This window comes from Corythoichthys intestinalis, chromosome 4, assembly GCF_030265065.1.
Source record: "Corythoichthys intestinalis isolate RoL2023-P3 chromosome 4, ASM3026506v1, whole genome shotgun sequence".
NCBI classification, from domain to species: Eukaryota; Metazoa; Chordata; class Actinopteri; order Syngnathiformes; family Syngnathidae; genus Corythoichthys; species Corythoichthys intestinalis.
In genome coordinates, this window is record NC_080398.1 from 38,323,801 (window position 1) to 38,467,979 (window position 144,179).

Here is a 144,179-nt window from a genome sequence, read left to right on the forward strand (position 1 = left end):
AGGTCGGCCCCCCCATATTTTTACCACTCTAAATCTGGCCCCCATTGCAAAAAGTTTGGACACCCCTGATTTAGAGGGTTTTGGGCTGACAACCACAATTAAGATCATTGCGAGGCTACAGGGTGACCCAAAAAAAACGGGCCCCAACTCTAATTAGGCCCCGTTTCTTAGTGTTTTGTCCGAATGAAATGAAACTTTGGTCATAACTAGTTTATTATATTCAAAACATCACATCAAAACACTAAGGTCTTTGGCCTTTTTTCCTCCGTTCTACAGCATATGTTCTAGATGGCCTCCATTTAGCTCCATGCATTTCTTGAGGCGCTACTTCATTGGGTCTGGAGGACCCCCAGAAGACATTTATCTTGGAGTTCGCCTTTCCATCAAGATGGAAGTGGGCTTCATCTAATGAAGTAGCCACCAAGCCCCTGCACTCTCCTAAGTGCATGGTGTGGGCTGCAATCTCGTCCAGAGGCATCATTGGACCAATCTTCATCGAAGAATCTGGCGCAGCAGTGACAGTCACCAAGGAGCGGTATGTGGAGGTCCTCAAAACCTTCAAGAATGAGCTCCAGACCATCTACCCGTCGCTCATGAGCAAGTTCTGGTTCCAGCAAGACGGAGCAAGTTCTCACACCTCAAACCTGTCCCGAGATTGGCTGAAAGAGAACTTCGGAGGCCGAGTGATCAGTCTCAAGACTGATTTTGAGTGGGCACCCCATAGCCCGGACCTAAGCCCCCCAGATTTTTTTCTTTGGGGCTATCTTAAGGACAGAGCCTACCCAGGGAAACCCAGAACCATCACGGAACTCCAGAAAGCCATCAGGGAGGAGATGAGACCCATTACCAATTCTGTAAGAACGTCATGGACAACTTCGTGCTGCGCCTCAAGAAATGCATGGAGCTAAATGGAGGCCATCTAGAACATATGCTGTAGAACGGAGAAAAAAAGGCCAAAGACCCTAGTGTTTTGATGTGATGTTTTGAATATAATAAACTAGTTATGACCAAAGTTTCATTTCATTCGGACAAAACACTAAGAAACGGAGCCTAATTAGAGTTGGGGCCCGTTTTTTTTTTTTGGGTCACCCTGTAATCACCGACAACATACAGTTTCAAATTCAAGATGTTTATTTCTTCCGCCGTCATTATTTTTTGAATAATATTTAGCTGGTACCAAGTGAAAGAAGCTGGCCTCAACTACGGATCATCAGTTAAACAGGGGGGTCCAAACTTTTTGCAAAGGGGGCCAGATTTGGTGTGGTAAAAATGTGGGGGGCTACCTTGGCTGATTTACGAAGAACAATATATTTAAACAATTTTTAGCAAGCCCTTCTGTGTGTCACATTTGCTTTATTATTATTTTTTTAAATTCATAATTTCAACAATCTCGCCTTTGTGGCGTTCTCTGTCGACACTCGGGCTCTTGCGAAATACTGCTGCTGTGAAATTAAACTAGCTTCAAGTTGGTATCATTTCTCGCTGCGTAACTTCCTTATAATGTTGTCGTACATGTCAGCGTGTCTTGTTTGGTAATATCGCGTCACATCGAACTCTTTGAAAACAGTGACTGTGTCTTTGCAAATGACGCAGACACAGTTGTTGCTTATTGTATTGAAGAAATAGTCCAATATCCACCTGTCCTTGAAGCGTCGGCCATCACAGTCAACTTTTTTTTTAATTGATTGTCGCCATTTTAGAAAATTGACGGGGTAATGTTGCTTAGAGTGCTGCTCTTAAAGTTTTTCAAAGTTTCGTGAGAATAGGCTGAGTTTCTGTGGACAAGATAGTTGTAGATATCAGGGTAGCAGATGTCAGGCAGAGAGGTCGAAAAATATCGATTTAGGCATTAAATATGGATCTGGCGAATAGATAGACTGAAGCTTTTCCACATAACGCCTTTTATGCAACGCATCCAATGAGTTTACAGCGTCTGAAAGCACCGGGGCTTCCATGAATTGCACTATAAATTGCACGACAAATTGAAACCATAGAGAATACGGATAAACAATGACGGACAATATGGTGGCCGGATACAGCGACACGTCATTGTGTGACGTTGGTGAGTGGGGTCTATAGACCCCACTCACATGACGTCACAACCATGCCTCCGCTCCATATTGTCCGTCAGCTTGTCGTGTTTACGCATTACCGCTACGTAAATTCCTCCTATTATGGCCTGTTTTTCTGCTCGTTAACAACGGTTGGTTGCAGTAACAGAGAAGATAGACGGAGAGACTTGAAGTTCTACCATATTCTGAGAGACTCGGAGAGGAGAGCGAGATGGACTGCTGCAATTCGACGAGAAAACTGGACAACAAACGATCACCACAGATTATGTAGTAGTCATTTTATATCTGGTAAGATGCATTTAATATATATTTAGAGGGTTTTGGGCTGACAACCACCATTAAGATCATTGCGAGGCTAATCGCCGACAACATACAGTTTCAAATTCAAGATGCTTATTTCTTCCACCATCATTATTTTTTGAATAATATTTAGCGGGCAACAAGTGTAAGAAGCTGGCCTCATCTACGGATCTAACTGGTGTGTCCAAAACTTTTTGCAAAGGGGGCCAGATTTGGTGTGGTAAAAATGTGGGGGGCTACCTGGGCTGATTTACGTAGAACAATATATTTAAAGAAATTTTAGCAAGCCCTTCTGTGTGTCACATTTGCTTTATTTATTTATTTTTTTGTTTAATTCATATTCATAATTTCAACAATCTCGCCTTTGTGGCGTTCTCTTTCGACCCACGGGCTCTTGCGAAATACTATTGCTGTGACATTAAATTAGCTTCAAGTTGCTTTAATTTCTTGTTGCATATCTTCCGTCTTGTCGTACATGTAAGCGTGTCTTGTTTGGTAATGTTGCCTCACATCGAACTCTTTGAAAACAGCGACTGCCTCTTTGCAAATGAGGCAGACACAGTTGCGTATTTTATTGAAGAAATAGTCCAATATCCTCCTATCCTTGACGCGTCGCAGTCAACTTTTTTTTTTTTATTGATTGTTGCCATTTTAGAAAATTGGAAGGATCACACGGGGTAATGTTGCTTAGAGTGCTGCTCTTTAAGTTTTTCAAACTTTCGTGAGAATAGGCTGATTTTGTGTGGACAAGATAGTTGTAGATATCAGGGCAGCAGATGTCAGACAGAGACGGCAAAGATAGCGGGTCGAAAAATATCGATTTAGGCATCAAATATGGATCTGGCGAATGGATAGACTGAAGCTTATCCACATAACGCCTTATGAATAAACAATGACGGACAATATGGTGGCCGGATACAGCGACACGTCATTGTGTGACGTTGGTGAGTGGGGTCTATAGACTAATGCGAGTAGAGATTATTGTATGTCGCCCTCAAGTGGAGGCCGCCATAAATGGAGTGTTGAAACGCCTAAATTAACCCTTTAACACCTAAGCCTATTTTGGCCGAATTTGCATGCATTTGATGTTGCCTTTATATTTCAAAGAAAAAATTGTTCACAATGGCCAAGTTGGGTCCCTTTTTTAAGGACACCTTGAACTTCATATCCAAACTGTTGTTTTCTTCACTGACCAATTATAATCCACATTTTGGACCCAAAAAGACAAAAAAAAACGCAAAATATTTTTTCAAAATTTGTAATGTTGATGTCCCATTGACAACCAAACATGCTCGACCAAACGTTTTGAAGCTTGATAATATTTATTCTACTTGTTAGGATAAACATTCAATAGAAAAAAATAAGATTGAATAGTTTTATGTCTGACAATTCAACACAAACAGCCAGTATGGTCATAGGCGTTTTTGGCCTTTACACATACTATGGTCAAAACGGGTTATATGCAGTGCAAAATAGTGAGAAAAAATATATATATATATCATCTAACACAAAAAGGGTTTGGAGGATATCTCTTTGTGAAGTTAGGTGTTATACCCATCACCTTATCTAAAGTATTTACGTACATGCAACCAAGCTTCTCGAACACTCATCTTTATAAAAATTTCCTTGAAGAAAAATGTATATAAAATTGAAAAAAAGTATTTAAAAAAATATTGACAAGTAGTTCAGTTCATTTCAAATTTTTCTGGCATACGACCCAATAAAGTTTTTATTTTTTAATTTTTTTGCGAACTCAATCAAGCTTCTGCATGAACAGGTCACGGAGCTGCGTCACACACAACGTCACACAGCCTACTCCGTCCCGTTTGTGCGCTGCTGTCAGCCTGTCACTTCTACGCGTAGAAACGCCGACTCATCCCAGGAAAACAATGGCAAATACGGCTCATCTTCTTCCTTGGGTTAATGAAATAATGCATTAGCTTGCGCTAAATTTAGTTTTAGATTCATTCTGAACGTTTCAAAGTCGCTCGCTCAAACTGGCCGTTGTTTGCTTCAGCATGCCTCCTTTTCCTTAGTTGGCGCCTCGCTCGGAAATGCATTTAATTTTTTTTTTCAACAAATGTCCACATTCGGTTCGTCCTTCTTGACATCACAACGACTGTTGGGATATGTAGTCCTTTGCGCTTCTTTGGGTTTTGAAAAAGGACAAGAACTGATGGAAGTATGGAGATAGATACATGGTCCATGCAGCGTTTTAATGCATATTTATGAGTGCAATAAAACTATAAAACTCAAATGACAATATCTCCCGTTTTTCTTGGTCGATTGACTTCAAATAAAAACTGGTGTGGACTTCAACTTCCGTACTTTCAAATGAGACCAACCAGCGGCACGTGGGTGACGTAATTACAGCGTGACGAAGCTTCAAAGACGACATGGGTAAACGCGTCGCTGCCGACACGTTCGGTGTTAAAGGGTTAACAGCGTTGTGACATTCGATGCAGACTTGATTTCATGTGTCTTTCCAAGTAATGCAACCAGGATAAGTCATGAAAGTGTGTGGACTCAAGTGAAGTACCAGCCTGGACTTGAATTAATCTGAACTAAAAAATAAAAAAATCAGATTAAATTGTTATTTTATTTCATTCTGTTCACTGTTGAAACATTTTCCATGCCATTAAAGAAAACTTTTTTTCATATTATGTTTGATCACTCAAATCTCCTCTGCCAAATATGCATCACCATTGATTTTTTTCACAACGTTTCAAAATGCATGCATGGTACGAAAAATAAAATAATTACCTCGAATCCTCGAACAAATCCATCCTGAGACAATACTTCCTGTTTGCATTCGTTACAGCTTTCATACTTTTTCAACCTAAATCCCGCGTTGGATCGCTGCATGTGTCGCTGCGACTGATTGCGAATAACTGAAGCGGACCGTAGGGCTGTAGATGTCTCCAAACTCAGACGCTTGGGATTTGTTATGGAGCAGATGCATTTGCATCAATGGCGTAGGTTTGCATAGGGACGGTAGGGACATAACCAGGGGTGCACATCATTTTTTTGCCCAGGTTCTCAGAGGAGGACCTGGAGATGTGACTTGGTCCTCATTGAGCTTGAGAGCCGACCCGCCTGATACGATGAATTTATGACAAGCTTTACTTAGAGCCAATTAACTTTAATTAATTATATTAACAATTAATGCTTGATTAACATCAACTGTCACAACAAATTGCCATTACTTTGAAGTGAAATGTAAAGAAATAAGAAGCACCAATTCAAAATAAAGGGCATTATGCGGCTCCCACATTAACTCCAAGCCTTTTTAAAAGTGGGATATCCTCCTCATAAGACCTCATTGAACGTGCATGTTTAGCTTTGTAAAATGCGAGCAAAAACACGTTTGTCAGTGCATGTCGCTGTTCATTACCTTTATTCCGCCACTTGTCCATAGGGCGAGTGGGGTCCTGTTTGACATCGATAGTTTGCTTAATTGCCACATGCTCTGTTTTTTTCGTGCTTTTCAAAGTTTGGATGGCTGAAATTCTTTGACCCTACATAAAATCGGCGACATTGGGATTCTCACGGCACATTTTGTACCGCATTTCCGTGCGAGCATCATTTGCTTCTAGCCACGGTACCTCCTGTAGCCACTTTTCAGCAAAAGTCCTTTTTTTTCGGTAGCTCCGGTGACGTCTCTGTGGTCTGTCTGTCTTTTGACGGGGGTGGGGGAACACGGAAGTAATTTAGTGATGGCCAAATGAAGCCTCATGAAGCAATGAAGCTTTGCAGCCAATTGGTTTGCACATGTAGCAAAGCTTCATGGTGCTTCATTTACCCTATGGCGCCATCAAGTGGTCTAGAAGCCCAAGAGGTCAACATTGTTAAGAATTCAATGGCTATTTGCTGAAGACAAAGATATGAATGTGCTTGTGTTAGTAATTTAGTATGTGAACAAAATACAACAAGTGCTAAGGGTAATTTGTTATTCATTTTTATTTAGAAATAATAGCTTTCCCACAGTGGCTGGCTTTAAACAGTTTCTTTTTTTTTGGAAAATATTTCACCAGCTTTAGAAAATATTCTTTCACAAGGCACAGATGAAGCTGGGGTGCAGAGAAATGTGAGTGCCAGTTGATATAAATTTGGGTAGGTATTCTTTTGTGCCTCCCAGTACACTAATGGATTGTTCATTCTGTTGATGTTTGGTTCAGATAGGTACACACACACACTCACATTTATCTTAAAGTAGTTTTTCTCCCTTACCTTATTGAAAGCAATCAAATCAAAATGTTCCCATACAGGGGAGGATCGCTCTTTTCGCGCAGGTTCCATCGCAAGCAAAGGACAAGGCTCGAAAAAAGATTGCACTGTTGCGCACAGATGTAACAAGTACAGGAGCCCGAAATCCACAAAATGTGAGATAACAGGCGATCGCCATTGCGTTTTGCAACCAATTTATACCGTAGTCTGTCCTGTTTTTGCAATGTGCACCAAACGTTGGATCACTTCCGAAGCACTCCGCCGGCAAGGCTTCCCATGTCATCATTTCCGGGTTTTGCCGAAATGAAGCGCGCCTCGCTACAAGCTTCGTGGAAACCCCCCTCCCATTACTCGACACAAGCTTCGGAACCTCGGCTCATTTCATCCCATCACTAAAGTAATTACTCAGTGTGGCCTGCCTCTTCAAAATTTTGAGAAGTTATTTTCTCGTGTCCGCCGCAAATACAGTGGTCAGCCATCGGTACGCAAAAGCGTATGGAAGCCGTTGAGGGCCAGCGCATTTGTCTACGTCCAGTACGCATGCGCGCATGCGGACCACTTATGTGCACCCCTGGACATAACACTACCAACTTTTCATGTTGCTCAAATTATCAACCTTATTTGCATTATATAAGACTTCAGTTATATAGGTCATTTAGAGTGTCTTCCTATATGTTGCAAGGGTAGAATTGATCCTGCCATTATTGTCAATTACAGTAATTTCATTATATGTTCAGATTTACATTGACCCCTTTTCAATCGCTGAATGTGCCAGTCCATTTTTTTCCTCAAACACACGTTTGATTGGGTGATGACTTGAAACTTGAAACCCCCCCATACACACACGCGCATTCACAGCCCAGCAGAAATACAATATGCCACCTCCTACGGCCACTTCAAAGCTGAGAAATATTAGAAGTAATTTTCCGCCAGCAGCAGCCACTGTTAGTAATGTAAAAAGACGTCAATGTTGTGGAGGTGGGGAACACGCTACTAACTTTACTACTGCTACAGTGCTTCAAGTAGATTTTACTCAGATTTATTGAAATAAGAAAAACAGCTAGCTGAAAATAAGCTTAATACTTATTTCAAGCAAAAAGTTTGTATATTTAATCTTAAAAGAACAACTCGTTTGTCAGAAATGAACAAGAATATTGTTCAAAACATTTTTGAAGAAAATGTTTTATTAGGTAAAAAAAATGAACAACTTTCAGATGTATGGGCTTAATACGAACAAATAGTAATATTTACTTAAAGTAAGTGAAAGAATCTGACACATTAATCTGTTAACTAGCCTTTAACACTCAAAGATGTAGAAAATTATTTGACTAGATTTACCAAAAATTATCAGATTAAGACGTTATAAATTTGCAGTGTAAACGTTAGTATAGGTCTATACAGGTTTATTTTGCATAAAAATTTTACCGTATCAATTAATTAGGTTCATAATGGTGAGAAATGGAGCCCTGAGCCCCATTCACCAAATATGTTTGGTCTTATTAATGTCCCATCCCCAGCAAAAAGTGTACATGCAGATTATGCTGTTATATTATCCTTACCAATATTAAGACCAAACCTACGCCCTTGATTTGCATTCATGGTGAAAAATTTAAATGAACAATAAATGGTTGAAAAATAATGAATATGATGTCCACGACTGCATATATCTGTATTTTGGAGTTGGACAATATTGGGATTTTGGTTTTAAAAAATCATTGATGCTGTTTTTAAATGATGCGCCTACAAGACAATTTTTCCTTCAAGGCGCTTATAATTCACAAATAATTAATCAACTTTTTATTTATTTATTTATTTTTGTCCAGCAAGATCCACTGAACTATTCTAAGGAGTCCACTACCAGAGCCATGATGGACAGGCCATTTGGGGGCCCTAACCAAAATAATGCAAAGGGGCCCATATTTTTGGCCCATCATTTCGTCACAGTGTACTGTCAAACCCATACATGAAATCCACCCCATACGTCCATATTTTGTATATTAATCAGATTTTGTTGCACTGCATACTTCAAACTTCTCACCCCAAATGATTGTCAGTACTTACAGTAGATAGCGCCAAACCTTTTTCTAAAAGAGGAAAGAGAGAAGTTAAAGTGCCTGTGACACGAAAAAGCATGGTTATTTCCTAATACACGCGGTATTTTATGCTCCTGAATGATATGGACCGCTTGGATGTGTGTGGAAGCGATCGCTATATTTATTTAGTTTTTTGAATCCCACCCCAGGAAAATGAGTGACTTCCGGCTTCGGTCTTGCATTGAGGAGGAGGGCGCTGTGACGTGTACGGTAGAAGACGTCCTCTTTACGCTACAGTGTACTGTTGTGTATGAGGACGAAGGATTCAGCTGATTTTGCGGATTAATAGGTTTATTTTTCGCATCATGCCAGACAAACTGCTGCAGAAAAATCATTCTGTATGAGGGAGAGGCGTATGCGCCTTTTTGGAGTTTCAAAAGGTTCCCATTCACCGTGGATATTTACTGTGGGACCATTGGACTTACGAGGAAGTGAGTAAACATCTTGTTTTGTATTATGTCAAATATGAATACAGCGATTACAAAGTAAACACTACAAACTTCCTTTAAATGAAGGACTACTTACGTTTGATCATTGATAGGCATGTAAAAAGCTCTCCTAATGCATTAGCAGCAGCACGTTAGCTGCACAACAACTCCAGCCACCCTCCTCCGGGGAACGAACTGTAAATTGCTCTCCGCCGTGCGGTTTGCCGATCCGCTAAGACATTCGACAACCGGGTCGTCATGTCAAATAATCCAGGATAGCTATGTGTGATTTTCCGCTTTGAAGACTTTGAAACATCACTCGGTTCGGGTTAGCATGTCGGCTAGCTGTCACGCTTTCTGGTTTGTTTACATTTTCCGAAGCCGGGGAAGGGAAATGACATATGTCCGATTTAGGTGTCATAAAATATCGTTCGGGAGGTGCGACAGTAAAGGTGAAGTCGACAGTTTTGACCATTATGGAGTAATTTTGCCATGTCGTCCTGAATAAATGCATTTTTATTATTTCATATTCCATTCAGCACAAGACTGTTATTTGTCATGACCATGCCATTTATTTAGCAATTGGGGAAAATACTTGGATAAAAAAAGTATCCTGTAAAAATATTGAAGTAAAGAGACAGAAACAATGACATTTTGCCGCTCTCTTCGTCGCGTTTTCCTCATTGTGAATAGTTCCCCCTCAACGAGCTGACTGGTCCTTCTCAAGCCATTTATATAGCTATTGGGGAAAAATACTTGGGTAAAAAGAATATCCTGTAAAAGTATTGGAGTAGAGAGACTGAAACAATGACATTTTGCGGCTTTCTTCGTCGCGTTTTCCTCGTTCTGAATAATTTCCCCTCAATGGGCTGAATAGTAAAATCGATGAGCCCAGTCTCCCGCTGACGTCATCCACCTGTTGGGGACGCTAAAGCCCTATAATGGTAGGCGTGGCTAACCGGCAGATTAAAAGACTAATTTCTCGTCATCTGTGCTTTGCTAAATTGTTGTATATAGTCGAATCGTCTCAAAATATGATTCTAATTCACAATTGCCAGATTGGGGGGCCCCCTAGTGGTCAGGGGCCCTAAGCAGCTGCATAGTCTGCGTATCGGCTGCGGCCCTGATGATGGACAACTCGTCGCAACCAGTCTAAATGCAAACTACATTTATTTTCCAATTTAAAAAATCCTAACGTCTCATTAAAAAAATGTTTTTATTTCTATTACAAAAAATAACGCAGCACTTTGACATTGACAAAAACTTGAACAAGATCGTTACTACTGCTGGAATCAAACCGAAATTATTAAGCAACTGTTAAATTACAATCAGACAAGCAGGCATTAAACAGTGCCTCTGTGAGTCAGCATGACGGGCTATCTATTGCGACAATCTACACCACTTCTCTTCCGTATGCAAGCGACCGTAAGCACTTTAGAACGTCTTTGGGGAAAGAGGACCATGTGCTCGGGGATAACCGCGATGGCAGTGGCTCGACGCTGCCTGTCAACCGCACTCTGTAGACACCGGAGGCACACGGAGAGCTCGAGAGTCTCTGAAGCCGGGAGGGAGCGCCTGTGCTCGGCTGCCAGAGCCCACAACGTACCGCTAGCAAAAGTGAGGGCTTACTCGTCCGGGACACGGTTGAACGGCGAGCTCCTCTTTAGACAGGTAATATTAATTTTGATTAAGTCATATAAATGACGGTGATAGCGTAACTTTTTTTCTATTTGTTTCACCTGCGCTGTTGACATGTTAGCATTAGCAGCGTTGGCTAAGGAGTAAGCGAAAGGTCATAATGTAAACAAAACTTCTCTTCTTACGTAAGTCTGTTTCACTGACAAAATGACAGAAATGACACTTTGCAGTACGGAAGTAGCTGTAAATTGTAACCAATGGTCTTTTATATAATGGATAACCTTGGAGCATTGTTTTTAAGTCATTTACTGCCATTGACGGCAGTAGTCGTCATTTTGCCGTGATTTCGGGACTATAAGCCGCTACTTTTCCCCCTCATTTTGAATCCTGCGGTTTAAAGTCCAGTGTGGTTCATTTATTGATTTATTCGGGTTAATAGGTAACACTTTATTTGACAGCGGCGTCATAAGACTGCCATAAGACCGTAGGAGGAGTTTGACTTTTGGTGCAGGGGGGCACAACATGTTGATGAACCCGACGTGCCGCAGTGTCAGCAATATAATTAACTTACAATATTATTTATAATAATAAGTTGACAATGAGGGTTTTTTTGTTTCCCATCATTCTTGAGGGGAATTCTAAATCAGGCTACTTAGGACAGCTATATTTTTCGCCAAGATCGTTATCCATTGAATATGGTATGCCTGCCGGTGTTGTGCCAATATAGTTACCCCAGTCAAAAATTGTATCCCCTGGACGGAGCCATATGGAGCTAGATTTGGGTCTTTATTATTCAATCAAAAAATGTTGTTTCAAAAAAAAAGTTGCTTCAATCAAAATAAGAATGTGTTTGAATGCAAAAATACATTTGAAACACACAAAAAAAATGCACGTGAAAGCTATTTTTCTTTGATTTTTTTTTTTTTGATTGAAGCAACTTTTTTGACTAAAGTAATGTTGATTTGTGTTTGGGCCACATTTTGGCGAGGATATTGTTGTCTTTATTATTTAATCAAAAAATAAGTTCTTTCAAAAAAATATATATTTTCAAAAAGAAAAATCACTTCAATCAGAAAAAGAAAAATTTCAATCATGGAAAAAGTTTGAATGCGAGAAAAATATTTGAGATTGAAATTTGCATTTGAACACTTAATTTTTCATCAAAAAACTTTTCTTTGATTGAAGCAATCCTTTTTGAGTTTGGGCCATATTATGGGTAGGACATTTGTGTCTGAATCATGTAATCCCCAAAAATGTTTCTTCAATTAAAAAAAAAAAAAAAAAAATCAATCAAAGAAAAAAAAAAAATTAAATAAAATTGTCCTCCCCTATTTTTTTTATTTTTGAAAATTATATGCAAAGCAAATGACCGTCTATGTTGCTAGTCACATGATCTGTTTGAAAAATAATTTTCATCCATTATAAAAATATATTTTTTTGTTTATTTCATTCATTTTTGTTGCAGTTTTATTGCTTTATTACTTATATATGAAAGTCAATTACATTCAATGACACTTTTTGGCCACCAGGCCCCCCCACCTTGAAATCCGCTTATGCATAAGACCGTCATAATTATGACATGACACTATCATGGGGATTAATGAATGCTTATGACGGTTGTCATTTAGTGTCATCCGGCAAATTATGTCACTAACTCTATATTTATTTCCTGCTCCGATCTTTTACATGCATTCAAAAGTGAGACAATTTTCTGGATGACACAAAATCACATGTCATAAGCATTTATTAATGCTCGTGTCAGTGTCATATCATAGTTATGATGGTCTTATGACAGTATTATGACAGCACTGTCAAATAAAGTGTTACCAAATACCATAACCAGCAATTAACGAAACAACTAGAACAGTAACTGAGGAAAATAATTAGCACAGAACATGAATTTTGATTGTAATTTACATCTGTAGCTCTGCAATGCATGCTAGAGGCATGTTGGACGACAACCGTGTTGACAACAGGTGGCAGCAGAGGTTGACTGTCTCTCCCAAGGGAGCAGTGATGGCCAAATGAAGCTTCTTGAAGAAATGAAGCTTTACAGGCAATTGTGTCAAAGCTTCATTTGGTCTTATGACAGTCTTATGATGCCGCTGTCGAATAATGTGTTACCAGTTAATATCTTTTGGTGAAAATATTCCATGATAAAGTGAGGACAGCTGCAGCTGGTAGGTGACGGCTTATAGTCGGGTGCACCTTATAGTCCGAAAATTACGGTAACTGCTGGGAAAGTTTTCTAAGATTGAATGATCACGTTTCAATGTCATTTAGTTAACGACATTAGGGGGCTGAGGGATAGGGCCTTAAAATCAAACACAAAACTTTGATTTTCTGATTTTAAGATATTTCATTAATTCTGTAAACACTGGTGGGTAAATTAGCCCAAAAAATTACTCAAGTAAGAGTAGCTGTACTTCGAAAAAAATATCACAAAAATAAAAGTAGTCATCCAAAAATTCACTCAAGTACAAGTAAAAAAGTATTCGGAAAAAGAATGATCAAGTAATGATTAACATTGTGAGTAATTGCTTATAATGTCTGATTTTTAAAATTATTAAAAAAAAAACATGGTATATATGTATTTTCTCAGCACAAATTCATCTATATCAACTGTCATTATTATACTGTATATACTGTATATATATATATAACCCTTTAAATGACCATATTAGGCCAAACTTATGCCACAAAAATAATCGAATTAAGACCAGAACAACAATATGAAACATCACCTGTCCAAAGAGCCTGAGTGCCCTCAAGTGGAGAAAAACATTGTTAACTCAGATTGGTATAATGGAGTCATGTGGTTATTGTTTCAATGTCTCATTGGTGAAACTGAGACGGCCACTGTCGGCATCTCTGGCAATAATAAAGTCAATATGTAGAATAAAGACGAAAAATGAAACGACGCTAGTGTATTCCAAAGTAGTGGAGTAAGAGTACTGTTTCTTCACAAATCAGCTAAAGTCAAAAGGATTGTGTAGTAAAACTACTGTAAGAAGTACATTTTTCTCAAAAAGTTACTCAAGTAAATGTAACTGAGTAAATGTAACGCGTTACTATCCACCTCTGTAACTAAAAAAATCTAATCGACAGTTCCAACGTTGAGTTGTAACTAGCTGTGAAGTAGGACTACTTTTGTAATTTATTATAATATCAATCTTTGTTTTTTTAAGCTGTTTGAATCAGAGAGTAGCACCTACACGTACCTGTTAGCGGATGCCGTCACCAAGGACGCCGTCCTTATTGACCCTGTACTGGAGACCATCGATCGGGACCTCAAGTTAATCGGCGAACTGGGGCTCCAGCTGAGAGTCGCAGGTCGGTTGCTCAAAATACTTTTAACTGAAGTCATACTGTGAATGAACGTTGTCATTTTTCCAAGTGAACACTCACTGCCACGCGGATCACATCACCAGCACGGGGCTCATGAAAACGAGGCTAGCTGGCCTGAAAAGCGCGATCTCTAAATTAAGCGGCGCAACGGCAGACATCCTCTTGTCCGAGGGAGACAGGATCACCTTTGGAAAACATGTAATCTGTTAACCTTCGTACAACCATAGACTTCATAATGTATTGACGGGATGTGGGGCCGATAAATAGGGGATCTGCATTGTTAGCGAAGCCGTCAAAGCTGACTGAGTGGAATCGCAAACAAAGAGCTTTTTTCGTTGAAAATTTTGGTGAATAAATGCTTAAATACTGGAACTGTCTCAATTCTTGGTTAAAAGCAAAAAAAAAAGTGCAGTTCGCATTTATATTACGTAAATATGTCGAAGTACAATGCTAGTCTGTTAGTGAATGTAAGTGGCCGCCTGATGTAAACGGAGTTTTTACGGTGAAAATTCATGTGAATAAATTTTTAAATCCCCGAATTCTTTATAGATATGGATGTAAAACACTCTCGATTCTTGGTCAAAAGCATAAAAGAAACGTGCTGTTAGCGTTTATTTTACGTAAATATGTTGAAGTACAATGCTAGTCTGTTAGTGAATATACAGTGGGGAGAACAAGTATTTGATACACTGATAATGGGAAAACCCATTGGCAGTGTATCAAATACTTGTTCTCCCCACTGTAGCTAGCGGCCGCTGGATGTAAACAGAGCTTTTCCGGTGAAAATTCTTGTGAATAAATGCTTAAAACCCCGAATTCTTCATAGATATGGACGGAAAACCGTCTCAATTCTTGGTTTAAAGCAAAAAAACAGTGCAGTTAGCATTTATGTTACGTAAATATGTCGAAGAACAACGCTAGTCTGTTAGTAAATGTAGCTAGCGGCCGCTTGATGTAAGCAGAGCTTTTCCGGTGAAAATTCTTGTGAATAAATGCTTAAATCCCCTAATTCTTTATAGATATGGATGTAAAACAGTCTCGATTCTTTGTCAAAAGCAAAAAAGAAAGGTGCAGTTAGCGTTTATTTTACGTAAATATGTTGAAGTACAATGCTAGTCTGTTAGTGAATATGGCTAGCGGCCGCTTGATGTGAACAGAGGTTTTCCGGTGAAAAGTTTTGTGAATAAATGCTTAAATCCCCAAATTCTTCATAGATATCGACGTAAAACGGTTTCAATTCTTGGTTAAAACGGGAAAAAAACAACAACAAAAAAACGTGCAGTTAGCGTTTATTTTACATAAATATGTCGAAGTACAATGCGAGTCTGTTAGTGAAAATAGCTGGGGGCCGCCTGATGTAAACATAGCTTTTTCGGTGAAAACTGAAAATTTTTGTGAATAAATTCTTAAATCCACGAATTCTTTATAGATATGGATGGAAAACAGTCTCAATACTTGGTTTAAAGCAAAAAAAAAAAAACTCTGCAGTTAGCATTTATTTTACGTAAATATGTCGAAGAACAATGCTAGTCTGTTAGTAAATGTAGCTAGCGGGCGCCTGATGTAAACAGAGCTTTTCTGGTGAAAACTGAAAATTTTTGTGAATAAATTCTTAAATCCACAAATTCTTTATAGATATGGATGGAAAACAGTCTCAATTCTTTTCTTGGTTAAAAGCGGAGAAAAAAAAAAAAGTGCAGTTAGCGTTTATTTTACGTAAATATGTCAAAGTACAATGCGAGTCTGTTAGGGAAAATAGCTGGCGGCCACCTGATGTAAACATAGCTTTTCCGGTGAAAACTGAAAATTTTTGTGAATAAATTCTTAAATCCACGAATTCTTTATAGATATGGATGGAAAACAGTCTCAATACTTGGTTTAAAGCAAAAAAAAAAAAAACAGTGCAGTTAGCATTTATTTTACGTAAATATGATGAAGAACAATGCTACTCTGTTAGTAAATGTAGCTAGCGGGTGCCTGATGTAAACACAGCTTTTCCGGTGAAAATTCTTGTGAATAAATGCTTAAATCCCCGAATTCTTTAATAGATATGGACGTAAAACAGTCTCGATTCTTGGTTAAAAGCAAAAAGATTTCTTTCACAACGTTTCAAAATGCATGCATGGTACAAAAAATATAATAATTACCTTGAATCCTCGAACAAATCACTCGTGAGACAATCTTTTCTGTTTGTATGCAGTACAGCTTTTTGTACTTTTTCAACAGAAATCCGGCATTAGATCGCTGAGTGCGTGTGTTTGTGAATAGCGCTACCTAATGTGGGCGGCCCTCAACTTGAATGCAAGGCGCAGTGCATGACTGATCTGAGCCGTCAATACATTATGAAGTCTATGGTACAACTTTCATCAACACTTAACGCTTTCAGTTTTTCAGTTGTGATTGGACAAGAGACACCAATTGATTATCCCTTTCTGCAGCATTTGACAGTGAGAGAAACCCCAGGACACACGGACGGCTGTGTGACACTGGTGATGAAGGATCAGTCTATGGCGTTCACAGGAGATGCGTTGCTCATACGAGGCTGCGGCAGGACTGACTTCCAGCAAGGTTTGTAGTTATTCTCATTTAAAAAAGGTTTGAAAGCGTATGGGGCCAGCATCGGCCCCCAGGCTGACAAAATTACAGTTAATACATGTGTCAGTACATCTGCAAACCCACAGCTCCAGGACTTAGCGTCAATAGACTTCTTAAGAATTTTGATTCTTCTTCTTTACTAGTTTATTTTTCTGTACTTTTAAGACTGTAAAGAAGAATATGAACCTAGTAACAGATAAGCTGAAACCCGAAACGCAGTTTATAGTTTGTCTGTCTTAGAAGTCATCTTGTCTGTTATTTAGGAGTTTCTTTCTCGTACAATGCTGAAGAAACTTTTGTCTTTGTAATACTCGCGTAAGGACACAAGAGGACAGTATTGCACTCTGTGCTTTATTTTCTGAACTATGACCATATCAGGTTGCTCCAAATTGCTTTACAATTCCATTCATAAGAAGATCTTCACCCTGCCTGATAACTGCCTTATCTACCCGGCACATGACTATCAAGGTAAGCTGACCAACGCCTTCCATGCAATGTTTGCCTGCAATTTCAGTATCATGTAATAACATCTGCTGATCCTCGACGTTCCAGGTCAGACAGTGTCGACTGTCGGCGAGGAACGCACATTAAACCCTCGCTTGACTAAGAGCCTGGAGGATTTTGTAACCATCATGAACAACCTAAATCTGCCTAAGCCTTCCAAAATAGGTATACAATCCCAAAAGCATCATATCCGCCCACCATCAGAACACATAAAATGTATTTTTATGTGTGTATTTTACACTGCTTTACATCTTAAACATTTTTTTTCTTGCAGATATTTCATTGCCTGCTAATCTGGTCTGCGGAGTTCATCAAATTTGAACACCCAGTAATGTCAATGATTTTTTTGTATAAAGAGTCATATGCTACCAGTTATTATATTGTAAATTTGGCCAAATGAAAAACATGTGCTATGTATTTACACATTTCCTGCACTTCAGATGAACAATCTTTACTCGATGATAGTTCCAAACTGAATTTCTTGCTTTTTACATTCACTTCAAACTGCACCATTTACAATGTGAATTACTAAGGGCCATTCCTGTTGTATAGGTTGAAAACATTGACTAAGCTGTGAGTGAAGTCTCTCAACAACTCCCTTGCCCTGCCTGTAAGACAGGTTTTAAGACTGTAAGACAGCCCCTGACATACGACAATGACACAGAAACATCCATTATATACTGTGGTATAAAAAAGTATCTGAACCTTTTGGAATTTCTCACATTTCTGCATGAAATCACCATCAAATGTGATCCGATCTTTGTCAAAATCACACAAATGAAAAAACTGCCTGCTTTAACTAAAACTACCCAAACATTTATAGGTTTTCACATTTTAATGAGGATAGTATGCAAACAATGACATAAGGTGGAAAAATAAGTAAGTGAACCATCACATTTACTATTTTGTGGCCCCCCCTTTGGCAGGAATAACTTCAAACAGATGCTTCCTGTAGCTGCAGATCAGTCAGGCACATTGATCAGGACTAATCTTGGCCCATTCTTCTCTACAAAAATGCTGTAGTTCAGTCAGATTCCTGGGATGTCTGGCATTAATCACTGTCTTTAGGTCATGCCACAGCATCTCAATGGGGTTCAAGTCTGGACTTTGACTTGGCCACTCCAGAACGTGTATTTTGTTCTTCTGAAACCATTCTGAAGTTGATTTACTTCTGTGTTTTTGATCATTGTCTTGTTGCAGCATCCATCCTCTTTTTAGCTTCAACTGTCTGATAGACGTCCTCAGGTTTTCCTGCAAAACATCCTGGTAAACTTTTGAAATCATTCTTCCATTAATGATTGCAAGTTGTCCAGGCCCTGAGGTAGCAAAACAGCCCCAAAACATGCTCCCTCCACCATGCTTCACTGTGGGGATGAAGTGTTGATGTTGGTGAGCTGTTGCATTTTTCCTCCACACATTACACATGTGTGTTAATCCCAAACAATTCAACTTTGGTTTCATCAGTCCACAAAATATTTTGCCAAAACTTCTGCGGGCTTTTTCCAAACATTAAACGAACAACAATGTTTTTTTAGACATGAAGAGCGTTTGGCACTGTTGCTTCTCCCAAGGAGTTTTCTTTGTTGAACAGACACTCCTTGGGAGAAGCAACAGTGCCAAACGCTCTTCATTTGCAGACAACTCTGACTGTCGATTGATGAACAACCACGACTTTTACAGATGATTTTGTATCCTGTCCCAGCTTTATACAAATCAACAATCCTTGATCGCATGTGTTTAGACAGCTCTTTTGACTGAGCCATGATGCACATCAGACAATGCTTCTCATTAAGACACTTCTTACCAGGTGTGTGTTTTATAGTGGGCAGGGCAGCTTTAAACCACTCATCAGTGATTGGCAGTGTTGGGAGTAAAGCCGTTATAAATAACGCAGTTACGTAACGGCGTTATTTTTTCAGTAATTGGGTAATCTAACTAATTACTTTTTCCGCCGTTATAACGCCGTTACCGTTACTGACTGTCAAAAGCGGTGTGTTACTTACTCTGAATAAATTGAAGAAACTACCAGCCGTGTCGAGTCGACTCTGCTCTGCTGATTTGTCATCCAAGACTTGGGGTGCGTTCAGGTTCCAGAATAGTGCACATACTTCTGACTCCAAGCTGTTTGTCCCTGCTCATTCAATTAGACAATGCTTTCCAAAGTTTGGTAACGTTTCTGTGTTTGCTCCACCTCATGCTAGCCTCGTTCCCATCTCCCATTGTCAGCCAGCAATAATTCTGCTTCCATCTTGAGGACGGCAGACGCTTTGAAGGTGACGTGAATTGTCGGGAACGAGCCTACCTGAATGCAGCCCCTTGAGAGATGCGATGGAAGTGATTGTGATTGGCTGAGGGTTAGAGTCATGTGTCGTAGTAAGCCAATCAGAGCCGGTGATTTCACAAGCAAACCGGAACAGCGCGTGCGGCAAACACACACACGCAAAACAGATGCACAGGGTCGGGATGGCAGAGCATTCAGTAGAAAAATTGTCCTTTAAGAGGTGGAGCTATAGACACTATTTCAAGTTTGTCGAAATTAAAGGAAAAAAACCTGCATGTAATGTGTAATTTATGTCCCGGGGCAAAGCTTTTGTCGACATCTGTGGTAAGCAATTCAAATCTGCTGAAGCACCTAACAAGTTAACTACCTGTCTGTTCTTCTCTATTCCACTGACTCGAATACTGCTCCGAAAATGTCAAATTCTTTGACATACAACAAGTACTTTTTAAAGTAACGGAAATAGTTACTTTCCCTGGTAACTAGTTACTTTTACTGTAGAGTAATTCAGTGACTAACTCAGTTACTTTTTGGAAGTAGTGAGGAATGTAACTAATTACTTTTTTAAAATAACGTGCCCAACACTGGTGATTGGGCACACACCTGACTTAAATTGTTTGGTAAAAATTGGTTTCAATTGCTCTTTAAGTCTCCTTAAGCAGAGGGTTCACTTACTTATTTTTCCCCCTTCTGTCATTGTTTGCATGCTATCCTCATTAAAATATGAAAACCTATAAATGTTAGGGTGGTTTTAGTTAAAGCAGACACTGTTTTTACATCTGTGTGATTTTGACAAAGATCAGATAACATTTGAATAGGATTTTATGCAGAAATGTGAGAAATTCCGAAAGGTTCCTTCTTACCACTGTAGGTCAACATTCATCGTAATTACTGGTATTTCTAATTCTTCTCATGTAAGAAATGGGGTGCTAGCATTTTATGTTAGCACTGTACTAATACAGTAAAAACTCAGGTGTTTTCAAGGTAGTTTCCATTTGAGCCTTTGTTGTTATTGCCACACTTCGGCACCTCTTTGTTATGACATCATACAAACACATCATTCATTCCTAAACATCTGTTCCTTTCAACAGTCGGACAGTTTACTGTACGGTTCAACCCCTTCCTGCCTTTTTTATTCTAACCCACAACCTGAAGATATGAAGATCTACAACATGCCAGTCTTGTTTATTAACCTGGCCAGTTGGCGCCAGCTGTCCTCTCACCCATCTGCTGAACCTTCTTTCTTTTTTCACACCCACTTAGACTGCCAGCCACTCTCTCACGCCAACCTCCTGTCACTGGAAACAATCTATTATGGCTATCAGCTCATTCAGACACAGCTGTAAAAGAGGCCAGCCTGGGTGCTGGTAAAGTCGTCGCAGTCAAGAGAGTAGATTTTTGCCCTGGCGGCCTCCTGTAGGCTACTTACAGGGTTTCATTATTGTTAAATAATACTAGCTTGTGGCGTACAGTGAATGTCTTAATGCCTGGTGGTATTTTAATCTTTACTTGAGTCTGTAATCACTCTGCAACTGACTGACCTACAGTTTTTGACACTACGTAATCTACATTCTTAGTCTTTTTATTGTGGTCCTTGTTTCATTGCTTTTAAATACATTAAGTCAGATGTCGTGTAGCTTTATTGCTATTACTGATTGTCACTACGCTTAGCAGTAAGTTTGTGAATATGTTTAAAATTATATTGTCTGAAATAAAGTTTTTTTATATTGTTGTCTAGTGTTTTGTTTAGTTTGTGGGGATGGTTTAGACATTTTTGATTCACAGGGAGAAAAATGCTTCAATAAACTGACTGCTAATTGGCAATGAGTTGGTTCAAATTGCTGAGAAAGCATACAAAATGTTTTTATTTTTTCCTGAAACAGCTTTCAGAATCGATCACTTTGCTAGTTTGCGTTCAGGGAAAAAATATATTGCAATATTATTATTATTATTATTTTTTTTTTTTTTGCAATGCCTGCAACCTAGTGGAATTTGGTGTTTATTGAGCAAGCCAGCTGAGATTTAGTCCCCTCCAAAAATACAATATCCAAAACAGTGGTGTAAAAAATTAAAAAGTCTTGATACATTTAGCTAACTGTGGAACATTGAAAACTGAAAAATGTCACGTATTGTGTGTTTGAATATACACTGCAAAAACACACCTCCTTAAAACTACACTGAAAAAAAACTGGTTGATTTACTTGATAAAATCATTGTAACAATTTGCACTTATTTTTTCAGTATATTTTACTGGTTGTGAATAGAAACCCAATATTGCAAGCAGTAAAATTTGCACTTACATCTGTTAAGTAAATTTTACTGTTTGTGAACTGAACTTAATATTGCAAGCAGCAAAATTTACTCATTTAAGTAAACCAACCAGTTATTTTTTTTCATTAAATTCTACTGCTTGTGAACGGAACTTAATATTGCAAGCGGTAAAATTTACTTAATAAAAGTGCAAATTGTTACAATGATTTTATTAAGTAAATCGACCAGTTATTTTTTTTCAGTACATTTTACTGCTTGTGAACTGAACTTAATATTGCAAGCAGTAAAATTTACTTAAAAAGGGGGAATTGTTACAATGATTTTATCAAGTAAATCCACTAATTATTTTTTTCAGTGTAGTTAAATTCCCTTGTTTTCTGTGCAAATCTACTAGAAAAAGGTGAAATTATCTGCCAGTGCTTCAAGTAAATTTTACTCAAATTTCTTTAAATATGAAAAATAGCTAGCTGCAAATAAGTTTAACATGCTTATTTTAAGCAATAAATTAGTATCTTTAATCTTTTTTTTTGTATAAAACTTGTTTGTCAGAATTGTTCTAAATTTAGGAATAGATATTGTTCAAAACACTATTTGAAAGCAACTTTCTCTTGATATAGTTTAAAAATGACCAACTTTTAGATGTATGGGTTTAATAACAAATAGTAATATTTACTTAAAGTAGGTAGAATAATCTGACGCATTAATCTGTTTACAATAACAATCGAAACAAGATGGAGAAAATTGTTTAACTAGGTATAAGAAAATCTGATTAAGACGTTATAAATCTGCAGTGTACTTAGTCCACATCTAAAAAGTTTTTAAGCTAAGTGTTATTTGAATTAGCTAGGCTCTTCATAATTACTAACAATAATCATTCATAAAATAAATAATGTTTCTTCACATCATAGTGGCAAAGCAGACTGTCCCAAATGACACAGCGGTGTCAACTCCGAGATTAGAAAATCACTTTTCACAAGGGGATATTTGAATGTGGCCGGTAAAATTTATGTCCGCCATGTTTACGAGGAGCTGTTCCGCCTCTTTCGGTTATTCCCCTTCGCGGTGCCCGCCTCCATCGCCTCCTCCCCCGGTTTACCGCTCCCTCCACCCCCGGCCTCCGCCTCCGCTGTAGTTCATCCCCGGGGCCAGAAGCTCACCTGTTGACGGTGAAGCGAGCCAGCAAGCGAACCGTAACCAGCGTTCCTACTCATCTTCTCCCTGGAAAGTTAGAATTTAAACCACTGCAGAGAAAAAAGTACAATTTGTCGGTTTTTCGGAAGAGAAACCCACGTGAAGTTTAGAAAGTGAAAGAGGTTTTAACGCAGCCTCAGCGTCTTTCGGAGGTTGGAGCAACTTTTTCTGCTAAATGAAAGTTTCCAAAACGGAGTGAAACTACAATAAAGGTAGGTAAATTTAAAAAATTAAATCTATACGTGAAACAATGTTGAATTGTTGACGTGCTAAAAGTGAGGAGTTTCGTGTTGTTATTACAAGACTTAATGCTGGACAATGAAATTCAAATAACTATTGTAATGTTAATCTATTCTGTTCTGCAGTGAATGTGAATGCTATTTGATCCAAAAATTACGCAATTGCCTGTACAGTCAGTGCTATGATACCTCCTTAATTCCATTGCTATACACAGACTGGGTGCATTTTAAAGTTGAGGTTAAATTAAGTCTAGGTTTCTGTCTGGGTTACTATGCCTGCAGTTATTGTGTTTGACTGGACAAATCTGTGTCTGATCCTTTCATCCTTTGATAGTCCATGGCTGGTCATTAATGTTGTTCTTTATTGCTTCCTAGTGGATAGTCCATGGCTGGTCATTAATGTTGTTCTTTATTGCATCCTAGTGGTCCTCAAAAGTCACTGATGGAAACAGGGAGGTACAGCAGAACCTCCAATGTTGAATATCAACAGTTGAGTGATGCTGCTGTTGTTCTAATTTAGAGAAATAAACAAGGAACTAGGCATGTGCCTGTATGATTGCTATTACAGCTCTAAAATGTGTTACTTTGAGATCTGAGTTTTAAAACCTTTTTTCCCCCATTGAACAAACCCTAACTTTTTTATTTTTCAAATATTCTGAGCCTAAACCTACAACCACAGCCTAACATTATTACCATTAGACATACAGTGGGGAGGACAAGTATTTGATACACTGTCAATGGGTTTTCCCATTGGCAGTGTATCAAATACAGTGTTCTCCCCACTGTATACACACACACTCTTTCTCAACACAGTTGCCAGAGAGAAAAAAAGCATGTTTTACCATCGCTAGACACACTAAACACACTGGAGTTAACTCTTGTAGCTGGTGGGATACGTTCATGACAATGTTTACTAACCTTTAATTTTGTACAATTGCGAAATCAGACTGGAAGTACTGTCTCCTCGGCAGTCACTCTCCGCAAACATGTTTTACATGTCGGTTGGCATTCCTCCTCTAAGCCGCGGCTGTCTGTAACTTTTCTGTAGCCGAAGTATTCCCATACTAGCGATTTTGTTTTTCTTCGATGGGGGGAAAAAGTTCAGGAGTTTCACCTATTCCAGCTATCGTGTAGCACAGCTGACTCACTGACACTGAGCAACAACCGGTGGGGGAGGGTTGAGCCCAGCTGCAAGCGAAGGATTTTTTTCCCATGCATTTTTAAGACAAAATAGCTAATACAGGAAATTTTTGCGGTTTTGAAACCTCGACCTTTTTCATACCACGGTATACCTTGAAATCGGTAATTGGCACATGTCTACAAGGAACCAATGAAGAGACCCTCTATTTGAGTTAACTCGTTCATTGTCGTTGATGGGTATACAGCAGGGGTGCTCAAGTCCAGTCCTCGAGAGCCCCTATCCAGCTTGTTTTCCATTTCTCCCTCCTCCAACACACCTGACTCAAATAATCAGGATCATTATCAGGCTCCTGTAGAACTTGCTGATGAGCTGATCATTCGATTCAGGTGTGTTCAAGGAGGGAGACATGGAAAACAAGCTGGATAGTGGCTCTCGAGGACCTGACTTGGGCACCCCTGGTATAAAGTATAAGTCATCGGAAAAGCTAACAAATCATCAGTACGTTCCAAAGAGATTTTAACCATTAAAGCAACACTAGGTAACTTTTCAACCTTTATAAAATATTTTCATTACATTTGTGATAATATGTCGACTGACAACTTGTTGCATGACACATATCTTGTGGGGGTCTGTATCACTTTCACCTAAACTAATTAACTTTAAGGAACCCTGCCACACACAAAAAAAAACTGCAAATGTGCTGACTGCTTTACGCCATACGTAACTTTCCCCTTACCCCATTCATTGTAAAGGCGGAAGTCGATGTGAAAGCTTTTGGGCGAATGCTGCAAAGATGGCAGGGCAACAAAAGAGACAAAAAGTTTTGTCTGAGGAGGGAAAAAAAAGAGGCTACCAGGATATATAGAACAAACATTGGCCCGGCAGGCATGACGCCCAACCTCTCCAACCGAACTCGTTAGCGCTGACGTTTTTTTAGCCTCACGGTTGCTAACGGTCATATGCTATTGTTTAGCCACAACTGTATTCATAACCGTCCTTCGCACAGTCGCTGGAAACAGAAATGTCGTGTGATTCAACTGCAGGCGACCTGGAGATTGAGTTTTGATTGATCGATGATTTTACGACACTGTTTAGGTGCGCGTTGGTCCTCATGTGGAACACAGTCTTCCTAAAGGCAAAACACTATGGCTTTTGTCCACCAGCGTCGCTAAAATCGACCAAACTGACAAGTTACAAAGTGTTGCTTTAACTAGGAGTGTAAATCTTCAATTTCAGAATGATACGAGAAGATATTCCTTGGACAATGATACGATATTTCGCAATCTTACAAAGTCTCTGCAACCCTTGTGAGGATAAGTGCTCCATAATTATTGGCACCCCTGGTTAAGATGTGTTTTTTAGCTTCTAATAATGTTTTTTTTTTTTCAAATAATATGGGACCTTAATGGAAAAAAGAGAAAAATCCAACCTTCAATACAAGTGCATTTATTCAGTGGGGAAAAAAATCCCACATAAAGAAATGATTATTTGACATCAAATAATGTGCGTCACTATTATTAGCACCCCTGGTGTTAATTCTTTGTACAACCCCCTTTTGCCAACAAAACAAGGTCTGGGGACTGAGATGGCCATGGGAGGAGCTTGATTTTGTGTCTGGTGAACCATTTCTCTGTAGATCTGGCCATATGTTTAGGGTCATTGTCTTGCTGAAAGACCCAGTGACGACCCATCTTCAGCTTTCGGGCAGAGGGCAACAGATTTTGATTTAAAATATCCTGGTATTTCAAAGCATTCATGATGCCATGCACCCTAACCAGGTTCCCAGGGCCTTTGGAAGCGAAACAGCCCTACAGCATCACTGACCCACCCCCTTACTTCACAGTTGGTATGAGGTGCTTTTCAGCATGCGCATCTTTCGTGGCACGCCAGACCCACTTAGAGTGTTTGTTTCCAAAAAGCTCAATCTTGGTCTCATCTGACCAAAGCACATGGTCCCATGCTTGGGACCGTGCCTGGGACCGTGTACTTTATGTGTGCTATATGCCGCAGCTGTCCTCACTGTATTATGTAATATTTACACCAAAAGATATTAACCGGTAACAATTTATTTGACAGCAGCATCGTACGACTGTCATTAGACCAAATGAACCACACTGAAGCTTTGAACCAATTAGCTTCATTGCTTCAAGAAGCTTCATTTGGCCATCACTGCTTCCTTTGTGGGGACAGTCAAGTCAACCTCTGCTGCCACCTGCTGTCAACGCTGTTGTTGCCCAACATGCCTCCTGGCATGCATTACAGCGCTACAGATATAAATAACAATGGACATTCATGTTCTGTGCTAATTCTTTATTCAGTTACTGTTCCAGTTGTTTTATTAATTGCTAGTTATGGTATTTGGTAACACTTTTTTTGACTGTGGCGCCACAAGACTGTCATTAGACCATCATAATTATGATGTGACACTGTCATGAGCATAAATGAATTCTTATAAAAGATGTCATTTAGTGTTATCCGTCAAATGATCTCACTTTTGAATGGATGTAAAAGATCCGAGCTGGACATAAATGGAGTTAGTGACATAATTTGCGGGATGAAACTTCATAACATTTGTCTTAAGCATTCAGTAATGCCCATGATTGTGTCATGTCATAATTATGACAGACTTATGACAGTCTTATGACAGTCTTATGACGCTGCTGTCAAATAAAGGGTTACCTATTAAACCACATAAATCAACATATAAGCCGCACTGCACGAGAAGTCGCAGGATTCAAAATGAAGGAAAAAAGTAGCGGCTTATAGTCCAAAAATTACGGTACTTACATTTCGCCTAAAGCAATACAAATGCAAGCAGTTTTGACATTTTTGACACTGAAACAATTCAACATTTACAAAAAGGCTGTTCTAAACATGTCGATGTTGATTGATATTTTGCGTTTCGATTTAATTGCTTAACCTATCGATGTATCGCTCGAAATAAATGTATCGTTACACTTCTCCTCTTAATACAGTATCTAAGTAAGATAATTAAAAGCATCTTGACTAATCCTTTAAATGCCATTTTGTTGAGCACATCTACTGCCGCTCACTTAAGACATTGGAGATTTTAGCATAAGTTAGCATTTAGCACCCGCACTCTGGTCTGCTTGAAGCCACAAGCTGTAATTGTGGCCTGCGCATATTATATTTAACTTGTCACCCGGGTCCGCTCGTTGTCGATAGCCGAGAAGCTATTTCCAGACTCCAGCAGAGTTGGCGTTCTGTTATTTGGATTGCGAGAGCCGCATTGTGGTCCGTTTGATGGCAGCAAGAATAAAGCATTAAGAAAAAATAAAAATAGAAGAGAAGTGGAAACGTAAACATAGTGATTAAAATCGTTGACAGAGTTGGTAAATATTAAAGTAAATATATATTAATCGTTCTACGATATTCTACGATACAAGTAATAAACAAAAAAACGGGCTATTTTCATCCTTCTGCTGTGAATTGTAATGAGTTTATCACTAGTAGACGTCCAATCCATTTGAACTGGAAGGGTGGCAGCGAATGCCACTTCAAAATGGATTGGACATCTATGGCCGTCAGTGGCAGCCAATGCCTGCCAATGAGTTCATTCTGGGGCATTTCACGGCATTTCCTGTTGATAATTGGTCATATGCGGGGGCGCGCTCCATTATTTGAGAAGTACTCCACTAGCCAAAGCCAGCGTACAACACCTTGAGAATCAGTGACTCAAAAAGATGAATGAGAAAAATTTAAGATGAATTAGTTCGATAAAAAAAAAAAAAACCATAAAAAACACATTTCAATTACCGTAATTTTCTGACTATAAGCCGCTACTTTTTTAAAATTCATTTTGAATCCTGCGGCTTATAGTCCAGTGCGGCTATTTGTTGATTTATTTGCGTTAATAGGTAACACTTTATTTGACAGCGGCATCAAAAGACCATCATTGCTATGACATGACACTATCATATTACTGAATTCAATCCAATTCAATTTTATTTGTATAGCCCTGGATCACAACAACGTTGTCTCAAAGGGCTTTGCAGAGGCAATATGAGACACAATCAGAAACAGCAAATGAAGCAACAAAGATGAATAAATAAATTCAAGTCCTGGGTTTCCCCCATCCTTAGACCCTCCATATTGGCAAGGAAAAACTCCAGAGTCTTCGGGAGAAAAATGAGAAACCTTGGGGAGTACCACAGTCAAGAGAGATCCACTCCCAGGACGGATAGACAGGAAGCCCCAGGACCGCTAATGGGAATTAGCAGGTGAAGTTACAGTCCGTAAAGATGCAGTGGAGTAGAGGAACAACAAGCGGTCCATCTAGCCAGATGAGACGGGGGTAGCAAAGAGGACGTCCATCCAGGTAGCAAAGAGGACGTCCATCCAGCGTAGGGTCCGGAAAGTCAGGAGGCTGCAGCTGAAAAATAGCCCCTCCCCAGAGGGGAGGGGGGAAAGGGGACACCGGGTGACTAGTAATGAAGAGACTAGACAACTAGATATTAACATTGGAAAATAGAAATAAAGTAAGATAAGTGGTAGGTGTAGTGAGAAAAAACGAGATAGAACTCAGTGGCTGTACTTCCCCCAGCTTTATAGCTTCTAGTGCAGCTTAAACTAAACTTTGAGTCTACTCCGACTTCAACTAGCCTGACCATAAGCTTTGTTGAATAGGAACGTTTTTAATCTAATCTTAAATGTGCAGACTGTCTCGGCTTCTTTAATATTAGCTGGAAGCTGATTCCATAAAACGGGCTTGGTGGCTAAAGGCTCTAGCTCCGACAGTACTTTTAGAAACCCTGGGAACTACCAGTAGACCTGCATTCTGAGAGCGGAGTGTTCTGTTTGGGCGGTATGGAACCAGAGCATCGGTGAGATAAGATGGCCCCAACCCATTAATGATCTTAAATGTAAGAAGGAGGATTTTAAATTTAATTCTAAACTTGACTGGAAGCCAGTGAAGGGCCTGGAGCACAGGGGTGATGTGCTCTCTTCTATTGGTTCCTCTTAAAAGTCTTGCTGCTGCATTTTGGACAAGCTGAAGACCTTTTAGAGAACTTTTAGGACAAGCTGCAAGTAGGGAGTTACAGTTATCCAATCTCGATGTAACGAACGCGTGAATTAATTTTTCTGCATCGCTTTTAGATAAAATATTTCTAATTTTGGCTATGTTGCACAGGTGAAATAAGGCCGTTCTGCAGGTTTGTTTAATGTGAGCTTTAAATGATACGTCAGGGTCGAATAAAACTCCTAGGTTTTTAACTGTTGTGCTGGAGGCTACACTCACATTGTCCAGAGTGACTATCTGGGCAGCTAAAGAGTCTCTCACACTTTTCGGGCCTATTATAAGGACTTCTGTCTTTTCAGGATTAAGTAGAAGATACTTAGTGCTCATACAGGTATTTATATCTCAGACGCAGGTGCTTAGTTTGTCCACTTGCCTGATCTGCTCAGGTTTAATTGATAAATACAGTTGTGTGTCGTCAGTGTAACAATGAAAGTTAATGATATGTTTTCTGATGATATTACCTAGAGGAAGCATACACAGCGTAAATAAGATGGGCCCGAGGACCGATCCTTGCGGCACACCATAACTAACTCTAGAGTACGGTGATGATTGCTGGTTTACATTGACAAACTGGTACCTATTAGATAAATATGATTTAAACCAGCAGAGGGCTGCTCCTCTAATGCCTATGTCACATTCCAATCTCTGCAATAAGATATTATGGTCGATTGTGTCAAAGGCTGCACTCAGGTCCAACAGAACCAGGATCGAGACTAATCCAACGTCGGCGGCTAGTAACAAGTCATTAGTTACTTTGACTAATGCAGTTTCAGTGCTATGATGAGCTTGAAAGCCAGACTGGAAATGTTCAAATAAACTATTGTCCTGTAGGTGCTGACAGAGCTGTTTAATTACCACTCTTTCAAGGACTTTGGAGAGAAATGGTAAATTAGAGATAGGTCTATAATTGGCCATAATATCAGTATCAAGAGTAGGTTTTTTCAAAAGCGGTTTAATAACTGCATATTTAAAGGACTGCGGCAGGTGGCCAGTAACTAATGAGTTATGAATGCTTATGACAGATGTCATTAAGTGTCATCCGGCAAATTATGTCACCAACTCCACTTATGTTCAGCTCGGATCTTTTACATCCATTCAAAAGTGAGATAACTTGCTGGACAACACTAAATGACATCTGTTATAAGCATTCATTATTGCTCATGACAGTGTCATGTCATAATTATGATTGTCTAATGACAGTCTTATGGCGCCACTGTCAAGTAACGTGTTACCAAATACCATAACTAGCAAATAATGAAACAACTGGAACAGTAACTGAAGAAATATTTAGCACAGAACATGAATTTTGATTGTTATTTACATCGGTAGTGCTGCAATACATGCTAGGAGGCATGTTGGACAACAACAGTGTTGACAGCAAGTGGCAGCAGAGGTTGACTGTCTCCCCCAAGGGAGCAGTGATGGCCAAATAAAGCTTTTTGAAGCAATAAAGCTTCCCAGCCAATTAGTTCAAAGCTTCATGGTGTTTCATTTGGTCTTATGACAGTTGTATGATGCCGTTGTCAAATAAAGTGTTTCCGGTTAATATCTTTTGGTGTGAATATCCCATAATACAGTGAGGACGGCTGCGTCTTAATAGTCAAGTGCGGCTTATCTATCAACAAATGTCATTTTCGTGTCAAATTTGGTGGGTGTCGGCTTATAGTCAGGTGCGCCTCATAGTGCGAAAATTACGGTAACTAATTTTGAGGGAACAATATAGACCAAATGACGAAACTCTGAATCAAAATGGAACTGGGCCAAACATTTTTGCACATTGCCACCATAAAAATTTTTTGCTCTTAACTCAAGACTGTGCATAAGTCAAGCAACCACTGTACAGTACTTGAATACCTTTCAGGCCCTTTTGTTTGTCTGTACTGAAACAGCAAACAAAAGCTGAGCAGGATGTAAATGGAGCAGCCTGTGAATGCGGTAACACTCTTGGTTTTGTAAAAGAGGCTTTAAAAACAACCAGCTTGAGCCTTTTAAGTAACCTTAGACTGGCATCGGCGCAGGAGTGGTTGAGTAAGGCACTTGTAAACAAAAGACCGGGTTCGATTCCTCCCGATAGCAAGTGTCTAACAACCTGAGAATGCTCCATGTGAATTTTCCACTGCAGTTTAAAAGCGCATATGTGTGTAATCAGTCCTATGTTATTGTTTTAGTATGGGTTTAAGTGACCAGAGAGCGAGGTCACCGCAAAAGCCAGGCTTCTGTGGATTGTTCCACATTGTGCTTCGCTCACTCTCGTCTTTTTTTTTAACACGGCGGCCCTCCTGCTTTGAATGCGTAGTGACAAGCTTTAATCAGCATTCACGCCCACACGCACGCCACAGTCGCTGCTCTTTTGTCCCGTTTGCTGCCAGTGGGACACCGGCTTTGTTTACTTTCTGCTTTCCGCTACACCGTGCCTGAAAAACCAAAAATAGCAGTAAGTGTAATTATCACAGTTTAACGTGTAAGTAAAGAGCGTCTTGCCAAGCACATTTGATCGCAAGAAAAATACTTCATATAATGAAGCACAGAAGTATTTGTTTTTCAGGAGTGTAGATTTTAAAGGAGTACACTGCTTTGATTTTAGATTTGTTCTGTTTTACTGGATGAAAAGTAAAGTTTATCACTTTCAATTAAGAATACAGTAATCCCTCGTTTTTCACGGTTAATGGGGACCAAAAAGCCCCCACAAAAAGTGAAAAACCATGAAGTAGGATTTGACCTAGGGCTGGGCGATATGGCCTCGAGTACGTATCACGATAAATTGAGCAGATTTACCTCGATAACGATAAATGACGATAAATTCGCCCAAGTGGACTGTCATATAATTTGAAAAGTTGAATCAATGCGTGGAATACAAATTAACCGTTTCTCGTTAAATTTATTTACCAGCTTTCAATTTAACAATTGCACATGCAGTCTAAACATTAAGTATTAAAAATAATCTTGTAAACAATAAGAATTCTAGTGTGAACATTTATAACAGCTTGTCTGACTTGAAAAATGTACAACATTATAAAAATCAATATGACGACTGTGCAAACATGTCATTCAAACACAAATGACTTGCAGCTTTAACAGTGCACTTCAGACAACTTATTGGTAATGGCTGCTGTGACATAATTATTCAACACAAGTGTTTACGTCAAGGTTTTTTTTTTTTTTCCAGAACATTTTTTTATACATGCACCCCCCACACAGACATAACCAGATTAAAGCTGTATTGCTCTGACAGAAAACTAGCTGTGGCCATTAAACTGTCATATTATATTTAGGCTTCACTGTTGGATTATACTTTATGCTTAGTGCTTTACCATCATGAAAGCTTTCAGAGAAATCCCACAGAGATACCAAATAACGCGACATAATGATTGCTACATGAAGTCCGTGCCCAGTCCACTCATTAATTTCAGCCTTTTCGACAAAGTTAGAGCCGCTATCCGACTCCATCACGTTCATTTGTACCGTTAGCTGCTAGCGTTAGCCTGTGGCTTGACTACCAGAAGAAAGCACTGAAAGCATCCTCTCCTGAAATCGTGAGAACCAGGGAGGACAGCGGGTGAAAGCCCGTCTGGAACCCGCCAAAAGTTTACTTAATGTTGGGTGAAAGTTTGGCGAAGCTAACTTAAGCCCGACTCCATCCCGTTTACTTGTAGCAATAGCCGCTAGCGTTAGCCTACCGGGCTTCTGTTTGTTTGGCTTCCTGAAAACCACTTGACTCCATACGTAAGCACACTATCTGCTTTCTTAAAGGGGAATGAACATACAGTGCTGCTCAAAAGTTTGTGAACCCCCTCAACATTTTGGAATTTTCTATTATTTCAACCTGATTTCCTAATCAATCAATTCAGTAGTTTTTTTTTTGTTTTTTTAACAGTTGTGTTGTCGAGACTAAATTAAAAAGAGTTTTCATCAACTGATGTAGGTGCAAAATTGAACTGTTTGGTCACAACCAAAACCGCCATGTCTGGCGAAAAGTCAACACTGCATACCACCAAAAGAACCTTCTCCCAACAGTGAAGCATGGAGGTGGGAATGTCAAGATCTGGGCTTGCTTTTCATCCTCAGGACCTGGACAACTCCACATAGTCCAGGGAATCATGAATTCTGAGGAATATTGTCAAATCCTAGAACATAACCTGACGCCATCTGTTTTGAAGTTAAAGCTTGGCAGAAGGTGGATCATGCAACATGATAATGATCCAAAGCATTCCAGCAATACAACCAAGGAATGGCTGAAAAAGAAGAAGATTCGTGTTCTGGACTGGCCCAGTCAAAGTCCTGACCTAAATCCCATTGAAATGCTGTGGCGGGACCTGAAGCGAGCAGTTCATGCCAGACGCCCATCAAACCTCTCTCAACTGACTGCGTTCTGCAAGGAAGAATGGGCAAAAATCCCCCAAAGTAGATGTGAGAGGCTGATTAGTCACTACAGAAACCGTTTGGTTGAGGTAATCTCTGCAAAAGGAGGCGCAATATCCTATTAACTGAAGGGGTTCACATACTTTTGCACACATGATATCTGAGTTTTTCTTAAATCAACCACTTTTGTTAAATAAAGAATGACAATATAACTATTTCTTTTGTTTCAGTCCATTATTTGGAATGTCAGTATTGTGGATTTGGGTATAACTTAACATTTAATAAGGTTATTTTAGTGTTTTTTACAAAAAATCTGACCATCGCTGTGGGGTTCACATACTTTCGAGCAGCACTGTAGCCGAACAACACAGAGTCAAAGCGGGATGAAAAGACATTTTCTTGTTTTATTAAATTACCAAATTTACCGACATGGTCAAAATTACGTCGGTCATCGTGAAGAATTTCGGTTACGGTAAATTTTTGGTTTTACCGTCCTGCTCTAATTTGACCCCTCCCCCCAAAAAATCTCAAATGACGTAAACTGTATTTACATTCGTCTACCATAAATTTTGGAATATAAGCCGCTACTTTTTTCCCTCATTTTAAATCCTATGGCATATAGTCTACTGCGGCTTATTTTTTTATTTATTTAGGTTAATGGTTAACACTTTCTTTGACAGCAGTGTCATAAGACTGCCATAAGACCACCATAATTGTGACATGACATTATCATGGACATTAATGACATTTTGAATTATGTCACTAACTCCATTCATGTCAATCTCGGATCTTTACATCTATTCAATATACAGTGTATCCCAAAAGTGAGTACAGCCCTGGCATTTCTGCAGATATTTAAGTATATCTTTTCATGGGACAGCATTGACAAAATGACACTTTGAAATAATGAAAAGTAGTCTGTGTGCAGCTTATATAATAGAGTTCATTTATTTTACCATCAAAATAATTCAAAATATAGCCATTAATATCCAAACCCTGGCAACAAAAGTGAGTACACCCCTTTGAAAAAACGCACATCCCTAAATATGAGTACTGCTTGTCATTTTCCCTCTAAAATGTCATGTGACTCGTTACAGGAGTGCTGTCAGTATTGCTGCAGAGATTGAAGAGGTGGGGGGTCAGCCTGTTAGTGCTCAGACCATACGCTGCACACTAGGTACATCAAATAGGTGTGCATGGCTGTCACCCCAGGAGGAAGCCTCTTCTGAAGACGGTACACAAGAAAGCCCGCAAACAGTTTTCTGAAAACATGTCAACAAAACACATGGATTACTGGAACCATGTCCTATGGTCTGATGAGACGGGCGGGCTTTCTTCAGTCTTCAGAAGAGGCTTCCTCCTGGGGTGACAGTCATGCACACCAATTTGAATGTAGAGTGCGGCATATAGTCTGAGCACTAACAGGCTGAACCACCCCACCTCTTCAATCTCTGCAGCAATGCTGACAGCACTCCTGTTTAGTGATGTATGTTTTTTCAAAGGGGTGTACTCACTTTTGTTGCCAGGGATTTAGATATTAATGGCTATATTTTGAGGGGAAAACATATTAACTCTATTATATAAGCTGCACATAGACTACTTTTCATTGTGTCAGAGTGTCATTTTGTCAGTGTGGTCCCATGAAAAGATATACTTAAATATCTGCAGGAATGCAAGGGGTGTACTCACTTTTGTGATACACTGTAATATATGAGATAGAATTTGCCGGATGACACAAAATGACATCTGTCATAAGCATTCATTAATGCTAATGGCAGTGTCATGTCATAATTATGAAGGTCTAATGAAAGGCTTATGGTGCCAATGTCAAATAAAGTGTTACCAAAGACCATAACTACCAATTAATGAAACAACTGGAACAGTAACTAAAGAAATAATTGGAACAGATCATGAATTTTGATTGTTATTTACATCTGTAGTGCTGCAATGCATGTTAGGAGGCATGTTGGATGACAGCTGTGTCGGGCTGCAGCTATCGAATATTTTAGTAATCGAGTAATCGACTGAAAATTCTATCGATAGTATCGTAGTATAGTCTAGTATAGTATAGTAGTATCGATAGTAATCGGATAAAACATATATTATTAGGTGAAGAGCAATTATAAATATACATGAGAAAACAAGACATTTCATCTAATATTGAACCATTTTCAGTCAATCAATGTCTTTATTTTCGATGTACATTGTTGAAAACAGCCAACAATTGCATCTCAGATGTAACTAGAATAAAAAAAAAACTAATTCACTGCTTTCATTCAAAAAACGTTTAGATCTTATTAAAAAAAAAAAAAAAAAATGTCTTACCTAAAAATGCCATTACGCTTGACAACACACATCACTTAAAAGTTAGGTGTTTTTCCCATGTTTTTCAATTGAATTTCTATTTGTGTCAAGCTATTTTAAAGTTCTAGTTAAGTTTTAAGTTAATTTAAACTGTACGTACTGATAGGAATTTAAGTTTTTGCAGTGTTCAAAATAAATGTATGATACCTGCTGTATTGGAGCACATTAGGAACCAGTGCTACTTGGTGTTTTATCCAGCAATGAGTACTGAGCTAAAATTGACAGTTAGCATTATTAAGTTTTTATGTTACACCCTCATCACTCTACAGCGCTATGTTTTCACAGATTAAATAAAGCCTGTATGTAAGACACGTTAGCCACGCATCGACAGTGGTCATAATTAATAGAAACCTAGCCCTCCGCCGGGCTAACGTTACGTGAGCGAGTGACAGTAACTTTAAACTTATTTATTAGCGCTTAAATATATCTTACTGCTTTAAGATGGCGGCTGTTTACTATCGCCGCTGACTCTGTCATTTCGCATCTAGTTCAACATACATGTGCATCAAGCATCAAGCATCTCATCTAGCATCAACATACATCTCCATGAGACGCATCAGACGCTACCTGTTACCACCGTAGCATCACGCCGTCTAGTTTTTAGCAACATCGGCGTTGTTTTTAGCGGGTGTCGGCTGCAGTAAGTTTTTTTTTTTTTTTTTTAATTGCTTCTCTACACACATCAGCGCGTTAAAAGTAGTCCGGGCAAAACGTGATGCTCAGAGCTGTCAAAATGAAACGATTACTCGAGGTGAATAAAATTACTCGGATCAGTTTTTAAACTCGAGTTACTCGAGTTGCTCGAGTGTTCGTATCAGTTCTACAGCTGTGTTGACAGCAGGTGGCAGCAGAGGTTGACTGTTTCCCCTAAGGGAGCAGTGATTCCCAAATGAAGCTTCTTGAAGCAATGAAGCTTCGTGGCCAATTGGTTCACGGTGGTTCATTTGGTCTTATGACAGTCTTCTGATGCCGCTGTCAATTATATAGTGTTACTAGTTAATATATTTTGGTGTAAATATCACATAATGCATTGAGGACAGCTGTGGCCTTTAGTTTAGTGCTGATTATCGACAAAAGCTGTTTTCGTGTCAAATTTGGTGGGTGGCGCCTTATACTCTGAAAATTACGGTACACATTGTGTACTTACAAAATGAATTAGTTCTGGAAGGTCTGAGGAAGCAGTTGAAAAATACAACAAAATCTATCTTTCTGTCTATTTAAAATAAATTCTTGAACTAATCAAATCTGGATTTTGAATTGACAGTGTCTCCAAGGACTAAAACGACAAATAAACAAACATGACTGGCCGTTGGTGTGTCCTGGCGGATTGTCACTCATCTTGCGATAATGTGTGGCAGTCACATTCCTGTGCAGCTATCTGCTGCTCACACTCTTCTACATGCACAAGCTTCATTGACCTGTATGTTTGTAGCTCCATGTCACTGCTGATTGCTGATCTGCGGTTGATAATCAGTGTACAGACTCCCACACAGTCTTCTACTATCAGTGTGAGGTTCAAGTCCTGGTTGTATATCATGCACATACACATAGCTAAATTTGAACTGTGCATCCGTTCATTCCTTCCTTATCATGTTCTTCACAGGCACTGCCCTCCCCTGGAATCAAGTGTAATTATTTTAACAGGAAACCAGTAGATTTTTCGCTCTTTTGGTCTGACTCATCTTTCTGTTTTTCAGTCTTGCTGTGTTTTCGCAGAGTTAGCGCATTTCACATAAAGTACGGACTTTACTCCCAAAATTCCTTGACTGATGAGTCGGTATCTGACTGAACTTTAGTAGGTCAGCTGATGTTTGTTTGAGTGACTGGGCAAGGACTGTACAGATGAATCAGTGCTGAACTTTGTTTCACTGCCATTGACAGAGGTAGACGTCAATTCATTTGAACTAGGAGGGCTGGGAGCAAATGAACAAATGTATAGTAGTAGTAGTAGTAGTAGTCTATTGCTGTCAATGGCAACCTACACTGCTGGCCAAAAGTATTGGCACCCCTGCAATTCTGTCAGCGAATGCCCAATTTCTCCTAGAAAATGATTGTAATTACAAATGTTTTGGTAGTAATATCTTCATTTATTTTTGCTTGCAACGAAAAAACACAAAAGAGAATGGGGGGAAAAAAATCCGTCATTATCATTTTACACAAAACTCCAAAAATGAGCCGGACAAAAGTATTGGCACACTCAGCCTAATACTTGTTAGCACAACCTTTAGACAAAATAATTGCGAACAACCGCTTCCGGTATCCATCAATGAGTTTCTTACAATGCTCAGCTGGAATATTAGACCATTCTTCATTGGCCAACTGCTCCTCCAAACTTCCATTTTCAGATCTCTCCAAAGGTGTTCTATGGGATTCAGGTCTGGATTCATTGATGGCCACTATAGAAGTCGCCAGTGCTTTCTCTCAAGCCATTTTCTGGTGCTTTTTGAAGAGTGTTTTGGGTCATTGTCCTGCTGGAAGACCCGTGACCTCTGAGGGAGACCCAGCTTTCTCATACCGGGCCCTACAGTATGCTGCAAAATTTGTTGGTAGTCTTCAGACTTCATAATGGCATGCACACGGTCAAGCAGTCCAGTGCCAGACGTAGCAAAGCAACCCCAAAACATCAGGGAACCTCCGCCATGTTTGACTGTGGGGACTGTTTTCTTTTCTTTGAAGGCCTCGTTTTTTTTCCTGTAAACTCTATGTTGATGCCTTTTCTCAAAAAGCTCTACTTTTGTCTAATCTGACCAGAGAAACGTCTTCCAAAATGTTTTTGGCTTTCTCAGGTAAGTTTTGGCAAATTCCAGCCTGGCTTTTTTTATGTCTTTGGGTCAGAAATGGGGTCTTCCTGGGTATCTTACCATAGAGGCCCTTTTCATTCAAACGCCGACGGATAGTACGGGTTGAGACTGTTGTACCCTTGGACTGCAGGACAGCTTGAACTTCTTTGGATGTTAGTCAAGGTTCTTTATCCACCATTCATTCGCACAATTTTTCTTTGAAAAAGCTCATCAATTTTTCTTTTCTGTCCCCATCTAGGGAGGTTAGCCACAGTGGCATGGGCTTTGCACTTGTTGATGACACTACACACGGTAGACACAGGAACATTCAGGTCTTTGAAGATGTACTTGTAGCCTTGAGATTGCCCAAGCTTCCTCGCAATTTTGCTTCTTAAGTCCTCAGACAGTTCTTTGGTCTTCTTTCTTTTCTCAATGCTCGATGTGGTACACACAACGACACTGGACAAGGGTTGAGTTAACTTTAATCCATTTTAACTGGCCCCAAGTGTGATTTAGTTATTGCCACCACTTGTTATGTGCCACAGGTAAGTAACAGGTGCTGTTAATTACACAGATTAGAGAAGCATCACATGTGTTTTTCAAAGGGTGCCAATACTTTTGTCCGGCCCATTTTTGGAGTTATGTGTATCTAAAATAATTATGAATTTATTTTTTCCATTGTCTTTTGTGTTTTTTCATTGCAAGCAAAATAAATGAAGATAATACTACCAAAGCATTTGCAATTGCAATCATTTTCTGGGAGAAATTGAGCATTATCTGAACAAATTGCAGGGGTGCCAATACTTTTGGCCAGCTCTGTATGTCAAAATTGCACTAAATAACATAAATTTAAGTCGCTATTTCGGGCAAAAGCTTATAGGATATGATTAGTATTGCTATTGAACCTGAAAATATAGGTGATTTTCTCTGCATTTGGTGATTTTTGTGCATCTAGCGTAAAATCTGCGAATTTTATAGCCATTTTAAGTTTTGTTATAAAAAAGTAATTGATCGGGATTTTATTAGGGAACAACTTTGAATTTTTTGATGCCGCTGCGCATGGAGACTCATATATGCATAGGGGAGATGTTTTGGTTTTAGGTCACTAGCAGCTCTGGTTTTGAAAATATTTGAATTTTAAGTTTTCAAAAATAAAAATCCCCCTATGGATCGTCAGTCCGGCGACTTGTTTTCCATCAACTGATAGTGAAGTCTAGGTCAGTGCATAAAAATCCAACACAAAACTAATAATTATAACTGGAGAAATTACACCTGGTCTTTCCTATGTGGCTATACAGATCGTAGCCCCGCCCAAGGCTGTCAATAGAATGGACAAACATGCCTATCAATGGCATTAAAGAAATTAAATCCAATTAGAAATGAATGGGAAATTTGGAAGTCCATGGCCGCCAATGGCGGCACCCTTAATAAGCGTCAATGGAATTGGGGAAGTTTGGGGGACATGTCCTATTGATATCTGGTCATTATCTGTTGATTTTCGGGGAAAAAAAAAATTCCCATTGAAAATGAATAGGAAAAATTTGGACGTCCATGGACGTCAATGGCATCACCCTCCATAAGCGTCAATGCAATCGTGGACATCTGGGGGACACGTCCTATTGATATCTAGTCATTTTCTGTTGATTTGGGAAAAAAAAAAAATTCCCATTGAAAATGAATGGGAAAAAATTTGGATGTCCATGGACGTCAATGGTATCAACTTACATAAGCGTCAATGGAATCCAAGTACAATGGCATCAATAGAATGAACAAACATGAAGAAATGCCATTGGAAATGAATGGGAAGTTTGGACGTCCATGGATGTCAATGGTATCACCCTCCATAAGCGGCAACACTGCCTGCGCACACTCTTGACAATGAAAATACCACTTACATCTACTGTAGTGGATTTGCAATTTCACCTCATTCTAGTAAAGCAAAAGAAAAAAAAGAAAAACAACATGCCCTTAGGGTAACACCCCACTATTTGAGAAGGACTGCTTTAAAGTATGTCAACATGGTGGTAACTTAAGCGTTAGTAATGATTCTCGTGATTCTTTGGCTGGTTAATTTTGGAATTGCACAGCTGGGATTTCTGCCCAAACCGGTTTGGTTTTTGTGGGTGAAGACGGCGAAGAGCTAGAATAAAAATACACTGTTGATCTACTGGGATTCCTTTGGGAGCTTCTTGCGAGGGATAGGTGGCATACTGAGGGCATGCTGGGAAAATTATGGACAATAAGAGAAAAAGCACTTTCCCACCAGCTGTGCAAGTTTTATTTGGAAAGAAAAAACATAGCTGGTTATTTTAGGCCTTAAAGATATGTGGTATTCTCAGCACTTTGATGTGGTTGAATGTACATTAAATGTCATAGCACATTATGTGTGCACATAGATGCAACAGGTCTTTTCTTCATTTGAATATACAGTGCCTTGCAAAAGTATTCGGCCCCCTTGAACCTTGCAACCTTTCGCCACATTTCAGGCTTCAAACATAAAGATATATAAAATTTCAATTTTTTTGTCAAGAATCAACAACAAGTGGGACACAATCGTGAAGTGGAACAAAATTTATTGGATAATTTAAACTTTTTTAACAAATAAAAAACTGAAAAGTGGGGCGTGCAATATTATTCGGCCCCCTTGTGTTAATACTTTGTAGCGCCACCTTTTGCTCCAATTGCAGCTGCAAGTCGCTTGAGGTATGTTTCTATCAGTTTTGCACATCGAGAGACTGACATTCTTGCCCATTCTTCCTTGCAAAACAGCTCGAGCTCAGTGAGGTTGGATGGAGAGTGTTTGTGAACAGCAGTCTTCAGCTCTTTCCACAGATTCTCGATTGGATTCAGGTCTGGACTTTGACTTGGCCATTCTAACACCTGGATACTATTATTTTTTAACCATTCCATTGTAGATTTGGCTTTATGTTTTGGATCATTGTCCTGTTGGAAGATAAATCTCCGTCCCAGTCTCAGGTCTTGTGCAGATACCAACAGGTTTTCTTCCAGAATGTTCCTGTATTTGGCTGCATCCATCTTCCCGTCAATTGTAACCATCTTCCTTGTCCCTGCTGAAGAAAAGCAGGCCCAAACCATGATGCTGCCACCACCATGTTTGACAGTGGGGATGGTGTGTTCAGGGTGATGAGCTGTGTTGCTTTTACACCAAACATATCGTTTTGCATTGTGGCCAAAAAGTTCAATTTTGGTTTCATCTGACCAGAGCACCTTCTTCCACATGTTTGGTGTGTCTCCCAGGTGACTTGTGGCAAACTTTAAACGAGACTTTTTATGGATATCTTTGAGAAATGGCTTTCTTCTTGCCACTCTTCCATAAAGGCCAGATTTGTGCAGTGTACGACCGATTGTTGTCCTATGGACAGACTCTCCCACCTCAGCTGTAGATCTCTGCAGTTCATCCAGAGTGATCATGGGCCTCTTGGCTGCATCTCTGATCAGTTTTCTCCTTGTTTGAGAAGAAAGTTTGGAAGGACGGCCGGGTCTTTGTAGATTTGCAGTGGTCTGATGCTCCTTCCATTTCAATATGATGGCTTGCACAGTGCTCCTTGAGATGTTTAAAGCTTGGGAAATCTTTTTGTATCCAAATCCGGCTTTAAACTTCTCCACAACAGTATCTCGGACCTGCCTGGTGTGTTCCTAGGTTTTCATAATGCTCTCTGCACTTTAAACAGAACCCTGAGACTATCACAGAGCAGGTGCATTTATACGGAGACATGATTACACACAGGTGGATTCTGTTTATCATCATCGGTCATTTAGGACAACATTGGATCATTCAGAGATCCTCACTGAACTTCTGGAGTGAGTTTGCTGCACTGAAAGAAAAGGGGCCGAATAATATTGCACGCCCCACTTTTCAGTTTTTTATTTGTTAAAAAAGTTTAAATTATCCAATAAATGTTGTTCCACTTCACGATTGTGTCCCACTTGTTGTTGATTCTTGACAAAAAAATTAAATTTCCTATCTTTGTTTGAAGCCTGAAATGTGGCGAAAGGTTGCAAGATTCAAGGGGGCCGAATACTTTTGCAAGGCACTGTACAGTAGTTCAACTGCAGTGTTGTTTTTGGCAGTCCTTTTAATTTTTGTCTCGGTCTTTTAGATGAAAATACTGACAGTGGGGCAAATAAGTATTTAGTCAACCACTAATTGTGCAAGTTCTCCCTCTTGAAAATATTAGAGAGGCCTGTAATTGTCAACATAGGTAAACCTCAACCATGAGAGACAGAATTTGGAGAAAAAAAACAGAAAATCACATTGTTTGATTTTTAAAGAATTTGTTTGCAAATCATGGTGGAAAATCAGTATTTGGTCAATACCAAAAGTTCATCTCAATACTTTGTTATGTACCCACTGTTGGCAATAACCGTCTGGAACTTTTCTGTAGCCAAAGTAGTCCCATACTAGCGATTTCGTTTTCTTCGACGTGGGAAAAAGTTAAGGGGTTTCACCTCTTCCAGCCATCGTGTAGCACAGCTTACTCACTGACACTGAGCAACAACCGGTGGGGGAGGGTTGAGCCTTACAGCTGCAAGCGAGGGATTACTCCATGCATTTTTGGGATAAAAAAAAATAGCTAATACCATAGGGAGGGTATGACGGAAAATGTTTGCGGTTTTGAAACCTTGACGTTTTCATACTATGGTATATCTTGAAACCAGTAATCGGCACATGTCAGAAAAAGGCATTAAGAAAAAAAATACTTTGTGAAACAACACTGAGTATTGTTTTTAAGACACATTTTATATGCAATAAAATGTTTTATTTCATGTTTTCTGCTTGCATGTTGCTAGAAATGCCCCAAAGCCACATGGAGAGCCCTAGGAGTCAGTGGCACGAGGAACCGCAGTCACCGTGGCTGACCCACGTGGCCAGCAGTCCCGCCTCCTCGGGGGCGGAGTCGGATACGGAGAGCAGCAGCACAGAGAGCGAGAAGGTGAGCCAGTGACGACCACCGTCACAAGCCTTTACTCATTATGCCGCTCATAATAAAACCCATTTTGATTTTGATTTTTTTCCTCAAAGTTGTTTTTAACAACCTTAGTACTATGGACCTGCTCAGAACAGTGTAAATTACCATGTTAAGTTGTGTGTTTTCTTTCAGTCTTGTATCAAAAAGACAGAAGTGGGTTCCCCTAAAGTGGTCTCTTCACCCTCCAAGGTCCAGCAGAGAATTGTCGAGATTGACCAGCAGAAGGAAGAACTCAAGATTGAAGTAAGATTGGTATTTAATTAGTAATTCTATCGCTACACATAACATACGATCATCCTAAATATTCCTTTCTGGCAATTTTCTTATTTAATTCTTGTACCAAAGCATGTAAAGAATTCATCAAATTTTACTACAGCCAGCGTGGTGTATCAGTCACACTTTAACTGATTAGATGCCATTGACGGTAATAGACGTACAATCAAATTTGAACTGCAGATGTTACTGCAGATATCTGCAGGTATTTTGATTTATTACAATCATTTGCTTGCTCAGAGGATCTGAGAATATTGCCGTATTTTTCATTCCTCCCCCCCCCCAATTACAAGAGAGTTTTTAGTTTTTTCGTTTCTTTTAAATAAAATTTCTATTCTTTACAAACATCATCTGATCCGAAGAACTACAGCAAAGGATTTTAGGTTAAAAAAAAGGTTGACGGTCAAAAGTGTTAGCAATTAATTTGATAATTGATTACCGTAACTTTCCGAATATAAGGCGCACCCGTGTATAATGCGCACGCCAAATGTATTTGTAAAATCTAGGGAAAATTATTGTACCCTAATTTTAGCACCAATAACTAGAAGAATACAAGAAAACAGAGCTCGTGTACAGATACAGAAATGTCATTTTACTGACTGGTGAAACATAACACAAGCATAGCATATTGGTAGTTCAAAACATGACCATAAACTGACAATATTTACGGTAATAATATGATTTGACAACTTCTCCAGCTTACCAGAATCTAGGAGAAAACAACACAGATGGTACTTTTCTTTTAAAGGCTGCTGTATAAGTTGCTCGTTTCATCATGATGAATAAATGTTTCTTCCATGGATTGATATGGTAAAATGAAAGTGAGAACGTAAGTGGGAAATCCGAGAGAGCTCATCGCTGTCGACACGACAGTAACAATAGGAACTATTGTTATTTGGGTTTGAGTTCCCAAGGGATAGACATAGTTGACGGACACACACAGGAAGTCTGTGTTGTTACGTTTGTTATGGTCCGAGTTGCGGAGCTGCAATAAATGTTGACTCAAATGACTTCAAGTAACTAAATTCTGTGCTTTATGAAGAGTGAAAAAAGCAGAATTTAACACAGACGAAATCATTCGGCCGATCAGAGTGAAGTATTACCGAAACAAAATGGTGACGTCACGTACCATAATGGTCGGCAACGGATGGCCGCATACGTTTCTTCAACACAACGTCGCCGTGTCAATAAAAAAAAAATCGGTTTATATTAGGGCTGTCAAAATTATCGCGTTAATGCGCAGTAATTAATTTTTTTAATTAATCACGTTAAAATATTTGACGCAATTAACGCACGTCCCGCTCAGACAGTATTCTGGCTTTTGGTAAGTTTTACAGCAAGGCTTTTTGTGCTGTCTAACAGCGAACTCTTGTGGTCGCTTTGCGACATGGTTTATTGTTTTCTTGCCACTTCAATATGGCTGCACTACGTCTCGGGCTGACGCCTATGTTGTAATGTTGTGCTTATATGATCCTTGGACAAGATTTGTCCGTAAGTATGGTTGTTGTAAATAATGTACAGTACATATTATGTTAGTAAGCGAAATGTTATATTTTTTGTATGAGACGCTTTTTGTTTATTTTTAGTAAACCTGTATAGCGTGCTAAGCTAACGTTGTTGCTAATGCAATGCTTGTGTACTTTTTTTTTTTGTAGTTTTACAACGGTCTAAAGAGGACAATGGTTTGAGGCCATTTTATTAATAAATCAGATGAAAAACGAAGATGTCTGATTATTAAGGCGTCGTTCACTAGCTGTCTAGCTTTGGAAAAAGTAGACGCTTCGGAGTGAGGACAGCATAGACAGATTTAAATGACAGTAGAGTGAAATGCCCACTACAGTCCTTATGTACCATATGTTGAATGTATATAACCATCTTGTGTCTTATCTTTCCATCCCAAAAATTTATTTTACAGAATATATATATAATTCACAGAAAAATATGGCATATTTTATAGATGGTTTGAATTGCGATTAATTGCGATTAATTACGATTAATTAATTTTTAAGCGGTAATTAACTCGATTAAAAATTTTAATCGTTTGACAGCCCTAGTTTATATATATTTATGTATATTTCTGTCTCCATTCATGTACCCGTTTATAATGCGTACCATGATTTTACAAGTTGATTTTGGGGAAAAAAAGTGTGCGTTATATTCGGGAAATTACGGTAGTTGTCGATTAATCGTGTCAGTACCATGGATATTTACTTAGAGTACAGTATGCTTCTGTTTAATTATGTTTTCCCCATTTTGTTCTTCTGTCTGACCCCCGGAGCTCATGTTATCATGTAACATGTTATCGCGAAAAGGGAGACAGAAAAAGGGTCCGTGACAGTAGGTCGGGATCAATGAAAAAAAAAAAAATACTGAGGTAAAACCGCGGTAAAAGGCAGACGAATGGAAAAATCAAGGCAAATATGCAACTCGCAACGAAGGGTTCAACAATACAAACTGTCAAATGGCAGCAAGTCAATATCTCGGCAAGCCGCCTAGGATCGGTTTAAAGATATGCTGATGAGCTAGAATTAGATTCAGGTACAACGTTGGGAACTCATCCCACAGCTCTGGAACAAAACAATCTGACCAGCAGCAGAATCTGACAAAATCTTGCTAGTCGTCATACTAGCTTAGCTTGCTAGCTAGCACAGCTATTCTCCCAGTCCAGCCCAACCGCGTCGTTACCCCCAGCGTGCATTACGCGCATAAAACCTGGCGCCGTCGGTACTAAATATTATAGATTTTTAAATCAATGGCAATAATATACTAGTATGTGTTTTTCTAATAAAATATTTCAGTAAAAGAAAGCAATTGTGACTTACTAGAGTCTTTAAGTCTGAGGTTCCCTTTAAGGAAATTTGCTATTCCAAAAAACAGACCCGACAACTTCTCACTTTGTGATTTATCAAATGCTTCCGTGTCTTCCAGTTGCAGCTGGAGATCGCGCTTCTGCAAGGCGAGCTGCAAACGGAGAAGACGCAGCTGCTCAGGCACACGTGCAAGCTGCGAGAACTACGAGAAAGAGCACAGCCGAAGCCTGGCGAAAGTCGCCGGAAAGTAAGACGCCGCAACTCTTATCTGTCGATAGATAAATCAATCTATCTAAATAACATGAACGTTTGCAGTTAAAGCACATTTTTCTCTTTTTAAACCAATTTCGATGGCCTAAGAGATGAGAATTGCGTCCATGTCTTAATGTTTACGACTGACTCAGCTTCCTGTTAGTGTAATGACTTCCTATCACAGGACTTTTGTCTGTGTATACTTTGATGATGGGGTGATGACGCAGTCGGTAATGATCCACTGGCTTAAACACAAGATGTTATCTACCATGAGTGGATTCCATCACCAGTAGACGAGTGACAAAATATCAAAATGGTGATATATCGAGATACTTTGGATCTCAAAAGGTTATCGATACGCTCCTGCCAAGAATTGGTTATTTTAAATAGGTGCTACAGTTTAAAAAGGAAAAAAGTTGCTACCAAAATGTTGCACCAGAATAGTGTCTCTGTTAACTCAATGGCTACCGTTGACGGCGCTAGACGCCCTATCGGTTTGGACTGCGAGGGGAGAATGAACGTCTGTTCGCTCGAAACCCGAGCATGCACAGCTTTCTGATTTGTGGGGCATTTACAGGTCATGTTCTATTAATTTTAGGGCATTTACAGGTAGGGATGTCCCGATCCAGGTTTTTGCACTTCCGATCCGATACCGATATTGTTTTGCACTTCCGATCCGATACCGATACTGGCCCGGCCTATCTGAGCATGTGTTAAAGTTATTTAGCCTCCTTACTTAGTTGTCAGACTCATGTTGAAAAAGGTTTTAGTAATCTTGATAACAACTCAATAGAAAATCTATGGAGAAAGCTCAAACTTTGTTTCTCAGTGACAGTCCAAAATCCTGATTAATCTGGAGAAGTTCTGTGTAGACCAGTGTTGCAAAATCCCTGCAAACCTGGTGAAAAGTTAGAGAAAACGTTTGACCTCTGTAATTGTAATCAAAGGCTACTGTACTGTATATTAACTCATTCACTCCCAGCCATTTTCACCAGATTGACAAATAGAGCTTTTGATAGCAAAGTAACTATTTACACATAATTAACTGAGAGATGACACCGAGATGACGCTGTTGTCCCCGCGTCAGCCGGGTAAACTTTTCCCTCATCGTTGCCTGTCTCATAAAGATGGATTTTTTGAGTCTCTGCGGGGTCTGCTCGGCGAGCCCGCTGCACTGGTGGTCCCAGTCGTTCTGCTCGGTCGTCTAGCACCTGGCATCCCGAGCGTCCTCTCGGTTGTTCTGCTCGGTCGTCCGCCGCCTGGCATCATTCCGCCAGCACTCCGACCGAGCGGCCCGGCCGTTCAATGCTGTTGAATCGGGTTTCGGGTCTTACCAAATGCGCTACTGCCCTCCAGTGGCCAGTTTTATTGCTTTAAAATGAATTTTCAGCTTTGTGCTTTGGAGCTCAGTTAAATCAGGACCAAGAGATGTCTTTTATGAAAAAAAAAACGTAAAAGACATATAAATACGTCTTTGGGACAATGAAGCAGTTAAAAATAGAACGTATTTATACGTTTTTGGGAGCAAATGAGTTAACAATGATTTTTTTCAGGTGTTGAAATACTTATTTGTACCAGTATAGTACAAATAAATTGTTGTGAGAAAATTGTTGTCGTGAGCCTTTTATTGCAAATCGTATCATAGCGTACCCAGAGGTTCCCACCCCTAAACAACAGTGACAGTTAAAATGGAAGTTTTACACTTTTTGTGCAAAACTGTTCGCTCCTTGAAATCAGTAACGCTATTGTTAACCACAGAGTATTCAAAACTGCCCAAATACGTCACATTTCAAGCTTCTTGACTTGAAGTGACTTTTGCTTTTCATTCAGTTTTTTGGTTTTTACATCTATTTCCTCTTTTCATTGATTTTGTTTTAACTTTCATGATCATTTAATGTGATTTTTATGTATCATTTTTGTTTTGGGATCTTTAGGTGATGTCAAGCACCAGTGTGTTGAATGGTGCGATACAATTAAATTTGTCTTGCCTTGCTAAAAATAGGAGCGTGAGCATCTGGAGAAAGAGAGGGTCCGAGTGGAGGAGCTAAAGAGAAAGTGCCAGGAGAAGCGGGAGCTGATCCCGAGTCAGCCGGAGAACCAGAGGCAGCGGCTGATGGTGGAACTGCAGCACGTGAGTGGATATGTGACACAAAGTTTTAAGCTGTGCGGTTTTTGACATTCAGCCAATTTGATTCACAATGGATGTCCTCTCTTGCTATTCAGCGTGGAAAGAATCTTCTTGAATGCTCTATCCATCCTGTACACGCATCTGCTGTGATGTCACTGCATGCTGCATTAAAGTGCGTACGATAGGAGAAAAAAAGTCTTAAATAGCATTATTATGTGAATTAGAATCATATTTTGATACGATTCGAAACTGTCGACTTCACCTTTACTGTAGCACCTACCGAACAATATTTTATGCCACCGTACTTAGTCGGGCTTTTGTCATTTCCCTGCTGGCTTCGGAGAATGTAAACAAACCAAGAGGCGTGACAGCTAGCCAACATGCTAACCCGAACCGAGTGATGTTTTAAAGTCTTCGAAGCAGAAAATCACACATAACTATCCCGGATCATTTCACATTGCGGCGGGGTTGTCGATTGTCTTTGCCGATCGGCAACCCGTCCGGCGGCGAGCAAGTTAGAGCTCGTCGGACAATGACCGCAAACCGGCCGACGCCAAATGGTTAACACGAATATGGCAAAATAATGCTTTTCTTTTTAGCACAGGACTTCTTTTTTCCTCTTTCTTTCAGAAAGAAAGGTGACCAATACGCAGGCTCTGAAAGGCAAATTGTTGTTGTATTATCTTTAAATACCCGTTACTTTTTGAGCAGAATTCTAGCTTTGTATAGGCTAATGTTCCTATTGTTGAAAGCACAAAATTGTGTAAATAAAAACCAGCACATTTATATTTTGCATTTTGTTTTTTTACTGTACCGAAAATGAACCGAACCGTGACCTCAAAACTGAGGTACGTACCGAACCAAGATTTTTGTGTACCGTTACACCCCTAGTCGCTACTAGCGGTGCAACGGTTTGCTGTTCAAAGCTGAACCATACGGTTCGCTTTGAACCGTTCAATATGCCTTTATGAACCGCGCCTTTTCGGTTTCGCAATTAATGTATTCCGAACGGTTGTGGAATGAATTGATCGAGCTATGTGTGCCTGTGTGTGACGTGAAGCACCGCTGTGGAGAAATTCCCGCCCAGCAAGTAAATGTCGGATCGCTGTCAAGCACGTGTGCAATAGAAGCCGAGTAACGCCCTCTCTCGCTTACGAGCAAAGTGAAAGTGAAACAAGAAAGAAAACAAATAGCTATGGTGAGCGGAGGAGTGGAGAGACCGAATTTTGAGGAAGCACCGGCTTCTTTCAAATCTGCGGTGTTGCAACATTTTGGTTTCCCCGTGGACTACAATGGGGAGGGAGAGAAAATATTGAAGAAAAAAAAATTGCAAACATTGCTCAGCGCTTGTTCCCCATGCTAACGGCAACACTTTTATAACATGACTCCGGCACCTCAGCCGGCATCACCCACAGATATCACTTTCTCAAGGTAGGACAACCCCAAAGATGACACCAGTGAAAACACACAGCGGGCTTCGTTAATTTATTTGCAACGCTTGACCCGCGTTACATTGTTCCTTCGCGGACATATTTCTCCAAATCGTAATCCCTGACATTTATGAAATGGCACGCAAAGCCATCGAAGATGATTTCGCTAAAGCACATAGCTTTCCCCTGACCACTGATAGATGGAAGTTGGACGGCCCGTGTTACAGAGTGCTACTACCTAACTGTGACGGTCCACTATAATTCATACCTGTCAAGTTGTACGGTCTCGTCGTAATTTGTACAAGTGAGCACTCATTTTTAAATGTGTACGCCGCACGTTTTTCGTGCATTACGTTTTTTTTTCATCTGTTCGGATTTGGTCACCGTTTCCGCAACGAGACAATGTTCGTTAATGAATGACGCGAGAAAAGTCAGAGACACGGAGAGGGAAGAGTGTTTGTTGAGATGCTGTAGCAAACGCGATGCTAGGCTAGGTGGCTCCAATATTTCCTGACTTAGCCGACAGCATACAATCTACGCCTAGATATCTCATGCATATAGAACTACATGCGAAATGACAGACTCGGTAGCGTTAGTAAACAACCGCCATTTTAGAGCAGTAAACTTCTCAGAAAGGCTCTGTTGTAGTAAACCTTACGAGCGAACCTAAGCAATTTTTTCTCCAAAATACTCCTAAATCAGCAAAATCTTGATTTGAGTCTATCTTTAAAGGATGAAACAGTTTTAAAATTTTCACATGTCGAAAGTAGACAGTAGGGAACTAATGCAAAAACGGGAGCAATTTTATCAACTTTAACGGTTGATTCACAACATTAAATGACCTCCAAACATAGCAAAGGTTACTATGTTTTTGGGTTTGTTAACATGAAAGGTATCACCAGTTACTTTGCCAAGTAACTTTTTTACTATTGTGTGTGTATTTCAGTAGTCAGTCACTACACTAGCCAAAGAGAGGCATTTTAACAGTCGAAAATGTTTACATTTTAATTGTTTATTTCATTTTTTTAGAAGCAAAATAAAGGCAGTTAAAAAAAAAAAAGAAAAGCAAAACGCAAACCGAAACCGAACCGAAACCGTGATCCCAAAACCGAGGTTCAAACCGAACCGTGGGCTTACTGAACCGTTGCACGCCTAGTCGCTACTGAGTATAAGTCACACCCCCAGCCAAACTATGAAAAAAACTGCGACTTATAGTCCGAAAAATACGGTAATCAAAGCACGGTCCTCACATCCATATTAAGAAGCAGGTGTGTCATGCAGCGACAGAACGTCAAGTGAACCTCATGTTGTTTTTGTGTCGCACTCTGATTGATTGCCGCGTACCTGTCCAACCTGATGATCCAATTTGTCACATTGCCCTTCCACCCTCACACAAAGGAAGTAAATTGTCAATCGTAAAAGTGACGAGCCCGTGAGGTGAAAACGCCCCCGCGTGTTTTTATTTGAAAAGGAGGCCCCAGAACCGGGTTTGTCGCACTACTCCACTGCACGTATTCAGGCGTGACCACAAACAAGACTGTACATGTGTTCTAATTGTGCTGACACATGAGACTAAATGCTGTAATTGCACTTAAATTGCTAGGAAGTTCAATGTTGCAACACCTTACAAATTTAACTCATTCGCTGCCACCAATTCAGGACATTGAGGCGATGGAGGCTGCAGTCCGAGCGTTCGAGGACTGGGAATTCCGTATTCTGGAGCAGGAAAGCGGCGTGGACGAGGAAGAAGAGGGCAATGAGGAGGTCAGGGATGAAGAGATGAGAGTGTCCTTGGAGAGGGACATTTCCTGCCAGCAACTTGCTGTCAGCGCAGCACAGGTGAACATCTGTGTAAAACTTGAACTTCCAAATGTTTTTCCAAACATTCTCACGTGGAAATTTGTTCCTCTGCGGCAAGTCACATGAGCGGCGGTATTGAGACTCACACGTGGCCGTCTCGCTTAGAGTATGTAGCACGAAGACGAGCGATGAAGAGAAGGATTGTTCAAGGGGGGAAAAAAATTAACTGACTCACCCGCATTGTGACCTGCTTGGAGATGCCAGTTCATGGCCAAATCGTCAACACCTCCTCAATACTGAATGCTGGACTTAATATCGTCATTGTTATTAGCTGCCTATCGCCGTTAATGGCTAGCATTGAGTTATTTATTTTTTTAGGACCGTGTGCAACTGCTGGAGACGCAATTAAAGGACATGGAAGGCGAGAAGGAGCGAGAGTTGGACGCCCTGAGCAAGCAGAAGAGCGATCTCATGCACTCTGCTCACATGGTCAGAACTTTTACAATTATGTACTCGCATTATCATTGAAGGCAGTGGTCATGGATTAAAGTTCTCTGTCGTAGTGACGGAAATCCATCAGCAGGGGGTGCTAGTGGGTGGTAATGAATGAGGAAAAACAGACCTTTTGCAAGTACAGTGGTACCTCTACTTACGAACGTCTCTACAAACGTTATTTCCAGGTTACGACACATTTAAACAGGAAAATATTACCTATTGTTTAGAAAGAAATTTCAGGTTGCGAGAGGCAAAAATACCATACAATTCTGTGAAAGACACATATGTACAGTGTATCACAAAAGTGAGTACATCCCTCGCATTTCTGCAGATATTTAAATATATCTTTTCATTGGACAACACTGACAAAATGACACTTTGACACAATGAAAAGTAGTCTGTGTGCAGCTTATATAATATAGTTAGTTTATTTTCCCCTCGAAATAACTCAAAATATAGCCATTGATATCTAAACCCCTGGCAACAAAAGTGAGTACACCCCTTTGCAAAAACGTACATCCCTAAATGTCCAAATTGAGTACTGCTTATCATTTTCCTTCCAAAATGGCATGTGACTCGTTACAGGAGTGCTGTCAGCATTGCTGCAGAGATTGAAGAGGTGGGGGGTCAGCCTGTTAGTGCTCAGACCATACATACATCAAATTGGTGTGCATGGAGGAAGCCTCTTCTAAAGAGGCTTCCTTGATAAATTGAGCTATATTGGTTGTTTTGTTTGTTTTACTTTTTCGCTGTCGCTGGACATTTTCTGTAGGATTGTTATGCATTTATTTCAGTAGTGCAAATATATATACAGCGGGGCAAATAAGTATTTAGTCAACCACCAATTGTGCAAGCTCTCCTACTTGAAAAGATTACAGAGGCCTGTAATTGTCAACATGGGTAAACCTCAACCATGAGAAAAAGAACGTGGAAAAAAAAAACAGAAAATCACATTGTTTGACTTTTAAAGAATTTATTTCCAAATTAGAGTGGAAAATAAGTATTTGGTCACCTACAAACAAGCAAGATTTCTGGCTGTCAAAGAGGTCTAACTTCTTCTAACGAGGTCTAACGAGGCTCCACTCGTTACCTGTGTTAATGGCACCTGTTTTAACTCATTATTGGTATAAAAGGCACCTGTCCACAACTTCAGTCAGTCACACTCCAAACTCCACTATGGCCAAGACCAAAGAGCTATCGAAGGACACCAGAGACAAAATTGTAGACCTGCCCAGGCTGGGAAGACTGAATCTGCAATAGGTAAAACGCTTGGTGTAAAGAAATCAACTGTGGGAGCAATTATTAGAAAATGGAAGACATACAAGACCTCTGATAATCTCCCTCGATCTGGGGTTCCATGCAAGATCTCACCCCGTGGCGTCAAAATGATTACAAGAACGGTGTGAAAAAATCCCAGAACCACACGGGGGGACCTAGTGAATGACCCACAGAGAGCTGGGACCACAGTAACAAAGGCTACTATCAGTAACACAATGCGCCGCCAGAGACTCAAATCCTGCACTGCCAGACGTGTCCCCCTGCTGAAGAAAGTACACGTCCAGGCCCGTCTGCGGTTCACTAGAGAGCATTTGGATGATCCAGAAGAGGACTGGGAGAATGTGTTATGGTCAGATGAAACCAAAATAGAACTTTTTGGTAGAAACACAGGTTCTCGTGTTTGGAGGAGAAAGAATACTGAATTGCATCTGAAGAACACCATACCCAATGTGAAGCATGGGGGTGGAAACATCATGCTTTGGGGCTGTTTTTCTGCAAAGGGACCAGGACGACTGATCTATGTAAAGGAAATAATGAATGGGGCCATGTATCGAGAGATTTTGAGTGAAAATCTCCTTCCATCAGCAAGGGCATTGAAGATGAGACGTGGCTGAGTCTTTCAGCATGACAATGATCCCAAACACACAGCCAGGGCAACAAAGGCGTGGCTTCGTAAGAAGCATTTCAAGGTCCTGGAGTGGCCTAGCCAGTCTCCAGATCTCAAATCTGTGGAGGGAGTTGAAAGTCTGTGTTGCCCAACGACAGCTCCGAAACATTACTGCTCTAGAGGAGATCTACATGGAGGAATGGGCCAAAATACCAGCAACAGTGTGTGAAAAGCTTGTGAAGAGTTACAATAAATGTTTGGCCTCCGTTATTGCCAACAAAGGGTACATAACAAAGTATTGAGATTAACTTTTGGTATAGACCAAAGACTTATTTTCCACCATGATTTGCAAATAAATTCTTTAAAAATCAAACAATGTGATTTTCTGGTTTTTTTTTTTTTTTTTTTTTTTTTTTTGCACATTCTGTCTTTCATGGTTGAGGTTTACCATTGTTAACAATTACAGGCCTTTCTATTATTTTCAAGTGGGAGAACCTGCACAATTAGTGGTTGACTAAGTACTTATTTGCCCCACTGTATTTACCACTAACTTTATACTTTTGTGTTATTCAACTGGGAAGCCTGGTATTAAGTGGTCATGTTCCACTGTCATTGACGACGATAGACGTCCAATCTAATTTTACTGGGGGGTTGACAGCACTCCAACGATCCTCAAAATTTGGTGACTTGGACTCACATGCACAAACATTTGTACGGGACATCCCTACTTTAAACCTACGTGAAAGTGAGCCCTCCTTGTTGATTTACATACAGTGTAAAATCCTATTTGCATCCAACCAATCACTGTACAAGTACCTCCGCCTTGCTTGGTGATGATTTGACCTTTAAAGTCAAATAGCATGCTCTTTTTTAAAAATCATTTTAATTGTTTTTACATCCGCCTACAACTCCTACTAGTAATATTACACAATAGAATCATTCATCAGCGACCAATCACTGTGGTGAGAGAGGGAATGAGAGTGGGTGAGGGAGCACAGCCTGTCTAGTAGGGAAGGAGGAACGCAAATAAGAACGAGCAGGGACATCCGGCAAAGAGGCATCGGTGACGGAACGCGAGGAGGTAAGCGCATGAATCAGCTGGCGTCAAGTCACTGAATGAATTGCTCGATGAGAGACCCGCTGGCGAGCAGATGTTCTAGGATAGTCACGCTCTCTTAAAACAAATTGTTGCTCGCTTTCCCCGAAGGCGCGCCGTTGACAACTACAGCGGGAAGAGGCGCTCGTGTTTGAGTCAGGAGCAGCCGAGCCGGTTTTTATCATTGCCACTAAAAGGAATATTAACTCATTCACTGCCACTGATGTCAGTCATCGTTAGGGTTGCCAACTCCCTGAAAACAAAACAAGGGACACTTCATTGGTAGAGCCGCCTCGTCCGAAGACCGCCACACTTTTATGTTTATTTAAAAAAAAAAAAAAATTTAAAAAGTGATTTAAAAAAAAATATATATACAGGTATTCCCTGGTTTACGAACGCGTTCCATTCCTGCGCTGGTGATGTAACTCAGATTTCCACTTAAGTCAAAATTAACCCTTTGAATACCCCAAAACACCCTCTAAATTAAAAAAAAACTATCCAAAAACATGAATTATACGACATCGTACTGTCCTCGCCAAGACGTTGGAGCTACGTCCTAGCTAGACAATGAGCGACGCTCCGAAATTCCGATGTCAGACATCCGTGTGGTTTGCTGACTATATTCAGCTGCTCATGACATCAACACTTGCAGAATGAAACTAAAATAAAATGAAATTAAATCAGTCTCATCTTCAATAACAGCAATTCAAATTTGTGTTTACAAGTAGCTGCTGATACAGCAATAACAAACTTTCCCGTGCGACAGACGAGCACGTGGACCACAGGACTACCACGTGACAATAGAGTATGATTTTCCTTATAAAGCAATTGCCACCCACATGCTTTGTCTGTCTCAGTGCGGTAAAACCTGAAAGGTAAACGCAACTTTAAAAGAAAGTGCGGCTGACTTGACCACAGAATTAGAAAAGGCGGCTCACTTCAGGCAGCAAGCAGACAATAACATATAACATAGGGATTGCGTAAAATGGTTTATTGAGCACACAAAAAAAACACGTGATGGTGAAAGGGGAGATACAAAAAGGGTCCGTGACTGTAGATCGGGATGAAAAAAAAAAAAAAAAAAAACAAGGCAATGATGCAATTAGCAATGAAGGGTTATAAAAACTGTCAAATGGCAACAAGTGAATTCTCGGCAAGCCACCTAGGATCGGTTTAAGGACACTGCTGATGAGCTGGAATTGGATGCAGGTACGACTTTGGGAACTCATTCCACAGCTGACCAGCGGCAGAATGTGCCAAAATCATGCGAGTCGTCATCCTTGCTTCGCTGGCTAGTAGCACAGCTGTTCCCCCAGTCCAGCCCAACTGCGTCATGACCCCCCCAGCATGCATTGCGTGCATAAAACATGACGCCCTCCGTAGGTCAAAATATGTACTAAACATTAGATTTTTAAATCAATGGCAATTATATATGTGTTTCTTATAACATATTTCAATAAAATAGAACAATTGTGGCTCATTAGAACCAACAAGTCTTTGAGTCCGAGGTTCTCTTTAAAAGTTATTAAAGCAAATATGAGATTTTAGCGAGCTAGCACTCCCAGTCAAATTGGTTTGAATGTCTAATGGCAGTAAAACATGATCACGCCACACCTGGTTCAAATGGATTTGACATCTATTACTGTCAATGGGAGTCAATGAGTTCATAAAAATCTCTCAAACTTTGGCCATCATGAAACAGTTTCATTCGAAAGATTCAAGACATTCAAAAATACCTCCTATATCTCTGCAGGTTGTCCAAGAGAAGAAACCACTTTCTGATTGGTCCAATATCACTGGCTCCGCCCCCTGCATGATGTCACTGTCACCTCTTAGTGTTCACAAGCCCCCTCAGGTACACAGTCCCAAAAATTTACTCTTGGTGGATTGTTTCTAACGTTACAAGATTCCTTTTGTTTTTAAAATTCTTCTTAGGAGCCGAGCAAGGACAGCGGCACTCTTCCCCGGCGTCGGAGCTCGCATCGCAGCAGTAGACTGAAGGATAGGCCCCTCTCAGTTCAGGGTGAGCGGTCATCTCTTGCGAGGATTTGCTTGTCTTGACTGTTTGTTTACATTAGTGCAAGCAAATGGAAGGTGTGTCAATGGTTGGGGAGGAAATACTGGATTTACCTGCACAGACAAGATAATCAAGTCTGGGGTCCGCTCATTCAAAGAAACAAAATGGATGCTTTTCATTGGACGGTGCAGCCTTATTCACTGGTGTTTTACCTTTGTAATGTTTCATATTAGAATAACTTGTGCATTTAAGGACACAGAACAAACAAAAATCTGTTTTTTGTTTTCTATTTCTTTTATCAGTACTGCGACACTGGATATGTATGCATGGACAATTTTTTTTAATTAAAAGCCTGGTCGGAATAATAATAATGCTTGATGTACACACTCCATTCAGAATATTCTAATCCGATCCAGCCTATACCGATCAAGATTCTATTCTGTACGAGAGGGGTGGTTTATGTCGATTGATAATCAAACAAACCGTCCTTACCTGTAACATCAGTATAGACAAGTTTCCAGAGCAAAAGAAGGGTGGCGCCATCTTTGACAAATTCTACTCCTACCTTCCGGTTTAGATTAGGGATGTCCCGATCTAGGTTTTTGCACTTCCGATCCAATACCGATATTGTTTTGCACTTCCAATCCGATACCGATACTGGCCGATACCGATACCGGCCTATCTGAGCATGTGTTAAAGTTTAAAGTTATTTAGCCTCCTTACTTAGTTGTCAGACTCATGTTGAAAAAGGTTTTAGTACTCTTGATAACAACTCGCCAGCTGATTTAGGTGAGTTCGAATAGCACACAACGGTTGGTAACAAGAAACTGACCTGTTAATTCGGTGACAAACACAAAACATTATAAATAACAAACAGAAATGGCATAGTCAGTCAGTAAAACGTGCAAATAATATTGTAAACTGTCTTAAAAAAGAAAAACACACAAACAAACTCAGTGGAAAATCCCACAAACCCCCCAAGCTATTAGATGCTTTTAATGTTTCGTGCATTAGTTATAAAAATTGTATAAAAAGCCTCTCAACTGTTAAAGTTGTTAAAATTGCTCCCGTTATTCCATAATTTCCCTTCTGCCTACTTTCGACATGTGAAAGTTTTAAAACTGTTTTGAAGATAGATTCAAGTATATTATATATTAATAGTTTCATGCACAAGATTTTTGGCTTTAGTATTTTTTTGAGCACCGGACACATGAAAATTCAGGGATATGAAGAATATAACTTCCATAACACTAGCGGCAACATGGCTACATAAACACCCGGTCTTTGTGGTTGCACGAGTTTGGTTCCACATCTGCCTTCATGAACATGTTGTCCTCCCGTGTCATGATGATGGCAGATAGATGCGGTATCTCGAAATTGTCTTTTTTGAGGGATTTGGATGAGTGATGCCACTCCAGCTCCACTGTTGTTTTGGATGGAGAAAGTGTGAAACGGAAGTCGCGAGCAGAAAAGCGGAAGTACCTCGGAAACTGGTCTATTTGCGTTTTCGTTATTCCCGCAAGCGGAAGACAGGGTAGGTGCAACTTGAGCAAGACTAAACTGGTCTGTATATGAGATGAGCACATTGCCGGAGATGTTAAAAGATCTTAAAAATGTTGAAAGACTTGATAATGGAAAAACGGGAAGAATACACGAAATAACGCGAACGACAGAACAATGTGTTGTTGACACGAAAGTCAGTAGGTCTCCCTCTTCTTCCACCACTATTTTTTTCTCGTATATTTGGTCATGCTGCCTTTCAATGATTGGAAGATTCCCATCTGATAAACTCAGTGATTTACAGTTTTTTAAATCATCCATCTTAAAATAGCACCTAACATCCTCGTGTTCCTTTTATTCCAGGCCTTGTGAGGACCCTACCAAATAGCATCTATTCCCCTGAGGCGTACGTCTCCCCCCTCTCCTCTCCGTCCCAGAAACACCACAACGGGTACGTCGTTGGGCAACGAGCCGACGCCGCCAACGGCTGCGAGCGCCTCACGCCGTGTGACAGCACTCGGAGCTCTCGCGCAGCCAGGTCAGCTTTGCGATTTTCGAGTTTGACTTTTAAAGGTGCCACATGGAGTTTGTTACTTTTTTACTTGCGACAGACATACATCTTCCCAAAGTATAATTTAATTAAAAAAAAAAAAAAGTATATATATATATATATATATATATATATATATATATATATATATATATATATTAGGGCTGTCAAATTATCGCGTTAACGGGCGGTAATTAATTTTTTAAATTAATCACGTTAAAATATTTGACGCAATTAACGCACTTGCCCAGCTCAGACAGATTTAAATGACAGGAGAGTGAAAGGGCCGCTTGTTAATTGTGTTTTGCGGAGTTTTGCTGCCCTCTGCTGGCGCTTGGGTGCAACTGATTTTATAGGCTTCAGCAGCCAGGAGCATTGTGTAAGTAATTATTGACATCAACAATGGCGGGCAAATAGTTTGTTTTTTGATTGAAAATTTTACATATTTTATAAAAACGAAAACATTAAGAGGGGTTTTACTTTTGATATAAAATTTCTATAACTTGTACTAACATTTTTAAGAACTACAAGTCTTTCTATCCATGGATCGCTTTAAGAGAATGTTAATAATGTTAATGCCATCTTGTTGATTTATTTTTATAATAAACAAATACAGTCCTTATGTACCGCGTGTTGAATGCATATATATCCATCTTGTGTCTTAACCTTCCATTCCAACAATAATTTACAGAAAAATATGGCATATTATATAGATGGTTTGAATTGCGATTAATTGCGATTAATTACGATTAATTAATTTTTAAGCTGTAATTAACTCGATTAAAAATTGTAATCGTTTGACAGCCCTAATATATATATACATATACTGGACTGTCTCAGGAAATTAGAATACACAATATTCTAATTTTTTGAGACAGTCCTGTATACAGACTTTGTCGACTTCTTTAATACTAGCTAGAAGCTGATTCCATAAAACAGGAGCTTGTTGGCTAAAGGCTCTAGCTCCTACTGTACTTTTAGAAACCCTGGGAACTACCAGTAGACCTGCATTCTGAGAACGGAGTGTTCTGTTGGGGCGGCATGTAACCAGAGCATAGGTGAGATAAGATGGCCCCAAACCATTAATGGTCTTAAATATAAGAAGGAGGATTTTAAATGTCATTCTAAACTCGACTGGAAGCCAGTGAAGGGCCTGGAGCACAGGGGTGATGTGTTCTCTTCTATTAGTTCCTGTTAAAAGTCTTGCTGTTGCGTTCTGGACTAGCTGAAGACCTTTTAGAGAACTTTTAGAACAAGCTGCAAGTAAGGAATTACAGTAATCCAATCTTGATGTAACGAATGTGTGAATTCTTTTTTCCTTTCGTTTTTAGACAAAATATTTCTAATTTTGGCTATGTTGCGCAGGTGAAAAAAGGCTGTTCTACAGGTTTGTTTAATATGAGCTTTAAATGATAAGTAAATAATGATTTTAAGCTTTCCAACGATGTATCACACATGCATATAGGAAAAATTTTTAATTTGGCCAAATTGGGGGTCTCAGAGGGGAACTTCAAGTCACCTGAGTGTTTTCCGCCATTTATATATATTTATTTAAATGAATAGTTTTGAAGCACTTCAAATGTTATAATTAGATAAGTTTGAAACTTGTTTCTGTTCCACCGAATTACTTTTAAACAAGAATAAAGTACTGTGGTAGAAAAATGCTTGGCTTTGATAAATGCTTCTGTTACCTCCCTTGACTGGGACTCTTGGAGTGACATGTGGAAATTACAAACTTCTCAGGATCACTTTTAACATGTGGCGTTTATTGCCGCGAACACAACACGTCCGGCTGCCTCGGACGTCGCCACACACACACTTTCATTCCCGCGCGCAATTCCTTAAACCAACCCGCCCGCTTATACGCATACAGAGCCCGTGAGTCTAAATGGGCTTGAAAAGTGTTTTTGCCAAGCGGAGGCTCGATGAAACAGCACTGCTGATGCACGTAGACGTACACAGACACGTGTTCGCCCAGAGTGTTTGACCCGAACAGTCTCTATTGAAGGGAAGAAAAATGGTAGTCTCAGAATGTCAAGGCTCTGTGTACTCATCAAGGCATTGGTGGAGTATGCATAGAGTAGAAAAGTATTCTAAATCAACACTAAAAATTCCGTGTAGTACCTTTCACAAACTCCTGAAAAATGGCAAAAATGACCCTCATTTTGTACGAATCAACTCTTCCAACTCTCTACAGTCCGTGTCTGATGGATCTGGTGGAGATCGAGCGGAAATTGCGGGAAGCCAAAGCGGAACGAGAGAGGCTACTTAGAGAGAGGGTGAGCGAGAAGAAGAAAAACCTCAGACTTCTGATTCATGAGTGTGCGCATGAATTTATTTTTTAAAGCTGTTTGTTGGACGCAGGAAGAGCGGCAAAGAGCGGTGTTGGAAAAAAGAAGACAGCGGCAGCTCAACTCTCCCATGACAGAAGGAGACGATCCGCACAGGCCAGAATCACAGGAGAACCAGAAAAGCTCACTAAATTCTCCTGAGGTAATCCGCCTATAAGACTTTACTGGATGTTCTAGGATGCTCTCCACGAATATATATTCGGTTACAATTTATGTGAATAATTCTGGTGACATTGTTATTAGACTCATAATAATGATATGACACCATTCTCCAATCGTTTCTTGGCTTTAGCAATCCGATTCGCCGCGAGGTATGATGCTCTCAGAGCATTTGCTTTTGTTGCCTCGTTTGCTACCTTTTAGCAACATATTATGGTGAATGGACTTGGTAGTCGGCTCATCTTATGGCTCAGCAAGTGGCCTTTTCCCTGTAAAAAAAGCTGTCCAAAGACATCTGTTTTATAGTCATCATTGCTAACAGAGGCCTTATTATATCCGGGAACAAATCTGATACGCCTACGTCATTATCGAGGACAAGCGCATATAGATGTAAAAAAATAGATGTTAGAGCCAATGTATAATCCAATAAAATGACCGGAACTACCCCGTCCGCCATTGCTGAGGTGTGCCGCCTGCTGCACAAAGCCAACAGCTACTTTACTTTACTTTACTGTTTACATTGACTAATACGGGGCTGCTGTTGGTGTGCAAACACCCCAGTAATGGTGGTCTTTTCCCCATAAAAAGACTGTCCAAAGACGTCTGTTTTTTTAGTCATCTTCGCTAACGTGTGAGTTTATAATTTCCGGGAACAAATCTGATACGCCTACGTCATAATCGAGTACAAGCGCACATAGATATGAAAAATAGATGCTAGAGCCAATGTGTAATCCGAGCAAAACGACCGGAAGTACCCAGTCCGCCATTGCTGAGGTGTGCAGCCCGCTGCACACAGCCAACAGCAGCTACTTTACATTACGTTACTGTTTACATTGACTGACGCTGGGCTCCCTATAGGTGTGCAAACACCCCAGTAATGGTGGCCTTTTCTCCATAAAAATGCTGTCCAAAAACGTCCGTTTTTTAGTCATCTTCGCTAACTTGTGGGCTTATTATTAACGGGAACAAATCTGATGCGCCTACGTCATAATCGAGGACAAGCGCACATAGATATGAAAAATAGATGCTAGAGCCAATGTGTAATCCGAGCAAAACGACCAGAAGCACCCTGTCCGCCATTGCTGAGGTGTGCAGCCCGCTGCTCACAGTCAACAGCAGCTACTTTATATATTACGTTACTGTTTACATTGACTGACGCAGGGCTGTTATAGGTGTGCAAACACCCCAATAATGGTGGCCTACTGCGAGAGGGCGACGTACAGAAATCTCATATTAGTGAATAGGTATGCAAACACCCCAGTAATGGTGGCCAACCACTGGAGGGTGACGTACACAAATCTCTACTCGGCTCAGTTAATAGGCACAGGCCAGATTGCAGTCGTTTACGAGTTATTTATTTCTCTGTGGTCCCAAGCCCGGTGGTTGGGGATCACTGCCTTAGATAAGAATTAAAACTAGAGTTGTCTGATATTTTCGGGTAGCCGATAATATCCGCCGATAAAAGCGTTTAAAAATGATATGGGATAATATCGACATCGGTTTTTCATTATCGGTTTTGGGCCAATAAGCATATTGCCTTCAAAGAGAAGGTGGAAGCCTTCTGCCTTTGTACAAAGATTGGTCACAGCTTAGCACAGCAATTATGCTTATTGACCATTAGATGTCTCCAAACTAAGATGCTTAAGATTTGTTATGTGTGGATTATCATTATTAAAGCATCCATTAAATCATTAGAACATAAAAACAAAGACAATTAAAACAGGAAATAAAATTATGCATAAAAATCGCATTTAATCACGAGTAGAAAAAACAAAATACTACTACTACTAATAATAATTGAAATCAGCAATGAAGATAAAGCACAAGAGGAATAGAAAGCAAATCGATTGAAATATATTGAAAGTTATTGATATGCTGTTCTAAACAAAAGCGTTTTCAGCCCTGATTTAATGGACCTAACAGTTTGAGCATACTTCAGACCTTCAGGTAACTTGTTCCAGAGGTAAGGAGCATAATAACCTAATGCTACCTCACGCTGCATGGTTCTTGTTCTTGGAACATACAGGAGACCAGTTTCAGACGAACTTAGGGGTCTAGATGTTTCATAGGAATCTAACAAATCAAGCATGTATTTTGGTCCAAGGCCATTAAGTGTTTTGTAGACGAGCAGTAGTATTTTATAGTATATCCTTTGACTCACTGGAAGCCAGTGTAACAATTTCAAAACCTGTGTAATGTGGTCCAGTTTCCTTGTATTTGTGAGGACTCTGGCTGCAGCATTCTGTACTAGCTGCAGCTTCCTGACTGATTTTTTATCAAGAACTGTAAATATACCATTGCAGTAGTCCAGTTTGCTGAAAATGTATGCATGCATAAGTTTTTCCACATCTGGGTGAGTCAGAAGCCCCTGAATGAATGAATTGGCGAAAATTCATCCGCTTCCAGTCAAAATTTTTGGACGTCTCATGCCTTCACCAGCCGTCATTGATTTTATCTTCAGTATTTGATTGCAGTGTCAGTGTATTTACTTGTATACTCACTGTGTTTGCAGCGGCTACCTCTGTCCTTGTCTCCGGACTTTGACCTGCGCGCCCACGTGGAGTCCCTGGGTCACGGGGTTTCAGGTTGCACCGACCTGCGCCTAACGTCTCGCCGCTGCGCCGGCTTTCTGACAAAGCGTGGCGGACGGGTCAAGACCTGGAAGAAGAGGTGGTTCCTCTTCGACGTGGACCACCGACGACTGGCCTACTACACAGGTTGAAATAAACCAGTATTTTTTGAAAAATAGAACAAACTTTTAAAAAAAAAATCAAACATTGCATGCAGTGTTGTTCTCATCAACGATGACTTTAACGAAAATATTTTGTCGACGAACAATTTTTTCGTGACAAGGACGAGACGATAATGAGCTAAAAACGTATCTTGGGAGACTAAAACTTATCGACACAAATACCAGTTTTTGTCTGACGAGACGAGACGAAAATGCGCCATAGTTTTTCGTCGCATGTTCCCAATGTGTGACATTTTATGTGTAGTTAGCCTGCCTGGTTGTGTCACTCATGTGACGTGCTGCGACCCCCCAACACCCCTTTCCAGTCTCCCCATTGCTTGTTTTGAGACACACACGGTAAGATTTGTCATCTTATCCTGACAAGACAGAATAATAAAATGATGTTTTAGCCTTTAAAGGGCTGTGCTGAATGCTAAATGTAACTCGTAGCGTTGGCATAGCATTCACGTTCACGTTAGCATTAGGCTGCTAAGTGTGTATTATCACGTAATAGATTTGTAGATGCTAAAATATGTGCTCGTATGTCAATCTTCATTGGAAACCATTTATTTATTTTTGGAGCAACACTTTCGAATTTTGCGGAAAAAAACATTTTTAGTAAACCAAAACTAAACGAAATTAGTCTGAGTTATCGTCAAAAAAACAAGACAAAAGCAAACACATTTTGAAATGACGAATTAATGACTAAGACTAATTGGTATTATCATCCAAAACTAAAACAAAAATTAAAATGGCTGCCAAAAAAAACACTGATTGCCTGAATGCAAATAAAAATACATTTTTAAAGAGCAAAAAACATAGTACGCTGAAGTAAAAAGTAGTTATAAAAAATAGTTTTACAGTATACAGTATGTCTTTCAGAAACCTTATTTTCAATTAAATGAATCTTACTTCTTTTTCTTATTATTTTTATTTTCAGATTGTGATGAGAGGAAGCTGAAGGGCGTTATTTACTTCCAGGCCATCGAAGAGGTTTACTACGACCACCTGCGCACCGCCGCCTCTGTGAGTTGAACGTTAATGATGGTTTGGACGTAAACAGGCCACTAGGTGGCGGAGTGCAATATGCTTATTACTATCAGGATGTTTAAAAGCAACACTAGATACCTTTTCAAGCTTTATAATATATTTTCATAGCATTTGTGATAATATTTCGACTGACAACTACCGTATTTTTCGGACTACAAGTCGCACCTGAGTATAAGTCGCACCAGCCATAAAATGCCCAACGAAGAGAAAAAATATATATATAAGTCGCACCGGAGTATAAGTCACATTTTTGGGGGAAATTTACTTGATAAAATCCAACACATAGAACAGATATGTCATCTTGAAAGGCAATTTAATATAAGAAATAGGGTTGTTCCGATCATGTTTTTTTGCTCCCGATCCGATCGTTGTAGTTTGAATATCTGCCAATCCTGATATTTCCCGATCCGATTGCCTTTTTTTTTTGCTCACGATTCAATTCCAATCATTCCCGATAATTTTTCCCGATCATATACATTTTGGCAATGCATTAAGAAAAAAATGAATAAAACTCGGACGAATATATACATTCAACATACAGTACATAAGTACTGTATTTGTTTATTATGACAATAAATCCTCAAGATGGCATTTACATTATTAACATTCTTTCTGTGAGAGGGATCCACGGATAGAAAGACTTGTAATTCTTAAAGGACTTTGTATACTGTGACTAAATATTGGCATCTAGTGTATTTGTTGAGCTTTCAGTAAATGATACTGTAGCCATTTAACTTCTGCCCAAATGCATGATGGGAAGTGCAACCATGACTGTGCTTAGTGTTACCAATTGATATATCTTCTCTGCGTTGGGAAATAACATAGGGTGTTAAGAAAAAGATCAATTACTACCTTTCATCTCCACATTGCTTCCCACGATATTTCTAATGGTAGGGAGAAGGATTGTAAGGTTTGAGCCAATTAAAAAAATGCTTCAAAGGTTGCCAAAATTCACTCTACTCATTTTAAAAGTTAATAATACAATTGAACACACATTGCCAAAGGCAGAACGCCAAGGTGGCCATCGCTATTAAGAGTTACAGTATTAGTAGAGATGTCGATCGATCGGGTCCGATCACGTCATTTTCAAAGTATCGGAATCGGCAAAAAAATATCGGTCATGCCTTTTTTAATATATATATTTTAATTAAATTGTTTTCTAATTGTATTTAACATAACAGACATAATATGTTACACTCATCCAGAGTCTTTCGTTTAGGCTTAAAGTAGGGTTATCAAATTTATCCTGATAACGGCGGCAATAAATTTATTAAAAACTGTGTCACATTAAAATATTCAACGCAATTAATGTATGCCCCGCACGACCCTCTCACTCATTGTCGCGCTCAATCTGTAATGACACTGGTTTACCTATATTGAGAGATAAAAGACAGCGCAAAATGAGTAGAGTGAATTTTGGCAGCCTTTGGAGCCTTTATTTAATTGGCTAAAGCCTTGCAATCCCTCTCCCTATGATTAGAATTATCATGGGAAGCAATGTGGGGAAGCAAGGTGGTAATTGATCGTTGTCTTAACACTTTAAGTTACTTCCCAACGCAGAGAAGATATAGCAATTGGTAGCACGACACAAAGTCTTGTATCGGTTTTCACCGCTTTCACAATGTCTCAAAACAAAATAGTTATCAATTAAGTCATACGTTAGACGATTCTTTCTGGCGGCCCTAACGAGTACTCCTCGTCCATCTCTCGCTCAGTCACCTCGTCCCAGCTTAACGTTCTGCGTCAAGACGTACGACCGCCTCTTCTTCCTGGTGGCGTGCAATCCGGTGGCCATGAGGATCTGGATGGACGTCATTGTCACGGCGACTGACGAACACAGCCGTTATTGACCTCTACAGGTGAGCGTTTGCTGAAGAAGGAGAAGCTGTTACTTTATAAGGAGGACGCTAATCAGTCTGTTACTGGCTGTTTCAACTCCCTCTACTGGCCTTTGTCGGGCATTACATCTCAGTGATGTTACAGGACCAATACAAAAACGGCCAATCATAATTGAATTGATTAATCTCCATATTATACTGGACATTTTCATTAACTTATTCTATGGAAGTGCGTGGGGATTGCCAAAAAATCAAGTCATACACTGTTCTCAATGCACTATTAAATATGTAAACAAATTACGTTTCTGTCTTTTCTTTTTTTAACACTTTCTGGGACAGTGGTCACTACAGTGGACAGCCATTTAAAAGTTGACACTTAAGACCTTTAGCCTTTTGTAGGGAAAGGGAGTATTTAGTCATTTAAAAAAACAAATATTAGCAATTATTATTATATGATTATTTTTTTTAGTTTGTAGTGATTATTGTATTTTTTTATTTCTTAAATAATTATGGATATATGTATAAAATTAATAAAAAGAGCAAAATCAGAAATACACACTAGTAATGACCCATTATAACAATCTAAAGTAGATATTTTTTCTCTATGACAGGATAAAAAAAGGTCTTAAATAGCATTATTATGTGAATTAAAATTATATTTTGAGACGATTCGACTATATACAACAATTTGGCAAAGCGCAGATGACGAGAAATTTGTTTTTTAATCTACGTTTAGCCACACCTTTCATTATAGCGCTCTAGCGTCCCCAGCTGGAGGAAGACGTCGACAGGGTCACTATTTCCGCTGATTTAGAATTCAGCCCATTGAGAAATAAGATTCAGAACGAGGAATATATGACACAGAGCAGCAAAATGTCATTATTGTTTCAATCTCTCTACTCCAATATTTTTACAGGACATTCTTTTTGTCTAAGTATTTTTCCCCAATTGCTAAATAAATGGTAAGGTCATAACGAATAACTTGTCTTGTGCTAAATGGAATATGAAATATTCAAAATGCATTTAGTCAGTACGACATGGCAAAATTACTCCATAATGGTCAAAACGATTGACTTCTTGCACCTTCCGAATGATATTTTACGCCACCGGAGTTGGTCCGGCTTTTGTCATTTCCCTGCCCGGGCTTCGGAGAATGTTAGCAAACCAGGAGGCGTGGCAGGTAGCCGACATGCTAACCCGAACCGAGCGGTGTTTCAAAGTCTTATTTCGCCTTCCGAATCGAAAAATCACACAAAACTACCCCAGATCATGTTACATGGCGGCAGGACTGTCGATTGTCTTCACCGATCGGGATCCCAACTGGCAGCGAACAAGGGACAGCTCGTCGTTCCCCTGCTGCAGCTGGGGAATGCCTCTGTGCATGGTACCCGCGGGTTATTAAAAGTATTTAAAAAGCATTGAATTTAGTTTTCCATTATTAAAGGTATTAAAAGTATTAAATTTGCTGTTGTAAGTCTGGATTTTTTTTCACCGTGGTTTTCATTTTCAAGAACATCTCAGTGCAACCTAAATTATATCCGTGACAAAGTTTTTTTTTTTTTTTTTTACATCCATAACAAAGATGACGCATAGAATTTTTACGATGCACTGCACTACAAATCGAAATGCAACTCGTGCATGTCAAACCACCATAACCGGCAAAACGGAGAATCCATCCACCTCTGCATTGGGAATGCATCCGTTTGTCGGTGGAACGAAAACCCTGCAGGCAGAAGTATTGTGGATTCTGAACACCAAAACAGACCACCATTCATATACTTCAAATGAGTCCATTGGTGATCTGTTTCGGATATTACGTCATTTTTGGTCGGCATCAACTCTCATAATGTTGGTCATATTGCGTTTTGTTCCAGACGGAGCGTTCCCGATGTCGTAACTGTCTTTTGTAACAAATTTTCAGTTGGCAGAAACAAAACGCACATTTTCTTAATGTTTAAATAGTCTACATAGTTTTATGATCATTATAAATGCATTTACACAATGAAATAACGCTGAAAAAGTTTGTTAAACATAATGTTGGTCAAATCGTGTTTTTTTTTTTCCGGAGGGAGCATTCCCGACTTCGTAACTGCAGCCAATTTAAGCTCATCAAGACTTTAAGATAGAGGTAAAATCGGGCCTAAAAAATCCAGCCCGACCCGAACTGGTCCGCGGGTCTTAAAGCCCGACCCGCGTTTTGTGTGATAACATTTGTGATGATGTCTGCATAAAAGCCTGTCTTTTATAACGAATTCTCAGTTGGCAGACAAAAAATGCACATTTTCTTAATGTTTAAATAGACTACATATTTTTATTATATATATAATATTATATTATAATATATTATATTATATATATATATAATTATATATACATATAAATTTATTTACACAACGAAATAACGCTGGAAAAATTTGTTAAATATAAATAAACAGATGCGGTTTTGCGGACTCGCAGAGGGGAAGATTAAAAAGGGCGTATAGGCATGCTCTGGCTCTGCAATGACCATACAGCGCCTTTTTTTTTTTTTTTAATCCAAATTATTTATTTTATAACAAGTATTCCTTAGTTTATCATTCATACGTTGTTAATATATAGTTATTTCAAAAAGTTAGCGAGAAGGAACCCTGGCCCAGCACGACGTAATAATTGAAATTTTAATTTTGGTCATGTTCAGTGCTTTATTTATTTAATATGATTCAATATGATCTAAATAATGGGTGCAAGAAAAGTATTAATTTTCAGTTGAAATGGCATTAAAATAGTCTTAAAAGTCTTGAATTTAGATTTATCAATCCTGGGGGGACCCTGTGACTGTCGATCCCTACCAAAAAGGGTGTGTTGTCTATTTTTGCACGTTAACTGTGAATTGAAGAATGTTACAACAATAAAAATACTAATTCATAACTGTTTTCCATTTATTTTGCACTTTAATAAGAGCTGCTTTTCACTTTTATCCAATAGAAAAAAACTTTCAAATGCTGAAATTTAAATAAAGTCTTTGTTTTCCGTTGTACCGAACCCATACCGAACCGTGACCCCCGTACTGAGGTACGTACAGAACCATGACTTGCATGCAGGGTTACACCCCTAATGTGTATATTCATATATATAGAATTGAGTGCAAGTGTTGTTGTTGTTGTCATTGCGACAGCACTTTCATGTAATTTCAGAACATCTCTGTGCAAATCGCTGTCGAAACATTTGCAACTTCAATGCCAATTTCCTGTATCATTAATGCAAGAGGGAGGTTATTTGCAACTTGAGACTTCCTTATTCACACCATTTTTGTGTAATTTTTATGCAACAAGCTTCTGTTCTTTAAAATGTATTTGTTTTGGGCACTTTTAGCTTCCTCAGAGAAATTTGCAGCTATTAGAGTAACACGCACACATTAGCAACCTCACAGTCACACACAGTTAACAGACCACAAACGCTAAGGAAGTTCAAGTCATCCTCAGTTCAAGCGTCACCGTCCACTCGAAGGTAAGTTTCACGTGCAAACAAAATATCTGCTTTTTGTTGCATTTCAATGACCCTCACTACTTTTTTTCCCCCAAGAAAATTGCTGCTCTTTGTTTGTGTGTCAACAAAAAGTGAAAAGCAAAATGAAACACGTCACTGTGACGGTTTTTCTACTTTTGGCCCTGCTTAAAGGTGAGTTTTCAATATTTATAGGAATGCTTTGTAAAGCAGAGCTCCCCACATACAATGTTCGGAATTTGGTTCCGTCCATTTTTTTCAGCGTGTTACACAGCCCACACGCTTTCACCGATTCACACCGTTCAAACTTTCAAACGTTTCAAAAATTCACGCAAGACAGGCTTTCTTTTGGGTTCGCCTCTAACGTTCACGGTTGCTTTTTTTTGTTTGGTTTTTGTCAAAGACAAACTCAATGTTAAAAACATAAAATTTCTTTCAAATGCTATTTCTCCTACAGTTTGATTTCACAAAATCAAGGTTCACAAAAGTGATCAGCAGTTTTTGGCAAAAATGTACAATTCCGTTAAAATCTAATGGAAAAAAAAGGGCCATTCACTCTCACTATTGATTTTTAAGTCGCAAAAAAAATTCCATTGGCGGTCATTATTTTTGACAAAAAAAAAAACCTCCATTTGTTTCTAATGCCAAAAACATAACATTTTAAACTTTCAAAATGCTACTCGTCCCATATTTTTTGTCCCATTCACATATTCACACACAAACAAAAATTGATAAAATCGAGAAGCACAGAAGTGTTCATTAGTTGTTGGCAAAAAACATACAATTCCGCCAAAATCTAACAAAAATACTTCCATATACAGTACATTTCCAAAGGCTCCATTCAACTGCTATAAAAACATGTCGGTCACTCTTACTGATTTTTAACTTTCCTGCAAAAAAAATCTATTGGCGGTCATCATTTTTGACAAAAAAAAAAAAAAAAAAAAAATTATGCCTACTGCCCGTAGTTTGCTGGGATAGGCTCCAGCACCTCCGCGACCCTCGTGAGGAAAAGCGGCATGGAAAATGAATGAATGAATTATGACATTTCTAATGTCAAAAACGTAAAATTTCCAACTTTCAAAATGCTACTTGTCCTATAGTTTTTGTCAGGGGTGAAAGTGGCTTTTTTTGTGTCAAGCCTCCTAAGACCAATGTAATGCAGAGAAACGGCTTTACGCACAGTTATTCCTATAACATATACAATTTAGGGCTGTCAAACGATTAAAATTTTTAATCGAGTTAATTACAGCTTAAAAATTAATTAATTGTAATTAATCGCAATTCAAACCATCTATAAAATATGCCATATTTTTCTGTAAATTATTGTTGGAATGGAAAGATAAGACACAAGATGGATATATACATTCAACATACGGTACATAAGTACTGTATTTGTTTATTATAACAATAAATCAACAAGATAGAATTAACATTATTAACGTTCTGTAAAAGCAATCCATGGATAGAAAGACTTGTAGTTCTTAAAAGATAAATGTTAGTACAAGTTATAGAAATTTTATATTAAAACCCCTCTGTATGTTTTCGTTTTAATAAAATTTGTAAAATATTCAATCAAAAAATAAACTAATAGCCCGCCATTGTTGATGTCAATAATTACACAACGCTCAAGGGTGCTTAAGCCCATAAAATCGGTCGCACCCAAGCGCCAGCAGAGGGCGACAAAACTCCCAAAAACACAAGTAACAAGTTGGCATTGCACTGTGCTGTCATTTTAATTTGTTTGAGCGTGGCATGTGCGTTAATTGTATCAAATATTTTAACGTGATTAATTAAAAAAATTAATTACCGCCAGTTAACGCGATAATTTTGACAGCCCTAATACGAACAAACAAACAAAAACACGATTTTCATTTTAAAAATTTTTTTTGGGGGGTATTTTTGTAATGATTTGCAAAATTAAAGTTAACTAAAACAGTAACCCTAACCTCCATTTTCAAGACTTGTAGGCTCTAATGTCAGGCATGAAAATGGGTCAGGGGTTGAAAAGGTGAGAAGGGTGTGGAGGACATATGTTACGGCGTTCTGCCAAAATGTCTACATTGGCGAAACGTCCTATGTCAGGCAAGTTTGACACCCAAAGTACTACCGTGCACTCTCAACTTGTTTTGTTCAACACTGCACGAATGTCGCACTGAAAAAAAGGCGCCACATGTCCCTGAAATACCAATTACAGTGATATTAAAAAGAAGCTTGTGTTCCTTCTTTTAAATTACCGTTAAATACACGAGCTTGACGCTAACTTAACGGGAGCTATTTTTTCACCAGAGATTTGGCTAGCTGTGGCAGTGTTCGACACAAGCTGCAACAAACGGCAGTAACTTTGTTATACCGCAAAATATGAAAAGGGTTACCCACCAAATTCATTATGCTGGCAAAATGCATTCTTCTAAAAAAAAAAAATATTGGGAGTGAGACCTCTCCTCGTCCAGCGAACGTGAATTTGTGCTTAGGGCAAGATCATCTGTTGTAATTAGCAATCTTTGATGCTATCCTTTTTTCCCACTTCAAGCTTGTTCTTCACTCAGCGGCTGTGAGACTTAAATTGAAACCTCGACGAAGTTGCTCTCCTAGCTAAGCCTAGGCTAACATTTGTCTTTGTAAGTTTTTAATTATTTTTTATATTAGAATTTGAAAGGAAACTGTGTTTTGTTTTGGGCGAACTTTTTCATGATGCTAATCTGTTGAAGCTACTCACACATGGAAACATACTATTGTACAACGTTTTAAATGTATTCATTTTGTTTATTTCAGTTACCACGATTTGAGAGCTCAATAAATTGAAGAAAAGTACGTCATGTGTTTTGTTTTTGGGTTCCCTGAACTAGCTTCACTGAGTCAGATGCCGCTACAAACGGCGGAAGGTGTGAGCGCTGCCGCGCCACTATTGGCTGAAAAATAATAGCGAATCCCGTACTACAGTGTGACAGATCATTTTGGTAGCTTTGAAACAGCGACGTTTTCGTACCATGGTAAACCGTGACAATGGTAACCGACCCCCCCCCCCCCCCCCCCCAAAAAAAAGTTTCTCCTCGGATCTACACAGTTCACGTAGGTCACACTTTTTTACTTCAAAAAGTTAATTTTTTATGCCTGAGTGTACCCAACTCAGAGAAGATATAGCATTTGCAGCCACCACACAAAGTCATGGTTGCACCACTTCCCGTCATGCATTTGGGCAGAACAGTTAAGTCGCTACAGTATCATTTACTGAAAGCTCAACAAATACACGAGATGGCAATATTTAGTCACAATATACAAAATCACATTTATCCTTTAAGAATTACAAGTCTTTCTACCCGTGGATCTCTTTCACAGAAAGAATGTTAGTAATGTTAAAGGGGATGTAGCGCCCTGGGAAAATGTTAATATTCCATCATTTATCCATAAACGCATGCCTTTTGTATTCATATCATGCCACTTTGTGTAATTACACACAAGAAACTGAGAGAAATTTGGCTCGATTGTCAAGCTAAAACGACCGGCGCCCGAGATCTGGCAGATTGTGTGCGTGACGTCACGACAAGTGAAGAGAGTCCCACCGGCCACTAGGGGGGCAGCGCCTGTCTGCATCAATAGAATTCCTTCTAGTGAGGGGAGAATTAGGGGTGTTTTGAGCTGTTTATGCTGATGCATTGTGTTCGTCCTGCACATAATCCAGGTTCCCTCATGAAGAAACACCCCTCGTTGTCAATAAAAGAGAATTCAGAATTGACAGTGAGGGGTGTTTCTTCAACAAGAAAAAGGCTTAGTGCTTTAATCCTGAATGGCGGCGATGATGGCAGACAATTTTGTTTCTAGTTTCAGCGACGAATCCGACGTAGAAGGACGTAACGAATGTTCATCTAATGGTGACGAGGAGAGTTACGAAGCTTTAATCGGTGTTTTAGGTTAGCAATTTGAGCCTAAACCAATGCCAATGCAGCGTAATGAAACGGTCATTCAGGGGAGCAATGACACTGATGAAACATCGGCAGCAGATCATGTGGGAAACACCAATGATTTGTTTTGCATTTCTTTTTGTGAAGCTGATACACCGTGACTGCAAAATAAAGGAATGCCTAGAATAATTATCATTTATTGCGCTATCATAGGTTTTCGCTCTGCCAACAGACACAAATATGAATGGGATCAGAGGATTTGTTCTATATATTTTACGAACGATAATGTATACATGTGTCCAGTCCTGTATCCAATGCGTGACATTTTTTTAATTATAAAAGAGTACTCACTCTGGCCATTTCGAGCTTGGCTGCTCCCCTCCTTTCCTTAGCCTTAGCCTCCTTTGCTAGTCATCATCCTTTTTCTTGATATCTCGGGACATTTAGGTCGCTGCGCGTGTATGGTCGGCACCGCATCTCCTTTGAGCAGCAATCTTTTAGCAAAATCCGATTTCACTTGTCCATAGTTCGAGAAGCTTTCAGGTGGAAAATGCGCACCCCAGAAAAGCGTGCCGGAGGCTCCGCTGGGTCTAGAAAATTAGCCCTCTTTGCACGGACGAACTTTACCCATCTTCTTCGTAGTCCAGCTTTTTTTTTCGCGTTCGGGAACTCATGGATACTATATTCCGATAAATAACTATTTGTACACCACATAGCACAGCAGTTTTGAACCATTTTTGAGAAGTTTTCGTCAAACAAACCCCAACTCTACTCTCTCGTCGTTAAAAAACAATGGCACCTGGCTCCGCCTCGACTGTCAATCACTTGTCGTGACGTCGCCGCCCCATTCGGCTGTTTCCGGAACACTTTCGGGAATGTTCGTCATTTTCGATCTATTTTCGATAATTGCTCATTAATGTGATTGATTTTTTTGTTAACTTTATCAATATTTGTTATCTTGGCACATAACGGTTCTATTGATGTCTCACACCCCCTTTGCCGCGACATCCCCTTTAATGCCATCTTGTGGATTTATTGTTATTATAAACAAATACAGTACTTATGTATAGTATGTTGAATGTATATATCCGTCTTGTCTTATCTTTCCATTCCAACAATAATTTACAGAAAAATATGGCATATTTTAGAGATGGTTTGAATTGCGATTAATTACGATTAATTAATTTTTAAGCTGTGATTAAATTGATTAAAAATTTTAATCGTTTGAAAGCCCTAGTTAAATGTACACCTTATGCCTAATACATACATAACACAATAAAACAGAATTGTTGTGGAACTCAAAATGTTGACTGGACAGTTATGGACTATGCACATTAAACCATTAGTAACATCAAATATTACACAATACACCAAAGTATATCAGTAGCCGCATCCTTAAGTCTTTCTGATAGTTTTCCCCTGACCTTTTTACTGCAATAATATAATGAAAACCTGAAATTATCGCTTTTAGTTTTAGCCACCCCAAGATTTTAAGTGGCCCCATCTGGCCACCCCTATGAAAAATTTCTGGAAGCGCCACTGCAGGTTGACCCAGCAATGTTTATGCATACTGTAGTTGACTGTAAACTTAAACAAAAAAAAAAGCGCCTTATGGTCAAAAATGGTAATCAAAATACTAAGCTATTATTTGTTAATAAGTTTTGACTGACCATGGCAGCCCGATTATGTTGTACAATTATCTTGTATTTTTATAAGTAGCATTATCATGAGTAGGGATGGGAATCGAAATCCGATTCCAATTCGGAACCGGTTCCGAGTGTTTCGAGGCCTCGACATCACAATGAAAAAGCCTTAACGATTCCTTTAACGATCCCTAAAGACGCATATTGCGTCGTGACGTGTCTTGTTGTCAAGACGCATCAAACTAGCATGGCGCCAAGAACCACTCGCTCCAAAGTTTGGCTACACTTCACCAGGTAAAAGGGTGAAAATGAAATGTTACGATAGTTTAGCACGAGCATTGCCGCCGTAAACATGACAATGATAGCACGTAGGTTCGAACGCTCGAAAGTGTGTCTTCACTTCACGAGGAAAAATTACAACAAAGCGACAGTCATTGCGAGATGGAAATAACTGCATCGGGAGGGAATACACTGCACTGTCCTCACCGAGACACTAAAGCTCAGTCCTGGCTATACAGCTAGCTAAACTCCCAAATGACGATGCAGAAGACGTTGGTATAATTTGCTGACTTTATTCAACCATCACTTGAAACTAAAAATAGAAATGAAACAAATCAATTTCGTCCCCAATAACAAACAGGTTTGCATCAACGTAAATCAGCGATGATTAGCTGGTAACACAGTAATAACAAACAGTTAGCATGCGTTCGCTAGCATTAGCACATCGTTTAAACCACTACACAACTGGATTTAAGTGTCTGATAGCGAGTGGAAACACACAACAACAACACAGAAGATGATACATACAGGCGTTGGCTCTGTAGATATTTTACAAACATTAACAAAGAACGTAGGCTCGTGGCAGTGTTTCCCTTTCTCACTAACTCGCTGGCTTGGATGCGGCATTTCTTCTTCTGCGCGTGTAAGCGCGCTCTTCTTCACGTGAGCGCGCTCTTTTTCGCGTGAGGAAGCGCAAGGGCGCCACCACTTGAGCGTGAAAGCACCATAAAAACTAAAAGGCATGCATTCCAATATACTGGTAAATAAAAACAGGGGTCCCCAAACTACGGCCCGCGGCTCCATATTTGGTCCGGACCCCTGAACAATTCCAGAGAGCATTTTGAATTTTTTTTGTTTTTTTCTCCCTCAGTAGTGTTATTTATTTCCTGGCCTTTTTCAGTGAATAACTCAGTGAGGGTTATTTGGTTATTATCTATTTAATTGATAGTGCTATTATCATTTATTATTATTATATCATATTATATTATATTATTATTATTATTATTTTATTTACTTTTGTTCCGTGAAGAATCCACAGAGGGTTATTTTATTGTGGCTTTCTGAAAAACAATATTTTTTTTACATTTACGCACTCCTGCAATCGTCACACTTTTTCTGTTACAAACTGACCCCGGCCTCTCATCAGAGAAGGGAAAAGTTATTTGGCCCTCACAGGAAAAAGTTTGGGGACATTGCCAAAGGCAGAACAACAACGTATATGCCAAAATGTACCAATATTTTTTATTTCTATTAGAAAAATGTTTCAGTAAAATGTTACACATTCTTGTGTATTTGCCACTTATTGCCACAGTTAACATTGAGGCTTTGGGCCTCTTTTGACCTCGTTGTGAGTTTGTAAGGTTGTGACTTCTGATTAAACAAACTTGATGCCAATCAAAATGTTTGTTCTTCTTTTTCCCGAAATTAGAATCGATAAGAGAATCGATAAAGAATCGAATCGTTAAGCAATATCGATAATGGAATCGGAATCGTAAAAATCGTATCAATTCCCATCCCTAATCATGAGTGTAGCTAAAATAATAACTGCTATTTTACTTTTATGGTTTTTGTTTAGCTTTCTCAGGCAGGATTAGTGGGGAAAAGATTTTTTCCAGAGCAGCCCTGACCGGCTCGTGCGTTTCATTTCCGTGCACGTTCATCACAACGCCGGTCGCCAAAGAGTTCCTGAGAAACAACAGCTGCTCTGTCATTTGGAAGACCTCAGACAACGGGCCTGATGAGTTCAACTCCCTTCGAACGAGGGAGGAGAGTGCTAAGCTTAACCTCCTGCACGGAAAGTTCGTTGGGGACTTACTGGTAAGATTTATTTATTTATTTTATTTTTTAACTCGTCGGCTGCCTAGACGTCTATCGACGACAATGGCACTGAAAAGTGATCATTCACTGCTACCACATTAACAAGACATTTTTGTCAGGAAAACAACTGCAGCACCATCCTGGAAGACGTGCCGTCACAATATGACAACGTGTTGTTTTTCTTTCGATTGAAGTGTGGCAACCAACCCATTTTTACCAGAAGCCCAAGTTTTCGTTTGCATATTCAAGGTCAGACATCTTCTACTTCTGTGGTGTCCTCATTGTTGTGTTCGTCAGTACGTGATCTGTTCTGGCTGCACGACTGCTGTGTCCCAAATCATGGTTTGCACACTATGAAGCATCCATTTACAATTCTGTCTCTGGTGTCTTTGGTCTTGACCATGTTAGTAGTACAAGTCTTCCTTATTGTATTCAATTCAATTCAATTCAATTCAGTTTTATTTGTATAGCCCTAGATCCCAACAATGTTGTCTCAAAGGGCTTTGCAGAGGCACAATCAGAAACAGCAAATGAAGCAACAAAGATGAATAAATAAGTTCAAGTCCTGGGTATCCCCCATCCTTAGACCCTCCATGTCGGCAAGGAAAAACTCCAAAAACTCCAGTCTTCGGGAGAAAAATGAGAAACCTTGGGGAGTACCACAGTCAAGAGAGATCCACTCCCAGGACGGATAGACAGGAACCCCAGGACCGCTAATGGGAATTAGCAGGCGAAGTTACAGTCCGTAAAGATGCAGTGGAGTAAAGGAACAAGAAGGGGTCCATCTAGCCAGATGAGACGGGGGTAGCCACGAGGACGTCCATCCAGCTTGGAGTCCGGACAGTAAGGAGGCTGCAGCTGAAAAATAGCCCCTCCCCAGAGGGGAGGCGGGAAAGGGGACACCGGGTGACTAGTGATGAAGAGACTAAACAACTAGATATTAACATTGTAAAATAGAAATAGAGTAAGATAAGTGGTAGGTAGAGTGAGAAAGAGGAGATAGAACTCAGTGCCTGTACTTCCCCCAGCTTTATAGCTTCTAGTGCAGCTTAGACTAAACTTTGAGTCTACTCCGACTTCAACTAGCCTGACCATAAGCTTTGTTGAATAGGAACGTTTTTAATCTAATCTTAAATGTGCAGACTGTCTCGGCTTCTTTAATATTAGCTAGAAGCTGATTCCATAAAACAGGGGCTTGGTGGCTAAAGGCTCTAGTTCCGACAGTACTTTTAGAAACCCTGGGAACTACCAGTAGACCTGCATTCTGAGAGCGGAGTGTTCTGTTGGGGCAGTATGGAACCAGAGCATCGGTGAGGTAAGATGGCCCTAACCCATTAACAGTCTTAAATGTAAGAAGGAGGATTTTAAATTTCATTCTAAACTCGACTGGAAGCCAGTGAAGGGCCTGGAGCACAGGGGTGATGTGCTCTCTTCTATTGGTTCCTGTTAAAAGTCTTGCTGCTGCGTTTTGGACAAGCTGAAGACCTTTTAGAGAACTTTTAGGACAAGCAGCAAGAAGGGAGTTACAGTAATCCAATCTCGATGTAACGAACGCGTGAATTAATGTTTCTGCATCGCTTTTAGATAAAATGTTTCTAATTTTGGCTATATTGCGCAGGTAAAAGAAGGCCGTTCTGCAAGTTTGTTTAATGTGAGGTTTAAACGATAAGTCAGGGTCGAATAAAACTCTTAGGTTTTTAACTGTGGTGCTGGAGGCTACACTTACACTGTCCAGAGTGACTATCTGGGCAGCTAAAGAGTCTCTCACACTTTTCGGGCCTATTATAAGGACTTCTGTCTTCTCAGGATTAATTAGAAGATAGTTAGTGCTCATCCAGGTATTTATACCTCGGACGCAGGTGCTTAGTTTGTCCACTTGCCTGATCTGCTCAGGTTTAATTGATAAATACAGTTGTGTGTCGTCAGCGTAACCGTGAAAGTTAATGCTATGTTTTCTCATGATATTACCTATTACCTACCTACCTACCTACCTACCTATTGTATGGGGTGGACGGGTTTTTATAAGCAGCTAACCGCCTCAAACAGGTCAAAAAGTCACAGTCAAAAAAGTTCACCCCCACACCACTAATTCATTAGACTTTTTAACACTAGAAGTCCCAGAGAATTCTGGTACTCCTACTATTCCCAAACAATGGCCGATATGGCCTCTCCCCCAGAAAACCCAGAGGTGGCAAAAATGACCCTAGTGCTTTTGAATTGGCAAGTCGTTGTCGGACAGACAACAGCCGAAATGCAACCACTAGACATACATTAACTTCAGACACAATGACCACAATCCATACTCCACGCCCCTGATTCAGTCCTTCTAAACTATAGACACAATTCCTGCTTTACACTCAAATTGCAGTTCTAAAACGCTTTTTTTTCTTCTTCAAAACAATGTACACATTTGGACCATTCTTTCTGTCGTTATGTGTAGAGTGTAGGAGAAGTGATTTAAAAAATGTGTAAAAAGTGTCAAACTTCATAAATAAATGTAAATAAATAAATGTAGCTTGACTTGAACTGACACAAACTATCACATGAGTCACGAACGAGAGGCCAAATCGGCCATTGCTAGGGAATATTAGGAGTGTTTGTCTCGTGAAAGGCCAAGTCGGCCTCTGCTGGGTTTTCTAGTGTTAAAGGCGACTAACAGGTCTTTCAGGCTTGCAATTCTAGCTAATAGATAGGTGTTCAAATACCGTATTGGCCCGAATATAAGACAGTGTTTTTTGCATTGAAATAAGACTGAAAAAGTGCTTATATTTGCGGTCTAGACATTATACCTATTCACAATGCTAGATGGCGCCAGATATCATTGAAGCGATGTTCTGTCATGATAAAACTCAGCTACTCTCAAGTTTAACCAGTTTGCATTATTTTATTGCAATTTTTTTCCTTATTCAGATTTGTTTCAAGACGACAGTTACAGTTGGACTTCACTTTGATGGTTAATGCAGTTATTGCAATTTTGTTGTTTTATCACAATAGATTGGTTTATTTACATTTTGAAAACCAGAAGCCATTCATTCACGAATGTGATTGCACTTTAATTTACATATTTAAATGTTCAGATATTAAGATTTGAATGAGGCAAAATAACATGCTTTGTGTCTCAAATATATAATCATTTGTTTCAGATGTTCTGTAATTATTTTCTGTATAAAAATTAATTTGGTGTTCAAAAAGTCTTTTTTCAAACTTGAGTCTTGAAAAAGAGGGGGTCGTCTTATAATCAGGGTCGTCTTATATTGGGCCCAATACGGTACTTATTCGCAGCAGTATAATACAAATAAATTCTTTAAAGGAATCCTCTATTTTTAAGACAAGTAATTCTTAAAACATAAATGTTAGTATGAGTTATAATAATTTGATATTAAAACCCCTCTTAATGTTTTTGTTTTAATAAAGTTTGTAAAATTATTTTAAGTGATAGGTCGCCATTCTTGTTACGTCGCAGTGCGTGACGTCACTGTCCCCGAATGCCGAAATTCCAGCTTGTCACTTGTTAGCTTTCCCAACATGTCGTCAGTTCTACCCTTCCTATTTGAACCAGATCTGAAAAGTGAAGAGCAGGACAGCACTGTCGGTCGTTCACAAGACGAGTTTCAGGGGGAAATGCGTGCAGCAAATACCTGATAAGACAAAAGTTGGGCAAAACTGGTGATGCGAGAGAGTCCTGTTGGGAACCCCGGTTGGGAGCGAGAATGCATGCTGTTGGGATTCGGTAACTCCGGTTTTATTAGCAGATATTCAAAGTAAGCATATTGTGTTTTAAAACTTATCCCAATATAATTATGTAGATTGTTCGCATCCAGAGCTGTCGTGTGCTTTACATACAGTACAGGCCAAAGAGCACACCTTGTGTAATCCAGGTCTTGTACATTGTAACGCGTGGTAGCTAGGATACGTGTATAAAAGTACCAGAAAGGGGAGAAGCTTCCACTTATGCACATTTATTCACAAAAAATAATATTTCCACCTTGACCACTCTTCACTCGGGAGCTCAGCAGTACGCAAACACGCATTCCCTGACGAACTCCAACATTGTTGTAAGGTCCACGTCAGAGTCACTGTCGTCACTGTAGCGTGCCATAGTGCTTTAATTATTTAGTATGATTTGGGGAAAACTCCCACGAAGAATAGTCAACAAAAAAGATAGCAATACTAAGCCAAATCCGCGTTTTTTACTCACTCGAAGATCCAGGAATTAGACCGATCTCATGGCAATATCGCAGCCATGATTCCACAAAATAGACTGATCCGAAAAGCCGCTGAAGGACCGACGAATAAAAATAAATGGACAGATCCAAAACCATTATTGCAGACGCGATGGGACCCTTACTTGACTGAGGATCCAGAAAAAATGTTCGGGCGCCAGTTGTAACGCGTGGTGGGTAGGATACGTGCATACAGGGACCAAAAAGGGGGAGAAGCATCCACTTATGCACATTTATTCACTAAATATAATAATTCCACCATGACCACTCATTTCACTCCCCTTTTTTCCATTTGACTGGAAATTGCATCCAAAAGCAGCACATCGTGGCATTTTACTTCGCGTGTTTAGGCAGCAATAAGCAATTGTTGAACACGCTACACATTCGGAAAGATACCAATTACGTCATCACTGCGAGCCCGCAAACCATGGCGCCAACTAACGGTCAAAATATGGACTAAATATTATAAAATATTGCCATTGATTTAACATTTTATGTGTTTCTAACAACATATTTTAATACAAGAGAACTATTGTGGTTTATTACAGCCTACATGTATTTAAATCAGAGGATCACTTTAAAAAGCATACACTGTGATTTCTGTATTTCTTTAGATTGTCTCTCACAATGGACAAGCACCTATCATGAAAAATTCAAACCCGCCCATCATTTCTAAGTGGGAGAACTTGCAAAATCGCAGGGTGTTCATATTCTTCTTTTCCTCTCTGTAAATGCATAATCACTGATAATAACTTATTACACATACAGTGCCTTGCAAAAGTATTCGGCCCCCTTGAACCTTGCAACCTTTCGCCACATTTCAGGCTTCAAACATAAAGATATAAAATTTTAATTTTTTGTCAAGAATCAACAACAAGTGGGACACAATGGTGAAGTGGAACAAAATTTATTAGATAATTTAAACTTTTTTAACAAATAAAAAACTGAAAAGTGGGGCGTGCAATATTATTCGGCCCCCTTGCGTTAATACTCTGTAGCGCCACCGTTTGCTTTAATTACAGCTGCAAGTCGCTTTGGGTATGTTTCTATCAGTTTTGCACATCGAGAGACTGACATTCTTGCCCATTCTTCCTTGCAAAAAAGCTCGAGCTCAGTGAGGTTGGATGGAGAGTGTTTGTGAACAGCAGTCTTCAGCCCTTTTCACAGATTCTCGATTGGATTCAGGTCTGGACTTTGACTTGGCCATTCTAACACCTGGATACGTTTATTTTTGAACCATTCCATTGTAGATTTGGCTTTATGTTTTGGATCATTGTCCTGTTGGAAGATAAATCTCCGTCCCAGTCTCAGGTCTCGTGCAGATACCAACAGGTTTTCTTCAAGAATGTTCCTGTATTTGGCTGCATCCATCTTCCCGTCAATTTTAACCATCTGCTGAAGAAAGGCAGGCCCAAACCATGATGCTGCCACCACCATGTTTGACAGTGGGGATGGTGTGTTCAGGGTGATGAGCTGTGTTGCTTTTACGCCAAACATATCATTTTGCATTGTGGCCAAAAAGTTCAATTTTGGTTTCATCTGACCCAGAGCACCTTCTTCCACATGTTTGGTGTGTCTCCTAGGTGGCTTGTGGCAAACTTTAAACGAGACTTTTTATGGATATCTTTGAGAAATGGCTTTCTTCTTGCCACTCTTCCATAAAGGCCAGATTTGTGCAGTGTACTGATTGTTGTCCTATGGACAGGCTCTCCCACCTCAGCTGTAGATCTCTGCAGTTCATCCAGAGTGATCATGGGCCTCTTGGCTGCATCTCTGATCAGTTTTCTCCTTGTTTGAGAAGAAAGTTTGGAAGGACGGCCGGGTCTTGGTAGATTTGCAGTGGTCTGATGCTCCTTCCATTTCAATATGATGGCTTGCACAGTGCTCCTTGAGATGTTTAAAGCTTGGGAAATCTTTTTGTATCCAAATACGGCTTTAAACTTCTCCACAAAGGTATCTCGGACCTGCCTGGTGTGTTCCTTGGTTTTCATAATGCTCTCTGCACTTTAAACAGAACCCTGAGACTCACAGAGCAGGTGCATTTATACAGAGACTTGATTACACACAGGTGGATTCTATTTATCATCATCGGTCATTTAGGACAACATTGGATTATTCAGAGATCCTCACTGAACTTCTGGAGTGAGTTTGCTGCACTGAAAGTAAAGGGGCCGAATAATATTGCACGCCCTACTTTTCAGTTTTTTATTTGTTAAAAAAGTTTAAATTGTCCAATAAATGTTGTTCCACTTCACGATTGTGTCCCACTTGTTGTTGATTCTTGACAAAAAAATTAAATTTCAAATCTTTATGTTTGAAGCCTGAAATGTGGCGAAAGGTTGCAAGATTCAAGGGGGCCGAATACTTTTGCAAGGCACTTTACTAAGCAAATTAAATGATACCTGGCTACAAAATCAGAAAGCAGAAAAAATTTCATATTTGTCACCAAAAAATGCTTGCAATACATCATTATTACATTCCTTCGTGTAGGCAAACTGATGTTTTTTGTCCCATTTAATCACATGTAGTGGATGCGTCTGTTGTGTATATGTAGAAAACATTGCAGCCAGAACAGATTGCGTACTGACACAATTTACTACAATATCGCTTCTTTTTTCTGATGTTGCAGACTTGGCACCCCAGCCCACTATCCGCCGTGAACGCTTTGATGTCTTTGAGGGTGACAAGCGGGATTTAGTGTGCTGGGCGCCAATTTTCTGCTCAACGTCGCCGCCACTCCTTACGTGGTCACCAAAGTTAGGCAATACCGAGATGGATGTGACGGATGACGTCAAGTTGGTCATGAGATTTAAAGCCACTTATCGACACAACAATGTTAAGATGACATGCAGGGCTATCTACTGGAGACAAGCAGGACGCACCCCCCTTTACTCAAGACGTGTGATGATACTTCGAGTTTTGTGTGAGTTATTTTTAATACTAACAAAAAGGGGTGTGGCAAAATATCGAAATGGGGATATATCGTGCTATATCCCCATTTCGTTTCGTGATTTTGGCCGCCCTTTTAATTTTCATCTTAGTTTTTTGTACGATCCCATAGCAAAAATGTGTTGCTCATCTGCTGCTTAATCTTGTCTTGTGAGACAAATTTGAGCGTCTCAAATTTATCTCATTCTCTGCTTATTTGTTTCTGCATTTGTGTTCCTAAGGGTACCCTTAGGAGCAAAGAATGAGTCTAAATGAGCAAAGACGTCATTGAGACAAAGGAGATCGATTCGAGAAAAGATTTGAGCAATATTTGAGAGTATAAGAGTTCTCAAAATGGTCTCAATCATGTCTTGGTTTCTTTGCAGTGGAATTTAAGAGAATGGAATGAGATAAATCTGAGACTTATATGAGATATATCCGAGACATATGAACCTTAAAAAAAGATCTCATCCATGTCACACTTGATTCTCTTAAAGGTGGGTTATCAGAGCCATATTTGAGACATGTGAGAAAACATTGAGAATGTAATTTAATATGAATGATAAATTAAGAATAACTCAATGAAAAGCAATGTTTAGTATTACAAAGTTTATGCATTTTTTAAAAATCACAACAAAATACAATCTAGAATTTAAGAACAAAAACACTTGAAAAAAGAATGCCATTTCAACTGTGTGAAAGCTTTATTCAAAATATTTAGAACAGCACACAATGACTTCATAAATTCATTAAAGCAACACTAGGTAACTTTTCAAACTTTATAAAATATTTTTATAACATTTTTGATATGTCAACTTACTAGTTGAATGCCACCTCTTAGATCTTGAAGGGGTCTGTATCGCTTTCACCGTCACTGATTAACTGACTTTCCCCTTTCCCTATTCATTATAAATACGGAAGTCGATGCTAACGCTTTGCATGCTTTTTGCAAAGATGGCAGAGCAACAAGAGAGAAAAACTTTAGTCTGAGGAGAAAAAAGAAACGGCTGCTATCAGGAATTACAGAACGATGACTTCGGGTGGGGTGGGCCACACGGATTCATTACTTTTCATCCTTCACACACCCGCTGGAAACATGTTTTATCCAGCTGCAGGTGACCATCGTGATTTTACGACACTATGCAGGTGTGCGCTGGTCCTCATGGGAAACGCGGTCTTCCTTAAGGCAAAGCACTACCGCTTTTGTCCAACAGCGTTGCTAAAATTTACTAAAAAGTTACCAAGGGTTGCTTTAAATATGTTGGCTGCCATTGACAGCGCTTAAACCTCCACTCCATCTGAACTGGAAGCACTGGCAGCAAATGAACGTATTCACGGTCACCCTCCTCGTTAAAATGGAGTGGATGTTTACTAGTGACAGATTGAAATTCACAGACAAAAAATAAAAACAGCTAAAAGATTGGACACTTAAATGACACTGAAAGGGTTCAAATGTGTTAGGAATGAAATACAGGTAGTCCCCAGGTTACAACGGACATGACTTGCCGATTTCAACTTTACGGCGTCTGCGTCTTGTTTTTTGTTTTTTTAATGTTGACTTTTTGTGATGCATGCCTTTATTTTGGCGCATGAAGCATATAACAGGAAGCGAGCGTATGTACAGATGCGCCAGCTCACCCCGCACACGCAGCAGCCGAGTAACAAAAGTGACAACCTGCGCGCACATTTGTTGCTTGTGAACCACCCACAGGCGACGGGTGTATACAACCCCTTTTGTACTGCTTATTATGAGTTTTCAATTGCGGTCGAATACTTTTGCGATTGTTATGTTTTTGATGATGTGCGGATGCTAACCGATACATGCTAATCATTTGTTATTGCTGTATCAGCAGCTACTTGTAAACGCAAATTTGAATTGCTGTTATTGAAGATGAGACTGATTTAATTTAATCTTATTTTAATTTCATTCTGTAAGTGTTAGGGATGGGAATCGAAATCCGATTCCAATTCGGAACCGGTGTTCTGCCAAAATATCCTACATCGGCGAAATGTCCTACATTAGTCCAATTTGACACCTAAAGTACTACCGTGCGCTCTAAACTTGTTTTGTTTAGATGCATACAGTAATAAGGTACAAAAAAAATGCCTGCAGAAAATACTTAAATGTAGTTATATCAAATAAGGACGGTTTAAACACGCTACGTGACTAATGTGGTCAACTGCTTCAAAGCTAACACAAAAAAACACAATGCTTAAAAGTATGAGAGGGTAATACATGCAAAAAGTATCTTTGAGGCTGTGAAAAGGTTCTAAATAACTAAATAAAAACAAAAATAGTGAGTAATCGCCGCCTCTAACGGGTGTGCGCATGCGTGTGAATGCATGCGCAAGCGCCCTGAGCATTGTGTAGGACGTTTCGCCGCGTAGTAAGGAATGGCCGAACACCGGTTCCGAGTGTTTCGAGGCCTCGACATCACAATGAAAAAGCCTTAACGATCCCTTTAACGATTCCTAAAGACGCGTACTGCATCGTGACGTGTGTTGTTGTCCAGACGCATCAAACTAGCATGGCGCCAAGAACCACTCGCTCCAAAGTTTGACTACACTTCACCAGGAAAGAGTGTGAAAATGAAAGGTTACGACGGGTAAGCAAGAGCATTGCAGCCATAAACATAACAATGACAGCACCTAGGTTCAAACGCTCGAAAGTGTGTCTTCACTTCACGAGGAAAAATTACAACAAAGCGACTTGCAGTCATTGCAAGGTGGAGATAACTGCACCGGGAGGGAATACGACTGTGCTGTCCTCACAGAGAGGCTAAGGCTCAGTCCTGGCTATAAAAAAAAAAAAAAAAGTCCCGGCTATACAGCTAGCTAAACTCCCAAATGACGATGCAGAAGACGTTGGTATAATTTGCTGACTTTATTCAACCATCACTTGAAGAGTGAAACTAAGAATAGAAATGAAACAAATCAATTTCGTGCCCAATAACAAACAGGTTTGCATCAACGTAAATCAGCGATGATTAGCTGCTAATAACAGTATGGTTAGCATTCGTTCGCTAGCATTAGCACATCGTTCAAACCACTACACAACTGGATTTAAGTGTCCGATCGCGAGTGGAAACACAACAACAACAACACAAAAGATGATACATGCAGGCGTTGCCTCTGTAGATATTAACATTAACAAAGAACGTAGGCTCGAAGAAGTGTTTCCCTCTCTCACTAACTTGCTCACTCACTTGGATGCAGCATTTCGTCTTTGGGTGTATGCGCGCTCTTCTTCACGTGAGCGCGTTCATGCGTGAGGAAGCGCAAGGGCGCCCCCACTTGAGCGTGTAAGCGCCACAAAAACTAAAAGGCATGCAATTCAATGTAATGGTAAAATAATACACGTTAACCCAGCAGTCCCCAAACTGCGGCCCGCGGCCCAAATACGGCCCGCCTCCACATTTGGTCCGGCCATTTTGAAATTTTTTTTTTCTCAATCGTGTTATTTATTTTCTGGCCTTTTCCTTGAAGAATTCAGAGAGGGTTATTTGGTTATTATCTATTTAATTAACAGTGTTTTTATTATTAATTATTATTATTATTATTATAAAGAATCCAGAAAGGGTTATTTGATTGTGGCTTTCTAAAAAACAATAATTTTTTACATTTATGCACTTCTGCAATCGTCACACTTTTTCTGTTACAAATTGACCCCGGCCCCTCATCAGAGAAGGGAAAAGTTATGTGGCCCTCACAGGAAAAAGTTTGGGGACCCCTGCTTTAACACATATTGCCAAAGGCAGAACAAAAACCCATCTGCCAATATATACCAATATTTTTTATTTCTATTAGATAAATGTTTCAGTAAAATGTTACACATTCTTGTGTATTAGCCACTTATTGCCACAGTTAACATTGAGGCTTTGGGCCTCTTTTGATCTCGTTGTGAGTTTGTAAGGTTGTGACTTCTGATTAAACAAACTCGATGCCAATCAAAACGTTTGTTCTTTTTCCCCAAATTAGAATCGATAAGAGAATCGATAAAGAATCGAATCGTTAAGCAATATCGATAATGGAATCGGAATCGTAAAAATCCTATCAATTCCCATCCCTAGTAAGTGCTGATGTCATGAGCAGCTGAATAAGGTCAGCAAACCACACGGACGTCTGTCATCGAACTTAGCTCACTGTCTAGCTAGAACTTGGCTCCAACATCTTGGCGAGGACAGTACAGTAGGGTGACCAAACGTCCTCTTTTGCCCGGACAAGTCCTACTTTCACGTAGTGTCCTCGTGGTCTGGGCGGGTTTTATAAATTCATAAAAATGTCCGGTTTTTATGAATTTTTTTAGTTTTATTCACGGGATCAATTTGAAGAGAATCCCGCCGACCGCTGGGTGGCAGCAGTTGACATGGCTCCAACGAGAATGGAGGGAAGTAGTAGTTCTTCTTGTTTTTGTTGGCAGTTTACCCCTATCATGAGGCATTACCGCCATCTACTGGGTTGACGATTTGGCCACAATGCCTGTTTTTAAAAAAAAAAAATTTTTATGATAAATACGTATATAATGGCAACTGTTGACTTCTGTCTGAGCTTTGACTGTAAAATCCCGTTTGGTGTCGCATCGGCGCGCTGCCGATGATTGTAAACTTTTATAGCAAAGTTTGATTTTTGCCTCAGCTAGCTATCAGTAAGCTAAACCGCGCTAGGCATTATGGGAAACGTAGTTTTGAACTGCTTCGTTTGGAAACATGCTGATTGAATAGTTTGTCAGTTTATTTCGGTTTTTGTTTGTGTGCAATCTAGAACATTGAATGAGAACATCAATTGAATGGGAATAACAATTTGTCAAAGACAATTGTCGTGATAGTAATTTATAAAAATGTTTAGTTGGCACATAGCCTACTGTGTGTATGTGTATTGACTGGACTACATTTCTATGGGTCTGCATTATATATGAATATATATATATATTTTTTTTTAAAGTCTTTTTTTTTTTTCAAACTGCATTTTTCCATCCAGAGTGAGGGGTCACACTTTAAATATATTAAAGTGATATAGGCATCTTTGAGTGAACTTCGAGTAAAATTCAAGTATCTTGAGGCCGGGCTGAGGCTGGGCTGAGTGTCCTCTTTTTTAGAAATCAAAATATGCTCACCCTAATTATATAGCATTTAAGCTAGCAGACTTTTGCTATGCAATTTAGCCCGTGGTTGTGAACATTAGCATTATATAGCATTTAAGCTAGAAGACTTTTGCTATGCAATTTAACTAGTTGTTGTAAACATTAGCATTATGTAGCATTTAAGCTAGCGGACGTTTGCTATGCAAGTTAGCCAATTGTTGTAAACATTAGCATTATACTGCATTTAAGCTAGCAGACTTTTGCTATGCAAGTTAGCCAATTATTGTAAACATTAAGTCCGCTAGCTTAAATGCTGGTGCTCACGAGAAACAATCTGGCGCGCACCCGATTGCTTAATTTTATTTCTGTCGATGTCCCTTTAGGGGCTCCGTAAATTTTAGTTGACGTTTACTCTAAATGTTTTTGTAACACAAGCACATTCATATCATTTTCTTAAAAAAGAGCCAAAGAAATCTCAACACTGTTTGCCTCTTGGGCTTCATGGCCACTTGATGGCACCATAGAGCAAATGAACCACCATGAAGCTTTGAATCAATTGACTGCAAAGCTTCATTGCTTCAAGAAGCTTCATCTGGACATCACTGCCTAATGTAATCTCAAGCTTCCCTTGGGAGAGACGGACAACCTCTGCTGCCACCTGCTGTCAACACTGTTGTTGTACAACATGCCTAATGCCTCCCAGGATGAATTGCAGCACTACAGATCTAAAAAACATTTAAACTTAGAATTCTGTGCAAGTTATTTATTTAGTGGTCCAATTGTTTAATTCATTTCTAGTTATGTTATTTAGTTTGTTATTATATGATAATGTTAGTATCATTGAATCACCTGACATTTTTTGTTCTTTTTCGTGAAGTGGACCTGTTTCAAACTGTAAGTGTTCACTGTTCCCCCCAGCCTCATATGTACCACAAAATAGCTTGTGGCTAATACAATCCAGGTTGGAAACTGCAAATATTTTTCATATGTAGCCTATTTAAATGTATTTGATACGTTAGAAAATGTAGCGTGATAAATTTTTTTTCAGGGTATTCTTTTCCTCCAAAGCAGTTTGGCACCCCCGCCACTAGATGGTGCCCTAGGTAACTGCCTAGCTTGCCTATGGCCAAGGCCGGCCCCGAGTTTCTCCTAGAAACAGGAAGGCAGGAACATCCATCTTAAGTAGAGCCACAAAAATAAAAATCTCAAGAAGCTATGCCTGAAGAAATACTGGAGGTCAGCCATCTTTGTTTGAAGCGGATATTTATTAGTCAGAAACCATGTCCGATTTAGTAAAACAAATTCAGCCCCCAAAGCCATTTTCTCATAGTAACAGAAACTTTTGTAGGAATGTCCATCTGGAGGATGCTTGAATAAAAAACAAACAATGGAAGTCAACCATCTTGATTTGAAATGCATATTTAGGCCCGGTAATTTGTGTAATTAAAAAAAATCAGTCGCAAAGCCACTTTCTCCCAGCAACATAAAATTTTGTAGGGATGTCCTTCTTGAGTAGACAACCAAAAATACTCACTGACTAACACTCACACAAAACGCTCACAAAGTCTAAGCAAATTTGAAATTTTGCTGTCTTTAGTTGCCCCAAAGATCCTGCCATCCTCCCACTGCCAAGATGTGCAAACCGGGACTCTGTGTTACTGCGTAAGCCAGGCTAACCCGCCACCAAAACTGAAGTGGGAATTGTCCGGAACATTGCTAAACCCCTCGGACCCAGGGCGACCTATTATAAACGAGTCCATCGACCTCACCACCCAGAGAAGCGTCATCTTCCTTCAGAGCCTGGATGTCAATGACTCATTGGTTTGTTTCAGCAGCAACCCGTATGGAACTATTCGTTTTGCTTTCAACACGTCCTCACCCATTGCTCAGAAAAGTCCGTTTTCTTCACATTTGATTTATGATCAGTATAGCGTACAAGCGTGACTCACATTTGTGCTCTCTAGATGTGACGATTCTGGCACTTTCCGCCATGAAAGCGATTGTCCTGCTGCTATTGCATGTCCTGCTGTGGTACCTTTGCAGGTGAGTACCAGTGTTGTTGTTGGCAGCCCTTTTAATTTTCATTTTAGTCTTAGTTAGGGTTGTTCCGATCATTTTTTTTTGCTCCCGATCCGATCCCGATCGTTTTAGTTGGAGTATCTGACGATCCCGATATTTCCCTATCCGATTGCTTTTTTTTTTTTGCTCCCGATTCAATTCCAATCATTCCCGATAATTTTTCTCGATCATATACATTTTGGGAATGCATTAAGAAAAAAATGAATAAAACTCGGACGAATATATTCATTCAACATACAGTACATAAGTACTGTATTTGTTTATTATGACAATAAATCCTCAAGATGGCATTATTAACATTCTTTCTGTGAGAGGGATCCACGGATAGAAAGACTTGTAATTCTTAAAGGATAAATGTGACTTTGCATATTGTGACTAAATTAGGGCTGTCAAAATTATCGCGTTAACAGGCGGTAATTAATTTTTTAAATTAATCCCATTAAAATATTTGACGCAATTAACGCACATGTCCCGCTCAGACAGACTTAAATGACAGTAGAGTGAAATGCCCACTTGTTAATTATGTTTTATGGAGTTTTGCCGCCCTCTGCTGGCGCTTGGATGCGACTGATTTTATAGGCTTCAGCAGCCATGAGCATTGTGTAAGTAATTATTGACATCAACAATGGCGGGCTACTAGTTTATTTTTTGATTGAAAATTTTACAAATTTTATTCAAACGAAAACATGAAGAGGGGTTTTAATATAAAATTTCTATAACTTGTACTAACATTTATCTTTTAAGAACTACAAGTTTTCTATCCATGGATCGCTTTAACAGAATGTTAATGATTTTAATGCCATCTTGTTGATTTATTGTTATAATAAACAAATACAGTCCTTATGTACCGTATGTTGAATGTATATATCCATGTTGTGTCTTATCTTTCCATTCCAACAACTTATTTTACAGAATAAATATATAATTTACAGAAAAATATGGCATATTTTATAGCTGGTTTGAATTGCGATTAATTGAGATTAATTACGATTAATTAATTTTTAAGCTGTAATTAACTCCATTAAAAATTTTAATCATTTGACAACCCTAGACTAAATATATCCATCTAGTGTATTTGTTGAGCTTTCAGTAAATGATACTGTAGCCATATAACTGTTCTGCCCAAATGCATGATGGGAAGTGCAACCATGACTGTGCGTAGTGGCACCAATTGATATATCTTCTCTGCGTTGGGAAGTAACATAGGGTGTTAAGGAGAAGATCTACCACTACCGTTCTTCCCCACATTGCTTCCCACGATATTTCAAATTGTTGAGAGAGGGATTTTAAGGCTTTAGCCGATTAAAAAGAGGCTCCAAAGACTGCCAAAATTCTCTCTACTCATTTTATGCCGCCTGTTAGCTCTATATATAGGTAAAACGGCGCCATTATAGATTGAACGTGACAATGCATGAGTGGGTCGTGCAGCACATGTGTTAATTGCATTAAACATTTTAACTTGATTAATTAAAAAAAAATAATAATAATTACCGCCGTTTACGCGATGAATTTGATAGCCCTACTTCAAGCCAAAACTAAAGACTCTGGATGAGTGTAAGACATTTTGTCTGTAACGTTAAATACAATTAGAAAACGATTTAATTAAAAAATATATCTATATTAAAAAAAAGGCACGTCCGATATTTTTTTGCCGATTCCGATACTTTGAAAATGACGTGATCGGACCCGATCGATCGGGACATTTTTAGTCTTACTCTTTTGGACGATAAAATTAGTCTTAGTCATATTTTAGTCATTTCGAAATGTGTTTATCTTCATCTAGTTTTTGTTGACAAAAACTCAAGACTAATTTTGTTTAGTTTTAGTGGAAGATAACTAAAAAGGTTTTTGTGTGTAAATTAAAAAAAAAAAAAAACTCTTTACAAAAATCAAGGTTTTCAACTTTTTCGAATGAACTTTGGCATCCAAGCATTGTATGCTTGGATGCCAAAGTTCCATACCGTACCATCGCGGGCACTCACCGATGTCACACCCCCGTAGCGGTGCCCTATTTTCGGCTTGGACTCCATCAGAGTCCGATGGCTGGATGGAGCCCTGGTGGCCATTATTCTTACTTCCTGCTTTTATGCCATTGGCGTAGTCACCTGCCACTCAAACATGTCGGAAGTAGCGTTGAAGTTGGCTCTTTGTGTCAAAATGATTCAATCGAAAAACAGTGCCTTCAAAACTTTTTCCACTTAAAAAAAAAAAGTACATTCAAAACTGTTTCCACTTAAAAAAAAAAAAAAAAAAAAGAGTTTAAAACTTTTTTGCTTTTCAAAAAAAGTGACACGTCAATAGAAAAATATATATTTCAAATTAAAAAATATTTTCAAAAAAAATATTTTTGCAAATTTTTTTCTTTGATTAAGAATAGTTCTTTTGATTGAAGCAACTTTTATTGGGGTTGAATGATTTAGACACGAATGTCCTACCTATAATATGGCTCAATCAAATGATCTTCGATGAAAGAAAACAGTTTCAATGAAAAATGAAGTGTGAAAATACATATTTTTTTGTTTGAAGCAACTTATTTTTTGATTGAATAATAGACACAAATATCCTAGCCAAAATGTGGCCCAAACGCAAAATTACGTTACTTCAATCAAAAAAGTTGTTTCAATAAAAAAAAAAAAACGACTTAAATCAGGAAAAAAAATGTTAATCAAAGTAAAATAGTTTTCAAATACATTTTTTTGAGTTTCAAATTTATTTTTGCATTCAAACACATTTTTTATGGTTGAAGTGACTTTTTCTTCGATTGAAAATATATGTTTTGATTGAAGCAAGTTTTTTTTTTTTGATTGAATGATAAAGACACAAATCTACCTCCATAGTATTGTAGTGTCTACAAGGATAACGCCATTTTTGTGATTATTTTCAAATATATATGCATGGCAAAAGCCTGCTAACTTAAATGCTAGGTAAATCAAATGTTTACAAAAATAGCGTACCGCACGCGACACGTCACTTTTGCTCATTAATATTCTTGACGGGGGGTCAAGCTCGCGTTTGTCCCTCATGCTAGATGCATGTACAGTGCCTTGCAAAAGTATTCGGCCCCCTTGAATCTTGCAACCTTTCGCCACATTTCAGGCTTCAAACATAAAGATATGAAATTTAATTTTTTTGTCAAGAATCAACAACAAGTGGAACACAATCGTGAAGTGGAACAAAATTTATTGGATAATTTAAACTTTTTTAACAAATAAAAAACTGAAAAGTGGGGCGTGCAATATTATTCGGCCCCTTTACTTTCAGTGAAGCAAACTCACTCCAGAAGTTCAGTGAGGATCTCCGAATGATCCAATGTTGTCCTAAATGACCGATGAGGATAAATAGAATCCACCTGTGTGTAATCAAGTCTCCGTATAAATGCACCTGCTCCGTGATAGTCTCAGGGTTCTGTTTAAAGTGCAGAGAGCATTATGAAAACCAAGGAACACACCAGGCAGGTCCGAGATACTGTTGTGGAGAAGTTTAAAGCCGGATTTGGATACAAAAAGATTTCCCAAGCTTTAAACATCTCAAGGAGCACTGTGCAAGCCATCATATTGAAATGGAAGGAGCATCAGACCACTGCAAATCTACCAAGACCCGGCCGTCCTTCCAAACTTTCTTCTCAAACAAGGAGAAAACTCATCAGAGATGCAGCCAAGAGGCCCATGATCACTCTGGATGAACTGCAGAGATCTACAGCTGAGGTGGGAGAGTCTGTCCATAGGACAAGAATCAGTCGTACACTGCACAAATCTGGCCTTTATGGAAGAGTGGCAAGAAGAAAGCCATTTGTCAAAGATATCCATAAAAAGTCTCGTTTAAAGTTTGCCACAAGCCACCTGGGAGACACACCAAACATGTGGAAGAAGGTGCTCTGGTCAGATGAAACCAAAATTGAACTTTTTGGCCACAATGCAAAACGATATGTTTGGCGTAAAAGCAACACAGCTCATCACCCTGAACACACCATCCCCACTGTCAAACATGGTGGTGGCAGCATCATGGTTTGGGCCTGCTTTTCTTCAGCAGGGACAGGGAAGATGGTTAAAATTGACGGGAAGATGGATGCAGCCAAATACAGGAACATTCTGGAAGAAAACCTGTTGGTATCTGCACAAGACCTGAGACTGGGACGGAGATTTATCTTCCAACAGGACAATGATCCAAAACATAAAGCCAAATCTACAACGGAATGGTTAAAAAATAAACGTATCCAGGTGTTAGAATGACCAAGTCAAAGTCCAGACCTGAATCCAATCGAGAATCTGTGGAAAGAGCTGAAGACTGCTGTTCACAAACACTCTCCATCCAACCTCACTGAGCTCGAGCTGTTTTGCAAGGAAGAATGGGCAAGAATGTCAGTCTCTCGATGTGCAAAACTGATAGAAACATACCCCAAGCGACTTGCAGCTGTAATTGGAGCAAAAGGTGGCGCTAGAAAGTATTAATGCAAGGGGGCCGAATAATATTGCACGCCCCACTTTTCAGTTTTTTATTTGTTAAAAAAGTTTAAATTATCCAATAAATTTTGTTCCACTTCACGATTGTGTCCCACTTGTTGTTGATTCTTGACAAAAAATAAAATTTTTATATCTTTATGTTTGAAGCCTGAAATGTGGCGAAAGGTTGCAAGGTTCAAGGGGGCCGAATACTTTTGCAAGGCACTGTACAAACTCACATTTATCCTTTAAGAATTACAAGTCTTTCTATCCGTGGATCCCTTTCACAGAGAGATTGTTAATAATGTTAACTCCATCTTGTGGATTTATTGTTATAATTAACAAATACAGTACTTATGTACAGTATGTTGAATGTATATATCTTTCCATTCCAACAATAATTTACAGAGAAATATGGCATATTTTAGAGATGGTTTGAATTGCGATTAATTACGATCAATTAATTTTGAAGCTGTGATTAACTCGATTAAAAATTTTAATCGTTTGACAGCCCTAGTTAAATGTACACTTTATGCCTAATCTATACATAACACAATAAAAGAGAATTGTTGTGGAACTCAAAATGTTGACTGGACAGTTATGGACTATGCACATTAAATCATTAGGAATAGCAGTAGTCTTTCTGATAGTTTCCCCCTGACTTTTTTACTGCAATAATAGAATGAAAACCTGATATCATGGATATTATATTATTTGGCCAACCTAAGATTTTAAGTGGCCCCATCTGGCCACCCCATGAAAAATTTCTGGAGGCGCCAATGAATGCAAGAAAGCAATGACGCGACTAAATCCTGCTTCACCTTAAATGGGAATTAACCTGGATATGTGTGTGAAAGGGGCTTTAATATTTTTTCCTTAATATTGTTCCTCCGTGTGTGTGTTTGTTAACTGAGCACATCAGGCAGGCTTTCCAACTGATGTTTGCGTTTCTCTCGCAGGTGCAGAAAATCCAAAGTCAACTCTGCAGCCAGCAGTGGACAAGCAAATAACCCCGTGGACATGTTGGACAGCAATAAGGTGTGTTCACAGTCGGACGTGACCTTGCTTGCCGACAACTAAACAACTAAATATAAAGACAACATCGTTTTGAGTGCCATATGATGTGAACAACATGACCTTACAAAATTCTAGCACAAACACAGGAAATAAGTTACAACAAAGCTTGCCACAAGAAAATCAAACTGCAAGTGTTTTTAAATAGGGGTGGGAACCTCTGGGTACCTCATGATACGAAGGCTCATGTTAACGATCTCATGATCTCGTGATACAATCAGTGTTGTCGCTAACGCGTTAGAACTAACAAATAACTGACAAACTGCATTAGAGCTGAAACGAATACTCTAGCAACTCGAGTTTAAAAACTGATCCGAGTAATTTTATTAACCTCGAGGAATCGTTTAATTTTGCCAGCTCTAAGCAGGTTTTGCCCGGACTACTTTTAATGCGGGACTACGCGCTGACGTCACGTGCGTCGAGGACGAAGCAATAAAAAAACCAAACAAAAAAATCTTACTGTAGCCGACAGACGCTACAAACTACGCCGACATTGCTAAAAACTAGCCCGTATGATACTAATGTGGTAGCATGTTGTGTCCGATGCGTCTCATTGATAAGCCTGTCGCAATATGCAATAATTCCATTTATCGCGCGATATATAAAAATGAAGGCGGTAAATTTTCCGCTGCGATTTATCGGCTCGCGTGCACGTGTATGCGCGCGTGCGGCAGACGTGCTGTTAAAAGTTCGTTACCAACTGCGCAAAATGCATCTTTGTTCCAGGTCCGGCAAAAACTAGTGCCAGAGCCAATCGTTCCCATTATATCCTATTGTTCAACGTATACCGGCCGCGTCAGTGCTCCGGAGTGACTGTGGACCATCTATGGCGCGCCGGTGTTGTTGACGTGTGGGCGCTCCCGTCAGGAGTGACATTTCACGCGGGGCGGCTATTTTTCGGCACAACGCTGGATATTTACAACGAAGTCCGCCAAAACATTGTTACCAACTTGGCTGCTACGAATAACCTCACTTTGACAACGAACAACTGAATGAAATCAAGAGCGCTGTGCTTCAAACTCGTCCTGTTTATGAAAGCCGTCATATGCTGGTGTAGTGTAGTAATGAGCAGACGTGACTTCAGCGGCGCTTGCTAACTTTTTTAATGCGCGGTTGCGCGCACACACTAGATATCATGAAATGGCAAACTAGATGTGCTACGTCCCATGCCATTGGCTATGTGAGCCCAGAGTGATTATGGGACATGTAGTCCATATACTACATCGATGAGTTCTAAACTGTCATTTGTCACATGAGGTTAAGAAGGCCAAATCAATCCATACCAGTGACTATAGATAATGTTGCAAATATTGTTAATTCAGTACGTGACACAGATGGATTCGGACCATAAATAGGATGTCTTGCTCATGTAGTAAACCTAGCTGCTAAGAGAGCTGTAGCAATCAACGGTGTGACCCGCCTCACTTTACAAACAGTAAAGATTGTTCTCAGCACTTTTATACAAATTTTTTTCATATCAGTAAGAAGTAATCACGTAAATATTATGCACTAAAATGCATGTTTATATGATGGCAATTTAATTTTTGCTCGTTAGCAAAAAAAAAAAAAAGAAACAAAAAATACAATTGTTATTTTTTTTTACAGAGCATTAAATGTATTGATTCGGATCGAAAATCGTGTCCCCCGTATCAAAATTCGTACCGAACCATGACTTAACGGTATCGTTGCATCCCTATGGAACACCATTGCAGAAGCTATGACGGGAAATGTTTTCATTTTCCTAAATGCTTAAGTTATTAAGTGCAAATTTTTTTTTTTTAACACATTTTATTTATTCTGTGTTTCTGTGCGGTATCAATATTGTTTTTTTTTTTACTTAAGAGGCAGGGTCTATTGTTTTTAGTTGTGATTTCTTAAAAAGTATATTTGAATTTATGAGTAAATATTTATCGTGTTTAAATGGGTGTACTTGATCTATTAATATATACTGTATTCGCACTGTGTTATTGTAAATTGGTTAAAAAAAATTGGGGGGGGCGCAATAATATCGCATATCGCAATAATTTATGAGAATAATTATCGCACACTAAAATTTGTTATCGCGACAGGCCTACTCATTGATATCACATTCATTTAGGACTGAATGCGAAATGACAGACTCGGCCACGTCTGGGCAGCGTTAGTAAACAGCCGCCATCTTTAAGCAGTAGACTTCTCAGCGCTAATAAATATAACGTTACTGTCACTCGCTCACGTAACGTTAGCCATTCGGAGGGCTAGGTTTCTATTGATTAAGACCACTTTCGATGCGTGGCTAACGTGTCTTACATACAGTTTTTATTTAATCTGTAAAAACACAGCGCTGTAGAGAGATGAGCGTGTAAAATTAAAACATAATAAAGCTAACTGTCAGTTTTAGCTCAGTAGTCATTGCTGAATAAAACACCAAGTAGCACTGGTCCCTAGTGTGCTCCAATACAGAAGGTATCATACATTTATTTTGAACATTGCAAAAACTCATCCTATCAGTACTTACAGTTTAGACTAACTTAAAACTTAACTAGAACTTAAAAATAGCTTGACACAAATGGAAATTCAATTGAAACACGTGGGGAAAAACACGTAGCTTTCAAGTGATGTGTTATCAAGCGTAATTACATTTTTAGTTAAGAAATGTTTTTTTAATGAAATCTAGAAGTTTTTTGAGTGAAAATTGAATCAAGAACATCGAAAATAAAGACATTGATTGACTGAAAATGGTTAAATGTTGGATTAAATGTCTTATAATTGCTCTTTACCTAAAAAAGGTTTTATCCGATTACTCGGTTAATCGATAGAATTTTCCGTCGATTACTCGATTACTAAAATATTCAATAGCTACAGCCCTAAACTGCATGGAATTTGTTGAAATCAACTCCACCGACTAATTAAACCCCCACTAACTCAAAACATGGACTTCATAATGATATTAACGGGTCAGATTCCACCTTCAATGCGCCACTCCTTCAAGTAGGGGGCCATCCAACAATCCGATTCAATTATTCACAGTCGGTCGCAGCGACCCAACGCCGGATTTAGGTTGAAAAAGTACTAAAGCTGTACCACACTCATGTGTGATTTGTTCGAGGATTCAATGTAATTATTACGTTTTACGTTTTTTCACAAGAATTTTCAACGTAAAAAGCTCTTTGTTGTAAGGTTGCCGCCACATTGTCTAACAGACTAGCATCATTCTTCCACATATTTACGTAAAATAATTGCTAAATGCCGAGGTTTTTGCTCTTTTGAAAAAGAATCGAGACTGTTGTACATCCATTTATTCACAAGAATTTTCCACAAAAAAAGCTCTGTTTACAATAGGCGGCCTCCACATTGACTAACAGACTAGCATTGTACTTCGACATATTTACGTAAAATAAATGCTCACTGCACTTTTTTTGTTGTTGCTTTTAACGAAGAATCGAGACTTTTTATGTCCACATCTATAAAGAATTCAGGGATTCAAGCATTTATTCACATGAATTTTCTCAGGAAAAAGCTTAGTTGTAAGGCTGCCACCACATTGACTAAACAGACTATAATCGTACTTTGACATATTTACGTAAAATAAATGCTAACTGCCCGGGTTTTTGCTCTTTTAAAAAAGAATCGAGACTTTTACGTGCATAACTAGAAATAATTCATGGATTTAAGCATTTATTCAGAAGATTTTTCACCAGAAAAGCTCTGTTTACATAAGGCGGCCGCCACATTGACTAACAGACTAGCATCGTACTTCGACATATTTACGTAACATAAATGCTGACTGCACATTTTTTTGCTTTTACCAAGAATCGAGACTGTATTACTTTCCATATCTATAAAGAATTCAGGGATTCAAGCATTTATTCACAAGAATTTACTTCAGAAAAAGCTTTGTTGTAAGGCTGCCACCACATTCACTAAACAGACTAACATCGTACTTTGACATATTTACGGAAAATAAATGCTAACTGCACGTTTTTTTACTTTTAACCAAGAATTGAGACTCTTTTACGTCTATATCTATAAAGAATTCAGAGATTTAAGCATTTATTCAAAAGAATTTTCACCGGAAAAGCTCTGTTTACATAAAGCGGCCGCCACATTGGCTAACAGACTAGCATCATACTTCAACATATTTATGTAAAATAAATGCTAACTGGCCGAGGTTTTTGCTCTCATAAAAAAGAATCGAGACTGTTTTACGTCCACATCTATACAGAATTCAGGGATTTAAGCATTTATTCACTTTTTTGATGGCCATGCCAACAATGTAGGCCCCCTATTGATCGGCCCCGCGCCTTTTGTCCCGTCAATATATATTGAAGTCTATGCTAAAAGATGAATCGTAATGTCAAAAATTCTGATTTTTTTGGGTTAGGGTTTACGGATAACAGCTCAGTGCCAAAGTAAAACAATGAAAATTGACTGCACAATAATCAACACACAAATGAATTGTGCAATAATAATAATAAAACAGTGCAACAAACACAAAGGTGGGGGCAGGCGTGAATGCGCACGCACAACCTGGAGGTACGCTGTACACACACGTGGTCAATTTGGCCACAAAACGTGGCGGAAACTAAGCGGACTTACAACTCATCCCAAAAATGCTAAATGAACACGTCACCTCATGGCATAAATGTCCAACACGAATATGATGTACACAATGCTTGCCGACTTGGCGTGATGACAACCCGCCGTTGCAACGGCAAAGCTATGGAACGGCCGCGCATGTAGCGGCTTTAAACCTATTGCTGGAACCCTCCAGAATGAAGGAAAAATACTCACATTCATGGACGCACACGGATCAACATTCCCTCGCACAACTCATCAGCTGGCTGCACTTGGCTTGAATGTGCACCCCGCGTTCGTCACACCTTTCTCAGTCCCAAAACACTTTGCGCGTGACTCGAGACCAAAACAGGAAGTAACGGTGAGCGGTTACCATGGAAACGAACCGGTAGTGAGAAGATGGGAACCTATCTAAAATTTCCTATTCGAAATCCTTTCTGTACATGACTACAATTACATTCTACATATATTATGAGGCAATAACAAAATAGTAACATACAAACACAAAGAAAACTAACTTTAATCACATTACTGGTTTGGAAAAATGAACGCGTTAGATTGCTTGTTACTGAAAGAAAGTAATCAGATTACAGTAACAGTAACAGTACAGTTACTTCTGACAACACTGATCTTGAGGTACCACTGTATTCAAATAAACCAAAATGAGCAGATTCATTACTTTAAAAAATGGCACAATAAAATAATTAGATAAATATTCAAAAAAACAAAAATGCAATTTTCTTTAAAAAAATATAATTTTAATTTCAAAGGAGTACATTTTGTAATTTGGAATTCTTTGTTTTTAAGTAAAAATGATAGATTTCTGAGGGTTCTGTGGGTTGGATCACCCTTGAGGGGAATAAAACCCACCTGACTCTTAGGTGTGTTTTTTGAGCAAAATGACAAAATACACTACTGGCCAAAAGTATTGGCACCCCTGCAACTCTGTCCGATAATGCTCAATTTCGCTCAGAAAATGATTGCAATTACAAATGCTGTGGTAGTAATATCTTCATTTATTTTGCTTGCAATGAAAAAACACAAAAGGGAGTGGGAAAAAAATTAAATCGTGATCATTTTACACAAAACTCGGACAAAAGTATTGGCACCCTATGAAAAATCATGTGATGCTTCTCTAATTCACACTTGCAGCCAGTTAAAATGGATTAAAGTTGACTCGACCGCTGTCCTGTGTCCTTGTGTGTACTACATTGAACATGGAGAAAAGAAAGAAGACAAAAGGACTGTCTGAAGACTTGAGAAGCAAAATTGTGAGGAAGCATCGTCAATCTCAAGGCTACAAGCCCATCTCCAAAAACCTGAAAGTTTCTGTGTCTACCGTGCGCAGTGTCATCAGTCAGTGTCTTTTCGGGTTTTTACTGACTATAAACACAACTGAATGAATGAATGAAATATTTATTGTCATCATCATCGGTATCATTGACAATTACAAAATGTGATATGATTTGCCCGAAGGAAGAAAGAACCGAAGAAAAAGACAAAGGCAGACGGGAGAAGCATATGCTTATCATTTTCTCGTCCCCCCCATACAGCTAAAGACGCACTATCAGACATGGTACAGTTACATACATCAAATGGCCACAAACTGTACAGTAACACAATCAACAATCTGGGTTTGAACAATAACTCAGCGTCCAGTCAAGCAGCTCCATTGCGGTTGTTGATCACACAGCAGTCTTGTGCTATTTTCCCAGCTTTCTAGAGTTGACGTGGTTTTGTTGCAATTTCGGCATTTCGGCGAGTCAAGTTGTCATTCAAAAAAATCTTCGACCCTTTCAGGTCTGCCAGCTTCATGAGCACCGTCGCCGGTCCTCTCCCTCCAAATGGGAGCAGAAAGCAGCGACGGATGTCCTGCGGTTCCATGTTTATTCCATACTCTTTCAGTTTAGCGATTGCCAGTTGCGCCACTGTATCACCTAGGCTAGATCTAGGCGTCAGTTGTAATCCCGAAATGATGAGCGCATTTGCGCGTCGGCACTGGTCGAGATCGTCAGCCAAAATTTCCAGCCTTTTGATGTGAACATCTCTCTCCTCGACCGCTTGCTTGAGTTTCTCATTTTCAGCACGCATTAACTGGAGCTCTCTGACGATTTCTTGATTCTGGTTTTAAATCAAGCCAGTCAAGGAGACCTCCAATTTCTGTATGGAGGATTTTATTTCATCCAAGTCTCCAGATCTCAAATTCTTTGGAGCCATACTGGGAGTCGAGCTTGCTGGCCCTGAGTTGAGATAAGTTGCTCGTGGGAGCATGGAAGGGTGCATCTGCACACAGCTTGAGCTGAATCAAGAATGAATGCTGTATGTTTGGATCTGTCATGCCTGAAAAGGAAATAAATAAACAAACAAACAACAAAGCTCATTGTGGCTAACCTCTTTAGATGTGGACGGAAAGGAAGACTTGGCGAGAGATTTTAACGAAAGATTGTGCGGAAGGTGGATAAAGAACCTTAACTAACATCTAAACAATTTCAAGCTGTCCTGCAGTCCGAGGGTACAACAGTGTCAACCCTTACTATCCGTTGGTGTTTGAATGAAAAGGACTCTATGGTAGGATACCCAGGAAACCCCCACTTCTGACCCGGCAGAAAAACATAAAACAGACATAAAAAAGCCAGATGGAGTTGCCAAAATTTACCTCTGGTCAGATGAGACAAAAGTAGAGCTTTTTGGGCCTTCAAAGACAGTCAAACATGGCGGAGGTTCCCTGATTATTTGGGGTTGCTTCGCTACCTCTGCACTGGACTGCTTGACCGTGTCCATGGCATTATGAAGTCTGAAGACTACCAACAAATTTTGCAGCATAATGTAGGGCCCAGTGTGAGAAACTGGGTCTCCCTCAGAGGTCATGGGTCTTCCAGCAGGACAATGACCCAAAACACACTTCAAACAGAACTAGAAAGTGGTTTGAGAGAAAGCACTGGAGACTTCTAAAGTGGCCAGCAATGAGTCCAGACCTGAATCCCATAGAACACCTGTGGAGAGATCTGAAAATGGCACCCTTCAAATCTCGAGACCTGGAGCATTTGGTCTAAAATTCCAGCAGAGCATTGTAAGAAACTCACTGATGGATACCGCAAGTGGTTGTTCGCAGTTATTTGGTCTAGAGGTTGTGGTACCAAGTATTAGGCAGAGTGTGCCAATACTTTTGTCCGGTCCATTTTTGGAGTTTTGTGTATAATGACAAGGATTTAATTTTTTTTCATTCACTTTTGTGTTTTTTCATTGCAAACAAAATAAATGAAGATATTACTACCAAATCATCTGTAATTGCAATCATTTTCTGGGAGAAATTGAGCATTATCTGACAGAATTGCACGAGTGCCAATACTTTTGGCCAGCAGTGTATCCACAAAATGGCCACCTCCCATAGTAAATCTGTTTTTGCATCCTTTAGAACACCTCCGTAGACCCCATTTACTACAACATCGACCACTTCGCCACGGAGCGGGCAGAGGATGACGGGCGGCTGATTGTACTTCACCCAATCCAACGTGACCATACAACTTTATAAAATGTGTTTGGAATGCACAATATAACTTACTTAAAGGGTATGACAACACCTGGGGAAATGCTAATATTCCATCATTTATCCATCAACGCATGCCTTTTGAATTCATATCATGCCACTTCGTGTAATTACACACATCGCAACACCAAGAAAATGATAGAAATTAGTTCGATTGTCAAGCTAAAAGGACCCGCCCCCGAGATGCCGGAAATCTAGCATATTGTGTGCGTGACGTCACTATAGGGAAACAACCGGCTCAGTGCTTAGTACTGAATGGCGGCGATGATGGCGGACAATTTTGTTTCTATTTGCAGCGACGAATCCGACGTAACGAACATTCTTCTAACGGTGACGAGGAGAGTTATGAACCTTTCTTTGGTGTTTTGGGTTATCAATTTGAGCCCAAACGAAAGCCAATGCAGCCTAATTAAAGGATCACTGAGGGGAGCAATCACACTGATGAAACACCGGCGGCAACAGAATCACCGAATGGTTTGTTTTGCATTTCTTCTTGTGAAGCTGATACACCATGACCGCAAAATAAAGTAATGTATAGAATAATTATCATTTAATATGCTATCTCGGTTTCGCTCTGCCAACGGATACAAATATGAATGGGATTAGAGCAGGGGTCCCCAACCTTTTTTGCACCACGGACCGGTGTGATTTGGGTCTTTTTTTCACGGACCGGTGTCCTGTCAAATTTTGCACCCTTATAAAATTTTGCTCCCAAAGCTTTTGTGGCGGTGAAAAAAACCCTCTTTTATATTCAGTTGGACTCTCAATGTTATCCAATGGTGCTAAAAAACTATTTACATCACAAACATACATGTGCAACACGGTAATGGCGTAAATTAACGCTTAATGACACGGCGAAGTCGTTAAGTGAGAGGGCTACGTGCAGTTGTTGTGTGCGCCAAACATGGCAAACGTAAGTTAATATTCCTTTCTTTAAAGAAAGTTTGTAGTGTGTACTTAGGAATCGCTGCATTCGCAGTCCTTTTTAACGTTACGCGCATGCCAACTTTGTCAGAACACCGGCAATGTGCGGCAGAAAAATACAGCAAATATAAAATAGCATTTGTTTTTAGCCCCGTCGTGTAAAGTGCAGGGAAAAAATACAATCAAAAAAATCAGTGGGAGGGCTGAGTTTGTTTCGTTGAGACGAGATGGTCCCGAGATGGGAGAGTGAGAGAAGCTAGCATCACAAATACACGATGTTGGAAATTGTAGCACAGTTTTCAGCGCGCTCCTAGCGATGTCGGGATATTCCGAAATGACTTTAATCCAGAACTTCGGTAGAGTTGTTGTCTCAAATGTACGTTTAAGTCGCGTGATTTGCGATCTCTACAAGCTGATGTTCCTGTTCCACAGACATGCTCGAATCACTCGATTTATTCACATACGTGTCACGAATTCACTCCTTTGCAGTTCGTGGGTCTTTAGTGATTGGGAAGTAGCATAAATTTTGTTTTCTTTGAGGCACATCTTCTGGCTCGTCAGGTTCCCTTTTCCCCGTAAAATTGCAAAATTAGCCCTCTTAGCACTGACGAACTTTACTCATTGTCTGCGTAGTCCAGCTCTTTTTCTCGCGTTCGGGAACTCATGGGTACTACATTGCGACAAATGGCTATTTGTAAACCACATAGCATGACAGGTTTGAACCATTTTAGCGATTTTTTGATAAAACACGAACGCAACTCTCTCGTCGATAAACAACGATGGCACCCGCCTCGACCTTTTGTTTCCTTGTTATGACGTCTCCGCCCCATTCGGCTGTTTCCGGAACACTTTCGGAAATGTTCGTCATTTTCGATCTATTTTCGATAATTGCTCATTAATGTGATTGATTTTTTTGTTAACTTTATCAATATTTGTTATCTTGGCACATAACGGTTCTATTGATGTCTCACACCCCCTTTGCGTTTTCATACCCTTTAAGAGGAGTTAAAAGTTTCAAATATGTGGATTTAAAATGCCCTGGCTGGCAACCGATTCAGCGTGTACCCCACCTACTGCCCATAGTTAGCTGGGATTGGCTCCAGCATCCCCGTGACCCTCGTGGGGATAAGCAGCTCAAAAAATGAATGAATGAATGGATTTAAAATCTTTAGTAAGGATGACTAACAATAAGTTTTATACTTGACAGTGTGGTATCAAAATCATGATTATAAGATACATTATTTGTACAAATATATAGCGGATTATGACGTAACATTATATACAGTGCCTTGCAAAAGTATTCGGCCCCCTTGAATCTTGCAACCTTTCGCCACATTTCAGGCTTCAAACATAAAGATATGAAATTTAATTTTTTTGTCAAGAATCAACAACAAGTGGGACACAATCGTGAAGTGGAACAACATTTATTGGATAATTTAAACTTTTTTAACAAATAAAAAACTGAAAAGTGGGGCGTGCAATATTATTCAGCCCCTTTACTTTCAGTGCAGCAAACTCACTCCAGAAGTTCAGTGAGGATCTCCAATGATGATCCAATGTTGTCCTAAATGACCGATGATGATAAATAGAATCCACCTGTGTGTAATCAAGTCTCCGTATAAATGCACCTGCTCTGTGATAGTCTCAGGGTTCTGTTTAAAGTGCAGAGAGCATTATGAAAACCAAGGAACACACCCGGCAGGTCCGAGATACTGTTGTGGAGAAGTTTAAAGCCGGATTTGGATACAAAAAGATTTCCCAAGCTTTAAACATCTCAAAGAGCACTGTGCAAGTCATAATATTGAAATGGAAGGAGCATCAGACCACTGCAAATCTACCAAGACCCGGCCGTCCTTCCAAACTTTCTTCTCAAACAAGGAGAAAACTGATCAGAGATGCAGCCAAGAGGCCCATGATCACTCTGGATGAACTGCAGAGATCTACAGCTGAGGTGGGAGAGTATGTCCATAGGACAACAATCAGTCGTACACTGCACAAATCTGGCCTTTATGGAAGAGTGGCAAGAAGAAAGCCATTTCTCAAAGATATCCATAAAAAGTCTCGTTCAAAGTTTGCCACAAGCCACCTGGGAGACACACCAAACATGTGGAAGAAGGTGCTCTGGTCAGATGAAACCAAAATTGAACTTTTTGGCCACAATGCAAAACGATATGTTTGGCGTAAAAGCAACACAGCTTATCACCCTGAACACACCATTCCCACTGTCAAACATGGTGGTGGCAGCATCATGGTTTGGGCCTGCTTTTCTTCAGCAGGGACAGGGAAGATGGTTAAGATTGACGGGAAGATGGATGCAGCCAAATACAGGAACATTCTGGAAGAAAACCTGTTGGTATCTGCACAAGACCTGAGACTGGGACGGAGATTATCTTCCAACAGGACAATGATCCAAAACATAAAGCCAAATCTACAATGGAATGGTTCAAAAATAAACGTATCCAGGTGTTAGAATGGCCAAGTCAAAGTCCAGACCTGAATCCAATCGAGAATCCGTGGAAAGAGCTGAAGACTGCTGTTCACAAACACTCTCCATCCAACCTCACTGAGCTCGAACTGTTTTGCAAGAAAGAATGGGCAAGAATGTCAGTCTCTCGATGTGCAAAACTGATAGAAACATACCCCAAGCGACTTGCAGCTGTAATTGGAGCAAAAGGTGGCGCTACAAAGTATTAACGCAAGGGGGCCGAATAATATTGCATGCCCCACTTTTCAGTTTTTTATTTGTTAAAAAAGTTTAAATTATCCAATAAATTTTGTTCCACTTCACGATTGTGTCCCACTTGTTGTTGATTCTTGACAAAAAATTAAAATTTTATATCTTAATGTTTGAAGCCTGAAATGTGGCGAAAGGTTGCAAGGTTCAAGGGGGCCGAATACTTTTGCAAGGCACTGTACATAAATACGTATGGTGGAAAACACTCAGGTGACTCTGAGACCCCCAATTTGGCCAAATTTCAAAATTGTCCTATATGCATGTGTGATACATTATTGGAAAGCTTAAAGGGATCCTCTGTTTTCAAGACAAGTAATTCTTAAAAGATACATGTTAGTATGAGTTATAATAATTTGATATTAAAACCCCTCTTAATGTTTTTGTTTTAATAAAGTTTGTAAAATTATTTTAAGTGATAGGTCGCCGTTCTTGTTACGTCGCAGTGCGTGACATCACTGGTCCCGTTGCCGAAATTCCAGCGTGTCACTCGTTAACTTTCTCAACATGTCATCAGTTCTACCCTTCCTATTTGAACCAGCTCTGAAAAGTGAAGAGCAGGACAGCACTGTCGGTCGTTCACAAGACGAGCTTCAGGGAAAAATCCATCCATCCATCCATCCATTATCTTCCGCTTGTTCCGGGGTCGGGTCGCGGGGGCAGCAGCTTTAACAGGGAAGCCCAGACTTCCCTCTCCCCAGCCACTTCAACCAGCTCCTCCGGCGGGATCCCAAGGCGTTCCCAGGCCAGCCGAGAGACATAGTCTCTCCAGCGTGTCCTGGGTCGTCCCCGGGGCCTCCCGCCGGTGGGACATGCCCGGAACACCTCTCCAGGGAGGCGTCCGGGAGGCATCCGAACCAGATGCCCGAGCCACCTCAGCTGGCTCCTCTCTACGCGGAGGAGTAGCGGCTCGACGCCGAGTCCCTCCCGGATGACCGAGCTTCTCACCCTATCTCTAAGGGAGAGCCCGGACACCCTGCGGAGGAAACTCATTTCGGCCGCTTGTATCCGGGATCTTGTTCTTTCGGTCACGACCCACAGCTCGTGACCATAGGTGAGGGTAGGAACGTAGATCGACTGGTAAATCGAGAGCTTTGCCTTTCGGCTCAGCTCCTTCTTCACCACTACGGACCGGTGCAGCGTCCGCATTACTGCAGACGCCGCACCGATTCGCCTGTCGATCTCCCGCTCCCTCCTACCGTCACTCGTGAACAAGACCCCAAGATACTTGAACTCCTCCACTTGGGGCAGGATCTCATCCCCGACCCGGAGAGGGCACTCCACCCTTTTCCGACTGAGGACCATGGTCTCGGATTTGGAGGTGCTGATCTTCATCCCAACCGCTTCACACTCAGCTGCGAACCGCTCCAGTGAGAGTTGGAGGTCACGGCTTGATGAAGCCAACAGCACTAAATCATCTGCAAAAAGCAGAGATTCAATGCTGAGGTCACCAAACCGGACCCCCTCAACGCTTCGGCTGCGCCTAGAAATTCTGTCCATAAAAGTTATGAACAAAATCGGTGACAAAGGGCAGCCTTGGCGGAGTCCAACCCTCACTGGGAACGAATTCGACTTACTGCCGGCAATGCGGACCAGACTCTGACACCGGTCGCACAGGGACCGAACAGCCCTTACCAAGGGGCTCGGTACCCCGTACTCCCGGAGCACCCTCCACAGGATTCCCCTAGGCACATGGTCGAACGCCTTCTCCAAATCCACAAAACACATGTACACTGGTTGGGCGAACTCCCATGCACCCTCGAGGACCCTGCTGAGGGTGTAGAGCTGGTCCACTGTTCCACGGCCGGGACGAAAACCACACTGCTCCTCCTGAATCCGAGATTCAGGGAAAAATGCGTGCAGCAAATACCTGATAAGACAAAAGTTGGGCGAAACAGGTGATGCGAGAGAGTCCTGTTGGGAGCGAGAGTGTATGCTGTCCGGTTTTATTAGCAGATATACAAGGTAAGCATATTGTGTTTTCAAACTTATCCCAATATAATTATGTAGATTGTTAGCATCCAGAGCTGTCGTGTGCTTACAGTACAGGCCAAAGAGCACACCTTGTGTAATCCATGTCTTGTACATTGTAATGCGTGGTAGCTAGGATACGTGTATAAAAGTACCAAAAAGGGGAGAAGCTTCCACTTATGCACATTTATTCACAAAAAATAATATTTCCACCTTGACCAGTCTTCACTCGGGAGCTCAGCAGTACGCAAACACGCGTTCCCTGACGAACTCCCAACATTGTTGTAAGGTCAACGTCAGAGTCACTGTCGTCACTGTAGCGTGCCATAGTGCTTTAATTATTTAGTATGATTTGGGGAAAACTCCCACGAAGAATAGTCAACAAAAAAGATAGCAATAGTAATCCAAATCCGCGTTTTTTACCCACTCGAAGATCCAGGAATTAGACCGATACCATGGCAATGTCGCAGCCGCGATTAGGCCGTCGATTCCACAAAATAAACTGATCCGAAAAGCCACTGTGGGACCGACGAATAAAAAAAATGGACAGATCCGAAACCAATATTGCAGACGTGGTGGGACCGTCGGATCCAGAAAATAGACGGATCCCTTACTTGACTGATGATCCAGGAAAAATGTTCGGGCGCTAGTTGTAACGCGTGGTGGGTAGGATACGTGCATACAGGGACCAAAAAGGGGGAGAAGCTTCTACTTATGCACATTTATTCACTAAAAATAATAATTCCACCTTGACCACTCACTTTGTTTCCATTTGACTGGAAATTGCAAATGAAAAGCAGCACATCGTGGCATTTTACTTCGCGAGTTTAGGCAGCAATAAGCAATTGTTGAACACGCTACTCATTTGGAAAGATCCCAATGACGTCATCACTGCGAGCCCGCAAACCATGGCGCCAACTAACGGTCAAAATATGGACAAAATATTATAAATTATTGCCATTGATTTAACATTTTATGTGTTTCTAACAACATATTTTAGTACAAGAGAACAATTGTGGTTTATTAGAGCCTACATGTGTTTAAATTAGAGGATCACTTTAAAATCTCAATTTTCTGGGGGAAGAACAATTTTGAACAGGAGGGCATTTAAAGAAAAAATTTCAAACAGTAAAACCCTAACTGGAGGTGAGAGCACGCGAGAGCATAATTAAAGACGCCATGATTTTAATGGGATATTATCGCATACTTACCTCTTTTCGATCCAAAAACTCAATGTAGCATGTATCACCAAGTGTCAAGACACAACCGTGAATGGCCACAGCCGGATTTATGGGGGATTTTATAGGTGAAACATGGTAATTTAACAAGGGTCGCGATGCAGAAATCGCAGACATCAAGGAGTGGTCGAGATTTTGTTTTTCATATATTTACCCTTTTAAACGTTTTTTTTTTTCCAATTTTTCTTTGTTTGGATCGATTATTTATCATCTACCGTATCGGAGAAAATGCGACAGTAACAAAAAAAATACAATTAAGCGATAGTTATGAGGTAGATATCCCTGACTTTTTTACAGACACCGTTTTTTTCATTGTGACGTAATTTGTTTAAAAGTTTAAAATATGTGAGTGAATAATCTTTTAAAGTCGTTTTTTTTTTCAAACGAAATATTAGACATCAATTAATGATTTAAAGTTGAAAATGACATTTTGAATAATAAATATAATTAATTACCGTAGTTTCCCAAATATAAAGCGCACCCGTATATAATGCACACCCCAAATTTACTTGTAAAATCTAGGGAAAATTATTGTACCCGTTTATAATGTGCACCCTAATTTTAGCACCAATAAATACTGTAGAAGAATACAAGAAAAAAAGAGCTCGTGTACGGATACAGAAATGTCCTTTTACTGACTGGTGAAACACAGCACCAGCATAGCATATTGGTAGTTCAAAACATTACCATAAACTGACAATATTTACGGTAATAATATGATTTGACAACTTATCCAACTTACCAGAATCTAGGAGAAAAACAAAACAGATGTGACTTTTCTTTTAAAGGCTGCTGTATAACTTGCTCGTTTCATCATGATGAATAAATGTTTCTTCCATGAATTGATATGGTAAAATGAAAGTGAGAACGTAAGTGGGAAATCCGAGAGAGCTCATCGCTGTCGACACGACAGTAACAATAGAAACTATTGTTATTTGGGTTTGAGATTCCTGAGGGACAGATATAGTTGACGGACACACAGGAAGTCTGTGTTGTTACGTTTGCTATGGTCCGAGTTGCGGAGCGGCAATAAACGTTGACTCAAATGAGTTCAAGAAACTAAATTCTGTGCTTTATGAAGAGTGAAAAAAGCAGAATTTAACACAGACAAAATCATTCGGCCGATCAGAGTGTATGTGTGCAAGTATTACCCCAACAAAATGGTGACGTCACGTACTGTAATGGTCGGCAACGGATCGCCGCATACATTTCTTCAACACAACGTGGCCGTGTCATTAAAAAAAAAAAATCGGTTTATACATACATAAATATACACATATATATATATATATATATATATATATATATATACATATATATATATACATATATATGTATATATATATACATATATATATGTATATATATGTATATATATGTATAATATATACTGTATATTTCTGTCTCCATCCATGTACCCGTTTATAATGCGCACCATGATTTTACAAGTTGATTTTGGGGGGGGGGGGGCGTTATATTCGGGAAATTACGGTACCTTCGTTTTATGGCGGGTTATATGTTGCAAGACGTCTGTAAATGGGGGTTTCCAGGGTAAAATAGACAAATTAAGAGTAGTTTGGGGGCTTAATGAGCCATGAATCTGCTATGGCAGCATAAATCTATATAGGGCAGAAAACACAGACAAGACTGAAAAAGCAGTTTCTGCTCTTGCACTCCTCTTTAAAAGAAACTGCTATAGTTTAAACCAAAACAACTATTGTGTTTGATAGACCAATATGTCTATATGCTGCCATAGCAGATTCATGGCGCATTAAGCACCTAAAGTATTTTTAACTTGTCAATTTTACCCTGGAAACCCCCGTTTACAGACGTCGCGCAACCTCTTTTGTTTCAACCCAGCCATAAAACGAAAGTAATTAGTTATATTTATTATTCAAAAATGTCTGTCATTTTTAGCTTCGAATCATTAATTGATGTCTAATATTTCATTAAAAAAAAGAAGAATTTAAACAAAGTCACTCTCATATTTTAAACTTTTAAACAAATGACGTCACATTGAAAAAAATGGTGTCTGTAAAAAAGTCAGGGATATCTACCTCATAACTATCGCTTAATTGTATTGTTTTTTTGTTACTGTCGCATTTTCTCCGATATGTTAGATAATAAATGATCGATCCAAACAAAGGAAAAACAAAACAAAACGTTTAAAAGGATAGACATATGAAAAAGAAAATCTCCACCGCTCCTTGATGTCTGCGATTTCTGCATCCCGACCCTTGTTATATAACCATGTTTCACCCATAAAATCCCCCCAAAAAATCCGGCTGTGGCCATTCACAGCTGTGTCTTGACACTCGTTGACACATGCTACATGGAGTTTTTGGATCGAAATATGGTAAGTACGTGATAATATCTTGTTAAAGTCATGGGGTCTGTAATTCTGCTCTCGCGTGCTCTCACCTCCAGATTGGGTTTAGCATTTTAAAAAACATTTATTTATTTATTTTTAAATGCCTTCCTGTTCAAAATTTTTCTTCCCCCAGAAAGTGGAGATTTTAAGCTTTCCAATTATGTATCACACTTGCATGTCGGTCAATTTTGAAATTTGGCCAAATTGGGGGTCTCAAAGCAGAACTTCAAGTCACCTGAGTGTTTTCCGTTATATCTATATCTCTCTCTCTCTCTCTCTCTCTCTCTCTCTCTCTCTCTCTCTCTCTCTCTCTCTCTCTCTCTATATATATATATATATATATATATATATTAGGGCTGTCAAAATTATCGCGTTAACGCGCGGTAATTAATTTTTTAAATTAATCACGTTAAAATATTTGACGCAATTAACGCACATGTCCCGCTCAGAAAGTATTCTGCCTTTTGGTAAGTTTTACAGCAAGGCTTTTTGTGCTGTCCAACAGCGAACTCTTGTGGTCGCTTTGCAACATGGTTTATTGTTTTCAGTCCAGTTCAATATGGCTGCACGACATCTCGGGCTGATAATGTTGTGCTTATATGATCCTTGGACAAGGTTTGTCCGTAAGTATGGTTGTTGTAAAGAATGTACATATTATATTAGTAAGCGAAATGTTATATTTTTTGTATGAGACGCTTTTTGTTTATGTTTAGTGAACCTGTATAGCGTGCTAAGCTAACGTTGTTGCTAATGCAATGCTTGTGTACTTTTTTTTTTTGTAGTTTTACGACGGTCTAAAGAGGACAATGGTTTTGAGGCCATTTTATTAATAAATCAGATGAAAAAGGAAGAGTCTAATTATTAAGGCGTCGTTCACTAGCTGTGTAGCTTTGGAAAAAGTAGACGCTTCGGAGTGAGGACAGCATAGACAGATTTAAATGACAGTAGAGTGAAATGCCCACTACAGTCCTTATGTACCGTATGTTGAATGTATATATCCATCTTGTGTCTTATCTTTCCATTCCAACAATTTATTTGACAGAATATATATATAATTTACAGAAAAATATGGCATATTTTATAGATGGTTTGAATTGCGATTAATTACGATTAATTACGATTAATTAATTTTTAAGCGGTAATTAACTCGATTAAAATTTTTAATCGTTTGACAGCCCTAATATATATATATATATATAGATATATCTATCTATCTATCTATCTATCTATCTATCTATCTATCTATCTATCTATCTATCTATCTATCTATCTATCTATCTATCTATCTATCTATCTATCTATCTATCTATCTATCTATCTATATATATATATATAGATAGATATAGATAGATATATCTATATATATATATATAGTGAAATGGAATAAATATGCTTGTTAAATTATGCCGGAAGTGACGTGTCATGACTCGCTCGCGGAAGGGATCGTGTGCAAACTATCGCGGAAAAGGCACGGTTCAAGAGAATCTGGGACAGTGTCATGGTGAGTCGCACATTTGCAATGGTCCGACATAAATGACGGGAAAAAAAATTAATATTTAGCTTGTATTGCACATTTTACCAAGCGGTTTTCCTGTATAGCTACCCATCGTTGTAGTGACACAAAGTTAGCACTCAGTTTATTCTTGTTTGTGAACAGTGTACTGTGAACTGTGTAGATCCGAGGAGAAACTTTTTAAGGTGGTTGGGGGGGGGGGGGGGGGCGGGGGGAGTAGGCATGTGCCGGTTACCAGTGTCACGGTTTACCGTGGTATGAAAACGTTGTGGTTTCAAAACAACCAAAAAGATCTGTCACACCGTAGTACGGGATTCGCTATTATTTTTCTCATGTCAAAAATACAGCCAAAAGTGACGCGGCAGCGATCACCCCTTCCCCCGTTTGTTGCGGTGTGTGTCAGTGACGCTATTCCAGCGAACACAAAAACAAAACACAAGACGTACTTTTCTTCAATTTATTGAGCTCTCAAATCGTAATAACTGAAATAAACAAAATGAATACATTTAAAACGTTGTACAATAGTATTTTTCCATGTGTGAGTAGCTTCAACAGATTAGCATCATGAAAAAGTTCGCCAAAAACAAAACACATTTTCCTTTCAAATTCTAATATAAAAACTAATTAAAAACTTACAAAGACGAATGTAAGCCTAGGCTTAGCTAGGAGAGCAACTTCGTTGAGGTTTTAATTTAAGTCTCACAGAACCTGAGTGAGGAACAAGCTTGAAGTGGAAAAAAGGATAGCGTCAAAGATCACTAATTGCGACAGATGATCTTGCCCTAAGCACAAATTCACTTTCGCTGGACGAGGAAAGGTCTCACTCCCAATATTTTTTTAGATGAATACATTTGCCAGCATACTGAATTTGGTGGGTAATGGTTTCAATCCTTTTCATATTTTGCGGTATAACGAAGTTACTGCCGTTTGTTGCAGCTTGTGTCGAACACTGCCACAGCTAGCCAAATCTCCGGAAAAAATAGCTCCCGTTAAGTTAGTGTCAAGCTTGCTTGTGTATTCATTCATTTTCCATGCCGCTTATTCCTCACGAGGGTCGCGGAGGTGCTGGAGCCTATCCCAGCTAACTTCGGGCAGTAGGCAGGGGACACCCCGAACTGGTTGCCAGCCAATCGCAGTGCTTGTGTATTTAACGGTAATTTAAAAGAAGAAACACAAGCTTCTTTCTAATAGCACTGTAATTGGTATTTCAGGGACGTGTGGCGCGTTCTTTTCAGTGCGACATTCGTGCAGTGTTGAAAACCTAACTCGTTTAGCTTCAAAGTAAACTTTGTTTCTAAATAAAACATGGCCAGCACAAGGTATATGTTTCTGTGGTGCCTCCTGCAGATTACTGAAACACAGTGTGGTTCGACAGAGCTCAATACAGTATTTTGTTGGGTTGTACAGTGTACCGGTGTTCGGCAATTCCATGCTACCCGGCGAAACAATGTCCTACACAATGCTTAGTGCTCTTGCGCAAACATTCGCACGCATGCGCACATACTCACTATTTTTGTTTTTATTGAGTTTTTTATTACCTTTTCATTCCCTCAAAAATACTTTTAGCGTGTATTTCTCTCCCATACTTTTAACCATTGTGTTTTTTTGTGGTAGCTTTAAAGCTGTTGACCACATTAGTCACATAGCGTATTTAAACCGTCCTTATTTGATATAACTACATTTAAGTCTTTTATTAAGGCATTTTTTAGTACGTTCTGCCTGTATGCATCTAAAGAAAACAAATTGAGAGTGCACGGTAGTACTTTTGGTGTCAAATTTGCCTCGTATAGTACGTTTCGCCGATGTAGACATTTTGGCAGAACGCCGGAACATGTCCTCCACACCCGTCTCACCTTTTTAACCCCTGACCCATTTTCATGCCTGTTACTAATAATGCGCCATTGTTCATGCGTTGTGCAGTGCAGTAAAGACGTGCTTGTCAACGCGACCACCATCTCACTCCTTGCACACTGTGCTGCAGGTAAAATGCCCTTCTGCATATTATTGTGCAATTTTGTATGCATTTTGTTTGGTATTTTTGTACTGTTTTGTTGGATTTGAGCCCACAGCTCGATCTCTCACTGTGGCTCACTATAATACAGCTATGTAACACACGATGCATTTAGGAACACTTTGTAAATATTCAAATAATGTAATTGTGTTGTTAAAATGTTGCAAATGTGAAATATATATGCTGTTAGGCTAATTGTTTGTTTAAATATCACTATAAGATCACAATTCTTCATGTTATTTTGTAGTTTATTTGTTAGTACAGTTGCGAGGAGGACACTGTGATGTACAATAAAGACGTGCTTATCAACGTGACCACCATATATATATATTAGGGCTGTCAAAATTATCGCGTTAACGCGCGGTAATTAATTTTTTTTATTAATCACGTTAAAATATTTGACGCAATTAACGCACATGTCCCGCTCAGAAAGTATTCTGCCTTTTGGTAAGTTTTACAGCAAGGCTTTTTGTCCTGTCCAACAGCGAACTCTTGTGGTCGCTTTGCGACATGGTTTATTTTTTTCTTGCCAGTTCATTATGGCTGCACGACGTCTCGGGCTGATAAGTTTGTGCTTATATGATCCTTGGACAAGATTTGTCCGTAAGTATGGTTGTTGTAAAGAATGTACATATTATGTTAGTAAGCGAAATGTTATATTTTTTGTATGAGACGCTTTTTGTTTGTGTTTAGTGAACCTGTATCGCGTGCTAAGCTAACGTTGTTGCTAATGCAATGCTTGTGTACTTTTTTATTGTTGTAGTTTTACGACGGTCTAAAGAGGACAATGGTTTGAGGCCATTTTATTAATAAATCAGATGAAAAAGGAAGAAGTCTAATTATTAAGGCGTCGTTCTGTGTAGCTTTGGAAAAAGTAGACGCTTCGGAGTGAGGACAGCATAGACAGATTTAAATGACAGTAGAGTGAAATGCCCACTACAGTCCTTATGTACCCTATGTTGAATGTATATATCCATCTTGTGTCTTATCTTTCCATTCCAACAATTTATTTTACAGAATATATATATAATTTACAGAAAAATATGGCATATTTTATAGATGGTTTGAATTGCGATTAATTAATTTTTAAGCTGTAATTAACTCGATTAAAAATTTTAATCATTTGACAGCCCTAATATATATATATATATATATATATATATATATATATATATATATATATATATATATATATATATATATATATATATATGTATGAATGATAAACTAAGGAATACTTGTTATCAAATAAATAGTTTGGTTAAAAAATGAAGGCGCTGTATGGTCATTGCAGAGCCAGAGCGTGCCTATACACCCTTTTTAATCTTCCCCTCTGCGAGTCCGCAAAACCGCATCTGTTTATTTATATTTAACTAACTTTTCTAGCGTTATTTCGTTGTGTAAATAAATTTATAATGATCATAAAAATATGTAGTCTATTTAAACATTAAGAAAATGTGCGTTTTTTTCTCTACCAACTGAGAATTCGTTATAAAATACAGGCTTTTATGCAGACATCGTCACAAATGTTATCACACAAAACGCGGGTCAGGCTTTAATACCCGAGGACCAGTTCGGGTCGGGCTGGATTTTTTAGCCCCGATTTTACCTCTATCTTAAAGTCTTGATGAGATTAAATTGGCTGCAGTTACGAAGTCGGGAATGCTCCCTCCGGAAAAAAAACACGATTTGACCAACATTATGTTTAACAAATTTTTTCAGCATTATTTCATTGTGTAAATGCATTTATAATGATCATAAAAACTATTTAAACATTAAGAAAATGTGCGCTTTTTTAAAAATTTTATTTTTTTAATGTCAACTGAAAATTCGTGACAAAAGACGGTTACGACATCGGGAACGCTCCTTCTGGAACAAAACGCAATATGACCAACATTGTGACAGCCGATGCCGACCAAAAATGACGTAATATCCGAAACAGATCACCAATGGACTCATTTGAAGTATATGAATGGTGGTCTGTTTTGGTGTTCAGAATCCACAATACTTCTGCCTGCAGGGTTTTTGTTCCACAGACAAACGGACGCATTCCCGATGCAGAGGTGGATGGATTCTCCGTTTTGCTGGTTGTGGTGGTTTGGCACGCACGAGTTGCATTTTGATTTGTAGTGAAGTGCAACGTAAAAATTCTATGCGTCATCTTAGTTATGGATTTAAAAAAAAACAAAAAAACTTTGGTTGCACTGAGATGTTCTTGAAAATTAAGACCACGGTGAAAAAATTCCAGACTTACAACAGCAAATACTTTTAATACCTTTAATAATGGAAAACTAAATTCAATGCTTTTTTAATACTTTTAATAACCTGCGGGTACCACGGATAGACAAAAAAAAAAAAAAAAATTGGACAAATTTTCTCAGAAAATAATAAAAATTTTTTAAAACCTGTCCTGATACACATAATTACGGAGCCCCTGAAGGGGCATCGTCCGAGATAGATAAATTTAAACATTCTAGTGCGCACCAGAAACAATCACCAGAATCTTGTAAACATTAGCATTATATAGCATTTACGCTAGCGGCATTTGCTATGCAAGTTAGCCAATTGTTCTTTTGTAGGATCCTCATTTATTTATTTATTTTTATATCGTTTGAGGCTAAGCTGAGGTGTGCATCTGACACCAGCAGTTTCGGCGCGATAAACATGATAAAACAGGATTTAGCTGAGCTTTACTTCAATCTTGGACTCAACTAGCGCTTGAGCTTAGCATCAAATGATATAAGTAAATAAATAAATGAGGTAAGTACAACAAAAGAACAATTGGCTAACTTGCATAGCAAAGCCTGCTTGCTTAAATGCTGTACCATGCTAATGTTTACCAGATTTTTTCTGTTGCACACCACTAGGGTTGTCAACAGTCCCGGATTGCGCCGGACATCCTAGATTTTAGGAAGTTCTGATTGGTACCGACGGTGGCGGTACCAATCAGAACCACTGATTGATCAAATTTGATTTCTGTCGATGTCGCTTTAGGGGCTCCGTACATAATCCTACTCAGTGACACGGTATAACACAGCTAGATTGTCTTATGCTGATCAACATATCTAAGAATGACTGTATTATGATACCATACTATCAAAAAAATCCTATTAATCACGCTAACTAAAGAAATGAAGCAGACATATTTCAATTATTTTAAGTAACTTGTTATGTTGAGTATTCCTGATTTATTTAATGAAGTTGTTCGGTCACGTTGACGTGAGGGAAGTGCAGCTGCCCGTCGCCCCCCGCTGCCTCTGTGTCAACGTTGTAGTAGACAGTGTCCACCTGGTTGTTCTAAAGGATGCAAAAACAGATTTACATTTTGTGAGTATTCTATGCCAGCTGCTCACTATTTTGGCAATGTGAACTTTGGCACATTTGGCATTCTGCACATAAAAAATATTATAGCATATATATATATATATATATATATATATATATATATATATATATATATATATATTTTTTATAGTTTGGTGTTTTTTTTTTAAGTGTCCTCATTCTACCCTCACAAATATATAATATATTTTTTTCCTCAACCCCCGTTCAAAATGTAACTACGGACAGTAGGCAGGGTAGGCAAGGTAAGGCAAGGCAAATTTATTTATATAGCACAATTCAACACAAGGCAATTCAAAGTGCTTTACATCACATGAAGACCATAAAAATCACATTTAAATCAACACAACACAAAAACCAAGTCAAAAGATCGCATTTAATCACAGAATAAAAATAAATAAATAAAAATAAAACAAAAATAAAAATAAAGCAAAAAACTACTACTACTAATAATAATTGAAATCAGCAATGGAGATAAGCACAAGAGGAATAGAAGGCAGGTAGATTGAAATATATAGACAGTTATGGATATGCAGTGCTAAACAAAAGCGTTTTTAGCCCTGATTTAAAGGAGCTAACAGTTTGAGCATACTTCAGACGTTCGGGTAACTTGTTCCAGAGGTGAGGAGCATAATAACTAAATGCTGCCTCACCCTGCTTGGTTCTTGTTCTTGGAACATGCAGAAGACCCGTTCCAGACGACCTTAGGGGTCTAGATGTCTCATAGGAATCTAACAAGTCAAGCATGTATTTTGGTCCAAGGCCATTAAGTGTTTTGTAGACGAGCAGTAATATTTTCCTTTGACTCACTGGAAGCCAGTGTAGCGATTTCAAAACCCGTGTAATGTGGTCCAGCTTCCTTGTATTTGTGAGGACTCTGGCTGCAGCATTCTGTACTAGCTGCAGCTTCCTGACTGATTTTTTATCAAGACCCGTAAATATACCGTTGCAAAAGTCCAATCTGCTGAAAATGAATGCATGCATAAGTTTTTCCATGTCTTGTTGAGTCAGAAGCCCCTTAATTCTGGTTATATTTTTTAGGTGGTAATAAGCGGATTTAGTGACGGACTTTAGATGGCTATCAAATTTTAGGTCTGAGTCAATAATTACGCCAAGGTTTCTGACTTGATTTGTAGCTGTAAGTGACATTGTGCTAAGTTGGCTGCTTATCTTTGACCTTTCCTTTTTTGGCCCAAAAATGATCACCTCTGTCTTCTCCACATTTAACTGGAGAAAATTCTGGCACATCCATTTATTGATTTGATGAATGCATTTACTCAGGGAGACTAAGGGACTATAATCATGTGGGGACACAGAAATGTACAGTTGTGTGTCATCTGCATAGGCGTGATAGGAGATGTCACCCTGAACTGGTTGCCAGCCAATCACAGGGCACAAGGAGACATACAACTAGGGTTGTTCCAATCATGTTTTTTTGCTCCCGATCCGATCCCGATCGTTTTAGTTTGAGTATCTGCCGATCCTGATATTTCACAATCCGATTGCTTTTTTTGGTCCCGATTCAATTCCAATCATTCCCGATAATTTTTCCCGGTCATATACATTTTGGCAATGCATTAAGAAAAAAATGAATAAAACTCGGACGAATATATACATTCACCATACAAGTACTGTATTTATTTATTATGACAATAAATCCTCAAGATGGCATTTACATTATTAACATTCTTTCTGTGAGAGGGATCCACGGATAGAAAGACTTGTAATTCTTAAAGGATAAATGTGACTTTGTATATTGTGACTAAATATTGCCATCTAGTGCATTTGTTGAGCTTTCAGTAAATGATACTGTAGCCATTTAACTGTTCTGCCCAAATGCATGATGGGAAGTGCAACCATGACTGTGCGTAGTGGCACCAATTGATATATCTTCTCTGCGTTGGGAAATAACATAGGCTGTTAAGAAAAAGATCAACTACTACCTTGCTTCCCCACAATTCTTCCCACGATATTTCTAATTGTCGAGAGAGGGATTGTAAGGCTTTAGCCAATTAAAAAAAGGCTCCAAAGACTGCCAAAATTCACTCTACTCATTTTACGCTGCCTTTTAGCTCCATGTATAGGTAAAACGGCGCCATTATAGATGGAACGCGACAATGCGTGAGTAGATCGTGCAGCGCATGCGTTAATTGCGTTAAATATATTAACGTGTTTAATTTAAAAAAAATTAATTACCGCCGTTAACACGATAAATTTGATAGCTAAAGACTCTGGATGAGTGTAAGCCATTTTGTCTGTAACGTTAAATACAATTAGAAAACAATCAAATGTAAAAAATATATATATATATTAAAAAAAGGCATGTCCGATAATTTTTTTGCCGATTCCAATACTTTGAAAATGATGTGATCGGACCCGATCGATCCGGAAATCTTTACATACAACCATTCACTCACACACTCATACCTACGGTCAATTTAGAGTGTTCAATCAGCCTACCATGCATGTTTTTGGGATGTGGGAGGAACCAGAGTTCCCGGAGAAAACACACGCAGGCACGGGGAGAACATGCAAACTCCACACAGGAAGGCCGAAGCCCGGGATTGAACCCTTGATCTCAGAACTGTGAGGCAGACGTGCTAACCACTCAGCCACCGTGCCACCACGTTTTACCCATAAAAACGCATCCAATCATTTGGACCCAAGCGCCAGCAGAGGGCGCCAAACACCAAAAAACAAGTAACAAGTGAACATTACACTGCTGTCATTTTAATCTGTTTGAGCGGGGCATGTGCGTTAATTGCATCAAATATTTTAACGTGATTAAATAAAAAACGTCTCACGCAAATATACACATGGTCCAAGGCTTCAACTGGGACCGTGTGGTTTGGTCAGATGAGACCAAGATTGAGCTTTTTGGCAACAAAAACTCTAAGTGGGTCTGGCGTGCCACGAAAGATGGGCATGCTGAAAAGCACCTCATACCCACTGTGAAGTATGGGGGTGGGTCAGTGATGCTGTGGGGCTGTTTCACTTCCAAAGGCCATGGGAACCTTGTTAGGGTGCATGGCATCATGAATGCTTTGAAATACCAGGAGATTTTAAATCAAAATCTGTTGCCCTCTGCCCGAAAGCTGAAGATGGGTCATCACTGGGTCTTTTAACAAGACAATGGCCGTAAACATATGGCCAAATCTACACAGAAATGGTTCACCAGACACAAAATCAAGCTCCTCCCATGGCCATCTCAGTCCCCAGACCTTGTTTTGTTGGCAAAAGGGGGTTGTACAAAGTATTAACACCAGGGGTGCTAATAATTGTGACACACATTAATTGATGTCAAATAATTTTTTATGTGGGATTTTTTCCCCACTGAATGAATGCACTTGTATTGAAGGTTAGATTTTTCTCTTTTTTTCCATTAAGGTCCCATATTATTTGAATAAAAAAATATATTAGAAGCTATAAAACACATCTTTTTCAGGGGTGCCAATAATTATGGAGGGCACTGTATATGTACAATATTCAGATTTTGTGTGCTAGAATTTTTAAAAATCAAGTTGAGGTTGAATGATGAGGTTTATTTATTTAGTCGGCGAGTCTGGTGACGTTCGATTATAAACACACCTCATTGTTGACCCTGGAGTCTGCGGTGTTTTGCGCTTGTCCTCTGCTGGCTTCAGAGTTGCCTCTGGACTTTATGCACCTGCAAAAGAAACGCAAATGTTAATTAGAAAGCCTTCTTTATGTGTTCAGTTGAGATAAACAAACACACACCAATAGAGGAATAAAAATTATTTTCGACTACAAGCCGCTTTTTTTCCCCTCATTTTGAATCCTGCGACTTCTAGACCAGTGCAGCTTATTTGTTGATTTAGTTGGGTTAATACAGTGCCTTGCAAAAGTATTCGGCCCCCTTGAACCTTGCAATCTTTCGCCACATTTCAGGCTTCAAACATAAAGATATAAAATTTTAATTTTTTGTCAAGAATCAACAACAAGTGGGACACAATCGTGAAGTGGAACAAAATTTATTGGATAATTTAAACTTTTTTAACAAATAAAAAACTGAAAAGTGGGGCGTGCAATATTATTCGGCCCCCTTGCGTTAATACTTTGTAGCGCCACCTTTTGCTCCAATTACAGCTGCAAGTCGCTTGGGGTATGTTTCTATCAGTTTTGCACATCGAGAGACTGACATTCTTGCCCATTCTTCCTTGCAAAACAGCTCGAGCTCAGTGAGGTTGGATGGAGAGTGTTTGTGAACAGCAGTCTTCAGCTCTTTCCACAGATTCTCGATTGGATTCAGGTCTGGACTTTGACTTGGCCACTCTAACACCAGGATACGTTTATTTTTTAACCATTCCATTGTAGATTTGGCTTTATGTTTTGGATCATTGTCCTGTTGGAGGATAAATCTCCGTCCCAGTCTCAGGTCTTGTGCAGATACCAAGAGGTTTTCTTCCAGAATGTTCCTGTATTTGGCTGCATCCATCTCCCCGTCAATTTTAACCATCCTCCCTGTCCCTGCTGAAGAAAAGCAGGCCCAAACCATGATGCTGCCACCACCATGTTTGACAGTGGGGATTGTGTGTTCAGGGTGATGAGCTGTGTTGCTTTTACGCCAGACATATCGTTTTGCATTGTGGCCAAAAAGTTCTATTTTGGTTTAATCTGACCAGAGCACCTTCTTCCACATGTTTGGTGTGTCTCCCAGGTGGCTTGTGGCAAACTTTAAACGAGACTTTTTATGGATATCTTTGAGAAATGGCTTTCTTCTTGCCACTCTTCCATAAAGGCCAGATTTGTGCAGTGTACGACTGATTGTTGTCCTATGGACAGACTCTCCCACCTCAGCTGTAGATCTCTGCAGTTCATCCAGAGTGATCATGGGCCTCTTGGCTGCATCTCTGATCAGTTTTCTCCTTGTTTGAGAAGAAAGATTTGCAGTGGTCTTATGCTCCTTCCATTTAAATATGATGGCTTGCACAGTGCTCCTTGAGATGTTTAAAGCTTGGGAAATATTTTTGTATCCAAATCCGGCTTTAAACTTCTCCACAACAGTATCTCGGACCTGCCTGGTGTGTTCCTTGGTTTTCATAATGCTCTCTGCACTTTAAACAGAACCCTGAGACTATCACGGAGCAGGTGCATTTATACGGAGACTTGATTACACACAGGTGGATTCTATTTGTCATCATCGGTCATTTAGGACAACATTGGATCATTCAGAGATCCTCACTGAACTTCTGGAGTGAGTTTGCTGCACTGAAAGTAAAGGGGCCGAATAATATTGCACGCCCCACTTTTCAGTTTTTTATTTGTTAAAATGTTTTTAAATTATCCAATAACTGTTGTTCCACTTCATGATTGTGTCCCACTTATTGTTGATTCTCGACAAAAAAATTAAATTTCATATCTTTATGTTTGAAGCCTGAAATGTGGCGAAAGGTTGCAAGATTCAAGGGGGCCGAATACTTTTGCAAGGCACTGTAGGTAACACTGACATAAAACTGCCATAAGACCGTCACAATAATGACGTGACACGATCATGGGCCTTAATGAATGCTTATGACAGATGTCATTTAGTGTCATTCGGCAAATTCGGTCACTAACTCCATTTATGTCCAACTCGGATCTTTTACATCCATTCAAAAGTGAGATAATTTGCCGGATTGCACAAAATGACATCTGTTATAAGCTTTCATTACTTCTCATGGCATTGCCATGTCATAAGCATGATGGCCTTATAACAGTCTTATGGTGCTACTGTCAAATAATGTGTTACCAAATTGCATAACTACCAATTGGTGAAACAATTGGAACAGTAAATGAAGAAATAAATAGCACAGAATATGAATTTTGATTGTTATTTGCATATGTAGTGCTGCAAAGCATGCTAGGAGGCATGTTGGACGACAAGTGTTGACAGCAGGTGGGAGCAAAGGTTGACTGTCTCCCCCAAGGGAGCAGTGATGGCCAAATGAGGCTTCTTGAAGCAATTGGTACAAAGCTTCGTGATGGTTCATTTGTTTTTTTGACAGTCTTATGATGCCGCTGTCAAATAAAGTGCAAATAATGCTAATGTTCAATGTAAATGAAAATACTGTAATCTGTCATCAGTATTTATTAATGCTCATGACAGTGTCATGTCATAATTATGACGGTCTTATGACGCCGCTGTCAAATAAAGTGTTACCGATTCATACCTTTTGGTGTAAATATCCCATGATACAGTAAGAAAAGCTGCGGCTTATACTCTGGTGCAGCTTATCTATTAAACAAAGGCAATTTTCGTGTCAAATTTGGTGGGTGGCGGCTTATAGTCAGGTGCGCCTTATAGTCCGAAAATTACAAGTAGCAAAGTACAAGGGTAACAAAGTCAACTTTGCCTAAAATTATTAATTTAGGGTAGAGTCCTACAAGCAGAGCTGCCAACTGTTGTGGAATGAACAGTATAAGCTAGCGACGTTAGCTGACGTTAGCCCGATCGGAACAACCCTAGTTCTTATTGTTACTGTCGTGTTGACAGCGATGAGCTCACTCGGATTTCCGATTTACGTTCTCACTTTCATTTTACCGTATCAATCCATGGAAGAAACATTTATTCATCATGATGAAACGAGCAAGTTATACAGCAGCCTTTAAAAGAAAAGTCACATCTGTTTTTTTTCTCCTAGATTCTGGTAAGTTGGAGAAGTTGTCAAATCATATTATTACCGTAAATATTGTCAGTTTACGGTCATGTTTTGAACTACCAGTATGCTATGCTTGTGCTGTAATTCAGCAGTCAGTAAAATGACATTTCTGTATCTGTACACGAGCTCTGTTTTCTTGTATTCTTCTATTTATTGGTGCTAAAATTAGGGTGCGCGTTATAAACGTGTACAATAATTTCCCCGAGATTTTACAAGTAAATTTGGGGTGCGCATTATACACGGGTGCGCCTTATATTCGGGAAATTACGGTAAATATCAGTGTTTTAACTTGAGCAATTTTTTTCCGCTCGGCGGTCAGGGCATCGAAACATGGAATCAAAATTTAAAAATTCGAACGATTCCGGGAGCATGGGAGTTATAGAACCGATTCCCATCGATGCTCGATGCCCAACCCTATTTAAAATGTATGAATGTTTTAACTGATAATCTGTTCTTTTTTCCCCATCAAAACTTGAAAATTCAAGTGAAATTGGTTGACTTGAATTCAGCGTTATGGGATAGAAAAAAAAAAAAGGAACGAATGAAATGCCGAATTTTTTGTTCGGTGATAAAATAGATAAAGCTGGCATGTATTTTGCAGCTTTTTTGTTAAGTGGTTACTCTGCCGAGTGTGCTCACCTGTAAATGTACATGAGCAGAAGGACATACAGCAGAAACACGACCACTCCTTTCATGACAGAAAGCACCAGAATCGTCACATCTAAAGAATCCAAACATGAGTCGTGCATGTACGTACATTACACCGATAATTAATCAAGTGTAAATAAAAGAGACTTTTCTGCGCGGCGGGTGAGGATATGCCGAAGGCATAAGAAGTTACACCAAGCTGGTTGGTGCTGAAGCAAACCAGTGATTCCAGTACGTCGTCGCCGTCCAGAGGCTGAAGGAGGATGGAGCTTCTCCGGGTGGTGAGGTCCAAGGAATCATACCCGATGAGTCGCTCGTACGTATTATTAACAAACACTCCGAACAATTGCCACTGAATCCGAGGTGGTGGGTTGGCCTTGCTGACACAGGAACACTGAGTCCAGTTACCAATGTCTTGGGAGCAGGAGTATGTCAGGATCTTGGGGGCAACTAAAGACAGCAAAATGGTAGACTTGCTTTGAGTTGCTGAGCATGCCATCTTTGCTTCAAACAGCACACGCACGCCTTTCTCATGTGAAACATTTTGTACTTGAATATACTCATGTGTTAATTCAATATACAGTGTATCACAAAAGTAAGTACACCTCTCTCATTTCTGCAGATATTTAAGTATATCTATTGTATATACAGTGGGGCAAATAAGTATTTAGTCATACACTAATTGTGCAAATTCTCCTACTTGAAAATATTAGAGAGGCCTGTAATTGCCAACATGATTAAACCTCAACCATGAGAGACAGAATGTGGAAAAAAAAAAACAGAAAATCACATTGTTTGATTTTTAAAGAATTTATTTGCAAATCATGGTGGAAAATAAGTATTTGGTCAATACCAAAAGTTCATCTCAATACTTTGTTATGTACCCTTTGTTGGCAATAACGGAGGCCAAACATTTATTGTAACTCTTCACAAGCTTTTCACACACTGTTGCTGGTATTTTGGCCCATTCTTCCATGCAGATCTCCTCTAGAGCAGTGATGTTTTGGGGCTGTCGTTGGGTAACACGGACTTTCAACTCCCTCCACAGATTTGAGATCTGGAGACTGGCTAGGCCACTCCAGGACCTTGAAATGCTTCTTACGAAGCCACTCCTTTGTTGCCCTGGCTGTGTGTTTCATGCTGAAAGACCCAGCCACGTCTCATCTTCAATGCCCTTGCTGATGGAAGGAGATTTTCACTCAAAATCTCTCGATACATGGCCCCATTCATTCTTTCCTTTACACAGATCAGTCGTCCTGGTCCTTTTGCAGAAAAACAGCCCCAAAGCATGATGTTTCCACCCCCATGCTTCACAGTGGGTATGGTGCAATTCAGTATTCTTTTTGATCCAAACAAGAGAACCTGTGTTTCTACCAAAAAGTTCTATGTTGGTTTTATCGGACCCTAACACATTCTCCCAGTCCTCTTCTGGATCATCCAAATGCTCTCTAGCGAACCGCAGACGGGCCTGGACGTGTACTTTCTTCAGCAGGGGGACATGTCTGGCAGTCCAGGATTTGAGTCCCTGGCGGCGCATTGTGTTACTGATAGTAGCCTTTGTTACTGTGGTCCCAGCTCTCTGTAGGTCATTCAGTAGGTCCCCCCGTGTGGTTCTGGGATTTTTGCTCCTTGTTATCATTTTGATGCCACGGGGTGAGGAGGGAGTTGAAAGTCCGTGTTGCCCAACGACAGCCCCAAAACATCACTTCTCTAGAGGAGATCTGCATGGAGGAATGGGCCAAAATACCAGCGACAGTGTATAAAAACCTTGTGAAGATTTACAGAAAACGTTTGGCCTCCGTTATTCCTAACAAAGGGTACTTAACAAAGTATTGAGATGAACTTTTGGTGTAGACCTGTCGCGTTCAGCTGCTTGTCAGAATTTGTTTTTGTTGCAGAGCCGTCTGTGGGGGCGTGCCGACGTCGGACCTGCAGCTAATCCCTGCTCGTCAGCTTAAGTATATAAATGCAGGCTATCCGGGTCTTTAACATGCCGCTTTGTATTTGCCTTCTAGTTCGTCGGACGTCTTAGTTTTGTGATCCTCTACCTTGTGCAGGTATTGAGTGTATTTTTGTTTGTCTTTTTGGCTCTCTGCTCTCCACTCGGTTTTCGCGTGTTTGATCCCCGTCGACCTATTTTGTCACGGACCCCTTTTGTTATGCCCTTTTTACCACGTTCGCGTGTTTTGTTTTATTTGTGATCAATAAATCCCCGAACGCTTCCCCTCTGTTGTCTGTTTCTGGGTTCAATCTTGTTCTCTGCATCCGCAGATCACAACAAGACCAAATACTTATTTTCTACCATGATTTGCAAATAAATTCTTTAAAAATAAAACAATGTGATTTTCTTTTTTTTTTTTTCCACATTCTGTCTCTCATGGTTGAGGTTTACCCATGTTGACAATTACAGGCCTCTCTAATATTTTCAAGTGGGAGAACTTGCACAATTAGTGGTTGACTAAATACTTATTTGCCCCACTGTAGTATATAGTATATAGTAAGTATATCTATTATTGCAATGATTTATTTTACATAAAAAAAAAAAAATTAAAAAAAAAAGAAAATTTCAGAATTACATGTAATTTTAAATTGTATTTGTCTTTCTGACGAATTCCTCCTTGAATTAAAAGAAGGTATTTTAGGTTGGGTATAACAATAATAATAATAATAATACCGTAATAAACAAATAATGTTGTAATCAAAACTCACACAAAACTCGAAGCCTCCACGCGCCTTGAATGAAACCATTGGGTCTTTCTTGCCCTTTGTAGAAGGCACTGCATTTCACCTCAACATCGTTGTGTAAATAATACATAGCTTTAAAATTCATGAGCGCTGAGGCATCTGCCTTCACCATCTGTGTGACAGGGCCTAACTGCGGTCCCCACGTCAGGAGCGGTGGCGACGTGGGGCAAAAAACTGGCGCCTTACAGCTTAAATTCAGCGCAGTACCCTCCTCGACCTGAACCAATTGCGGAAAGTCAACCACCGGGGGTTGATCATCTGCAATATGAAAAAAGAAAAGGAAGTTATCTCATACGGTAATCTATGTCAGTCCGCTATCTATTCTGGTTGACAGCTGTCACTGCCCGATTGTGACTGGCAATTGCTACTGCTCATGAGCGAACCAACAACATTTCTTTTCGAGTTAACGGCAGATATAGATATATACGTGATAGATTAAACGATAAAAGATAATTTTCTTTCTTTTTTTGGGGGGGTGGGGGGGTGATAATGGCCTCTGAAGGGTTTACTTGGCATGAGTGGACTGTTATGCCCAAAAGTATTGGCACCACTGCAAGTCTGTCAGATAATGCTCAATTTCTTCCAGAAAATGATTGCAATTACAAATGCTTTGGTAGTACTATCTTCAATTTGTTTTGCTTGCAATGAAAAAACACAAAAGAGAATGAAAAAAAAACTTGAATCTAGGGCTGTCAAACGATTAAAATTTTTAATCGAGTTAATTACAGCTTAAAAATTAATTAATCGTAATTAATCGCAATTAATCGCAATTCAAACCATCTATAAAATATGCCATATTTTTCTGTAAATTATATGTATATTCTGTAAAATAAATTGTTGGAATGGAAAGATAAGACACAAGATGGATATATACATTCAACATACAGTACAAAAGGACTGTAGTGGGCATTTCACTCTACTGTCATTTAAATCTGTCTATGCTGTCCTCACTCCGAAGTGTCTACTTTTTCCAAAGCTAGACAGCTAGTGAACGACGCCTTAATAATTAGACTTCTTCCTTTTTCATCTGATTTATTAATAAAATGGCCTCAAACCATTATCCTGTTTAGACTGTCGTAAAACTACAAAAAAAAAAGTACACAAGCATTGCATTGGCAACAACGTTAGCTTAGCACGCTATACAGGTTCACTAAACATAAACAAAAAGCGTCTCATACAAAAAATATAACATTTCGCTTACTAATATAATATGTACATTCTTTACAACAACCATACTTACGGACAAATCTTGTTCAAGGATCATGTAAGCACAACATTATCAGCCCGAGATGTCGTGCAGCCATAATGAACTGGAAAGAAAACAATAAACCATGTCGCAAAGCGACCACAAGAGTTCGCTGTTGGATAGCACAAAAAGTCTTGCTGTAAAACTTACTAAAAGGCAGAATACTTTCTGAGCGGGACATGTGCGTTAATTGCGTCAAATATTTTAACGTGATTAATTAAAAAAATTAATTACCGCGCGTTAACGCGATAATTTTGACAGCCCTACTTGAATCATTATCATTTTACACAAAACTCCAAAAATGGGCTGACAAAGGTATTGGCACCCTCAGCCTAATACTTGGTAGCACAACCTTTTGACAAAATAACTGCAAACAACTGCTTGCAGGAGCCATCAATGAGTTTCTTACAATGTTCTGCTGGAATTCTAGACCATTCTTCGTTGGCCAACTGGTCCAGGTCTCTGAGATTTGAAGGGTGCTGATGGGATAAATATAATATGACCCGGAATGAATCAGCATATTGTGTTGATTCCCTTAGTCCCTTTTATGACTGTAACCTTGTTTTCCTCGCCACTTTGACATCTTTGTGATGTGTGATTACAAAACATGTGTCAAACCACGTGTAACGAAACCATTGGATCTCAAAACATGTGTAACGATACCATTGGGCAAGTGGCTCGTCACCTGAGGGAAGGGGCTGGCCATCTCTTCTCTCACGTGGTGCACCACTATAAGAGCTGGGGGTATTTTCCTCTTCGGTTAGAGTCTGCTACGGTCAGTATACGGACGCCTAGCTTATATTCCTTTGCAGCTCGACCAGGGTGTCGGCTCTCCGCCTGCTTGTCAACGGTAAGAGTTTTGATTGCTTAAAGCAGGGGTCCCCAACCTTTTTTGCACCACGGACCGGTGTTATTTGGGTCTTTTTTTCCACGGACCGGTGTTGTGACAAATTTTGCAACCCATCAAAAATTGCTACGATGCGGTTCTGCCAGAGGTTGCGCTAGACTTTTTCGTTGTCTGTCATTTTGACTGACAGGGTCATAAAAATCCGGTCATAATCTATTTTTACCCGTCACTTAAATTTTAAAAATGTTAATAATGACATATTCAATAGTATTTAGTTTTCATTCATCTTTAATTAATATTCTGTCCGAACAAGCTTAACAGAGAATCCACACCGCGCCATCACACATCAAGCAGCTGTGCGTTATTAGCGCCTAGCTTGCCTTGAACACGACTTTTTAGGAAGGGTCGGACTTGACAAGTCATAAAAAAATAAAATAAAATAAAAAAGGGGTTGAGGATAAGCCTGAGAATGATGGGTTTTCTCTCTGCTCCGTATAAGCAATATTTCAACATTGCTTACACGGCCGAGAGTCGGGGCAAACTGCTCGTATGTGTGTGTGACATGCACGAACAGTGCGTGCATGCTATCGATCCATGTACTTTGAATATACAGTGCCTTGCAAAAGTATTCGGCCCCCCTTGAATCTTTCGCCACATTTCAGGCTTCTAACATAAAGATATGAAATTTAATTTTTTTGTCAAGAATCAACAACAAGTGGGACACAATCGTGAAGTGGAACAACATTTATTGGATAATTTAAACTTTTTTAACAAATAAAAAACTGAAAAATGGGGCACGCAATATTATTCGGCCCCTTTACTTTCAGTGCAGCAAACTCACTCCAGAAGTTCAGTGAGGATCTCTGAATGATCCAATGTTGTCCTAAATGACCGATGATGATAAATAGAATCCACTTGTGTGTAATCAAGTCTCCGTATAAATGCACCTGCTCTGTGATAGTCTCAGGGTTCTGTTTAAAGTGCAGAGAGCATTATGAAAACCAAGGAACACACCAGGCAGGTCCGAGATACTGTTGTGGAAAAGTTTAAAGCCGGATTTGGATACAAAAAGATTTCCCAAGCTTTAAACGTCTCAAGGAGCACTGTGCAAGCCATCATATTGAAATGGAAGGAGCATCAGACCACTGCAAATCTACCAAGACCCGGCCGTCCTTCCAAACTTTCTTCTCAAACAAGGAGAAAACTGATCAGAGATGCAGCCAAGAGGCCCATGATCACTCTGGATGAACTGCAGAGATCTACAGCTGAGGTGGGAGAGTCTGTCCGTATGACAACAATCAGTCGTACATTGTACAAATCTGGCCTTTATGGAAGAGTGGCAAGACGAAAGCCATTTCTCAAAGATATCCATAAAAAGTCTTATTTAAAGTTTGCCACAAGCCACCTGGGAGACACACCAAACATGTGGAAGAAGGTGGTCTGGTCAGATGAAACCAAAATTGAACTTTTTGGCCACAATGCAAAACGATATGTTTGGCGTAAAAGCAACACAGCTCATCACCCTGAACACACCATCCCCACTGTCAAACATGGTGGTGGCAACATCATGGTTTGGGCCTGCTTTTCTTCAGCAGGGACAGGGAAGATGGTTAAAATTGACGGGAAGATGGATGCAGCCAAATACAGGAACATTCTGGAAGAAAACCTGTTGGTATCTGCACAAGACCTGAGACTGGGACGGAGATTTATCTTCCAACAGGACAATGATCCAAAACATGAAGCCAAATCTACAATGGAATGGTTAAAAAATAAACGTATCCAGGTGTTAGAATGGCCAAGTCAAAGTCCAGACCTGAATCCAATCGAGAATCTGTGGAAAGAGCTGAAGACTGCTGTTCACAAACTCTCCATCCAACCTCACTGAGCTCGAGCTGTTTTGCAAGGAAGAATGGGCAAGAATGTCAGTCTCTCGATGTGCAAAACTGATAGAAACATACCCCAAGCGACTTGCAGCTGTAATTGGAGCAAAAGGTGGCGCTACAAAGTATTAACGCAAGGGGGCAGAATAATATTGCACGCCCCACTTTTCAGTTTTTTATTTGTTAAAAAAGTTTAAATTATCCAATAAATTTTGTTCCCCTTCACAATTGTGTCCCACTTGTTGCTGATTGTTGACAAAAATTAAAATTTTATATCTTTATGTTTGAAGCCTGAAATGTGGCGAAAGGTTGCAAGGTTCAAGGGGGCCGAAAACTTTTGCAAGGCACTGTAAACCTGTACAGGGATTATTTATGCCTGTTATTTGTGTCCTCTTTTTAATAAGCAAAATATGATATCCCTGGAATGACGGATGACAGCCAGCATGTGTGATTGAATGGTCATTTGTTTTGATGCTTCTGCGCATGCGGGTCGTCTTGCTCAGCGCATGTCGGACTGCGAATTAGTGCGCAGATATGAATCGGATTCGTGCATTAAGACCTGTAGTATGAACGTAGCCATAGGTTTGTTGCTGTTAAAAAGAGGACACAAATAACAGGCATATATAATCCCTGTTTAGGCTTATATTCAAAGTATATGGATCGATAGCATGCACCCACTGTTCGTGCATGTCACAAACACATACGGGCAGTTTGCCCCGACTCTTGGCCGTGTAAGCAATGTTGAAATATTGCTTATATGGAGCAGAGAGAAAACCGATCATTCTCAGGCTTATCCTCAAACCTATTTTTATTTTTTTATGACTGTTGTCAAGTCCGACCCTTCCTAAAAAGCCGTGTTCAAGGCAAGCTAGCCGCTAATAACGCACTGCTGCATCGCTACCGTACCGCCTCTCGCTTTTTGATGCTGCATTAAATCCGATTTGCAGGACTGGACAGTACAGACCGCCGCGACAGTCTGGAAAAATGTGGCCCAGATCGGATTTAGACCACATACTGAAAGGATACACACATATATATTTACCTATTATTATACTCTTGTATGCATATTTACTCATATAGTTAATAACTAGAATATATTATTTCTCTTATATCCTAAAACACAGTGTTCTTTGTTCTACCACATACCATCTGGACTTAATTATCTCTGTGTGCTGGTCACAGAATTCAACAGCCCCCAACAGGCAGCTTCACATTACCTATTTCCAAATAAGGTTAAGTTTGTATTCAGACTTGGCCATAAGGCAGGACTAGGCTGCCTATTGGCTCTGACCACATCTGTTAACACAAATATATACGGGACAAGAAGGGGGGTGAGACACTTTCATGGAGCCCGTATCCGTGAAATGTCCTGGCCGGTCAGTATTTCCTCAATAAATGTATTTGAACATTTTCTGTAACTCTAGAATTGTGTGCCGTTCACTTCCTGTTTTTTCCACGAGAATAAAAGAACCTGAGAAAAGAGAAATCGTCTTTGACAGTTTTTACACGACAATTTTTCTTCAATTGGCGTTGTCGGCGTAGGATTCTCGCGGGAGTTGGCGGCACAGAATTCTGGAATTCGGCTCACTTGGGGACAGACGGTGTGGTACCAAAATAAGGTAGGAGTGTTACAAGATTGCACTGTTGCCTTATTACGCTGCTGCCCCGGAGGGGGTTGAATTTTTATTGAGGAAATTAATAATGTGTATGTTATTTATCTATTTATATATCGCGATTACAAAATGCATATAAGAACACCCTATGTGAGGTAGTTCCGGGCGTCTTTGACGACCCGTTTCGTGTTGTAATTAAGAACTCCCTATGTGAGGAGTTCCGGCAGGACCGATTTGCGTAAATCACGAGTAAAGTGCATTTCCAGCGTATGCATGAACGCTGAGATCCTGGGATGGGGGGCATGAGCAACTCAAATTTGTTCCGCGGATGTTTGTTATTTGTCGTTGGTTTGTGTCAGTGTGTGTGGGGTGCCCCAACTTTTCTCTTCTTTGTCCTCTTTCTTTTCTTTCCTCTAATTGTGAGTGAAGTGAGCGCTCCTTATTCTGCTCTCCTGAGTGGAGAGGGAGCGCGGACAAACAAAGTAACTGTTTTTGAAATACTTAAATATCGAGTATAGGATAATAAATGAAGCGCCTTTGTTCATATTCTGGCAGGCACCCGTGTGTGCCACGTGGCGCCTTTGATTAAGAAAAGGGGGATGGTGTTCAAAATTTAGGAGAGCGGGCCGCTGTGAGCCCCCCTTGTTGTGTTCTGGCCAAACACAACAAGGGTGACTGAGAATATATTTAAGCCCTCTCTTTTTACTAGAACTAATATCAAATTGATAGTAATGGGGAACAACTGATTATTGAAATAGAATTTATGAATGAAATGAAAAGCGAGTGAGGTGAAATAAATAATAAACTAGTGAGCTTAATTGAGATCGATAGTATGATCTTTAGAGCTCAAAATGTTTTGTTAAACAACCTTAAAAGTAATGAGATTTGTTTAATTTGGCGGAAAATGACATGTCGAGACAATGATTATATTGTTTGATAAAATATGTTTACCTTAAGTTTTAAGACCAGCTAATGAGCTGCTAGACGACATTTTTTCTCTAATGTGTTTATTTAGTTCTAAACTAATGATTTATTCATTCACGAGCTCATAGATTGAAATAGGTTTAAATATCTGATTAAAATATGGAGCAAGGATTGTTGTGATTTGTGAAAATATTGTGCTAAGGAGGTAGTATTCTGATTTAAAATTATACATCGGTGGGAGATAATTTCACATTTGATTGATCAACAAATGTCGAAATTAAACTCCATCCGAGAACTCTAAACCAATAGCTTAATAATAATAATAAACTTCTCTGGAAGGCTGTTGAAGCGAGACTAAATCGGCAAAATCTTAACTGCAATCTATCAATTATGAAGAAACAGTTGGCACAGCTGTTATATTTATGCTAGAATTAAAAAAAATAAATATTGTAACAGGAGAACTGCAGAAGCAGTGAAAAAGGGAGGGGGGGGGGCAGCAGAGCCCCAGCCCAGGCGATGACCACGATAGCTGACACAGACTTGTTTTCACCCCCTCCCCTAATTGAAAGCAGATGGCAAAGGCCAGTCGGCTGCTATCCTGTGACCAAATCCAAAAAAGATCCCAGACAAAGACTAGAAGTTGGAACTTAAATAGATACACCCTAACACCTGGAAATTAACGCATGATTCCAAATCAATAAGGTGAGTTAATTGACTTAAAATTGTTATTAAATGATTTTGACTTTTTGCAGAAACACTGCCAGAATTGGCTATCGACGGAGAGGTTTGGATCCAGGCACGAAGATAATTTATGGCCTGCGGTGCTGTAGTGAGACTGATATGTACTTGTTTATTTTTCACCAATTGGTTGACATTCTGTCTTATCCTAGGTTTAAATTTGTTGTTCTTGAACATTTTGACTCCTGTCACTCCATTGTTTGCTGTTTTCCGAGACAGGTTCCCATTTTCCACACCAACCACTAAAGCTCCCCGACTTCTAACCTATGATGCCTACCAGATCTCACCTCGACTACTGCATAAGTATTTAGATTGATGACTAAGACACGAAGCTCAAGAATTGGGACCCATGGTGGGACAATGCCGTTTGGCAACTGATTGGACATGAGTTCAAATATCCCTTGACATGTATTCTTTAGGTACTGAATGTTTTTGTATACCGGTCACTGTGATCCGAGGGACCTGCTGACATTGGACTGCATCACGGTGAATCCAATCACATTTGAGGTAGCTTTGAATGGTTTTATTAATGTGCCCCTGCACTCCTGTAACCAGGACGCAACCAAGGGCACCACAAATACGCTCAAGAAACTCCAGTGTTGATGATTTCATTCAAAGGTGGAAGTGACAAAGTACTAATTAGTTTTAATGTAGATGGGACACTGAGAATTGGAAGCAGCCGAAGTAAATCTTAAAATTGACAAAGAGCAACTATTGATTCACGAAAGAATGAGAGGGGACCTGTCTTGAGTCATGTTCGAAATATTAGACGATATGCAATCTAATTTTGATTTTTAAGGACTTGAAAATGCCAAATTTTGCTAAAATGTAATCTTTTGGGTCACATGCTGATATAATCTGGCTATTTTTGATTTCCGCTGTGACCAAAAAGAGGGATGAACGTTTTTATTAATTTCGGAATCTGGGATGTGAAGAGAAGTCCAATTTATGTAAATTTTGTTGTAATGAAATTATAGTGGGAAATAAGTGGCCATTTTCGTCGAGAGATGCCACAGCCAAATTTAATTGACAAATTACTAAAGAGGGAGCAGACAATTTTGAGAGAGGAAATAGACTTTATTTGGCATTACGCTAAACGACGTTATTCTGGGAAAATTGTTAATTTTGTAATCATGTAAGAATTTTGTTTGTACAGTTGGGAAAATTGCGTTTTCGTATGGCTTATGATGATTTCATATTTACGTTGGAGGGAACAAATTTCCCAGAATAATACCAATTTTTATTTTTCATTTTATTTTTGATTTTTTGATTTTTCATTTTTGATTTTATTTTTCATTTTTGATTTTTATTTTTCATTTTTACGTTCAAGTGGTTTTGATAAATTGAGGCTCAAGTACTTTTGTTTGGCTAATAGCACGTACTATTGATTTTTCGGTTTCCGATTTTTATTCTTTGGAATTTTTAGCTTTTCATTTTTCTTAACTTTGAAGATAAGTTTCAAATGATCTTTTTCACTTTTGAAATTTTGTATAATGAATTTTGGATTCTGATTTCCTTTTAATATGTTTTCTTTTTCTTTCGCGACTTCGGTAAATTTAATATTTTTATTTAGTTGTGGTTATTTTTTATTTTTTTAAATTTATAGAAGCCATGATTTGATTTGAGATACCTTGCTTTGTGCGTTTAAATTTACCATCAGGCAAGGACTTAGTTAGGTCTACTCAACCACTTTCTCCATAGGTGGGGTAGAGTGCCAAAGTTAGCTTGAGCCATGGTGACCTTAGCAGGCCTCCCTTGAAAGCCTCCTGGTGGACTCCAACTGGACCGGAGCGGGCTGACTGAACCGTATTCCTTCTATCAGACTGGCAAAGACCCCATTACGCCAGGCTATTTATCCATCCAGCGACATACTGAAGTCCTACTAAGAGTTGGTTGAATCTTTCTAATGATATCGCGGAACAGAGGTTGTTTCACAGCCGGCAGAATATACTGGACCTTTGCTTCGTCTGACCATGGGGGAAGGGCATCCAGCTGTTGGCTCTGGAATTTGTTGCCGTTTTCCCTAAGGAAAACTGACTCTCTTCGCCATTTCAATACTGACTTCAGACTAGCCTTGTCGGATTTGCTATCTTTTCTCCGTCTTTGAATTTGTCACCAGTTTTTCTTATGTTTTCTTCTTTTAATATTACATTTGGTAGGATGTTTTCATTTGATTACATGATGATCCGGAGTGCCAGAAAGGCGCCTTCAAATGGATTAGATTTATTAATGTTGGTAATGTTTGCCTCTATGGGGTTTGCTCATTTTGTTTTTGTTGGGTATAATAATGATGATGTATTTACAAGGAAATTTTTTCTTTTGAAATGATATTTTGTTTTTTAGTTTCCAAAGAGGGATCTTTCAATTTTGTTTGGATTTTTGATTTATCTCGTATGTTGTTATAAATTCATGATGATCGTTTGGATTTTTTCATTACAATGCTTTTTTGTTTTTACGTAACCTAGTAGTGTTATAGTTTTATGTTATATATAGCCATGCTTTGATTTGTAAGCATGGCTAAAAGAGGGACATCATCATCATCATCATTATTATATACTGTACCTATGGGGGGTTGTGTTGATTTTTAAACTCTAAAAAAACATGATTATATTTTTATGTTTTGTTAATTATCTACTGACATATGGATAGTTTTTTTGAAGGTTTGATGGATCTGTGCTATCTGTTCAACTGAAAACATACAGATAAAATGACACTACATATTCAGATGAGTTAAAATTTTTGCAAGCATATTGTTCAAGCACATTATTCTCCCATATTTTAAATGGAAGGGATTTAGTTTCTGTGTTAGTAATATGGTAGGAAGAAACAGATGAGTTATTGCTCTCCCAGGTGATAATGATTTGTCATGTTATATGTTCCAGGAGTTTGGAGATAGATGCTTTTGGGATTCTCCAGGTGGTAAGATTACATATATGATAACTTGAGAGGATAAGTGATATAATCTGGCTATTTTCATGTCGTTTTTGAGTCCTGTCAACACCGTTGGCAGGACGCACGGCCTTCGCAGGACGCACGGCCTCCATTACCATCGTGAGCTTGGTGACTCACTGATCTGGTGGGGCTGCAGGGTGACCCGGGTGTCAGGAATGGGGCCCATGCTCTCCGAAGGTTAGATGATCGGAGGGCTGATTCAGTCCCCACCTGGACCCTGAGTGGGTGCACCCGTTGGCTTTAACTGTTGCGAGTTTCATCCCAGCCGAGGGTATTGTCCTTCTGTGCGTGAAGGTTTTCAGGTTCCTTTGACATGAATGAATTTTAATTGTGACAGTTATCTTCCTGCCTGTAGAATTCCAACGAGCATTTTATTTAAATGAGGTCATTGAGTGATAGTTCTGATTAATGTTTAACTTGTATCACATTTAAACGACCATTTTTATAGTATTAATACATTTTTTTTCTTTCTTATGAGCAACTATGACGTTACAACCTACAAGAGCGACCAGCATTGTTTTTTTTTAGATAGGCTGACTCATTTTATGT

General features: G+C 39.4%; 4 protein-coding genes across 8 annotated transcripts in view; 3 read left to right on the top strand and 1 right to left on the bottom strand.

The window, feature by feature from the left end:
• The first annotated feature begins 10,378 nt into the window (after window positions 1-10,378).
• ethe1 (ETHE1 persulfide dioxygenase) lies at window positions 10,379-21,215 on the top strand. The gene is made up of 7 exons (XM_057833493.1): window positions 10,379-10,791; window positions 13,947-14,091; window positions 14,156-14,304; window positions 16,545-16,674; window positions 17,080-17,169; window positions 17,254-17,370; window positions 17,480-21,215. Exons 1-7 carry the CDS (start codon window positions 10,489-10,491, stop codon window positions 17,524-17,526), a joined length of 981 nt encoding a protein of 326 aa, XP_057689476.1. The 5' UTR covers window positions 10,379-10,488; the 3' UTR covers window positions 17,527-21,215.
• A 1,514-nt stretch (window positions 21,216-22,729) lies between these two features.
• On the top strand, window positions 22,730-69,454 carry LOC130914363 (pleckstrin homology-like domain family B member 3). Its single transcript, XM_057833471.1, has 15 exons — window positions 22,730-23,157; window positions 43,682-43,824; window positions 43,993-44,103; window positions 47,062-47,190; window positions 49,198-49,326; window positions 52,413-52,592; window positions 52,932-53,042; window positions 57,783-57,884; window positions 57,965-58,052; window positions 59,910-60,084; window positions 62,294-62,375; window positions 62,461-62,589; window positions 65,119-65,323; window positions 66,278-66,363; window positions 68,103-69,454. Exons 2-15 carry the CDS (start codon window positions 43,684-43,686, stop codon window positions 68,235-68,237), a joined length of 1,803 nt encoding a protein of 600 aa, XP_057689454.1. The 5' UTR covers window positions 22,730-23,157; window positions 43,682-43,683; the 3' UTR covers window positions 68,238-69,454.
• Window positions 69,455-70,782: 1,328 nt separating this feature from the next.
• Window positions 70,783-109,472, top strand: LOC130914371 (sialic acid-binding Ig-like lectin 13). Of its 3 annotated transcripts, XM_057833487.1 has the most exons (9): window positions 70,783-71,711; window positions 71,787-71,882; window positions 79,109-79,350; window positions 79,470-79,599; window positions 86,203-86,496; window positions 93,179-93,475; window positions 93,546-93,624; window positions 99,059-99,137; window positions 107,146-109,472. In XM_057833487.1, the coding sequence occupies exons 2-9, from the start codon at window positions 71,834-71,836 to the stop codon at window positions 107,260-107,262; spliced, it is 1,287 nt and encodes a 428-aa protein (XP_057689470.1). In that variant the 5' UTR covers window positions 70,783-71,711; window positions 71,787-71,833; the 3' UTR covers window positions 107,263-109,472. The 3 variants fall into 3 exon arrangements, with proteins under 3 accessions (XP_057689470.1, XP_057689471.1, XP_057689472.1); XM_057833488.1 differs by having other exon boundaries at window positions 70,783-71,882; XM_057833489.1 differs by lacking the exon at window positions 86,203-86,496.
• Window positions 109,473-122,447: 12,975 nt separating this feature from the next.
• The window catches only part of LOC130914370 (sialic acid-binding Ig-like lectin 10), an 88,430-nt gene continuing 66,698 nt past the window's right edge, over window positions 122,448-144,179 (bottom strand). For all 3 annotated transcript variants that reach the window (XM_057833485.1, XM_057833484.1, XM_057833483.1), the window contains exons 6-10: window positions 133,395-133,688; window positions 130,833-131,135; window positions 130,677-130,758; window positions 126,967-127,045; window positions 122,448-123,333 (exon numbers count right to left, since the gene is read on the bottom strand). In XM_057833485.1, the coding sequence (XP_057689468.1) occupies window positions 123,229-123,333; window positions 126,967-127,045; window positions 130,677-130,758; window positions 130,833-131,135; window positions 133,395-133,688 (863 nt within the window). In that variant the 3' untranslated portion in view covers window positions 122,448-123,228. The remainder of the gene's footprint in view (window positions 123,334-126,966; window positions 127,046-130,676; window positions 130,759-130,832; window positions 131,136-133,394; window positions 133,689-144,179) is intronic.

Bases quoted from the DNA above. Each gene is read 5' to 3' on its own strand.
- ethe1 (XM_057833493.1), top strand. From the start codon at position 10,489: ATGACGGGCTATCTATTGCGACAATCTACACCACTTCTCTTCCGTATG. The intron at 14,305-16,544 runs GTAATCTGTTAA...CCCTTTCTGCAG, and splicing joins GGATCACCTTTGGAAAACAT to CATTTGACAGTGAGAGAAAC. The intron at 17,170-17,253 runs GTAAGCTGACCA...TCGACGTTCCAG, and splicing joins CCCGGCACATGACTATCAAG to GTCAGACAGTGTCGACTGTC.
- LOC130914371 (XM_057833488.1), top strand. From the start codon at position 71,834: ATGAAACACGTCACTGTGACGGTTTTTCTACTTTTGGCCCTGCTTAAA. The intron at 86,497-93,178 runs GTGAGTTATTTT...TGCTGTCTTTAG, and splicing joins GATGATACTTCGAGTTTTGT to TTGCCCCAAAGATCCTGCCA. The intron at 99,138-107,145 runs GTGTGTTCACAG...TGCATCCTTTAG, and splicing joins ACATGTTGGACAGCAATAAG to AACACCTCCGTAGACCCCAT.
- LOC130914363 (XM_057833471.1), top strand. From the start codon at position 43,684: ATGCCCCAAAGCCACATGGAGAGCCCTAGGAGTCAGTGGCACGAGGAA. The intron at 47,191-49,197 runs GTAAGACGCCGC...TGCTAAAAATAG, and splicing joins CTGGCGAAAGTCGCCGGAAA to GAGCGTGAGCATCTGGAGAA. The intron at 52,593-52,931 runs GTGAACATCTGT...TTATTTTTTTAG, and splicing joins TTGCTGTCAGCGCAGCACAG to GACCGTGTGCAACTGCTGGA.